Source organism: Corylus avellana, chromosome 3 (assembly GCF_965113065.1).
Source record: "Corylus avellana chromosome 3, dhCorAvel1.hap1.2, whole genome shotgun sequence".
Lineage (NCBI taxonomy): Eukaryota > Viridiplantae > Streptophyta > Magnoliopsida > Fagales > Betulaceae > Corylus > Corylus avellana.
The window spans coordinates 33224857-33369035 of record NC_142492.1 but is presented as its reverse complement, the minus strand read 5'-3'; the positions used below and the strand labels follow the sequence as shown (position 1 = coordinate 33369035).

The 144179-nt window shown below is 35.1% G+C and overlaps 5 protein-coding genes across 6 annotated transcripts; 1 reads left to right on the top strand and 4 right to left on the bottom strand.

Annotated features, from left to right (window-relative positions):
* Positions 1–19488: 19488 nt before the first annotated feature.
* DXR (1-deoxy-D-xylulose 5-phosphate reductoisomerase) lies at positions 19489–25797 on the top strand. Its single transcript, XM_059586521.2, has 12 exons — positions 19489–19890; positions 20438–20616; positions 21150–21236; positions 21913–22038; positions 22124–22186; positions 22301–22450; positions 22651–22718; positions 23236–23347; positions 23471–23575; positions 23763–23884; positions 24602–24748; positions 25340–25797. The coding sequence occupies exons 1-12, from the start codon at positions 19803–19805 to the stop codon at positions 25506–25508; spliced, it is 1416 nt and encodes a 471-aa protein (XP_059442504.2). The 5' UTR covers positions 19489–19802; the 3' UTR covers positions 25509–25797.
* A 16221-nt stretch (positions 25798–42018) lies between these two features.
* Positions 42019–43200, bottom strand: LOC132175604 (membrane-associated kinase regulator, putative (DUF1645)). The gene has a single exon (XM_059587598.2). It carries the CDS (start codon positions 43087–43089, stop codon positions 42145–42147), a length of 945 nt encoding a protein of 314 aa, XP_059443581.2. The 5' UTR covers positions 43090–43200; the 3' UTR covers positions 42019–42144.
* Positions 43201–50531: 7331 nt separating this feature from the next.
* On the bottom strand, positions 50532–53967 carry LOC132173289 (putative inactive poly [ADP-ribose] polymerase SRO5). Its single transcript, XM_059584741.2, has 5 exons — positions 52762–53967; positions 52315–52556; positions 52088–52227; positions 51872–51967; positions 50532–51102 (listed from the first exon to the last, which is right to left on the bottom strand). Exons 1-5 carry the CDS (start codon positions 53346–53348, stop codon positions 51073–51075), a joined length of 1095 nt encoding a protein of 364 aa, XP_059440724.1. The 5' UTR covers positions 53349–53967; the 3' UTR covers positions 50532–51072.
* A 4289-nt stretch (positions 53968–58256) lies between these two features.
* Positions 58257–117989, bottom strand: ATM (Serine/Threonine-kinase ATM-like protein). 2 transcript variants are annotated; one of them, XM_059588569.2, is made up of 79 exons: positions 117748–117989; positions 116817–116925; positions 116585–116728; positions 115725–115886; positions 115424–115619; positions 115126–115282; positions 114499–114638; positions 114311–114398; positions 113747–113850; positions 110547–110645; positions 108994–109050; positions 108655–108739; positions 105848–105922; positions 105496–105537; positions 105265–105335; positions 102770–102818; positions 101898–101969; positions 99710–99865; positions 99525–99614; positions 99267–99454; positions 98077–98704; positions 97881–97952; positions 97584–97748; positions 97115–97240; positions 96182–96309; positions 95178–95334; positions 94194–94240; positions 94046–94109; positions 93766–93840; positions 88578–88697; positions 88128–88313; positions 86687–86808; positions 86530–86599; positions 86265–86392; positions 85186–85327; positions 84954–85094; positions 84754–84852; positions 84601–84647; positions 84130–84322; positions 83824–84045; positions 81493–81564; positions 79155–79224; positions 78443–78560; positions 78197–78320; positions 75309–75443; positions 74015–74125; positions 73780–73827; positions 73558–73662; positions 73254–73340; positions 71789–72106; positions 71531–71646; positions 71050–71116; positions 70897–70971; positions 70301–70423; positions 69907–70071; positions 69736–69834; positions 68723–68874; positions 68401–68602; positions 68280–68327; positions 68071–68154; positions 67693–67776; positions 67300–67380; positions 67097–67186; positions 66959–67021; positions 66520–66660; positions 66356–66412; positions 66160–66219; positions 65041–65135; positions 64811–64919; positions 63959–64048; positions 63251–63330; positions 63083–63161; positions 62306–62352; positions 62116–62215; positions 60064–60195; positions 59811–59945; positions 59659–59724; positions 59037–59180; positions 58257–58596 (listed from the first exon to the last, which is right to left on the bottom strand). In XM_059588569.2, the coding sequence occupies exons 1-79, from the start codon at positions 117814–117816 to the stop codon at positions 58519–58521; spliced, it is 9135 nt and encodes a 3044-aa protein (XP_059444552.2). In that variant the 5' UTR covers positions 117817–117989; the 3' UTR covers positions 58257–58518. The 2 variants fall into 2 exon arrangements, with proteins under 2 accessions (XP_059444552.2, XP_088370268.1); XM_088514142.1 differs by having other exon boundaries at positions 98077–98689; positions 117748–117988.
* A 15448-nt stretch (positions 117990–133437) lies between these two features.
* LOC148587104 (uncharacterized) lies at positions 133438–138675 on the bottom strand. The gene is made up of 10 exons (XM_088514486.1): positions 136796–138675; positions 136439–136696; positions 136239–136347; positions 135559–136152; positions 134888–135379; positions 134166–134396; positions 133980–134072; positions 133780–133881; positions 133557–133685; positions 133438–133512 (listed from the first exon to the last, which is right to left on the bottom strand). Exons 1-10 carry the CDS (start codon positions 138580–138582, stop codon positions 133438–133440), a joined length of 3870 nt encoding a protein of 1289 aa, XP_088370612.1. The 5' UTR covers positions 138583–138675.
* Between the last annotated feature and the right edge of the window lie 5504 nt (positions 138676–144179).

Genomic DNA, 144179 nt, shown 5'->3' with positions numbered 1-144179 from the left:
AATATTCCAAAAAAGATGAAAAAAAAAAAAAAAAAAAAAAAAAAAAAAAGGCCAAATAAACACCCAAAAACATGGATAAAAAACATAGCCCAAATCCATTAATCCAAATTCAAATGAAAAAAATTAAAAAGACAAATCTCAAATCTAGATACATATTACAAAATATAAACTAAATGGAAGCAAAGCAAATATATATATATAATAACTTTAATAATCAAATTAAGAAATATCTCACCAATTTTTTAGAAAGTTAAAGCAAATGAGGTAAAATATTGGGAGAAAGCTGGTCTTCGATTTGTTTCAAAACAATAATTAAAATATTACTGATTAATAAAAATAAGAAGGTAGTATTGTATAGACTCACTCTTAAGAATTTTTTTAAAAAAAATAAAAAATAAAAAAAATAAAATACATTTTAGCCTATAAACTATCATCCTTTTTGCACCTACACCTCCAAATTTTAAAAAGTGGCATTAGGGCCTTGCATACTACTATAACGTGTTAAATTAGACATTTTTATATTTTTCTTCCCAAAATACCCTTAAATTTATTAAAAAAAAAACCATTTGTAAAAAATTAAAATTATTAAAAAAAATTAAACAAAAAAACTGGGTGATGCTCTCCATATTAGCTCCCTTATTTTATTTTGTCAAATACTTATTTTTATATATTTTTTAATTTTATTTATCAATAACTTCTTCAAGGGTATTTTGGCAAGAAAAATACAAAAATATTTAATTTGGCACACAATAGTAATATGTGGGCTTCAATGATATTTTTTTTGAAAGAGGGCTTTAATGATATTGTCATTGGGTGATAGTTTGAGAGGCAATGTAAACTTTTTCCTAAAAAGAAATAAAAACAGCAAAGGAAAAGAAAATAAGAAAGGGGTCAAAGGGAGTGGCGGTGGAAAAATTCCCTGCCATTGGTGTTGGTGGGGTTTTCGACAACCCAACTCAACGCTCGCTTATGTGATCTTAGGGGATCACTACCTTGCATAGGTGATTAAGGGAGTGGGAGAGCCCTACCACTCGCCATCTCCTACTCTGGGTGGTCGGGGACCATCCAGCGCCACCACCATCTCCTTCCACCCTTTCATTTTTTTTTTATCTTAAATTTTTGTTTTTTTTTTTTTTTTTTTTTTTTTGTTTAAGAGAGTATGCTAATGTGGCAATATCTTACAAGTTATATGTATTTGCCAAAAAAAATTCGGTTAGTTCTTCAACAACAGGTTGATGGAAGGACCATTTTGATTAAGGTGAAAAGCAAGTAGGTCGATCAAATTTGTTACTTTGGAAAACCCTACTAACTTTTGGATAAAATAATAAATTTTATGGACCAAATTTGTACTTAATCCTTAGTTTTCAAGTTAGGTGACATGTACTTTTCTAGCCTTTAACATCACAAGTCTATGCATTGCATATTGGCATAGAATACGAATCACACAATTTCTTCTTTAATTTTTATACAAATTCAAGAATCGAACTCGGGGGTAAATACGAAAGTCATGTATCCACACAAAATTACAACTACAACCTCACTTTCCATTCTTTACTAAAAATTATTGTTGGTTAAAAGTAGCCACCAAGTCACTGGTTTGACTTATTTCTTAATTTTTGTATGCATTTTTGTACTATTGTATTTCATTTTGAATCTATTGTAAGGGAGTCAACCCACTTTTCCTTTTTAGGATCGCCCACTCTCTCTTCCTTTCAAATTAGAAGCGAAAATGATTCTCCCTTGTAACAATTTTCCTTATTCAATTAAATAATAATAATAAAGGACCTAAAACATGAATTTTGATTAATGGAGGGACACAAGATATGCCATTGGACCCATAGTCTGGTGGAGTTGAATTCGTTGGTTCAAAGTTCAACTAGGAGAAAATATGTCACAATTAATGCAAAGAAATTTTGCTAACGACTTTATTAATTAAATCGTTGGTACTGAAATAGCATTAAGAGTACTTAAATGGAATTTGCCCCTCCATGACATTTTATACCACACTAAGAGATGAACTCGCTATTAGTGCGTGTAACCAATGCTGTGAGGGAGTATGGGCAAGCTATACGGACAGAATGCCACGAGCAGCAAAGGCAAGAAACCTGTAACGAAGACAAGTGGAAAGCACCTCCGGTGGGTAGGTTGAAGGCTAATTGGGATGCAGCAATAAATTCTAAATGCGGAAGAATTGGCATGGGAGTGGTCATTCGTGATCATGAAGGAAGTGTCGTGGCTGCCCAGTGTAGCTTTCGGCAAGGGGGTGCAAATTCTACAGCTGCGGAGACTATTGCTGTGTTTAATGCAGTGGAATTTTGTCAACAAATGGGACTGCAGCAGATAAGTTTGGAAGGCGATGCAACTAATGTCGTGGCTGCAGTGAACGCGCGAGAAGAAAACTGGAGCAGTGTTGGCCATTTAGTTTCAGATGTTAAAATTCTGCTTAACAATTTTTTGTCTTGGGAGATTAATTCTGTGGGACGGCATGCCAATTATGCAGCTCATTATCTTGCAAAATTGGCGGCGGGCATGGGTTTTAAAAGGCGGTGGCCGGGAGAAATCCCTGATTGTATCTCGGAGACTATCCGAGGAGAGCAATCTGTATCTACTGATTGATTTTAATGGAGAAATGAAGGTTTTATCCAAAAAAAAAGAAAAAAAAAAGAGATGAAATACATGGAATGCCTATTAATTAGGGAATTTTCCCTAATACCACATACCACACTAAGCTACAGTGCCACCCACATACCGATGGCTTTTTGGACAAATCCAAACAATTTCGTAGTTATGATTTTGTGGGGTTGAAGCGGTAACATGTTGTTTGTGATTAGAAAGGTGAACTATTTGATATAAGGTCAACTATTAAAGAATTTAAGAATTGTGTGGGGATGTACACGTTTGTAAAACCTGGGATGTGGATCGGTGTATCTCACAAAAAACGCACTAACATTCCTCTATTTGTCTTTCCTGGTAGAATTCGGCCTGCACGTTGTTCTATAGGAGTAGACAGAGTGTGTGGTAGGGCTACTGAAAAACCCAGAAATTTCAGTCATCTTCAAGCGGTTGGAGGTGTTGTTGGAAGGAAAAGAAAAGCAGATGAATCTAATACCAATGAATTCAGAAAATGTGATTATGTGGCAACGAACAGGAGTGAAGCTTTAGCAGGGGAAACTAAAGCAAGTGTCCAGCCCTCGGAATACTCATTAACAGCTTTACAGAAACAAGTGATCAGAAATTGCTCTAGTTTATTCAATAACGGTGGTGAAGAGGACCTTACTGCTGCACCATTCTCCACGGCAACTTCTGCATCTGCTGTCCCACAAAAGCCGGTTATCAACTTCAATTTCACATCTTTGGTGCAAACAAACAGCTAAAGCACTTGGAGAGAATTGTTTCAAGTGTAGATTCTATTTCATTTTTTGTTTGTGGAGTAGCTTGATTGCTACAAGAAAGAATGGAACTTGCAGCACAAGCTTCTTGTATTTACATTTTTTCACTCCATAACAATTATTTGTATTAGATTTATCATCATTGAAAGAATTCAGTTTATTAATTAAGACCATAGATTTTACTGCTATATCTCTCTTGCTGTCACTTTTCTGCTTTTCAACTATTAAGAATGATGCCATTGGTTAAGGTCTTAATTGGGCTGCTGTTTTGGCTAATATGTTCTTAGATTGTGCTGCTTGACAGTCCTTTTATTGTGTTCTTTTCATATCCGAGATGTCTGCTTTGTGACCATCTTGCAACAATGTCACATATCTCATGAATTCATGTTAATTATGCTGCATAAAACACAGAGCAGTGCTCTTTTTTTGTGTGAGTGTGTTTGCATAAGACAGAGGAATACAAAGGAGGAAAAAAAAACAGTTTTGAAAAGAACATGAAAGTAAAGGAACAGTTTTGAAAAGAACTAAAGTGGGACTGAATTTCAATCCACTTGTAACAGAATTTAGACTTGCATGAGAAAATAGAGTAAAAATTGCTCAGTGGAAAAAAATAGTTTCAGTAGATAATCAGAAAGAGCCATTAGGAACCATTTCTGCATTGTTATATTATGTTCCTTCATGGTATGCAAGCATATGTATTCTTTCTATAGGCATGTTATGGCCTTTTTGCTTAGTATTCAATATCAACTGCCTGACTTATCCAGCTGTGAAAAGATTTTCTGGTAGAAAGGTGCATCTTCTCTCCATCTGCTTTTGAGCTTCAAAGAAGAAACTGAAACTATGAAGCTTTGGGGCTCTGGAAGAAAGGATAGACCTAGTGAATGAGATCATTGAGCAGTTTCAGATCATACAGCATCACCTCTGCCTTCAAAATTAAGTAATAGGAGAAACAAGCTGTGATGATACTTTGATCTCAAACTCTCCAGAGGTAACTCTTCTACTTTGCACTTGAATTTTCTAGAATTTAATTGATATCACCATTTTGTTTCCAAAGGAATGAATGAAAAGAAAAAGGGAACAAAATCGATTGGTTTGCGGACACATTGCTCTATCAATTTTCAGTACCTCTATGCTTTATATGTATAGCTGTTGCATTGAAGGCTTTTATCATAATGCATGTGGTGTGTAAACAGGGTGGAAGAATGGAGACTGGTCTATCAGAAATCGTTTGCCAAGAACCAAATTTGTCTCTTGTTACCAGAGATCTTAGAGCTAACATGTTAGCATTCCAAGAACCAGCTTATGTAATGCATGTGCTTTCGGACCAGATGGATGATTCCTTTCATATGAAATTTAGAGGCAGTTGTCAGATTCCTTTCTCAGACAAGTACTGTACTTTTGTTCTTGAGTACAAAATAACTTTCAGTGTGATGATTTACTTTTTCTGGGAAGAATATATACCAAAGAATCAACTTTCTAGTGCCATATGCACATCCATTGGAGAATTACATAATAATTTATATGCAAATGTCTTTCTGATCATATCTCACCATTAGATTTTACTAAATAAATTCTCCCCATGAGGAGTTGGGATGTACAAACATCTAAGAAGTCTTTTTTTTACCATTTCTTTGATTGGCCTAATCTCAAACTCTAGATATGAACATGCAAGATCTTGCATGTTCATATAAATGCCATCTGTTGATTTAAATTAGGATTGAGCGGATGTCTTGTGACCATTTAATTCTTATAAATGTGGTTTCTCAAGATAAGGAATAGAGGATTTTTTTTTTTTTTTTTTTTTCTGCATTAAAATATGAAAATAACCAGCAGGAAACAAAAGAGACAAGGGCAAATCTGATATCAGCTTTTGGTAATAGGCATGTACTAATCTAAAATGTGCTGCAGCAATCATATGTGCATGACAAGGCAGACTATGACTCGTGCTCATGTTGTTATTTAGGGATCAAGTTCCAGTTCTCTATTGTGCAACTTTTAGATGGTTTACATTTCATTGTTTCAATCAGGTCCATAACATATCCGGAAACAATATATGCTTTAATACCTGTTATCTGTTAACTACCATTTACTGGGAAAAAAAATTAAGAAAGTTTATGATTTGTTTAGGCTCAAGAATAATGATAAACTTCTTTCAAAATGAAGGAATATTGCCTCTTTATGTGTTTGTAAGGGGTAGGTTATGAGACTTATATAGAATGGGAACTAAACAAAGCTTTTTAGGATAAGTAGGCTAGAGTTTTCACGATATGCTGCAGTTCCTTTTGATCTTCCGTTCAGTTAATATGCTACCGGGACAACAACCAAAGCATTATAACATATGAGTTTGGTTTTTATTCATTATAGAGACTTTTCTACACAAGGCATCCTTGAATTCAAGGGATTGGATAAAGCAATTAAATGGAAACAAATCAGGAAAATATATACTAGAAAGGAATGATTATATCTCATTTGAATTGCCTAGTTTGTAGAGTCATAGATTGTTTTGTTCAGCTGTGCATCCTCCTCTTTTAATGCTAAAATTGACTCTCAACAGTTTTGAATAAGAATTTGTTAGGGATGAGATAACCTCCAAGCTAGGGCTGGGCGTCGGTTAAAGTCGGTCGGTGTCGGTAAAAAAAATTTTGTGTCGCCAAAATTTCGGTAAAGTCGGAAATTTCACCGACTTATTCCATCAAATTTTTGTCCCAACATTGATAGGCGGACGGTAAAGTCAGTTCGGTTAACAAATTTTATTTTGCCTACCACCCAGGCCTACTCCAAGCTACCTGTGAATATGATTTAAGAGCAGGGGGAGATTGATTGGGTCTGTCTCATGTTTGATGTTAGTTTTTATTCCTCTTTTAGTGTATAATGCCTTTTTTTTTTTTTTTTTTTTGATGAATAAGAGATTTCATTAAGCTCAAACTCAAAACAAACCAACACCTCAAACCCCATTACAAGCCTTTACAAAAGGCCAATCCAGAAAAAAACACAAAAACAACCTGCAACACAGCAACTACACAAGTAGTTCTGCATGAACAACCCACAAAATCCCATTACAAGTCTTTACAAAAGACTAAAACAGAAACAAGCAAACCAGAAAAATTAAAAAAAATTAAAAAAATTCCTACAACCCAGCAACTACATGAGCAGCTCTGCAGATAAATTCCACAAGGAACAGAGCAACATAATGGCTATTTGCCTTGAAGAATCCTACATAGCATGCCCAAATCCAGACCAACAAAATCAACTGCCTTTTTCAGTTCTGGTACATGGCAATCCACACTAATTCTCTGTATTTATTTTTCTTTTGACTTAAATTAATCCTTCAAAGGGCTTTGTTTCTCTGAATGAGATGCTTTAAATTCCTGTAATTTTTTATTTTTTTTTGTTGCTTTCTACAACTTTCTTTTTTTTTTTCTTTTTTTTTTTTTTTTTCCAATTCAAAGAGGAAAAGGGGAATTTGGCTTTCTACAACTTGAATGAAAATATTCTAGTGGGCTATTTGTTTATTCCATCTATGGACCTTTGTGCATGCCATGACTAAAAGTCTAAAATGAAACGTTCATATTCTAGAAAATCTTAATGGACAGAGGAGTGATATTGCAAAGTTTTAAAACATAATAATCTGATATTGTAATTTTTAAACTATAAGGATTCGTTTGCAAAAGTGTCAAAACATTAGGTGGTAAGTGAAGTTTTCCAAAACAAAAACAAGGGAAAAATTCACATATGTTCCTTAAACTACCACTCAATAGATAATATCCCTCTAAACTTTAAATTACAATAATGGATTTCTAAATTATTAAAAACTTGTCAATATCTCTCCAAAGTTAGCAAAAAGACAAAAATAATTAAATCACCACTTGTCCTAAAAGTTTAAGTTAATAGGAAAGAATGCATTTAATAATTTAATTTATATTCTAATACTCACCTTCAAGTCTCAGCGGCACATGAACTTGCAAGGGCAGCGGTGAGAGATCCGATAGATTCTATTTGGATAGAAGAGACACCTCTTTGTATTTTTTATATTGTTAATTTAGAGCTTTTAGCTTTTTAATCTCCGAATGTTTTCTCATTGTTATGAAATGAAAGATGAATAGTTATTCTCAAAAAAAAAAAAAAAAAAAAATACTCACCTTCAAGTGAGGCCTCAAACTCCACCCCAATAAGTGAAGCTCAAACACATGAAATTTTTAATTAAAATGGAGGAAGAATTGTATAGTTAGGATTCGAACTTAGAATATCTGCTATGATACCATGTCAAATTACTATTCATCCCAAAAATTTAAACTAATAGCAAGTGTTAAATCTAATTCTTTAATTTATATTCTAACAAAAACGATCCTAATTTTTTTTTAATAAAATAAAAATATCCCTATAAATTAAAAATAAATAAATAAAAAAATAAAAGGGAAAGTGGTCGAGGCATTGATCAATAGAGAGATCGTGCCACCAGTTGAGCTCGTGGATTTGGTTTTGTTTTCTTTGCAGATCCTGCAGTTGCAGAAAGAGTCATCGTGGATAAGCACGTGATTTATGGTCACAGTGTGAGTTGTTTCTTTGCTAATACAACGTTTTTGCGTCGTGGATTTAATTGGCATTCTATTCATTTGGCCAATTCGGGGGGGTAAATTTTTATTAAGGGTATTTTACCATTTCGTAAGATACTATAATTTTTGGTAATTTGGAAAGGGTATGTTGCAATTTAAAGCTTAAAAGAGACGTTGTCAATATATTGGGTGATAGTTTGAGGGGCAATGTGAATTTTTCCTTAAAAAGAAATAAAAACAAAAAAATAAAAAGAAAATAAAATAAAAGAAAAAACGAAAGGGGTGAAAGAGAGTGGCGGTAGGGAAATTCCCTGCCATTGGTGTTGGTGGGGACCGTGGGGTTTTCGACAACCCAATTCCACCCTTGTGTTCGACCCACAAGATGGGGGTCCCTTGGTGATCCACCCGAGGAGTGGTTGGGTCCCGACGACCCACCCAGTGGGGGAGAAGGCGGGCTGAAAGGGACTCCCCACCCACATTCAGCTTTGTGGGATTAGAGTCTCCATAGAAATACCTCATTGATGGTGGGGTGGGGGTTAGTCATTGGTACCACCTCCTTCTACTTTTTTATTTTTTATATCTTAAATTATTTATTTTTATTTTTGGTTTTAAAGAATATGTTGATGTGGTTTCGGCCACCCCCTTGGAGCCAAGGGGAGCTACCCTCATCCGGCCACCCCCAAATGGCCAAGGCCACCACCAATTTTTTTTCCTTTTTTTTTTTTGAAAAAAATATATATATATTTTTTTAAAATAATAAAATTTAATTAGGTGTCACGTGTCAACATTTTATTGGTCCACATGGATTTCCGTTAAATTAACTAACGCTCAACTGACGGAAGGACTAATTTGGTCTATTATCAAAATCACAAGGACCTCCTGTGATAAAAATAAAACCCTATGAAAAAATAAATAAATAAACGAAATCCCATGAAGTATTTAGTAATTTAACCCTTATTTTTATTTTTAGTTTTAAAGAATATGCTGATGTGGCAAGAATGTACACGTGACAATATTTTACAAGTTATACGTATTTGCGATAAAAACTCGATTAGTTCTTCAACAACAGGTTGATAGAAAAGCAATTAAGTCGATAAAAATTGTTACTTTGGAAAACCCTACAAACTTTTGGATAAAGTAATAAATCATACGGAACAAATTTGTATTTAACCCTTATTTTCAATAGGTTTCTAGCCTTAACATGACAACTCTTTACATTGCATATTGGCATAGAACACGAATCAAACAATTTCTTCTTTACTTTTTAAACAAATTCAAGAATGGAACTTGGGGGTAAATACGAAAGTCATGTATACTATCCACACGAAATTACAACTGTAACCTCACCTTCCAATATTCCTTACTAAAAATCAATGTAAGTTAAAAGCAACCACCAGGTCATTTGTTTGACTTAATTTATAATTTTTAATGTATTTTTGTACTGTTGTATTTCGTCTTGGGTCTATTGTAGGGGAATCGATTCACTTCCTTTTCGTTATTAGGATTGCCCACTCTCTCTTCCTTTAAGATTAAAAGTGAAAATGATCATTTCTTGTAAACATTTTTCTTATTCAATTAGAAAAATAAAAAATAAAAAACCATTTAAAACATGAATTTGGATTAATGAGTATGTAAGAAGAAGTGGAAGAAATGATACCAGAATGCATAGAATTTTCGGGTCCAAACAACACATTTGCAAAGGACTCAAATGCTTTAATTAAGGAGATGAAGTTATTATAGATCCATAACCTATATGGTGGGACACAAGATATGCCATTGGACCCATAGGCTGGTGGAGTTGAATTCGTTGCTTCAAAGTTCAACTAGGAGAAAATATGTCACAATTTATGCAAAGAAAATTAATGGGTCTTCTGCTAACAATAACTTTATTAAATCGTTGGTACTGAAATAGCATTTACAGTACTTAGATAGTATTTGCCTATCGATGACATTTTACGCCCACTAAGAGATGTCTAATATATTGTTGGAAAAACATAAACATAAAAAATAGAGAGTTCTATGTTTGTACCTTTATTCTAGAACTCACAAATAAGGATTTTTGGTAAGTGTTCTACAATGTAAAATGCTGCATCTCACGTCCAGATTTGAAAGAACTCAATGATAGTGTTTATTACAAGAACAAAACACATATACCTACAACCTAAATGCTATTTGAGAGGGAATTGAGAGAGACTCAGAATTTCAAATTCTGAAATGATTAATTTTATTTTAACTTTCATCCCATGTGTTATTTATAATCAACCAAGAAACACAACTCTCTCTTGGTTATAGAAGTTACATATTCAAGAGATATAATTCTTGGTATTATATAGACCAATTTCAGTGAGTATATTAAAGTCCAATTACTAATATATATATATATATATATATATATATAAAATACATGGAATGCCTATTAGGGGATGTGCGGTGGGGCCCCTTTAGGGGGTGGTGGCGATGGTTGAGCCCTTCGTCTCTCACGAGGTTGTTCCCAATGAACTAGTTTCTCCAAGGCCAAAGGTCGACGTTTCATTTGGTTTACAGTAATAGTTTTAGACAATTCTTTTCTGTCTCTTGCATTGGCTAACTCCTCCATCTTCTCAACTGGGCGTTGAGTAAAGTAAGCAGGACATGTTTAGACAAGAAAAAAACAAATAAATCAAAGAAACCATAGCTAGGCATATATATATATAGTAGCTGGATTTTAAAAGATCATAAGCAAGCACAGTGTAATACAAAGTGACCAGAAATAAATAGATCAAGTTAATTCATCTTTGTTGATTGGGAAGAAACAAAAATTCGTATATATACTTCAGTGTTATACATGCTAGCTATTTATTGATATACATGTCGAAACACAATAGATAGAATGAGTTAGAGAAAAGGTGCTACTGATCTTAATTACCAGTGAAAAACAAGCTCCATGCAAGGAATAGGGTGGTAATTAGCACAAGAAAACCACGGAGGAGGATTCTCTTGCCCTCAAATCTCATGTTGCTTAATTTGTGAAGAGATACGTGAACTCCACAATATATATATATATATATATATATATATATATATATATATATATATATGGGCGGCCATGTTTGTTTGTTTCTGTGCAGTTTTCAACGCAGCAATTTCGAGGAGTCTACCTAAGGAGATAGTCGTGTGGATAGAGAGAATACCTAAGGAGAAGAGAACACAGACATGACCACCACTCCCACCCATTATTTTGGGCATTCCATGCACAATTATCTTAGCTAATCATACAAGAGTTGAAGCACAAGAAGCGGGTTCTCGTTTGGAATAACCAATCTTCTTGTAAAGAGTTTTGACCCAGCCATGACTTTTGTTTAGTACGCAGTAGATGACAGAGACAACAATCATGGACGGCGAATTCATAGTAGTGGCACACTGGCAGCATAATCCCAGCCCCATTTATGTGAGGAAGTGGGGTTGTGGTCTATTGTGGTCCATTCTATTGAAGTGATGGCAAAAGTAGAAGGAAAAAACAATTAAAATCGCACATCACTGGCACATGACAAGTTGACCGTCTATTTTAACCCCCTTGACTAACGGAAGGAGGCTTTTTGGTACAAAATTAAATAGTAGTTTGATAGGGTCGGGAGGTACAGTTGGCAATTCATGGAGAAAAAGTGACAATGCGTTGTAGTTGACAGGGGAAAAGGTAATTACCCCTAAATGCTTGAATATACCCTAGCTAAGAATAGAGACAAAACTAGGGTTTCTCATTTGATGGGGCGAACGAGTGGTTTAGCCTAATTTTAATACTGGTTAAGTCTAATTAATTTTTAAACAAAAAAATGCACAAATATTTAATTTAACAACAATTTTTTGAAAAATAAAATTGAAAAACAATTTGGGCAATGACCCCCTTAGTTTTAATATGATGTCTGCCTAAAATTTTAGAGAATTTTTATGCAAAGAAAATGAAGGAAAAAAAAAAAATTGGTCCCTGGTGTTTAACGTATTTTGAAATTGCTATCTAGGTTTCCAAAAAAATAAAAAATCACTACTTAGTTGAAAATTATTCCCTCTATAAGTTTTTATGTCCAAATTATTTACGGATTTTTCATCTATGTCAGTCCATGATCAAGTTACTCCAAGCCACGTATATCAACAGGACATGTCATACTCACAATTTACAACAGACATTAAAAGTTATGTTTAAAATTTTATCACTTAGTTGTAATTAGAATTTAACTCCTTCAAAATAAATTGAAATTTATTTCCAAACATCAAGATTTTAGATTTTATTTTTGATGACAAAGAAAGTATAGTATGAGATTCATCAAAAACGAAAATATATATATATTGAATTCAATAAAAGGATATATTGCACATTTCTAACATAAAGAGGCTACTCACATGCAAGATGTGCACAATATTACTATCAATTTATTTATGTGAACATATATCTATCATGATAGTCCATCAAAGGCATTTAAACTCTAATTAACGTCAATAATTTGTTGCAAAGGCATTAGAATACATTTTATAATATATTTACTTACAAATCTAAATATTTTACTCTTGCATTATGCAACTTCAATATTACCCTTTTGGGTTAAATGCATTTTATGTAACTGTAGTTTGAGCTAAAATCAACTGATTATTTCAGCTTCAAAAAGTGTCATAGGTGGTTCTTCTAGTAAATTAAAATACCAACTTGATACTTTCATCTAGATTCCGTCCAATTTTTTAACAAAGCTCCATGTCACTACGCGTAAAGACGCGACACTTGTACTTTGTGCCACATACTAAAGACAACTAAGCATATCACAAGTGGTATTTGTGGCATTTAAGCCAAGTCATATACCAAAATAGATACCTACTTATAATTATAAGACTGTATTAGTAGCCCATGGATATTTTGGATCCTCTTGTAATAGATCGAATTATTGATGCAAGATAGGTTCACTTACTTTCTTGAAAAAACAAAGTAAAAAAGCTGATATGAGCAAAACAATAAATTCACAATAGATAATGAGAGAGAGACATTAGGAAGCATTTGTGCATTATTATGTTATATTCATTCATGGCATGCAAGCATGTCTAACCCTTCTTTCTAAAGGTTTGTTATGGCTCTTTTGCTTAGTGTTCAAACTGCATGCCTGCCTAATCCAGCCGTGAAAAGATTTTCTTGTAGAAAGGTGCATTACCACCTACTTTTTATATATTTAGCTACCACGAGTTTTACATCAGTTTCTATATATATACATACCAGGTCTGCTCTCCATCTGTTTTAGAGGTAGTTAAGTTTTGCAATCTTTCCCTTATGCTAACTTTATGCATCCTATGTATGAACTTTGTGCAGGCCATACCCAAATTCAGCTTGCTTATCTCACAAAATATTATAGGAAACATTACAAATCTTGGGTACACTTACCCTTGAAAATTTGCTTACGGGGAGAAGGTGCCCAAGAGATGCATATAAGCTTAAAAGTGTACTTCAGCCACATGGGACAGTTAAGATTGTAACCACTACAAAAAATCATTTCTTTTTCTGACCAGAGTTTTCTAATGTGTCATGGTGTCTGATACGTCAGAAAACTTTTATAACGTGGCGTTTTTGACGTGTGTTGAAGGTCAAAAATATAGGAGTCAGTAAATTTTTTTTACCTACGTGTTGTTGTTTGACACGTCAAAATTTATTGACGTGTCAATTTTGACACGTCAATAAATTTATTGACGTGTTATATTTTAACACATCAATAAATTACCGATGTGTCAAATTTTGACAAGTCAATAAATTTATTTTGATACGTCAGTAAATTTTAAAAAATAATTAAAAAAAAAATTCTTTTTTTAAATTTTTTCTAGAATTTTTTTTTCAATTAACAAATTTATTAATTTAAATTATTTTTCAATTAAAATATTATTTTTTAATTTTTTTTACCAATTTCGTCGTTTCTCGAGCTCTCTCCCTCTCTTCTTTTCTCCATTTTCTCACTCTCTCTCTCTTCTTTTCTCCACTTTCGTTTCTCCAGCTCTCCCTCTCTTCTTTTCTCCATTTTCTCACTCTCTCTCTCTCTTCTTTTCTCTATTTTCAAAAACTCAAACCCAAAAAAATCTTCAAAAAATCAACCTAAAAAATCAAAAACCCAAACGTCAAACCCAACAAATCTTCCAAAACCCAAAAAATTTTCTTATCTTCTCTTCTCCTTTTTTTATTATTTTTTTTTTCTTCTGCTTTTCTTCTTCTTCTCTTTTCCTTTTCTTCTTCTTCTTCTTCTTCTTCTTCTTCTTCTTCTTCTTCTTCTTCTTCTTCTTCTTCTTCTTCTGCTGCTGCCGCGCAAAGAGATTGAGAGAGAAGAGGGAGCTGGCCTTGCAGAGAGAAGAGGGAGATTGAGAGAGGGAAAGAAGATCTGGAAAGAATAAATAATAAGAAGAGGGAAAAAGTTGAATATTCCGCTCATTTTTTTAGTGACGTGCCAGCATTTTACCACGTCAGAAATTGATTTTTTTTGGTAGTAAACATACCATCACACTCCGCAGCCGATGTCCACGGCAGCCCATTCTATCGACATTAACCCAATAGCTAGCTAGTAGCATTTTCCCTTTTGGTGACTCCATTTAGTACTTATGAGTATGCAATTAATTATGCAATGGCTTAACTTTATGTCTATACCATCAAGACATTTTGATCCAGTCCATAGGTTGCCCTTTCTCTGACAAGACTACAAGGCCACAACTCTTTCAATCCTATACTTGAGGTGGCGATGGGCATAGGCACTAAATGATATAAACTTTGAGTATATAACTTATCCTTAAAAACCAGAGAGAAGAGTAACTAAAAACTTATATACACATATATAGTTAAGATTATACTTAAGTGACACTTAGGATAATAACAGTATTGCCCTAGTGCAATAGGGCAGCCTAGCGATGTGAGAGCACAGATGGACCTCATTTGCTCATACAAGTATTTAAGAAAATTCCAACCAATAGGGCTCAAAATATTCGAGCACTTGCCTAAATAAGTGGGATTCACCCCTACTGTACTGTATGGTGCCTATATTGTACTTTATTTTCTTTTTTCTATTTTTTTTAGGAAAATCTTTCATATTTATTCATTGAAAATGATCAAAAGTATAAAGCGCTTATATCAGAGAGTATAAAAGTCTGATAAATTATAGTCAAAGCTATGGGAGTACAACGTCATAGAGACAAACATAAAAATTTTACAATCAAGTCTTATCTATGACTTTAACATCCACTAACACATGTCAAACTTCAGTTATAGAATCGATCTGCTCCAAACAAACTCAATTTAATACATAGGTAGCTCATATTCCTAACTTTTATTTTCTCAGTCATAAGAGCAAAACTCTCACACCGAAACTAATCATTCTCAACCTAAAGGTCAGGACAAAAACATTTACCCGAAAATCGCTCATGAAATGAGATCTAAATAGAAATCAAACCCTTATTCAAAAAAATAACAAAAAAAAATAAAAAATCAACAAACAGCTACAACAGCCGAGGCGAAACGCACTAGCCGGCGCATAACTTAGCAAAACCAGTTTAGAAAACTAGATCTAAATTTAAAAAATTAGATCTAAAGCCTAGCAAATTTCAAGGAGGCAAATAGCGGCGTACCATCTGGATCTTCAAATATATATATATATATATATATATATATATATATATATATGGCACTTACGTTAAATTAAGATGAGTTGACTAAATCGGGATCTTCATATGTATATATTTGGCACTTACGTTTTCAAGTGCTTTAAGCAATGGAAAACACATCTGATCTGATCCTGCCTACCATTAATATCCCTCTCCCATGAGAGGTGTACACGTGCCCATTCCCACTAGTTAGTGCTGGTGATAAATGATAATGTATAAACATTAATTTTATTTAAGGTCATACTTTTTTTTTTTTTTTTCAACATGTATACTTCTTTTTGTTTAGGTCTCATTATCAAGGAATAGTATATAGCACTAGTGGAGTCATTCAAAAAGCACATTAGCCATACTACTTTAATATTGGTATTATTAGTAAGTGGGTGCATGCAGGGACCGACAAAAAAAAATGGTTACATTTTTTTATGCATAATTATGATTTTTTTAACCTTATTATAATGGCTTCATTTTTAAAAAAAATTCAAGACTGTTCGACTCTTTTAGAATTAAATTTTTAGTTCCATCCCTGAATGCATGTCTCGTTCACGTTCGTATTAGTATCAACTACACATGTATTTATAGCGTTAATTCACAAGTATTACTTACGTACTCAAACACGTGAGAAATCGTGAATTTAATAAATGGGGTGCGAACTGTGAAATCAAAGTTTAAATTTCAAATTTTTGTTTAAATATTATGTTAAATCAGTAATTATTGAAGTACGAGTAAATACCATCGCATCAGTTCAATAAAGTAGCTAGAAATGAAATGGGTATACAACATAGCATTACTCTTTTTAATCACGTTCGAATTAGGGCGTGTGAAAAACATTTGCCTAGTGGATGGACATAATCTGTGAAGCATTTTCAACGAGTTAATTAAACAATTTTCCATCTTCACCACCTACTTCACTTTTGTCTGTTGCGGAGAGACAAGCTTCACGCTCGCAATCAACATAAAAGAAAAATGAATTAACCGACAAGTGAAGCTATACTTACTTCTTCTAAATTATTACCATATTTATAATTTCCTTCAAAGTTTAAAAATTTACCGTGTAAAAAGCTATTCTACCAATTTCTTTTAGAGTTTGTTTGGGATTGTGTTTGAAACATAAAACTTTTAAGTAAAAAAAAGCTTTAGGGCAAAAACTTCATTTTTAAATTTTTGCCAAAAGTGCGTTTTAGTCATTTTTAGGCTTTTTAGACCCTTAAAAGCATTTTTAATTTTTTTACCAAACGAGTATTTTTTTTTTCTTCAAATGGACTTTTTTAGTGTTAAAATCACTTTTAGGTCCCTCAAACGCAATCCCAAATAAGCTTTTAATCATCTGTATTGTTAAAATTTTCCATCAACTCTAGGTTACCGCATCATGTGATGTAAAATGTGTGTTATACTCTTGTAAAATTTATAAAAATGTCATTATGCCCTTAAGATTAAAAAAAATTAAAAAATTAAAACTTTGTGAAGTGAATGAGTTATGATGATCATATGTAAAAATTATTTTTCTTTTAAGCTTCATATGTAAAAATTTATTATCACAAATTTTTACTTTGAATCATTCTTGAAGAGTAAAAAGTGCTCTTTTTTTAAAAAAAATAAAAATAAATCATTTAAATCATACGGTGAAAATTAGGGGTGAAAATTCGGTCTTGGTTCCCGGTTATTAGCCAAAACTGGCAACTGGAACTGGGGTACCCGGTTTTTGATTTTTGAAAACTGAGTACTCGGTTAACCGGTTATACAATAACTGGCTGGTTCCGGTACGTACTCAAGTAACCAGTTTTTTCAATTTTTTTTGCATTTTTAGCATATTTTAGGTATTTGGGCTAATTTTTGGCTTAATTTAACCATTTTGTGCCCATTTAAAAAATAATAATAATAAAATAAAATAAAATAGCCCTAAAATGTCCTAAAATTTCATCTTAAAAGTTTACATAATACAAATTAAACTACGTCTACATAGACTATATATATGTTATATCAAACAATTCAATTACAAATCTCATCTACATAGAAGAAATGAAAAAGAGAAAGAGAACTAGAGAAGTGATTTACGAATTTTGTGAATCCTAGAGTAAAATAATAATAATAAATACACTAAATTTGAATATATACATCCCGTTATCTGCTTATAATCCAGTATTTAAAACTCCAAAAATCGATAACCGAAACCGGACACCCCACTATCAGTTTCGGCCGGGTTCGATTCCGATTGTTTTTTTACACCCATAAAATGCTGTAACAAACAATAATAGCTATTACCTACGATAGGATAGTGGTAGAGCTCTATAATGTAGACATATGACTTGTCGTATATGCATAAAGCGTTGAATTTCAACACCTTTTGTGGTTGTCGTTTACCACGTTTTGCACGTCTATAAACTATAGTTGTAAGGCTTTTCAGCGTACCCAGCTGCGTGGGCATGATTGTGCCCGTTGATTAGAAATATATACTAATGCTACGTGCTTAGTTTGATTTTTAAAATTATTATTAAATTTATAATTTATTTTTTTATTATATTTTAATTTAATAATAATTTTAAAAATTACATTAAAAATATTTAAGTGAATATAAACAAATTAGAGTAGGTAGCATTACTCTTAAAAATAACGTAAAAATATTTGTCTTATTTAGGAATGGAAAATACTTCTAAAAATAGATAAATAAAAGCGAAGGCACTTGTAGTAGAGTAATCCACGTGATCCATGGCAAAAAGGCATGTTTGTGTTGTCTTCCCTTAACAGAATTCCAACTAGAGGCCTTAAACCCCTAACAAGGGAAGACGAGAACACCCAGCCTACATAAAAGAAAGGTAAGACCCTTCATCAAATATACAATCATTAATTAGTACATCTTAACTCTATCAGTTTACTCTCATTCTACCCATTCTAACTTAATCATTAGGGATGGTTCCGTCAAAACCTCTGGTGGACCTCTCTCACTATTTGCTTTGTTTGTAGACTTTCTTTAGTGCTTCGCCTACTATCACCTGTACCAACAAAATAAATATTAGTTTAATAAATTGGATTATAAGAATTTTCTCCAACCTAATTTTGACCAAAACTTTATTCAATGCAAAATCTATTTAAAGTAGTAAGTGTGAAATTTGTTTAGATAGAATACTCAAGAATTTGGGGTCAGAACTTTATTGTGATTAGTATAGTTTTTTTTTTTTTCAACCATAAGTATAGCTTAAACAACCCAATCTTGGATGGAATAGGATCATCTCCGGTCCATAATAGACTAGAGAATATAGAAATCTTAGAGTTACAAATATGACACATGTCTTACTACAAAAAAATAAAAAAAAAATATTTCAGATAAAAAAAAAATAATAATAATAAAAAAATAATGGGTGGCTGGCCACCCCATCTTGACCATAGGAGGTGGCCGGATCACCCAATTTTAGCTCTCAAGCCACCCTAATGGCCGGCCAGGGGTGGCTGGATCACCCGTGGCTCTTGGACCACCCCTAAACCCAAACTAAAAAAAAAAAAAAAAATCGTTTGGCCCTTGAAGTGGCTGGACCACCCCCAAGGGCCATGGGGTGACTTCGGCCATCCCAGACCAAGCACCCCCTAAAAAATCGTTTGACCCTTGGAAGGTGGCCACTCTTTATATATATTTTATTAATCGGACAAATGTCTTATTTATGGTTACAAAATCTCTTTAAAGAGATCTTGATCATTAATTAGATATTCTCTAATTCAAAATAGATTAGAGTCTTGGAGATGATGTTATTCCATCTTAGGTACCAAAACTCAAAAGTTCTCTTAATATTAAATAATAATAATAATAAAAACTTTAGGTCTTCGACAATTTGCGAGTGATAACACTGAGGAAAACAAAAGTAGCCGGTAATCTTTAAGAAATCGCAAAACATCGACTTGTTTTACTCCGAAAACAATAATTTTGGACGCGTCACAATGGAATCAATCCAACCAGAGTACCCAGCATCCCCACACCAATAACACATGGCTGATCCGACAACGATGTCGTCCTTGTCCCTATGACTCTATCCCCCACTTCCCATTTTTATTTACAGTGCCGTATAATATAATACCAACGCACAACTCTGTAAAATTGTGTGGCCACAAATCACTCTGAAAGCCAGTTTTCAAGGCCTCTTTCTTTCTTTCTCTCTCTCTCTTACCATTTCTGGCCTCTCTGCGACTCTGCCTCTGAATTTTGACATTTTTTGAAAGTTAAACGAACCCAATGGCCCTGAACTTGGTGTCGACACCTGAAATCAAGGCCGTCTCCTTCTTGGACTCCGCCAAGTCTACCCACTTCCTCAAGCTTCCAGGTGAGCGTTTGGTTGCTGCTTCAATGGAAAAACTGTTTTATGGTTCTTGCTTTTGGGTTCTAATGTGATAAATTCAAGGAGGCTCAAAACTCAAAAGCCGTTGATTCTTTGCTTGGTTTCTGTGAAAAAAACTATACTTGAAGGATAAAGTGTTTTTAGTAAATATTTTTCCTTTAGACAAAAAAGTAGCTTTTGTCTACGCTTTCATTAGTTTTAGGATAGCGTGGTTGCTTTCATTAAGCGTTAATTTGGTGTTAATTTGGTGCTTTGCTTTCATTACTCCGGAATTGTTGGAGTAATTCGAAGCATGAATGGGTCAATCATGCTTTTCTTTTTTATTTTTTTATTGTTGTTCGAAATATATGAATTTCTGTAACTACCTGAAATCTCGGACTTGTGAGACGGTGAAGATTTAGTTTTTGCAAACTCCAATGTTTTGGTTTGAGTGTCTGTGTTATTGTTGCTTGGGAAAAGGTTGTGTTAAGCTGTTCGATTTGTACTTTTTTCTTTTATATAATTTTTGAGTTTAATTGTTTATGATTTTTAGCTGGGTTTGCTTTGAAGAGGAAGGATTGTGGAGTGGTATTTGGGGGAAGAATTCGTTGTTCAGCACAGCCGCCTCCGCCAGCTTGGCCTGGACGAGCTGTTCCAGAGCCCGGTCGTAAGACTTGGGATGGTCCAAAGCCAATCTCCATTGTTGGGTCCACTGGGTCGATTGGAACTCAGGTAAAAAGATATTCATTTTACTACTGAACTTGAAAAATTATACTTCAGGACCCCAGTGTAGATGCAGTTTGAATACAAAGAGTAATGAGATGAAGTTGTTTGGACTAGCCAGATGTTGTAATTCATGGTAAAAATAAAGTTCAAGAAAATGGAAATTGCAAACCAAAAAGTATTGCAGGTTCTGAAATCAATAACTGGTAACACCAAATGTTGCCGAGCAGGTGCGAATTTCTTGATTTTGTTTTGTGGGCAACATAGCAGCCAAGCATTTACTTGGGTACTTATTTTATATGTCTTGACAAGTATGGTGTTTACAGAAAATATTCTCATTTTCAGTATCAGTTCTATATCTAGACATTGTAGTTTGAGATGAAGTTGGTTGTCGAAATTGCATTGTCTTGGTTTTTTATCTCTAGCTCCTTTATTTGTTTGATGGTAGAATGTTTTTGCTCTGTAGTGAAACTACTGCTTGGCATTTGATGTATGTTTTGACCCTTCATTAGTTGCTTAGAATCAACTTTGATGTTTTACAGACATTGGACATAGTGGCAGAAAATCCAGATAAATTCAGAGTTGTAGCACTTGCAGCTGGTTCAAATGTAACTCTTCTTGCAGATCAGGTAATAGTCTGATACATAACACGTCATAGAATTTGCAATGGTTTTGTTTTTTCAATTTACAGCAAGCATTAATTTTAGGGAAATTTGGTCACAAACCCTTCATGCTTTTGCTCTTTTTGACATTAAAACCTCATTTTTCAATTTGATGAAATCAAGAATTGCGTGTTGAATATTTGTAAATCAAGAACTCCGTTAGTATTTTCCATCGAATAAATGACAGGAATGACATGAAATACAGTTATGCCACTTAAATAAAAAATCAAAATACAAAGCAAAAAAAAAAAAAAAAAGGCCGGGGGGGTGAGGCTGTCTGAAAGGGCCATAGCATTTTTGTTATCTATTGATGGAAAATACTAACGAAGTTCTGAATTTACAAATATTCGAAATATGGGTCTTGATTTCATCAAATTAGAAACTAAAATCACAATGTCAAAAAGCATGAAAGCATGAGCAGTGATGACATAAATTACCTAAATTTTAACATGACAAACTCTGACCTGTGTTGCTTGATTTTTTTACTCACTTGATTATGATCAAGCTTTAACTTCTGTACCCTAGCAAGTTGGGGTTTGGATGGCATAGTCCTGAATCTTGTTCTTATTTTTGTTTTCCCATGATATCAAAAGTAGCATTATTGGTGTTTCTTTTTATGTACTTATTTGTTCTTGCTGGACAGGTGAAAACATTTAAACCTCAACTAGTTGCTGTTAGAAATGAGTCCTTAGTTGATGAACTCAAGGAGGCTTTGGCAGATCTTGAACAAAAGCCGGAGATTATTCCTGGGGAGCAAGGAGTCATAGAGGTGGCATACCATCTTGTTCTCTGGTACTTGTTCGGATAATGATAGACATCCTCATTAATCAATAGATATTTTGTATTCTTTTCAGGTTGCCCGCCACCCAGATGCAGTCACTGTAGTTACTGGAATAGTAGGTTGTGCAGGACTGAAGGTAAATCCATAAGTTTTAAGTACCAAATATTAATAGGGTGAAACTAAACCAGCTCACTTATTGAGTATAAGCACATGTTAGCTAACTGAAATGTTCTTGTTATTTTTTTCTTAGCCTACAGTTGCTGCAATAGAAGCAGGGAAAGACATAGCTTTGGCCAATAAAGAGACCCTGATTGCTGGAGGTCCTTTTGTCCTTCCTTTAGCTCAGAAGCATAAAATAAAAATTCTTCCTGCTGATTCAGAACATTCTGCCATATTTCAGGTACAAAAACTCATGTCTTAATAGCTACGATTATGCAACAAATCATGCCTAGATTTCTCATTTCCGTCACATTTTTACCACTTTGTTTTTGGTAGTTATAGGAAGTATTAATATACTTGGTTCATCTTATCTCTAGCACTCAATGATAGTTTTATCAATTTACTCCGCACTCCACTCATTAGAAGATCTCCTTTCTTCAGTGTATTCAAGGCTTGCCGGAGGGTGCACTTCGGCGCATTATTTTAACCGCGTCTGGTGGTTCTTTCAGGTGTGAAATCATAATTTAAGTTATAATACTCAAGCTGGAAACTGCAAATGTACAGGGGAATTAATTATTACTTGTCTTTTGCAGAATTGGAGGCAAAATAAAATTATACAATGCAAACATAATTTGGGTCTTTTCCTTTGTTTTCTTGGATAAGGCATGTATTTAGTGATCAATGTTTGTTCAGGAATTTGAAACTCTTCTTAAAATAGCTTTAGTGAGCTCAAGTATACTTTCCTTTTTCTGCAATGCAAAAAAACCCATATGGACAACATTAAATCTTATGGCTCAAACATTTTTTCTTATATAAATTCTTTTATTGGAGTTCAGTACTATATATTATCCAGTATAAGCAGCTTACCTTCTAAACTATCAAAAGCTCCTTTCCTCTCATGTTTAGCATATTTGACTCCTTTAATATCTTTCATGGTCAATTTTGGAGTAGCACATCTCCTACCTCTGACAATTTATACATTTACATAATCTGGATTTAACAATTTGCTTACTTGGTTACTGACAGGGATTGGCCTGTTGATAAACTGAAAGAAGTTAAAGTTGCTGATGCCTTGAAGCATCCTAACTGGAACATGGGGAAAAAGATCACTGTTGACTCTGCTACCCTTTTCAACAAGGTTTTTCCCTTTCTGTTGTGTGTAATTCAAATTGAAATACTGCTCCATCCAATCTATCTGCTGTTGTCATAGAAGTTTCCAGCAATAAGAAATTAAGTTCCTTTCTTCTTCTTTTTCTTATAGGGCCTAGAAGTCATTGAAGCCCATTATCTGTTTGGAGCTGAATATGATGATATTGAAATTGTGATTCATCCGCAATCTATCATCCACTCGATGGTTGAAACACAGGTTTAATTTTTATACTCTGTTTTGTGGCTGCTCATATTATGTTTAAGATGTTTTTTGCTATCAAATGCTTTATATATGTACAGGCCGTGCAATTGAAATGATAATCCTTTTGAATGTGCACCTTGAAATTTTTCTTCTTATATCTATTTGTTTTTGTTTGTGTTTGTGTTTTTTTTTTTTTTTTCAGGATTCATCTGTTCTGGCACAGTTGGGGTGGCCTGATATGCGTTTGCCCATCCTCTACACGATGTCATGGCCAGACAGAATCTATTGTTCTGAAATAACTTGGCCTCGCCTTGATCTTTGCAAGTACATACTCTTCCTGAATATCTTATGGTTTTAAAATCCTCGTCATTTTCATTTTAAGTACCAGGAGGGTATCACTTGCATACATTACCGGCATTATCTTTATAAAAATTAAAAAATTTCAAATCGATGCCTTTCTCATGCTACCTTCCAGATACCTACAGATTACCATATTGAAATTCCCCATACAAAGTCAGAAAAATTTTTGTTGATTTCAGGGACTCAATCAATAAGTTATCTGTTGCCATAAACAATTATTTCTCATAGTATTTTGAGAATCCCAAAGTCCTGAAAGTAGGTCTATCATCCATTTTGCATAGTGCAGGACGAAACTGTTCTTGTTGCATCAAATGATGATGACTTGTTGACCACTATATTTTGAGCTATTTGACTTGTATCAATTATGAACTTGTCCATGTAAATGATTACAAATTTTTGCGTACTTGTTCTGTTTAGCCTCCATTTTGCAAGACATCTTTGTTAGTTGTGGATGTTCACTAGATTACTCACATTAACTACATTTCTAAAACCACCTTTTCTCTGGATTCCTTTCCAGAAATTATAGTGAGAGTTCTCGTCTTAGAAGATTAGCACTTCTTGTACTTGCCAAGAGTCCATAAGATGTGATGAATTCAACATAAGTCGAAAATGGTCAAGATGCTTACAATTATCGTCATTGTGCTTGTATGATGTGACTAGAGTTAAAATGGGGTTATGCAGGCTTGGTTCACTAACATTTAAAGCTCCTGACAATGTAAAATACCCCTCTATGGATCTCGCATATGCTGCCGGACGGGCTGGAGGCACCATGACAGGCGTTCTTAGTGCAGCTAATGAGAAAGCTGTAGAGCTGTTTATTGATGAAAAGTATGTATTCGGTTCCTTGATTTTCGCTTGATACAAATATTTCCTTTCAAACATTGTTCATATCTTGAAAAGTCTGTTTCCTGTTTCTACTCTCCTCCTTAATTGTATTCTCTTTTGTCCAGATCATGTGATTTTGTTGCATGTTCAGTAATTCGCAAATTATTTTATTTTTCCCTTTTTTATAGGTTAAACTTTTGTAAAAGATTTGAACATCAGTTTATTGTTAACATTATCTAATAATCCCCAAATTTTTACTGGTCTATTGTTATTTCTAAGTTCTTTGTCAAATCGTTTCGTTTACCCTGAGCCTCTCACCTCCTCTCCTGACTGAAGTTAACCTGCACAACTTCTGATTTGCATCTTGAGCTTCCAAATGCATATTTCATGAAACTATATGACAATCAGGACCATCTTCCCTTCCTTTTTTTGCATTCACTTGATTTGTTCTCTCTCTGAGTTTCTCCAACATATATTATTCTGGAATCTGTTGATTAAATTAACCTGGGCTGTCTGCCTACAAGGTCATTGATAATGCAATCTTGTGCTTTATATACGTCCACTTTTGTGTTGAATAGTTTTGCCTGATTTCAGGATCGGCTATCTGGATATTTTCAAAATCGTGGAGCTAACTTGTAACAAGCATCAGACAGAGTTGGTGACTTCACCTTCCCTTGAGGAAATTATACACTATGACTTGTGGGCGCGAAAATATGCTGCCAATTTGCATGAGTCTTCCAGTTTAAGTCCTGTTATGGCATGAGTGACAGCTACCCTTGTTGGCCAGGATAGAGTTGGGTCTAATTTGGGCTGAAGAGGGTGTTGAATTCCTGCCAAAAGTCGGCATTTGGCGTTGAGGGGGTGAGTGACTGTATTAGAAATTGGATTGGGAGGGGTGGGGGACTCAGCAATTGTATATAGCATAAAAATGAAAATAGGCATTTGAGATGTGTTCCCCGAGACTGGTTTTGAATGTTTGAATGCGTTTCCTAGCCATTAAAGGAAATGGATGAACATTTTACTATGCAGTAAAGATGCATCTTGTTTGATTCTCTTCTCTTCTTTCCGATCCTTTTCACAATGATGATTTTAAGGTCCTATTTTGCATTTTCTCAGCATATTCAGCTTAATGTGACATGCTCTATCCATTTAAATTCTTTATGTCGTGAATCATTTCTTCAATAAAATCAAGATGAGAGATAATACACTGAATGAATGCCTACTACAGTAGTTTTCTTCACTCCTAAGATTAAATCCCAACCCATTTCCTTGCATTACCTGATACAAGTTATTGGTGAAACATTATTTTACTGATCAATGGAGCTAGGTTTCTTCCCTCCTTAAGGTCACGAGGTTCTCCAAATGTTTTCATTTATCAAACACAAAAGCCAAAGGCAAAAGTCATTCGAACTTTCCAAAAATCGAAAAATATCTCAACAATCTGAATTGGTTATCTAACAATATATTGAAAAGTCAATTGGTAAAGGGGCAAATTAAAACAAACCACCCGAGCAAAAAGAAAACTAGAACATAAGTAGTCGAAAGCAAAATAAACATCACAAAACAACATAACTAATGGAGATCAAAGTATAACGGGATAAGTGGGTGTACAACCTTAATTTTTCATGCCAAAGCCATTGATCTTTAAATGAGTAAACAAAATAATGAGATTAATGAAAATGGTGCATAACCCAAAAAGGTGGTGGTAGAAACTTGCCGTCACCAGATATGATATCTCTATATGCATATCCTCCTAGCTCATAATGACCAAAATCTTGGCCCCCTTAAGGAGGATATTTTCCATGTATTGAAACAAAATCATCCGTGAAGTATATATATATTGTTTGCTTTCAAACTAGGAAAGTCTTGAGCTAAGAGAGATATAGATTGATTAGTACTTAAGAACAAAACTTGTTCACTTATGCTTGCAGTAAATTCCCATGTATTCCGACAGAAATCCAACCTATAAACATCGAACTTGATTGTCTAGGTCGGAAAATTAACATCATAGGAAAATATAAATTTTCCATCGGCATTCATTTTGTGAGTAAAAAACCTACAAACCCACAAAAGATCACCTAATGATTCGACTAGATAATATCTTTTTCCGTACCAACTCCTCATGCGTTGTTCAAGCGAGGATAAAGGTTCAAAGTCGAAACAAGTTTCCACAAGGTAACTCTTTGAAGAAGAAAGATTAGAAAGATTATAAGCGTATATATTACGCCTAGAATGCCCAGAACCGGAGATGGTGTAGAACAAGCTCTCCTTGAAATGTATGACATCTTCAATACGAGAAAATTTCTTAAGCGGCGGCTCTACAATGCTCCATGACTTATCCCGAGGTTTACAAAAAGCAATATTGCGATGAGAATGAACACAAGGCACACCCACTACAATGCAATCATCATTTGTTGGAGCAGACGATAAAACAATCTTTTGTATGATAAATCGACTGAAAACTTTTGGTGACATGGTAGAGTAACTTTGGCGTCCATCTCGATCTTGATATCCAATTTTGAATCCAACATCGGGGGGGAAAATCATCGTCATATGCACTTTTGTGTATGTTGTAGTAAGTATTACCGTCATCATCCTCAATCATATCATTGGCCTTGTCTTCATCACTATCCAACTCTTCACAAGGTATAACCGTTACAGAAGGCAGTGTAAGAATGGGAGGAAGCCAGATGAGAGGAGATGCGGTCGAGAAGGGATTCCAAAGGAAAACAGAGCAATCGACACAGGAGACATAAGCCAACCAGCCATGAGATGACCCGACGCATATTGCATGATCAACCACTTCAGGGATCTTGGTATTTGTCTCTACAACCTTTTTGCTTACGTAGTCATAGAAATGTTATAGACTACTCCAGCCATCTTTGTTGTCCTTCTCCTCCTCCTCCGGTTCTATCATCATCAATGGATGTGACTCAGAAACATGGGCCGACGATCCAATAATAGAACACATCTTTCGGACACGATGAAGCAATGGAGTAGAAAAGCAGAGGTTGGTGTTCTTGGTACAAGACCTAAGTGTAGCTGCTGCATGATAGAGTGAGCCCCTGTTCATAGGCATAGAACATTGGTAGGATAATACGGTGGCAGAGCCACTTGAGGCTTTGGGCACCCCCAAACCTTTAAATTTTTATTTTTATTTATTTTTATTTTTTTGCTGTTTTTCCCCAAGTTCCACATGACACTCCCAAAAAAAAATTGAAAAAAATAAAAATTCTTCTCTCCTACTTATACAAGTTATCACTCGGCATTCTCAAAAAAAATTTTAGCGGCACCCCCAATATGAATTGTCTGGCTCTGCCACTGGGATAATACCATATTCATCATCATCCCCGGCCTATGTGGTTCGGTTGCTTGCTATGAAGGAAACACTAGATTAATCGTACAAGAAAAAGTATATAAAAAAGAAAAGTAAAAAATAAATATACATACACTTGAGCATATAAAAAAACATAAAAATAACCAGCACAAATGAATCATAATTACAATTTCTATTCCAATTGTGATTCTTTGTTGCTGCAAATAGACATTAAAAGAAGGGCATGCATAAATACAAATGAATCATATAAATGAACTTAAAAATCAGTGGCATGTGTATGTTGGTTGAATCTAATGCATGTGAATCTGGATAAATACATTGCTTTCTGTTTCATGGATTTTCATCGGTGGCATGAGAAAAACAACCCTCACATCATAGATATGAACAATTTTCAAGACAACATAAATTAACTCAAATAAATCATCCAGAATTTTTATTTTTTTTTTAAACATAAAATTCTGAAAATCATAAGAGAGAGCACCTTGGAATTGAAGGAGCCGCACAGTCGGGTGTTTTGGATTCGAAGGTTTCATTGTTTTATTGATGTTATCGAGTGGCAGTTAATCCCCTTTCTTTCTTTTTTCTTCCTTTTCTCAGATTATGTCCAGAAGATAATAATATTCAAAAAGTTATCTAATAGATAAACAAGACTAGCTGAGTTTAAATTCAAATGTATAGTTGATTATCTGATTGTATATATTAGCTTTAGTTTATCTCAGACTCTCAATTATATTGCTATAAATGAATCATCTTGATCAACCCTTTCATTATTGAAAATTCTAAAACGACTCCAATTATCACCTACTCACACGTCTAGGAGTTTTACATAAAATATTCAGAAAACAGATCTAACTTAGCAGTTAAAAAATCAACCAAATACTGATATGAAATATGCAATCAAGAACACAGAAATTTGGTTACGAATAGGAAACCATTTAGAGAACTCTCTAAATGTAAAACCTCTGCGGGGCAGCCAAACCCAGGAAATCAATTCACTATATAGAAGAATAAGGAATACAAGAAGAATAACAAAACCTTTGACTCTTCCTTGCACATGACAAGTGACTCACTTGACTTCTACCTCAGTAGCCCTTTCCAGAACATCTGGAATGATTCTTCTAAAAGACTTCATTTCACCGGAACTCCGATTGGCTTCACGTATTTTCTCTTCAACAATAATCTAGAACAAATTCTCTCTCTCTAAGCACCCTGATTTTGCTCAATAAAATACGTACTTGTAAATGTAGCAAAATCGTGTTTAAATAGAAAATAACCCTAATAAGTCAGCCAGGTCCGGACCCTGCTTCTGGAGGTCCGGACCCGGCCTGTCCAGTCTTCATCAACAACTCCGATCGATGGGCGTTTGTGGTCCGATTGAGCTGAAATTTTGCAGGGACGTTCATAACACATGAATCTACATTATGAACGGTGGAGATTGGATTCTGAGCATTCTATATCAGTGTTTGAGCCGTGAACAGTAGCATCTGCATTTTGGAACTAAATTAAGCCAACACAAGAACTAACAAACTCCCCCTTTGGCAATTCAGTGACAATACCAAAATGTCGAGCCAATCCCATCATCTCCCCATATTTACTCCCCCTTTTTGTCACAGAATGACAAAAGGTCTTCATGTTTCCTGAAACACTTCACAAAATACATCAAGGCATATGTGGAACAAGAAGACATAAATAAAACTCATGATAAAAAAATGACGTAGAATGCGTGATTATAAAGAAACATCAGCAAAACTCCCCTTCAATGTATGACTCAATTAATAACAGGAAACTGAAAATGCAAAGCATGTTTCTCCCCCTTTAAAAGTTAAATGAACACACATGATAACACATCAATGACTCATATATTGCACAATGAATATTCAAAAGCTTTCCTTGATGGACTTCACATCTTTCATCCCGAGGAGGATGCAGCTGGAGAATCTTGAGCAAGTGGAGGCGCCTACTTAGCTGGAGCGTGAAGTCGAAGTTGGGCATTTGACTTCATCATAGTTGCTTTTCCAAAGTAACCTTCAGGAGCTTCCATATGTTCATTTGCAGCAATTTTTGACAAAGTGGCGTGCAAAATCTTCGTAATGAGAGCGCCAATGGAACACAATTGCAAAACTGAGTCTTTGAGGCAATTTATCAAACACATGAGAGGCAAAGAAAATTCATCCGTGAACAGTCCATGGCAAACTAAGGAACCCATCCCCAAATACATGATAGATGATGTATTGTGCAACAGCCATGTGAGATAGAAAGAATGACCAATAAGAATCAAACAGATAAGCAATTCGGAATCGCACAATTAAACCCAAACATTCACATATTGCAATTTGAAATCAAATCGAAAAGGAATAATGGAAGAAGCATACCTTGGATGATACCAAAGTGTTGAGCCTTTAAGAAACGAAATCACCGAGAAAGAAAGAAAAAAAATGAAAATTTATTTTTTTTTTTTTTTTAAAACAAAACACCAAAAAAAAAAAAAACACAACTTGTATAGATAAGCAATAAATCATGCATGCCCGTATGAATATCTGAACAATTCGGAGTGATCAACAAGCTACACTTACACCGTAAATGTACCATATGCATGATACAACCTTGGTCTGTGAATGCAGTCAAGTAGGCAATAATCAGAAATCTCATGTGATGGTGTAGTGTGTGAAAACTCCCATTAAAGAAGATTGCATCAGTGGAAAGGAAATCTAGGCAGACACTTTGTAAATGAAAGACAAACAGTCTGATTCAAGCCACAGTAAAACCTTATAATGTTAGGACCTAGATTCCCTCATCCGATACACTCCCCCTGAGACTAATCATTCGCTTTTACCATGTCATTTAGTAATCATCTATTTCCGTAATGATTTGATCACCGATTCTTTCTTTAGGGACAGACATAAGCAAAACTAAGTCATTTGAGCTTATTTTAAGCCCTTTTTTTTTTTTTTTTTTTTTTTGGAAAATGTTGGAATTTTTTAGGAGCTAGGTTCAACTAACGAGTTGGTCAAGTGGATAGAACTGACACTACCTATCTTCCAAGCAAAATGTTTGCTCCAAATTCCCAAACATATAACAAAAATCTAAACCTAATGGGGGCAAAAAGTGCACAATTTCGAACATGAGAAAAACTGACTCTTACTCCTTTAACAATCTTCAGAAAAACAAGGTATATCAGAAACATATGGAGCAATAGATGTAAATTGCAGAAATATTGACCCCACTCATATGTAAAATATTCATTTGTGCACAAGACATGAGAAACTGAGTATCTAACAATTAAAACAATCTAAAAGAATAAAAAATAATCAAAGAAAATAAAAACAAAGCAAACAAAAATTAAGAAAAAAATGCCCTAGAACAGCTATAGACAAATATCAATATGCTCAATTTCTAGGCATGGTCTATGTGCCCACCTAATCTAGGTGAGTCCATTACCACTCCCCCTCAATGGGTGAATGGTATTAATCTTCTTGACCCAAACTTTCTTCACATCAGGAACAACTGTGTGACTCTTATCCAAGACATCTAACCGTGTTACTACGTCTCTCATCATGTTGAATAATTTCTCATAACTATTTCTAGAATGAAAATATTCTCTTTTAGGCTCATGACTGTTAAGCTGAAAACACTTAGGACGAATATGTCCAATCTTACCACAGTTATGACACGTAGGAATAAACCTTTGAGAAGGTTGGTTCCTTAACATGTGCATACTTCTCGACTTAGAACTAGACATATAGGAATCAGTTAGAGTTTCCTTACCTTTTCCACCTTTGGAAATTTGAGGAGAAATTACCTTCTTTTCAGCCAAGCTATCTTCTTTGTTCACTGGTTTCACAAAAATCATCTTTGAAGAAGAAGCAACATTAGTAGATAAAATAGCAGATTTATCAAAACCCAATCCAGTTCTTTCAAACGAATGTTTCTGATTATGTAGCATTTGATTTAGCTTTTCACTAGAGAATTTTGTTAAATGATTCTTTGATTCATTCAGTTCATTATCTAAGGATTTCACTTTGGCAATTAGCATTTGATTTTCAGACATCAAAGTATTATGAGTAGCAAGAGAGTCAGTTAAGGTGACAGAAAGTTGATCATTTTCAAGATTAACCTCATTGAGTTTCTTCAATTGCTGCTTATTCAGTTTTTTCAGTTTAGTGTATTCCACAAAGAGATTATTATAAGCATTTTGCAAATCATCTTCTTCTTCCGAATCATTATCAGACACACCTTGTTTGTCTTGAGAATTACACTCACTATTCTCATGCTCACTCTCATAACTAACTCCAAATGCTAAGTAATTAACTCCTTGTTTAGCATCGTCCTTGTCTGACTCATCACTTTGAGTCACATTAAATGCCTTGCCATTTGACTTTCTCAAGTTAGCACAGTCAACACGAATGTGCCCATGTCCTCCACATTCGTGACACTTGATACCTTTAGGTGACTTTCCTTTCTCAACATTCTCATTTCTAGATTTCTCAGAAAATTGTGAATTGCTATTTCTAAAATTTCCTTTCTTGGCTCTAAAGAATTTCCTAAACTTCTTAGCAAACATAGCAATTTCTTCCTCATTTCCAGAATCCTCATCAGATGAACCACAAGAGTCAACCTTAACATTTTTTGCCTTAAGAGCAATATTTTTGGTGTTCTTGTGTTTAGGAAGAATTAGCTCAAAGGTCTGAAGGGAACCTACAAGTTCTTCTACTCTCATAGTATCTAAGTCCTTGCTCTGTTGTATAGCAGCAATTTGGGGAATAAACCTCTCAGGCAAAGATCTTAAGATTTTTTTCACCACTTTAGCATCATCCATTTTCTTTCCCAAATTAATGGTAGAGTTTCTAATGACACTAAGCTTTGAATAGAATTCATCAAAAGTTTCATCTTCCTGCATTCTAATCTCCTCAAACTGAGAAACCAACATTTGAATTTTTGAAGTTCTAACAACCTTAGTTCCTTCATGTGTGATTTCTAAAGTTTCCCAGGCTTCCTTAGCTATTTCACATCTAGAAATTCTAGAAAATTTCTCATTTGAAACAGAGATGTAAATAGCATTTATAGCTTTGTCATTCGCAGTAGCATTATTCTTTTCCTCTGTTGTCCATTCAGCTATTGCTTTTTCTGGACGTGTCCATCCAGATTCGACAATATGCCAAACATTAATGGATTTAAAATATGCTCTCATACGAATTTTCCAAAGCGTATAATTTGTTCCGTCAAAGACGGGAAGAGAATTAGGAGCAACAGTATGAGACATTTGATATGGAGTCTCGGATCACACTCAGGAAATAAATCCTTCACAGAGTGAACCTGCTCTGATACCAATTGAAAATTCTAAAATGACTCCAATTATCACCTACTCACACGTCTAGGAGTTTTACAGAAAATATTCAGAAAACAGATCTAACTTAGCAGTTAAAAAATCAACCAAATACTGATATGAAATATGCAATCAAGAACACAGAAATTTGGTTACGAATAGGAAACCATTTAGAGAACTCTCTAAATGTAAAACCTCTCCGGGGCAGCCAAACCCAGGAAATCAATTCACTATATAGAAGAATAAGGAATACAAGAAGAATAACAAAACCTTTGACTCTTCCTTGCACACGACAAGTGACCCACTTGACTTCTACCTCAGTAGCCATTTCCAGAACATCTGGAACGATTCTTCTAAAAGACTTCCTTTCACCGGAACTCCGATTGACTTCACGTATTTTCTCTTCAACAATAATCTAGAACAAATTCTCTCTCTCTAAGCACCCTGATTTTGCTCAATAAAATACGTACTTGTAAATGTAGCAAAATCGTGTTTAAATAGAAAATAACCCTAATAAGTCAGCCAGGTCCGGACCCTGCAGATCTGAGGTCCGAACAGGCCTCATAAAATGCACTTTCGGGAAATGGGGTCCGGACCCTGCTTCTGGAGGTCCGGACCCTGCTTGAAAAATCAAGTTTCTGGAAATGGGGTCCGGACCCTGCTTCTGGAGGTTCGGACCCGGCCTGTCCAGTCTTCATCAACAACTCCGATCGATGGGCGTTTGTGGTCCGATTGAGCTGAAATTTTGCAGGGACGTTCATAACACATGAATCTACATTATGAACGGTGGAGATTGGATTCTGAGCATTTTATATCAGTGTTTGAGCCGTGAACAGTAGCATCTGCATTTTGGAACTGAATTAAGCCAACACAAGAACTAACAATTATAATTTTCTTTTATGGTATCAGAGTTTGACGTGCTGCATTATCTGAATTAATAGAGGTTGGTTTAACACAATCTGCTCAATGGTTGACCTTGCATTGAAATATTTGGGCTTTCTATATAGGCTCATGAGTTGGGCATCTCATTTTACCCATATGGTGAACGATAATAATTCCTGTGTGCTGTGGACCCATTGTTGAGAACTAGATCATTAAGAAAAAGCTGCACAAAAGATCCAAAAGCAACCCAAACACTCCTTTTTTTTTGGCTCTCAAAAAAAAAAAAAAGCAATGGAGGAGATTAACTATACCTATTTTACTTGGGCGTGAACATAATATTACATGTTCACTAGCTAGTGTCTTATTCAACCCAATCAGAGTATTAGTAGGATTCAAGACAGTTGATATTAATAAGATTGAGAATTCTTGTAGCGCTTAGACTTTCGAAACAAGTCGTAAGTGAAATATTTGTCTAAATTCTTATGTGACACTATTATATGTAAGTGAAATGAAAAATTTAGATAATTCCACTAACGACAGCTTACTTTAAAAGCTTCCGAACAATTCTTATTTTGATAGTTGAACTGATCTCAACCTAGCAAATACAAGCCTAATCACTTTATATATTACTAATATATGAGCACTATGACTTTCATTTTTTCCTATGTTCTCCACTACTGCCTGCCACGTTTGCTTTCAACATTAAAACCTGGGATTTTCCGCTATTATTTATAACAAATTAAGATTGGCATAGCATATCAATAAATAGCTTCACCTGCCAAAAAAGAATGATAATAATAATCATCTTAACGAGCTTCTTTTAATATATAGAAGCTCTACGAAAACACCATTTTGTCGTTTCCAGATGTTTTCCATAGCATCTTTCCCTTGTTTGATAGTTGCAGGTTCATCTACTATTCTATCAGAGAGAGATTCAATGCACACCTAAACTAATAGTGGGGGGCAACGACAATGAATTGAATCAAACACCCCCAGTCCACTAAACACGGATGTCATATGTAGTCCAGCTTGTCTGATTGTCCCCTACATCTCTCCCTCTCAACTTGGAAAAGCTCATGCACTTGAGATTAACTTCTGCAATTGAAACTGCTCGCCATCTATGGATTTCATTATCAAACATAATATGTGTTGGGAGAAATGAACATAATATGTTATGGTTGGCCGACATTTCATTTTGTAGTCTTTGAGGTGGATGATTAGGGGATATATATGATATTTGTGCAAAAGTTCTGCTATATAATTGAATGGTGTCTTTAATTACCAATTACCCATGTCTCAATCCTTCACATATCTATATGGGGTTGTGTGGAAGTTAGCATACATTTGTGCCTAATGATGTAGTGGATGTTTCCTGCATTGGAAAATCCATGTTTCATCACCTACGAAAATGTACAAAAATTGAATAGACCATCTACCTGTGTGGCCGCTTCCTCCAAGAATGTCAAATTCACATTTGGAATGAGATTTTGAGGCAGGGAAATTGGTGATGGTATAGTTATCAGATTTTCATGTTTTTTGGGCTTAAAATACCAAACGTTTTTGTCGCTAGCTATAGCCACTTTTCTTGGTTGCTTTTGGGGTGACCAACCACCCAAAAAATTTGAATAATTTGACCATTTCATCAATTGCTTTAGAAGTCTAGAGTAATCGGCCATCCCACAGCAATCAATGGAGTGACCAAGGCCAACCACCTCAAAACAGTTAATGACGTGGCCAGTCACCCCCCAATCAGTTGATGGGGCTGGTGATGGTCGTCATTCTTTTCACTTTTTTTTTTTTTTTTTTTTTTTTAAGTGCATGACAGAGCATAATACTTATTGTTAACTATAAAATTCGAGATATTGTAGGCATGTAAAGCCTTATGTTTACAAGGAATTCATTTATGTGTTAGATTGAATCATTTTTGATAAACTATACCTACTAAAAATATCATATATACATATATTGATAGGATATTTGTGAAGGTCAAGGCGTTTATTGGCTGCCAATATATCACCATGGTAGTGTGTTCCACGTATGGAAGAAGATTGTTAGTTACACAACAGTGACATTGTCTACCACCCCATTTCATCAATTAAGCATCCAATTCTCTCATTTTACACCTTTTTCTGAGAAATCTCAGATGAAAAATGAGGAAAGTGGGCTCTTTTTTCTAGCTTTTTCCATTGTATCTTGCCTTTTGAGAGATATTTTTATGCTTTTCTTATATGTTTATCAGTTTAAGGTGAGATTGAGACTGGTCCTTAAAGTGCTGTAGTCTGTAGAAAATAATGAAAGATTTGAGCAGAAAGAGCACTGAAATTGGGTTCTTTATGGAATCTTATCCACTCTACCGGCCATCAATTAACCAATCGAACAGAGAAATACACATGGTACCAACTACCGGTATCGATATTTGAAGATTTTTTTTTCGCTTGGGTGATCATGATTTGCAAGTGGGATGCTTGGAAAAATGGCACAATTGTCGGGACCCACCTTAAAAACCTTTTCATTGAAAATGACTTCTAAAGATTGAACCATTTGTAATTCATTCTACTTACAAGTGATAAGGAATCGGAGGAATCAAATGCAGGAAGGGATGAGGAGGAGAAGAATAAATTCTTCCCATTTTATCATTTTTGCTTCAAGATTAAATATAAACAAGAGAGAGAAATGTACCAGTTTTTTATTGACGTAAATGTGAAAACAGTTCTAAGTGTTTTAGATTCTAATGTTTTTATTTGAACAAAAACCTTTGACCATCTTATGGATGAAAACCAATTGGTGTTTGAGGAAAGTTAAAGTCTTTTATGGCATTCGAAATCACTCTGCAAGACATATTGTAAGAGCCATTCAAGTGAGCAGAGTCGGGTATTGTTACACCTCAATAATCCCTCCCATCAACATGACGCTTCCACAACTTAAACCCATGACCCTGATTCTGATATTATTTGTTAGATCGAGCATTTTGACAATTTTATTTGAAAATTAAAATCTTTATAGCATTCAAAATTGCACATCTCAAAACATGTATGTTTTAAGAGCTGTTTAAGTGAGTAAAACAATATTATTGTACCCCCAACATGCTTGATAGGTATGCCAATGATGTTAAGATTCGGGCACCGAATGTGAGGAAATTCTCATGGGACAGAGGGGCGGAACCCCTCCCCAAATTTGTTATAAAAAATGCCTATAATAAAGGAGTTGGAGCCGTACCTTGTCCTTTCAAAGTAAATGCACTTAAAAGAGAATGTTATCCTTCCTTTCTCCATTGTTCCCGATGTTTTCACCTTCGGTTCTTTTATCCGTCCACTCGACCAATATGGTGTTAAATCAATCTTTTGGATTGGTGAAATAATACATATAATATTATAGAACATGACGTATCAAACTTGTCACGGTCTTATCTTAAATGCTTTCCTAGCATAAATATCACTATGGCACAGCTCTAATATCATCCTGGAGATTTAAGAACAATGATATATATATTAAAAAAAGAAAAAAAGAACAAGTTGATGCAGATGGGTTAATTGGTTGGAATTAGCTTGATCCCACAAAAGAAAGAAAGGAGCATATTGATTGGAAAATAGAAAGAAAAAAAAGGAGCTTCAGTAAAGTGGGGTTGATGCGGAATTCATGGAGGGTCTGTGAGTCTATGAGGATTTGGTTGGGTGTCCCAGATGTATGGGTACTTGTGAGAGCTACAGGCTTTGGCGCTGTAATGCTCAAAAAGAAGTAAAAGAAAAGATGTGAAAATACCCCACAATCCACATCACATGCATTACAGACCCAGATTCCAGGCAACATCTGAGTATCTGAGTCCCTTCTCTTTCTTTTCTTCTTTTATAGGGATGTGTAGAAGAAGCCTCGATAAAGTAGCCCACTTCAATCATTTACTCATAATCTTCGTTTATCTTCTGTTCTTTTTTTTATTGATTTTGTTCTCTTCTCTCCCTTTTTTACTTTCTTTCTTTCTGTTTTGATCGCAAAGGAAGATCAGATGCGTTTTGCATTAACAAATTTATGTTTAGGCTATTAAATAATACAGCTGATGAACAAGATTGGAAGATAACTCCAAATTACGGTTGTTAATTAGACTACACTCTTGCAATGGAAAAAGGATGAGGAAAATGACAAAAGATAGAGACCAAGACCAAGACCAAATGGCACCCAAATGTGTGACACAACATAATAACGTACATATGATGCTGCTTTCCTTTGGAGACTCGAGTCATCTTTCCTTTTCCTTTTCACCATCTTGGAGTGTACGTTATTAAAGCGGGATATTTTTTAGGTTAAGAAATGTTATTTGAAAATATGTTATAGATAATAATCTTTCTTTTTAGATTATGTTAAAAGAGACTATATTTTATAGCAGCATTTATTACTTTAATTACAACTCAGTTTTAAATATATTTTATTATTTTATTTTTATCATATTTTAAAAATAGTAATATTAATATGAAAAAACCACAATCATTTTATTTAAACACAATGATAGAATATGATACATCGGGATTTCACTTTTACCTCATTGGGCTTGGGCCAAATAGTCCATTCTAAAGCTAAGAGCGTTTCTATTGAGCTCTTCAAATAAAAATTTAATTTGAAAGAAAAAACGTACTTTTGTAAATTTGAAGAGCCACATTTAAAATAAATCAAATATCAAATTTACTATATCTTCTTCTACTTTAGTTAAATGTTATTATTTTCTTATTTTTTTAATTCTTTTTTTTGTTCTTAGTAGATGAGAGAATGAAAATGAATATATAAAGAGGTCAATAAGAATGTTCTAACCAGCGAAGGCGGTCCAATGGTATTATTTTCGCAGTTGCAGGAGGACATAACAAGATTACAAAACACTTAAATCATTCCCCACCTAAATTGAATTATAATCTCAATATTGTCACCAGTATTAATTCTTAGAAGGACAATGTTGGAGCTAATAAGAAAGCACCACACTCCTTCGTTCATAGTGGCAGTTGGCATTCAATGCCAATTGACCTATAATAGTTGGGGGGTTATCGGGGACACCCTTGCCAATTAGTGCCAAAGCCACTGACCATAGGTATATATTGACAAATCATATACGACCCCAATCCGAAAACAACACGTGGCGACGTTCAACTGAAAGGAAAGGTAAGTTATTGATGGATTAATTCAATCAAAATCACTTTTATTCTTGAATTATTCAAACTCTCACGAGGATGACCCTGCCAACTTATATCTCATAATTTAAAGTGTTTCTCATCGTGAATTTGATAATGTAATATGCAGTTGACAACTTATCTTATTAGAGCTGATATTGACTTTGTAGCTTTTTAAAAGAACAAGAATTTTATTATAATTTTTTAAATACCCGATTCTCGACGTCAAGTTTATATGTTTTCCCACTCGCTTGAAACCCAGCCAATGTGTTTTATTTTTATATGATTTCTATACTGATCATTTCCGTGAGCCAAAAATCAACGAAAGCATTGCTTGCGATGATATCCATGAATAAGTAAATGAGTGACGCAAACTTTTACTTCAAATCCTTTGTAAACTTCACCTAACCGTTCATAATTGGTAAAATATATTACCATCAAGGGTGGTGGTTCAATGGCCCAAAGAAGTTCTTAAGTGGTCAGGGCATGTACTAGGGTGTGAGTTCGAATTTCCACAACAGAGAATTTTCACATATGCTTAATTAGTATTAGTCACATTGGATTCCCAATAGAGAATCTCCACATATGCCTAATTAGTATTAGCCACCTTGGATTCTCATTGATACCATGGTAGAGTTGGGTTAAGCTATGGCTCAATTAGACTTTAGGGAGCGTATGCCGCTCCTAGCGAGTAGGTGCTACTATGGTCACGCCCAAGTAAAATAGTCACAATTGGTCTTCCTGGCCTACCAGACTTTTTATTTTGGGACAGGCTTACCTGCGGTAGACAAAACTACCGCATATCTGCGGTAGTTTTGTTGGAAGGCTGGGATTTTAAGTTGCGCTTTTTTAAACTCCAAAGGCTAACGTGGAATTAAAAAAAAAAAATGCCGTCAAAAATTCCGTTAACCCATACCGTCAGACCGTCTCCTCTCTCATTTTTCTCCCCATACCCAAAACCAGCGCTCAATTGACTGTAGTAGCCACCATGGCTGAGGATCTTGGTCAAGGAGCCAGGATTGAACCTCTACCAGCCGCATATCTCCTCCAAAGGTTGATTATTTTCTTCTTTTTCTTTTTCTACCCAAGACCGACCAGATTTGTTTTCTTTTTCTACCCCAAACAGAGGATTTGGGTAGAAAAAGTATTGGATGGGTCAAAGGGTCCGAACGACCTTCCGCCCACCGGCGTTGTGTTCCAGCCCTTCGAGGAGGCCAAGAAGGAGCTCGATTTCATCCCACCGTCCCTCACCTCTCGCTTTCTCGCAAGAACTACTCCGATGAGTGTGAGGCCGCGATTAACGAGCAAATCAAGTGGGTTTTTTGTTTAGATTTCATCGCTTTGAATCTTTTACATGTTCGGATTTTTTGTTTGGATGGGTGTTCACGGCCAAAATGTTTGTTTTTGACGGCATTTTTTTTTTAAAAAGTTCACATTAGCCTTTGGAGTTAAAAAAACCCAACTTAAAATCCCAGCCTTCCAACAAAACTACCGCAGATATGCGGTAGTTTTGTCTACCGCAGGTAAGCCTGTCTCTTTTATTTTTAGCAAACCAAAAATAAAAAATGCCTTCCAAATTAAAACCCATTTTCCCAAGTAAATTCCTAACCACGAGAAGCTGGTTTTAATAATTTCCCAAACAAAGTGCTTAGGAAAAAAGAAAAGAAAAGATAACAATGTCATCAATTGCTTTAAAGTTTTCAATAAAACGATTCGCATGATCCCCAACGTGTAAAAAAAATATTTTTCACATATACTTCATTTTTCACAAGGGTTATTAATTTACGAATTCTTTATTGGAAAGATTCAGAAGAAGCAACTAAAGCTAATTTATTGGAAGAGTTAATGTTACATATATAAACAAGTTTTCGTATCAGCACTAAAAACATATGAGAAGGTGATCAATAAACAATAAATTAAGCTTTAAATCGGCGTGCCATATATTATGGGATCTATTTTTTTAATACTACATATATACCAATTGATCGATGATTTATTGAATTCTTTATTAATTATCATATAGTTTAATTAATTAAGCCACGAAAATCACGTCATCCACTCTTACCATGTCAAATTCTTCAATTCTACATATACTGTCTGGATTAGAATTTGGATAATTGAAAAAAAAATTTATACACAGCTGCACGAATCCTCTTATATATAAATAATTCCTCACTTAATATGGAAAATAAAATAATTGTGTTTGCCAATGTGCACTAGTTTTCCATCGGAATGAAAATGGATACCAGATATTTTACTCTTGCTAAAATCTTTGTTGACTTGGTCGGCTCCCCTCCGGTTTCAAATTCTCGCGTTGGATACCCATTTTGTCCAGTTAAAACCTTAAACCTTGGCATTACCTATACTGCTTCAACCGTGTGAGACCCACGCGATTTCTCAAAATCATCTTCTTTACGCGCATTCAGCATCATCTTTAGGAACAGATTTTCTCCCGTTCATTTGTACATGATATTATTTATTAATTAATTATATTTAAAAAAAAAAATGTTTTTATCTTTAGTATTATTCAATTTATTCGAACTGCATGCTGAAGAGCTCTTTGCAGGCAGGGAATAATGGAAGATGAACAAAATTAAGTAATCATATAAGAAAGGCTCAAATTCAACATAAATATTTACAGAAAACTGGGAATAAGAAAAAACCCAAATCATCATATTCTCTCTGTGATTCACAAAACCCAAATCTCAGTTCAGAATGGCTGCAAACTCCTATTCAGGCCATTCACATTCGCAAAGAAACCGACCAAGTCCTTTCTGTATGGCAAGTACGATCTTCTCTTATGATCTTCTTCTTTCGCCGAGCTGTTCCTCACATAGTGAGGGTCGAGTTGTTGCGGCGCTACCTTCGCCTTAATCCCGCTCTCGTTCGACGCTGCCACGGCCGCGGTCTTCTCGGCCTTCTTGGAAGGTGTCACGAACACAAACGTGTCCTTCCCGTCGCTGTTGCTCCGGTACAGAAGGTCCCGGAGCTTCCATCGCTTGGACGAGCCGGTTGAGAGGCTCTTCTTGCGTCTACCGGGTGAAGAAGAAGAAGAAGAAGAAGGAGGAGGACGAGGAGCGTCTGTGGCGGCTGATGACGGCTTTGTTGGAGCCCACACGCAGTAAGTCCCAGGTGGGACGCCGTCGAGCTCGTCGGCTTCGGAGGAAGAGCAAGACATGGGCTCGCGTGCTTCTTCTTGTTGCTCTCGCTCTCGCTCTTCCACCATGAGCTTTTTCAGAGGCGAACGACGATGCGTCGACGTTTTGGAGGCCCTTGAATGATCGGCGTTTGTATAGGAATCGTCAAGAAGTAGTGTTTGGTCGAAGATTGGGTAGAGGGGTTTGATCCTGCCGTTGTAGAAGATCTCGTCGGCTGAGATTGGGGACGAGTACTCCGGCTCTCTGCAAACAACAGCGAACTCAAACTCTTCCTCGTCCTCTTCCTCTTCCTCGCCCTCGCCCTCGTTGGAGATTTCTTGGGATTGGAGAGGCGGATTCTCTGCAGCCCAGCTGAAGATATCATCGTCCGGGTCGGTTTCTTGGCGAAGCTCCTTGACTACCCTGGCGGCGATCTCTGCAAGTTTGCTTGAAGAGTAGCTGTTGAAGCTCGGAGAGACCGACACCGCCGAACCCCCTTGCATTTGGTGGAGCTCCATGGTTAATCAATTCTGCTTCACAGCGCACTTCTTGCTCAGTTCTTCTTCTGAGAGAGAGAGAGAGAGAGAGAGAGAGAGAAAGGGAGGGAGGGTTTGGTTGAAATGGCAAAAAGTGTGGGGCTGAAGCTGGGGATATATAGGTGTGAGTGGTTGTGGGAAATTGAGCAAAAAGAAGGAGAGAGAGTGGGGCTTTTCGGGAAGGGGAAGGGGAAGGGGTTTTATCAGGTAAGGTAGGCGTAGTGTACTCTACTATGTGAGGTGGTTTCTTTCTTTGCTTCTTGTATACGTAATAATAACTACTGGTGTGCTCTCTGTGCTCAAGTTTGTGTTTACACGTGGAAGAGGGTGAGCGTTCACACGTGTTTGATAGAGTTTGTGTTCTAGAACGCCTTCGCTGTGTTGGCTCTTGTTATTTATTAATGCGGTTTTGCTGTCCTTGTAATTGTGGTGGTTGTTCTTTCTTCGTCCTCCCCATGATTATTTCACTTTAATAAATGAAGCCTGTACTTCGGTATAAGATGCTCTTTAACTCTTTTTCACTTTTTACTCTTTTTATTTTTTCACACATCGGTTCTCACAAAATATTTTCTCATTATAATTATAATTTACAAAATTAGTAAATTGTGATATTTCGTTTAATTAAATGAGTTGGATTAGAGTTAATTTATGTATTCTTATATTCATATACAATTTGAATTCGATACACGATATTTAGGATTAATAATTTTTGATACATTTCGTGAATCTAATACAAAATTAGTGAGTTATGATTAAGGAGTTTGACTCATTTAATTTAAGGAGTTTTAAAATTGACATATTTAGTATTTTACTCATATTTGTACACGACTCAAATCTAATACGCAAGCACGAATCAACATCCTTATAATGAACTATAGAATTTCATAGGTTACATTCATTCTTTGACATTCTAGAAAATTAGTATCGTATTCATGCTTTCTTTCATTGATAAGAATTTATGGTTTTTGGCTAAGACCAAACCCTAGCCCCCTTCCAACGCGATCCAAAAGGAAAGGGAGGAAGGATGGTTTCTTCCATCCTCCCTCCCTTCCCATTTTTTCCTGTTTTTGTTTTAGATTTTGTTTAGACTCCAACAGCAGCGCCCAACCTCCTCTACCGCTTTGGCCGTCTACTCCACCGATCTTTTGGCTTTGTCAGTTTCTGCAGTTCTGAGATCAGCTTTTTCAAAAGCAGATCTACGTCAAGTCTTACACGTGTCGTTACACATTCTTCTCCAGCACCAACTAATCTTGTAGAGAAACAATAATAGTATTGTTTCTAATATTGTGTGGATATATTATAAATGTACTAATTACACCTTAATTAGTCTTTTAAAATAATAGTATAGATTTAATTAGCACTTTCCTTAAATAGTTAAAGATCCCCTTTCAAGTCGCATCTCTCAAATTGATCTCACCGGCAATCAAAATGAAGAACCGATAAGTCTTCTTGAATCATCCTATATTAAGAAGTAAATTGGTTAAAGAGTAAGGGTCATAATTATTATTAAGGTCAAAAGGTAATGAGTTGAAAATCCTATTCTAATTAGTAGGGATTTTTGTAGATCCAAAAGATCCAACTCAAGATAAAATAGTTCTTAATTTGAATGAGTTATATTTAGGTGGCATATACTATGTCAATGCTAACATACATTGGCATGTTTGTCCCTTAGATTAGTTGGCAAATGAGTTGAAATCCTATTCTAAATTTCTAAGTAGGGATTTTTGTAGCCCCGAAAGATCCAACTAAAAGAAAATAGTTCTTTGAACGATGATGTGATCTGAGGCAATGGTGGATGAATAATGCTTTACATGCTTTCATTTTCATTCTTATACTCTTACTTTCATATTTTCTAGCACAACTTTTAAAATTATTATTAAATTTATGATTAATTATTATTGAATTTTGATTCAATAATAATTTTTAAAATTAAGTCAAATAATGAGAATGTGAGAGTACGAATATGTCTAACGTTGCTTAGGATGGATTTGAAATTTTAGCTAGTGTTGTTTCAAGGGCGGTCGACAACTTGACGGTGGCTTAGAGGATTTGAATTTTGGGCCAATGATACTGAAAGGGTGTGATATTCATTAATAGTAATACTATAAATTATATACTTTTATTTTTTTTATAACTATCTCATAATGCTGACGTGACAATCTCAATTAATCTTTAATTTTTTTATTTAATAAGAACTGATTCAAAGATTAGTTGGGACTATCATGTTAACATTATGAAATATTTGTGAGATAAATTTAATAAATCAATTTATATATACCAAGTAAAAGCTTTTTAGCCTTAATTTTTTTTTTTCTCTCAAAATAAAAAGAAATGCAAATATTTTATGACCTTGATTGACGGGTGTGGATCTAGAGATTCTGGACAACAGAGATATTGACATATTGACCCTTTTTAATTTTTAATCTAATTTCGTATAATTAAATTGAAATTTTGAGGTGCCAAGGATCGTATGGGCGCGCGGGAAGGACGGTGACTACCAACTAACGTATAGGAGTTCAGTAGGATATACATCGCAGTCTTAGCACTGTAAGCTGACACGTGTGGAGTGGGAGGCCTCAAACCTTGTCTTTATAAGCTGCATATCCACCGTCTTCATGAATAGCCGACATTGGATATCAATGCAAATATTAATTCCGTTTATGTACGTAAGAAATGGAAACATTTTTGAAATACCCACAATTCATGCCATCCCGTTCCGAGAATATATAATTCTCATGTTATCATATCCACGTCACACTTAAGTATTTATATAATATTAATTACTTAAGAAAATAAAAAATGTAAGTCACTTAAAACACGTTAATTAGTATAACATAAAAGTGACAAATTGATGTGAATTATACCATTACTAATTTTTAATAGAGCAAAACGCATGTGAACAAGAACAAAACTATAATTTCTCATTTGAATGAATCAAAATATGAATAGAAGGTCTGTCAAATTTAATTTTGGTAGGAGTCATAGCTTTCTTGGACCATATGTAGCTATGTCTCTAGATGCGGGAATTTCATGCTCGAAAAACAAATGTCAATTTAATACCCAACTTAGTTTTAAGAAAAACTTTATTTTATGTGTATTTATTTGTGCACCATGTATAGAGAGAGAGAGACGATGGCCATAAACATAAAATGAATATTTATAAATTGTAAGATAAAAATATTGGGAGTTAATAGTCACATCCAAGTTGGTTGTTCTAGAATAGTTTTTGGGGAATTTGCAGCTGTAGAAGAAAAATACTGGAGTCTCGCAAGTAATGATGTTGATGGAAAACCTAGTTTTGGAAGATACATAGCCAGCCTGTACGAGTGGTGAGACAACCTTTATATTTAAGTATTATTATCAACCTAATAAAACCAAGCAAACATAATAAGAACAAGGTTGGGTGATGATTTAGTGGGCTAAATGGAATGTACTAGTACTTTTTTGTTTTTCTATTGGATCCAAAGAGAATATAAAGATATTATAATGGTGATGAAATAGTTTATAAATAAAATGTTTTTTTAGTTGGTGATAGATAAATTTTAGAAAATTAATTATATTTGTCATCCCTCAATATTTGTGTACTATTATATTATCAAATCTCTTCACATTAAATACTTTACATCGGATTAATTGTTGAGTATATGAGTGAAAAGAAAAAAATTGTTAATTGTTGAGTATATACGCGTGAGTATAAAAAGATTGAATCTCACAAATATGAGTGGATTAATATAACGTAGTTGAATCCAAGCTCAAAAATTTTCTAACAGGTCTTATTAGAGCCAGTGATGGAATAGCATAGGCAGGAATGAGGGACCCTAAGGTATCTTAGAGACGTCCCATGAGATTGAGTGTAACACATGCATTTGAACCAAAACCCATAATCTTAATCTTTTGAATTAAATGGTATCTCAATATGTTCTATTATTGTCTCACTGAAAAAATTCTTCAAGGTGTCAATCTCTATATCCCTAATACTTTTAATCTTTTGTCGAATGTCACCCACCCACTAATAACTACCAATAGCATTTTTAATCCTATTTAGCTGATTGTTGTTTTGGGCAAGCATAAAATTTAGGTAAATTATATAAAAATTTACGAACAATGATTTTATTAAATAAGTATGCTGGTAAGCATATGGGCAATATATATATATATATTTGTTTATTTCAACACACTGAATTTGTACAAGTCAAGGCTGCTAGAAAATCGAATAAAAATGGGGGGTTGTTAGGTTAACTTTTGTCATGTTGCTGCTAATTATGAAAAAGCTGTGGCATGATTTGCGGCAATTCACACCTTGCTTGGTTTTCACATTGCATTATAACTAACCACTTAATGCAGAAAAAAAAAAAAAAATGGTTTGTCATATAATTGTAGGGCATGTTTGCCGAAGGAGTAGACTGGACCGGACCCAAAGACTCAAAAAATTTATTTCAAAATCAACTATAATATTCTTACTTTTTACATTACATCAATCATTTTTTTATTACTATTCAAATAAAAAAAATCACTACAAAACCTTTTTTTTTTTTTTCATGCAAAATATTTTTACATTTTTTTCTCACATTAATCAAATCTACCACAATTCCAATCTACTCTCTTTTTCAAGTCTTTTGCCAAACACACCCTAGAAAATTATATGATTCCTCATTGTGGTTGTCTCCCTTGTAGTTTACAACTGCCTGGCAAAAATGGGTGCATGCCACTTGGAGAAGAAGCTAGCTAATCCAACTGCAATCAATGGCTGTCATTTCTTACATATGAATTGTCATTTCTTAAAATTTCATTCCTCTCATCTCCACCAATGTCATTTCTAATGAATAGCACAAAAGTGGTGGTTTACAATTCAACCACGACAAGTTTGAGTTTTCTTTTTGGGTATTATGATATACTGTTTAATATTACAATGACATTCTTAGAATATTGTAGTAATTACTCTCATAATATTATCATAATATTCCTTGTCTTTTCCGCCAAAAAAAATAAAAATCATTGTCTTAATTGCTAAAGATTGTTGTTAATTATTCTAGATTATTATCCTCATTCAATTATTATAAAGAAGCTAGACATGGTAGAGTTTTACACACACAAATAAAAATTTATGCTATTGTCATATACTTTGTTCTAACTCTACGGTTCAACTTTCAGTTTGATTTTCATTAAATATTTTACGTATCGGACCTCACCTGTTAAAAGAGTTTGAACTTATACATGAATAGAGAGTGTTAAGAAATTAATTAAATAATTAAATTTATAATTTCTTATTAATTTAAGCTTTTTGTGTAAATAATGACTAGATCCTTGGTGGCTGCAAAAACAGAAAAGAATTTTAAAATTAAAATTGTAATGATAATGCTAAATAGTGCGCCATCCAAAGAGTGATAGCCATGGCCCATGAAAAAAAACTTGTTCTCATGGAAAATCCATTTCCTAGAAGAATTGTTTTGGTGGACTTTGTGTGGAAGAAGGAATCAAGGCGTTAATTATAGCCTATTGGCTATAGGGCTAAAGCCTAAAACTGAGTCGGAAACATTTCTTAGAGGGGAATATTTCAGGGATTTTTGATTCAGCAACTGGGCCTAATCCAATCCAAGCCCATTTATATTTGTAGTCTTGGGTTCATGGTTGTTTGAGACTAATATCTACAAGCCCAATTGTTGCCTCTATTTGCCAAGTTGCTGAGAATTTATTGTGAAAATCTTTACTTTTATTATACTTTTTATAAAAGTATAATAAAACATATAAACACAAAGCTTATGATTAGAGAAAAGGTTACCACTAAAGGCATTTAAGGAACATGTTAATAAATTAAGCTCAATCATAACCCTTGATATTTATTTTATAAATTACATAATGTTTGTTTATGTTATTAGACAGACTTTGCAGATTTCATTAAAATTGATTTTTTTTTTCTTTTTTCATTTTTCATTGTGTACATACATACATACATGTGCCAGTCTGGATGAATGGTAACATGAGTATTCTTTGAAGAAGAGCATTATTGGTGGACATTTTATAGACACTTCTCATTATGAAAATTCAGCATGTTATTTGTGTTGCTGCATATAGAAGGGATCATGTTGATATATAACTATTATGACTTGCACTAGTGAGTTGTTTGACTATGGTATTATGATGACCAAATTAAAGTAAAAATGGAACATAATATTAATCTTATCGAGTATAATAAACATTATTGTCGTATGGACCAAGTGAGAGCATCCAAGAATTTTATTGATCCACATAATATAGCATATATGTTTTTATTGGATGAGAACTGGAGTTATAATTAAGAGAAATGCTATTTTTACTTCTTCTGACCAATTACCGTCCAACTTCATCTATATATATATATATATTTTTTTTTTTCAAATCTACCATTAAGAATTTATATAGGTCCAACAGATTCAATGATGTATTTGAAAAAGAGCTGAATACGAAATGAACAAGAGTTAAAAGAATAGTAGGTCTCGTTAATAAATAAAGAAATAGATAAGGGAAATGATTCTTTTCCTTCCTATTCCCTACAAATTCAACGGTGGATTTGCAAGAGTTGGACATGAAGGATCAATAGCATCTCTCAATCAGTCTCAATCAGTCATGGTCTACTCTGTAAATTTACACAATTTTTGTGTCATGTAAAATTGAAGAGCAAGCGAAAGAAACCACTTTCTTATGTTATTAACATAATTTATGTGAAAATCATAATAATTTTGATATTGGGAGTTAATAATTTATGTAGATATATTTACAATTTCACAGCCAAACGCAAGCAGTTTCTTTGATCTCGGTGTTAAGTTGAGGGTTACCTGACTTAACCCCTCATGCAAAAGATGTGAGCTATGAATGGATCAGCACAAATGTGTTGATGCTGATTGAAGAGGCAGAGCATATGCCAACAAAGTGGAAGTGTGATCCAAGTAAGAAGGTGCCTCGAATTTCGGATAGAGCATCTCATACGCATCTTTTATGCAAATTTAAATTTACAATTGAATACACATGAATCTCACATATTTGATGGTAGATTCGCACATCTATGATAAGAAGATGAATAAAAAATGTGTAAGAGAATAAAAGCAAACATTTCTCATATATATATATATATATATATATATATATATATATATATATAATGAAGCAAAAATCCAATAGCAACTTGTCTTTACCTTATCCAGAACACATTTTGCTTGTTGTGTAGCTACTTTTAAGCAATCACTATAGCTTTTCTTTAATGTTCAGATTTCCAAATTCTCATAGGGTCCCCCCCGCTAAAAAAAAAAAAAAAAAAAAAAATTCCTTCTACATATGACGTTGCTGGATTCAAGCTCCCCCTCATATGGGTCAAAAGAACAACCCACTTGCAGCTCAGCCTAAAATGCTAATATGACATTAGCAAATATAAACACGAAGATGCCCGCCCCTAGAAAAATTGATTTTTGAGCTGTAAACGCATCTCATTTGTCAACAATCCAACCAGAAAATCACTCTCCATCAACAACATCCCGCAACCATGTGATGTGATTACAACAGAAAAAAAAAAAGAAAAAGGACTCCATTAGGTAGAACACCAACACTAACAGCTAAGATTTATACAACTAGTGAGAAATCTGAAGAATCTGCATCTTCCCAATCCTTCACCATCAGTTGCCTTAGAAACAGCTATACAATATGTCAAAACCATCTGCCTTCTCATTCCTGTTCTCGAGAGTAACCAGCTACTGCACTTACCTGTGTGAATTGCCTGCACTCTGTGTATAATCCGCTCCATTCCAAGCCACCTTTTAGTTAAGAGAAATGATAAAAGCCATTCTCCATTCCATCTTTCACCCATCTTTGCACATTGGATAAGTTGATCCACCATTAAATTTGTGGGACACACATGAGAGTCCCACAAGTCTAATAACGGATTTGTAAAAATGACGGATAGAAGATGGAATGGAGAATGATATGTAACATAACTCTTTATTTAAGGCCGGCTAGCGCCTTGGAATGCTGGAGAAACAACATGTTAAGTCTCAATCCAATAACATTTTCTTATGCAAGGCAAAAGAAAAAGAAAGAAAGAAAAGGAAATATAATCATGGAGTCTTATGAAGAAACCCTTAAACCCCAGTAATTCATGGAATCTTATAAAGATTTGAGTTAATTTTTTATAACAGAAGTAGGCATAAGATAGACGACTTCTACTAGACCATAGCCAGGAATAAAGGAGATGATATAAGCATAATCCTCCACCTTCATTATTCCCCAAGGATTTCATAACATGCACACATCCTCCACTAAAGGCCAGAACAATACTTCACACCATCAAATAATACGAGATTTTCTAATGCTTGTTTTCAACAAAGTAAGATTCTATATATGCCTCGAGATCAAGCTATACCATGCATCCACCATTTAAAATACAAGGTGAACAAGTTCCAGCTTCAAGCAGGATTCTTTCAGAAAGCATGTAATAATCTGATCCCTAACTTTCAGCTCCTTGTACGGCTTCAAAAGTGTACAACAAAAATAGTTCATACAGCAAATTGTTCGACAATAAAATTTTTAAGTCCAAAGAGACCTTGTCAGGAAAACTTCTTTGTAATTATCAATTATGTATGTTGAACAGGAATTACATCAGACAAATTAAAATCAACCATATAGCCATTTTGTTTGACATAATTGTCAAAAACAAAGAAGCAAAATTCCCAATATTATTCTCAAGAGTCGGGAATATTGACAAAGTCATCTATTAATTTCGTCACAGAAGAAGTAGTACCTTGGCTTTGAATTTCTTGATTACAGCAATCAAGAGCTTATCTCCTGCTATTTGTCTGAATCGTTGTATCATTTCATTTCGTGATATCTTCTTCGCCTGGAGACAAAGACCAGAAAAAAGTTAATGAGCATCTGAAATAAAAAGGATAATTCTGAAAGAATAAAAAAAAGACTTGTGGGTTTGTGGCCTTTGATAAATGCAACGCTAAGTACTTACTTTGTGAGATTCATGATACTTGTTAATCAGAGAGACGGCAGGTGGAGGCAAGAACTTCGAAAGCACAGAAATTAGAATTGAAAATGGCACCCATGGTGAAGTCGGAACACTCGATCGTTTTGGATTAATCCTTACAAACCCTACACAATTAAAGATACAGAATCAGTAAAACACCATGAGAAAAACAAAATCTACACATCACACACAAAAGAAGCCCAATTATTCACCTGCCAAGCATGGTGGAGCTCTGAAACTCACAACGAACTCGGGCAAAATATGAGTGTTCATGTGGGTACTCCACACAATGTATTTCCGAGGGGCCGAAAGATTGTCCACGCCGGAATCAAACTCTTCGGAACTCGGGTGACACTGCTCGGAACCGATCTGCACAAGCTCTGCCTTCCCCAATATAACACGACACAGCAGAAGATGTCGCAGACCATCCTTGTCAACAACCGAGTTGCACGCACTATAATAAACATAAAACACCGATGTAAATTTGTCAACAAAATCGTAACATTCTTTGTACAACTGAAAATTTATTATAAGCTTGGGCTTTTGCACAACTGATAATTTTTCACTTTTTATCAAACACATAACAATCTCACGAGTAAATCCCATTGGAACAGAAACATACTAAGAGAAAGAGAAATTGTAATAACCACTAAGCTTACCTTTCTAAAGGGGAATTATCCGGTGAAAGATAAACGCCACCGCCATACAACCCATTGTTCTGAGATAGCCCGCAGTGACCAAAACCATGTGAAACAATCTGAACTATCTCCTCCTTAGAAGCACCATACCAAGCATACTTGGCATTCGCATTGCCGCCGCACTTATTCTCCACCGCCTGCGCATAAACCCGAAACGAATTCAATCTCGCTTGTCCCATCACACCGCCAAAGCCGTTTTTATGAATGCCCACAACGCTTGCTTGCACGCCAAGCGAATCGAAACTCGACACGAATCTGCGATTGATAATTTCGTAAACTGTGTCCCCTTCAACAAGCCTGACCAACCCATCATCGAACAACTGAAATTGCTCGCAACTCGGACCAGAAACGCCGCTTTCGGAATCGGAAACCAACGGTTCTTGATCACAAACGGTCTCCGAGACCGACTCTTCGACGCCGGATCGCTCATCGAATAGTTTTTCAGATGAAGTGTTAGAAGATGAAGTCCCAAATCCATGTGGAAAACTATGACTGTTACGCATTTGAGTAGACGATGACCAACATTGATCTCCGTTACTATTCTCCATATCAGCGAACCGACAGGGAATTACAACCGCCAAAGAGAAAAGCTAATTAAGAGTGATTTACAATGTAACAGCCAAGAAAACGAGCATAAATCCAAAAGAAACAGAAAACCAAAAGATAAGAATCTGTAACAAAAGGAGAAAAAAAAAATCACTGAAGAAAATACAATTCCAAAATTAAGATCTCCATAGAAATGAACGGACAGAGTAGCAGAGCCTCTGGAGATTAGTTTGCCCAAAACCCAAAAAATCCTTAGATCGAATTGAACTCCAAAGAATCGAAAACAAGAGAAGATAAATCACAACATCTTCGCACCAAAACTAAACCCAGAAAAAACTAATAGAGATCAAATCGAACCCATACTCTGTTATCAAGGAAACACAAAAAAGGAAAAAACGTAAGCGCAAAGAAAGCTTCTAATTATGGAAGGGTTTGCATGTGATGATAGTTGCCCAAGAAGCACAACAAGAAGGAATCAATGCATTTTGTTGTGTGTAATTTGCGAGTATTTATTTGAATGCGAAAATGTTACGTGGGGGTTGGCGAACAGGGCGGTTACAGTCTACAGAGAAAGTTGATATAAAATACAACTAACGGAACCGCCTTTTGTTGGAACGGGCGATGGGCGGTGCGCTAATTGTTTTGCGTTTTTTGAGGGCCTGTTGTTTTTTAGACTGCTCTAGACAGCCGGTTACCCACCATAATAATAATACCCTGAATCCAGATTTTTGAACATATACTGAAGTTACTATAATACCCTTGCTAGTATCGCATGATTGGTTCATGGATAATGTATACAATTAAAGCCTGACACGCATTACAGATAGACATGAGAAGATATTGTAGAGGAGATTCTGTAGAGGGTTACGGTTGATATTATTATTGGTAATTACAACTTTTGGGTGTGTAGATAGACATGAGTTTTTGATTAGTAAAAGAAAAAAAAAAATCATATAGTATATGAACAGAGTTTTCATTTGAACTGGGTTGGAAAAATTTCTTTCAATCTAATTTATAAAAGTTACATGTGTCTCTTGAATATGTAAAAAATATATACCTTTTTAATAACAGGGATAGAATTGAAATAAATCTTATTAAAAAAAAACGATTCATATTTGTCTAGGTTGCAGCCAACCATAATTTTTATGTGGACAAGCGGTGCCTAAATAAGGTCAATAGAATTGAGTATGAGATATTTATTGTTAGGCCAAAATAGTAGATGAAAGTTTATAGGAATATATTGTTGGGTTAATTACCTTTTCCATATCTATCGGTGTAGTTCATGTGCAATGTGTAAATTGGTTATAGTGTAAGGGCGAAAAAGGTAATTAATCCTATATTCTTCATTATCCCAAAAAAGTATATATTCTTCCTAAACTTCTCTTACATTGATCATACATTTTTTTTTTTTTTTTAATGAAGACAAGATAAGAAGTATATTGAGGGGGGAGGGATGGAATTGTCGCAACTTTAGAAGCAAGAAGTACTACTCGCTCGGCTTTTGAAATTTGAGCAACATAATTGTGTTTAAGAATCCGTGGGTCAGTAATGGAGCTGGACTAAATAGTAAATACCCAATAGCAACACCAATGGGCTGGAATAAATACCCAATATTACTAGATTTACATCTGGACAAAAGAAAAATAAATAAGTTATAAAACTTATTAGATATAAATATTATTTGGAAAAAATATAAAAAAGCTCCCCAAACTAACAGTTATACTAAAGTGTAAAAAGGGTCCCATCTTTTTTTATATTCCTATAATACCCTTAATCTTTTAAAAACTAAAAAAAAAAAAAAAAACTAAACTATTTTTTAAACAAAAAATAATTTTTTTTTTAAAAAAAAACAAGGGGTAAATAAATACAAATATATATTTTTTGGAATGAATAAAAAATTAGTCACTATTGGTGGCTTAAATTACAAATAGCTTGTGTGGTATAAAAAATATGGATAAATGCAAAATCAAACCTTGTGATCGGCTCAATTTGCAGCCACTTATTTTGAGAAATTAATTTTTTTTAGTTATTTATTTTATATTTTAATTTTCAAAAGATTAGGGGTATTGTAGGAATATAAAAAAAGGTGAGACATTTTTGACACACTTTAATAATTTGATGGACTACTTTAATTAGTAGCTTTTAAACATTATAAAGCTATATCGCAAACGGCTGTTAATTTGAAAGACTTTTTTTATATCTTTCCCGTATTGTTTTGTTCTCGACTTTTTTACACAACAAATTGGCGTAAAAATAAAGCTTGGAACTGAAAACGTCAGATTTGATAAGCGTTTACAAGAAAGGATAAGAATAGTAAATATAACTAGTTTTTTTCTTTTTTTCCTAAATTCACCCGAAATGTGTGGGAGAATCCGTGGGTCAGCTGTAACGGTTGTTTTAGTGGTTCAGCGGCTGCTAGGTCAAAACCAGGAGGACTCAGTAGTCCTTTGCCTTGGAGAGAAAGGTATTGCGCATTTGTCAGTTAGTTAAAGTTGTTCTCTCAATTTTTTTTTTCTTGGGCAACAGGGTTGCCGCAACACACACAATCTTTCTTATTTGTCAAATTTTATTGATAGGGTTTCACTTGCAAGACAAAATAAACTTGTGTTAATGAAGCTTAATCGGCTGGGATTCCGCCTAATGAAACGGATGTCACTAGTTCAAATTCTTCTCTCCCTCTTGTGCAGATATGTCAAAAAAAAAAAAGACAAAATAAACTTGTACAGTATGTGTATGTAGCTTCTTATATTAAATAATAATAATAATAATAATAAAATTCTATGTTTATTTGGATGCATTTTGATCAAGAACATGTGTTTGGCAAATAGTTTTTTTCTCATTTCTCATTTAAAAAAAAAAAAAAAAAAAGTTAACTTCGGTGGGTTTGGCATTGCGATTTCATAGATAAAAAGTGTGGTTTTAAACCAAATCACAAAAAATACATTATTTGGAATTGCGTTTTAAGAAAATTATGCTTTGAAAATGTATAAAATATGTGTTTTCAAATTGCAGATAATGAGCTGTTTTTTTGAAAACACACAATTTTAAAGGTCAAACTACGATTTTATCAAACGCTTAATTGCGTTTTTAAAAATCACGTTATTAAATCTCACATTTTAAAATCACAAATTAAACCGACTTCATATTAACAAATAACTTTCTTTATTTTTTTCTCACAAAAAATTTAAAAACTCATTTCTATTCTATATCACGTCAATCAATTCCTTCGTCATTTTTCCTTTCAAAACTCTTTGTCAAAAACACCCAATGAGGTATGGTAGGGTAAATGAAGATACGTAAGAGAGAAAAAAGAATTTCTACATTTCATGAGTTTTTCTTGGTCCCTACGTTGAGGTATGAAAATTGATGCTTTTCATTTTACTGCCCAACGGAATCAATGAAATAGGCCATCATTTCTGTCGTAGTCAACTGTAGGCAGTGGGATCACGTATTATACGCATAACTTTCCACCTAGCAATCTTTCCGACTGATGAAATAAGCTGTTGATGTCTTGCAGTCCACGAATAATTGATTCGATTCATGGAATTTCGTATTATTACTTATGAGAAATATTTCTTCTGACATTGAATTGATTGGAGGCCATTGGTGGGACGGCCACACCAAGAACATGATACTATTTCATACTCCTATAATATCAAATCCTAAGGAAAGAAGATGAAATGGGAGAAAATCAGAATTGTTCTCATTAAATAGAAAGAGTTCCTGCTTACAATATATATACTCTGTTTCTATATGCGTAAAACACTAAAAACAGAGTATGAGAGAAGATGAGATTAGTTACAAAACTATTAATCAGTTCAACTAATTTAATCAACAAACTAACTAAACTAATTATAATTACAACACGTGTTAGTTTAGATATAATTAATCTGCTGTTATAAAATGTCAGTGTCATTTAAACATTTTAAATAATGCGACACCATATAAACATTAGATTTTCAAAATCTAATATTGACCAATAAATGATTCATCTCCAATCTCCATCTCCATTTCATACGGAAGAAAGAGAATCTTGTTCCATCACCCCATAGCTAGCTTGTTGCCCTCTGACTCAAGGGAACACAAATACCTTGACAATGATCTTTTAAAATCGAAGAGGGCATTAAAGATTGTATTCCCTTTTTGCAAAGCTTTTTTAATTGTTATACATATCTTTACTGTATAAAGTTTTCTTGTTAAGCTTTTGCCGTCCTTAAAAAACTAAAAGATTGGTGCCTTCGGTCTTAAGTGCCAAGTAAGGGAGACTATGGTGGCAAATCTAAGACAAATGTCAATACTTTTACCAAAAGAGATTCTCACTCAAACCAGCGGTTTGCTTAGTCTAACAGAAATTGCATTGTGCTATAGACTTGGGATTGGAGGATTTTTTTTTTATTTTTTGGCTTTTAATTTAAAGAAGTGTAATATATTTTTTAACAAACAAAACCCAATTCCGAATTGAGAAAAGTGATCCATCCAATTAGGGAAGCGTTTGGCATTGCAATTTCATAAAGAAGTGCAATTTTAAACCAAATAGCAAAAAATTGATTGTTTAGGATTGCAATTTTAAAACGCAGAAAATCTGCATTTTAAAATCGCTGGTAAGAATATACTTTTTAAAAAACTCACAATTTTAAAAGCCAAAACACAATTTTGCTAAATGCTTAGTTGTACTTTTAAAAATTATATTTTCAAATCGCACATTTTACAATCGCTATTTTTAAATCGCTCTTTTTGAAATCAAAAACCCAAACTAACCCTAAATTGCTCCACCATCTAACTTTAAAAGAGCATTTTCCTTCGGTCCTAGTAGGGTTAGTGAGGAGGCAGAGATCAGCTAACTCATTCAATTAACTCACTTTCTATGTGAATATTGAAGTAACTAGATAGAGCTGACGTGCTTGTCGAAGTGAATCCGACACTCGATCGGAATATTTAGGAAAAAACAATACGCTGATCAAAATTTTAATCTTACACGCTGCTTCCTGAACAGAAGCAAAGAAATACATCGGGAAAAAAGCACCCTGTACAGCATGAATTGTTCGCGTGTATCATTATACACACCAATTACAACCAATACGAAAAATCAGACTACAGAAGAAAAACACCTCAATATTCACAAAAATGGAAAGCCGCCTGTACAAGGTGATGAGCAGAAGAGGACAGATCTCATCACATCCAAGATGCCCATCCAGGAAACAAATGACACAAACGCTCAGAATCGATAGCATCTTGTATAAGTTGTTGAACCTATAAAGGAAAATTCAGATTAATTTTAAATCAGATATACCAGAACGTAATAAGATAAAGATTTCACCATGTTTGCCTGAATCCTGGTCACCCAGAAAAAAACAGAAAGAAGAAAAAACCAGAATAGCAAAATAGCAAAAGTTTCCTTGCCTGAATAGAGTGAATTGATTTTGCTACTACATAAACTTCCTAGTTTGGCTACAAGTTTTGCAGTGTCTTGGTTCAATAGGTTAGCAAGAATTTGCATTTGCTGCTGAAAATCTAAAATTTCATTGGATAATTTAACAGTTCAATTCAAAATTTCTTTTTCGTTTCTTTAATTAATTGTGTTTAGAAGCAAACCTAGCTTTTTATTATATGAACCATCCAGCAGGAAAACTGCTTTCACAAGCTGATTTGGATATGGTTACATGCATGTAGCAGTGACATTGGAGAATTACCTGCCCATGTACACTCCGCATTTCGCCTTCTTCATATCCATCTAGTTTTTGTTTGACACGCATCAAAGCACGTGCAGCATCCTTGTTCCCCTCATATTCGTCTTGTGTGCCTTCCAAGATTGTCTCCAGATCATCATCAGTTTCCTATCAAGGAGAAAAAAGCTATGCTGCATGAGCAATTGTGTATGCATGCTAGACACACGTTTTAAGGCAATTCATACGTATATAGCCAGAGTTATTCAAGAAAGGCTGCATATTTAACTCACAAACTATCAAGATCCATTATTTTGACAGCATTCCATACTGTTTGGCCCAGGCTTCCTCCCCTCCTTTACATGAATATTCCTTGCACTTTCATTGCCTTATTTATTTATTTATTTATTTTTGGGTTCAGAATGTCTAAGTTTCATTTGAGCAATTACGAGCTGTTTTTCCATTTCCATAGTTATGCAAAGCCTTTGCTTCTTTTTGTTCACCAATATTCCATTACCATAATTTTTATTATCAGTATTTTATTCACTTTCTTTAACAGAAATTCAAATGACTCCTTTCTTTTGAATTCAGAGGCAATGTGGTCCTAAACACAATACATATGCATATGATAAGAGAATGTCTGGAATACCTTTTGACGCTGCAAAGCCTTCAGAGGAGATAGTGCCCACTTATACAGGGGATCGTGGATAAAAACCTGCAGAAAATTTCCATCTGCTATCAAGGAAATAAGAGATTGCATGTGTTATTCATTATTAAGAGACACTGGGTAACTAATCATACTTCAACAATGGTCAGCAGCGCTGCTTTATTTGTCCGCATAACAGAAAGAGTTTCCTCACAACATCTTCTGAAAACCCCTTCCACTCCAGTGACACCCATACCATCAATTATGTCTCTTGTAAGCCTGAATGGAACCTGCCAAAGTTGATGTAATAAGAGATGAAAAATGAGGAGACATATTATGCAGTGGCTGACGTAAGCAAACAAAGGGAAAGGAAAAAAGTAATCTTCATAAGGATTGGGACAAACAAACCCGCTCTGGTGTCTTAAGCATCAATCCCTGTTCAAAGGCAACACCAAGATCTATGTGAACAACTTCGGCAGTGGCTTGATCAATTAAGATATTCATGGCATGTCGATCTCCAAGGCCAACAATGTAACCAACCTGTATATGAAGCAAATTAGTCACTATTTCATCCAGGTGCAAGATAAGATAAGTCACATTGCATATGTGAAATCAGGCTGAATTTATTAGGAAGAGATCTTTTCAGAGAGAGAGAGAGAGAGAGAGAGAGTTAAAAGTGGGATTTGGATTTAAACTTAGCACATTGGGGTTCGAGAGTTATATAGTGTATCAGAGAGAACAATATCCACATTGATTCGGTTACATGATTGGAGTGATCCATGCTGAAACTGTTTTGGCAACTCAAAGTTGGCACATATTAGCAGGCAATGTCATCAAAAAAGACAAGCAAGATGAGCTTTTAGGAAAATTCTTCTATTTTCCAGTTGCTTGTGCTACAAGCACCATCTGTATTCAATACAAAAAAAAAAAAAAAAAAAAGGGAAAGATGGTCTAACAGACTTCCAAGCTGTATATAACAATGCTTCACTAAGGCTCCGTTTGCTTCGACGTAAAATGGTTTCTTTCATAAAATATTTTCAAGAAATCCATTTTCCCTGAAAATATTTTCCGTCGAAAACATTTTACGGCGTTTACCTTGCATACGGAAAATAATTTTTTTTATTATCTTTTTTTTTTTTATATATATATTTTTTCCACTAAGGTCCCCACTAGGACTTGCACTAGACTTGACCGGGACCGGCCCGAAACTTGACTGGGACACGCTCGAGACCCACCCGGGACCTGACCAAGACCCTTCCGGGACTTGATCGGGACGCGCCCGGGACTTGACCAGGACCTGCCCGGGATTCTCCCGGGACTTGACCGGGACCTGCTTGAGACCTGACCGAGACCCGCTCGAGACTTGCCCGGGACCCCGGCGGGACCTAACCAGGACTTGCCTGGGACCCGCCCGAGACTTGACTGGGACTTGACTGGGACTTGCCCGGGACCCGCCCAAGACTTGACCGGGACTTGCTCGGTCCCGGGCAGGTACGGTCAAGTCCCGGGCGGGTCCCGGTCAAGTCCCGGTCAGGTCCCGGGCGGGTCCTGGTCAAGTCCCGGGAGGGTTCGGGTCAGGTCCAGGGCGGGTCCCGGTTAGGTCCCGGGTGGGTCCCGGGCAAGTCCCTCTGGGGTCTCGGTCAAGTCCTGGTCAAGTCCCGTGCGGGTCCCGGTCAGGTCCTAGTCAAGTCCCGAGCGGGTCCCGGTCAAGTCCCGGGAGGGTCCCGGGCGGGTCCCGGTTAGGTCCCGGGCAAGTCCAGGGCGGGTCCCGGGCAAGTCCCGGTTACGTCCCTGGCGGTTCCTGGGCAGGTCTCGGGCGGGTCCCGGTCAAGTCTCGGGTGGGTCCCGAGCAGGTCCCGGTCAAATCCTGGGCAAGTCCCTGGCGGGTCCCTGTCATGTCCCGGTTAGGTCCCGGGCAAGTTCCAGTTAGGTCCCGGGTAGGTCCCTCCGGGGTCCCCAGCAAGTCCCGGTCATGTCCCGGTCAAGTCCCGAGCAAGTCCCGGTTAGGTCCTGGGTAGGTCCCTCCGGGTACCCGGGCAAGTCCTGGGTGGGTCTGGGGCGATTCCCAGTCAATTCCCGATCAGGTCCCGATCAAGTCCTGGGTGGAGCCCGGACAAGTCCCGACGAGGTTCTATGCGGGTCTTGGCAAGATCCATAAATTTAAAAATAAGATGCTCATAGTCGGAAAATGGTTTACGGTTTTCAAAACCGTAAACTATTTTCCTAAAATTAAAGAAGAATTTTCGGTCAAAAGGAAAATATTTTCCGTTGACCACTATTTTACGTCAAAGTAAACACTGTAAAATACAGAAATCATTTTCTGGAAATCATTTTACGTCGAAGTAAACGGAGCCTAAATAATGGAGGGAAAAATTAAAATGTCCTAGAAGGAAACTATGATAATTCACAAATAATTAATAGACCAAGATCAACGTAACCACGAGGGTATATCACACTGACCATGGAACTAGCAGCCACACTCCGTGTGTAAGCAAGTCTCTTCTCAAACCAGTCAGATGGTTGTAAAAATCTCTCCAAGAAAAAGTAATGCATGACAGGCCTGCATTAGGTGTCACGGAAAAAGGTGGCTAAGTAGAGATCTAGAAAGAGGAAAAAAGAAAATGGTTTCTTCCATCAAGAGAGAGGCTACCTGAAGTTCTCACAAACATCCTGAAATGCTTTGCGCTTGTCTTTGTCCTATCAAAAAGATCAAATTAATCATATCGATATGTTTACTTAAAGTGAACAATAATTACCAATTAAAGTGAGGAGTGATTTCTGAGATATGGTATTATTTACTTTGGGAACAGAATAGTTCACTAAAAGTACGTAATGGTCATGAGAGCACCGTACTATATGCTTTTGCTGTAGGTTTTTTCTTTAATTATTACATTAATGGCATGGTTTGAAATGCATTCATCAAACTGTTGATTAGGAAACTTAATTCCTGAACCGATTTTATTCTTGTTTTTATTGTCAGATTTTATTTTCAATATTGTTGTAATCTGCATTATCGATATTACCATAGAAATTTGTATTAGGTTTTCTATGCTTAAATGCCGAATAGCTTAGAAACTGTATAACTATAGCCACCAATTATTCTCAATATTATTCAGTAGGTGCTCTTTAAACTTTAGTATGTTGGGACCCTAATCATTTGGTAGCTATGGAATACATGAGTGTTCTGACAATGATGACCTTCTATTGTTTTACAAAATTTACAAAAAACACCAAAAACATAAAAAATGATACAGTAAACCAACTATTATTTTTTTTGATAAATAAGCAAGAATATCATTGAAAAGCGCAGATGGGCACAACCCAAGTACACAGGAAGTCTACAAAGACACCCCTTTAAAGATAATTTCTGCTAGGCCAAACCAACTATTATTATTATGAAAAAGCTAAGAAACATAAATGCACTTACATTTGTCATGTGCTCTCGGCATTTGGGAAATGACCAGTCACCTATTCCATAGCGACCATGAGCACCTCCATTTCTTGTGCTGCAATTTGAAGACGATAATTATATCATCTAAGGATCTCATAATCCAGGGATAAACTAAAAGATTGCACCTGTTGGAATTTAACTGACCTCCCAATAAGATATTCCCCAAGAGGAAGGGTGCCATCAACCCATTCTAGAACACCAGCACTTGGAGTAAAAGGAACGACCTATTTCATATAGAAGATGCAATTTTTTAAACTTAATGAACACTATAATTGTTACAATGAACATTAAAATTTCTGTGCATATATCCATGTAACAATTCGGAGAATAAATAAGCAATAATTGTACTCTTTTGTTCACAATATCCCATATACCCCAGAATCAATAAACTTAATAAAGGATGAGGAATACCAGAGTGAAGTCCTTCTATCAAGTTTTTTAAAAGTCAGATAAGCATATTGAAGAAAGAATGTGAATGCAGTGGTAGAAGTAACTAGGGCAAATGAAACTGTAGATATATTATTTTCTATACTCGACTATATAAAAGAGTTCATTCAAAAGAAAGAAGGAAAGAGATAATCCAATTATCAACAATTAACAGTAAGTGATAGAAACCTAATGGTAAACATGGATTCTTTCTCAATGGAAATCCAAGGCAATTTTCTTTCATGGAAAAGTTTGAAGGGGATTGACTCGTCATTCACTAGAACTAGGGGATTGACCGTCATTCATCAGAACTAGGGGATTGACCGTCATTCACCAGAACTTTCATGCATAGGATAAATGTGTTGAATTCATCCTTCAAATTTGTTCTCAACAATCGCTTCTATTAAATTTGAAAGGAGAAGATACCTTGTATGTACGTACTCCTAATCTTCTTTTCCATGTATCCCGATGATTCCGCAAAAAGGTATTAACTAAACCAAAAAATTGTTCCATAACCTGTGAAAGATTCAGAAGACAAAACTATTGGTGCAAATTGAGACATAAAACACACATCTCATGATCCCAGTATACATGCTAAAATCCAGTATTTTTTTAAAAATGAAAATCACAAGCGTCTCCACAAGGGAAAGACAAGGCAATGTCTTGCAAAACTGAGGTAAAGACAGCACTATTACAAAAGAAAAGCTATTTAGTACTCTCATACAACTCATATACAACTATGATGATGTGGCAATGAAAAGCAGCCTTTGAATCAATGGAAGCTTATAACAAGAAAAAATCAATTGTTGATTTTTACTGTCAATATCACCATAGTTATATGGCAATAGTATGAGTCTACTAAATAACACTTCTCCTATTACAAAGTATGTGTTAACTTGTCATAACTATAGATAGAACCAATCCCCAAAGGAAAATAGCAGGTATGCTGATGTTATAAATGTGACTAGGGGTTCTCTTTGTACACTCCTTGTGTACTAGGGTTGTGCTCCTTAAAATGTGCCAAAATTCAGAAAATAAGAAAAGGAAGAAGAACTCAGCAGGTGTTTGACACAAACGTAATGCCAACTTTAACACACTGTTAGAAGTAGCAAGAGCTGCACATTCTGCAAAGCATGGTCGCTTGGAACTTTACGCTTTCCAATCAGATTGATTTGAGACTTTTACATAATGCTTCTCAAAATTTTAATGTTAGATGCTAAGACAAAAAAAAAAAAAAAAAAAAACACAAATTGGGAGAGAGAGAGTTGGAATTCTTACAGCATCTTGTCGCAGATCATCATTTCCAGATTTTGCTAGCTGTCGATATTTGCGACCATCAGAACCTACGCATTCAACCACTTTTGGAGCATTAATACCGTTCATTACCCTGCATGTCTCACCAATATAAACTAGATATTACCATCACATCAAGTAATTCTGTTAAAGGAAAAAAAAAAAAAAACGAGAGTAGTGAACTGATTAAATTGATTTATATGGCTACAACATACATAACAGAATCTGCTAGTCCTTTGAAGTATGGAAAAGAGCCTTCATGATACTGACAGCTACGATCAACTGGAAAGGTAGCTGTCACAACTGGTACCTGAAGATCCGACATAAATGCAATAGCTTTAAAGTTTTAGTACCTTAACTATGGGATAGAAAACGAGAAGTAATGCAAGATCAATTACACAATGTTGCATCAAAATACAGGACAAGAAGCAAAAAAAAAAAAAAAGGTGCTTCTTGACATACACAACACATCATCATGCATGAATCTCAAAAGAAGCACATAAACCAACGAACTCTTTGGCGAATTAGCATAATTTCGTAGAGCTTAAGGTTAACATTTTCCATTCTAAGTACAAAAAATGAATCATCTGCGAAAGGCGGAATTGACAAAGAAATTAAAGTAATGTTTGGTTTAATACTTTGGGAGTGCCGTTTAGGGCTGAGTGGGGCATTTTGTTTAACATAGAAGCGTTGCAACAAAATAAAACTGGTCCTTTTAAGTAACTTTGACCTGCATTTCATAGCAGTCATCTGACAATCATGTAATGATGCTATTGCTGAGAAATGTATGATCTGTAAAGGAAAGCCCTGGCATAAGATACATGAGAACAAATTGACAGAGTAGATACCAAAATATTTTAATGTACAGAGTGAGAAGGAAGATATGCATGCCCAGCCAACCAAATATCTGAATTCTGTTTCGTAATATCATTCAAGGAAAACTTTAGATGACTGTTTTGGTTAGCATCTTTACGATGTATATACAAATTAGCCCAAGGATATGTATGTGCCTGTACACGTGGCTGTGAGTATAGGAGGAGTGAGGGTTTGCAAAATGTCTTTTAGGTGCTTGTGTTACCTTTTGTACTTGATGAAATTATAAAACAGAAGGCCTAGAAACCAGACAGCAGGATAGTAGAATGGCTAAAATAGCACAGTTAGAGAAACAAATAACAGCATCTAGCTACCTACGTATCTACCAAGCTACCTTGTTTTTCTTTTTACACCTCTCCTTCACACTATCGTTCTCTCATTATGGAAACAGAGTCAGGTTCACAACCCTTCATCATATCTATACAAAAACACCAAACTACAGATGACAGTTTTACACTTACTAGTTCCAGCTGTCGGAGACTACGTATTTCTCTTGGTAGCGTCATCTTTTTATTGGTATCCTGTTGACACAATCTAGTTAGGTAGGCATCAATAAAACAGAGATTCAGCTTCCACGCTAGGAAACCACAAAAATTGAGTTTCTAGCTACCAAATTGGAAGAAAACAAATTCCGAATTCTAAATCTATTTGACTAACCTCTCTCCTTGTTTCTAGTTCTGCAAGTTTGATATAAATCTCCACCATTTGTTTCATCTATACACATATTGAGAAAGTTACATCATGGTTAGTTAATATAAGTTTCTACATACGAATGGAATCTTACAGAGATACATTTATAAAAGTCAAAATGAAGGAATTACTTGTCTTATAATAGCCCCATGATATGTTGATAATTCTTCTAATAGCTTTTCTGCGGCAATTTTTTTATCCAAATCCACGACAAATGAGTTTCTGCTTCGCTGTTTATCCTTGATACGATCACCATTTGCCAGAGCTAGAAGCTAGTGTTGACACAGAAAGATAAGTAAAACAATTAAAAATAGAAGTGCAAAAGGCCACATTTACAATACATCCAGTCAAACAAAGCATGGGCCAATATGATAAATTTTGATAAGTAATAATTTTTTTATAAGTAGGGTGAATATGATAAATATTTGGTGATGAGGTGAAGTAAGGTCCTAGTTTCAAGTTAACTTATCAGTTGCCATAGAGAAGTAAATCAGAAAGCAAATAGCACAGGAATGAAAACCGTATGCCATGCAATATACTTTAGATCAGTAAAAGTAGTAGAACTTATACCTGAAAGATTGTGTGGTATGGATGGTCAATGGCCATTTTCTTCACCAGAGAAACCAAAGCAAACTGTATAGAACAACAACCTGGTTAAAAACAAACCTCCATCTCATAAGACTAAAAATACCACCTCAGTTTTCAAACCTGAAAATTATAAGGCCCTGAATGGTCCTTTGAGCTACCCATTCTTGATGCAATTTGGTACACTAAAGGTATGAATTTGTAAGACTGAACCTACAAGCATATTAAATAATGCATTAGACAACCCAGAAGATAAATTATATATATATATATATATATATATATATATATAACAATTAATTAATAACTCTGCCTTTAATGCATACCTCATTAATTGTGCTAAGCATACTATTTACAACATTTTGTCTAGAAAAGAGAGTGAACCACAAGGAAACTAGTCGAAACACCTGAAACCACATATGTTAGATCCTCGAAGGAAGTTAAATTCACTAAAAAATAACAATGAAGATATTTTCAACAACAAGAAATATGAAGAGATCCACGCAGTAAATATAATAAATGGGAAAACATCCTACTAGCATTCGAGAGGTGAAAACTTCATTTCATTTAAAACTTATGCAGAGTAATTCAGATGCAGTGTCATATATTCTCATGTAACATGATTCCAAGCCTTTTAACGTTATACACTTCCCCAACCATATAATGCAGAACAGATATCAGTTTAATCAAGCAGAGGACTTTGACGAATAAGTGCATACCACTCTTACATCATATTTGTCGCCTATAACCAAACAACGTTTATATCCCTCCAATGCGAGGCTGAGAAAATTGTCTCTGTCATCCTGCACAGTGAAAGGGGACCAATAAAATAATTTGGATTGATTTACATCAAACAACAGATTGTAGGCTTAAATTCGTGTCTGTATGAATGTGCATCCATGTAGTAAAAATAAAAAATAGATTTTCAAGTATGATTCGCTAGCTACACCATCTAGTGGATTTAATACATAAACAACATTTTAGATTCATATGCTCCATTTCTGACCATTCAGGTCACCAAAGTCCTGTTCAGCAGAGCATGACATAGACACACTCACACACAATATTTGAAGAAAACGAAGGAATAACATCAATACCTGCAATTTTTCAGCCTCTTCCTTGTCCATGGTCAGTTGCTTTTGCAACTCTTGTATTTTTAAAGAGTAGTCAGTCTTCTCCCCCTAAAATATTGTATATGTAAATCTTATTAAAAAGGAAAAGCAACTTAGCAGGCAATTAATACCACTATGAAAAGAACTATACATGAATCACTGGAAATGGAAATGGATTAAGGGTTGGAGTTTACCTTTGATGAACTTTTTACACGTTTAATTAGTGCCTCCAACTCTTTTGTCTGCAAAATAAACATAATCGAGAATAGTACAAATATAAAGTGTAACTTAGAATTCCAAGTCTAAGTTTGGTACCTTATGTTTCCTTAAACGCAGTGCCGCTTGCCACTCATTAGAGGCAAGTCTTTCCTCGTAACTCCTAAATAGAGCGTCTGCATAATGTGCAAGATGAAAATGAGTTTGGCTTTGTCTTTCGATGGACTTTTTGTTTGTAGTCTTCTGATCCTCAGCAAGTGAAACTGCAGGCTTCAAATACTTCTCTAAAATAGTTCTGGAGCTGCATTATTCAACACAGACATTGTATGTGAAAAGTTAAGAAAATCAGTAAATTAGTGTTTTTGAACACATAGATGGCACCCAAAACAATTTTTCCGAACATATGAATTTGGTATATAACTTGCTAGATCGAGTTTCTGCCAGCCACTTCCCAACCAAGCGATATACATCTGAAGCCTCTTCATTCGACTCATAATTTTGTATGATATATTTTGCAAGGCTGATAGCCATCCCATCCTGACTTTGGGCACGCAAAAGCTTTGCTTCTTCAAGCTGCAATTACAAAATAATTATAGCCATGCAGGTGATAACTATATCTGAGCAATGTCTCAGTAACACAGAAAAGAGGCATGTCACACTTTGAATATGAAATCCAAGTATTTGAATGGCTAAAAGTGAAGTTTCTATAAAAAAATCAAAATTCTTGATAGTTAGTTTGTTCTCTATTTCAATTTAGGATAATGATTAGGAAAATTGCCTTCTTTTCACTAGGCAGAAAGAAGGGCCCATATAAAGCTTCTTTGCGAAAGTGTAGCCAATGTTCTCAGGAAGAAAATTACGCTGTTCAATAGTTATAATTAAAGGAAATTCATATAACATCACAAAAAAGTCAAATTCCAACTTTCGTGTTGGAAGCATATTGGAAATGGTGCAAAATTGTGGAATGGTTGCCCACAATATGCAAGGCACTATGGTATCTATGGATAGGAAGATGAAGCACTAGGCAAGTGAGGCTCATTACAGAAGCTCAAAATGATGAGTATCTAATATCTGGAGATCCAGAAGATGATTTTTCTTTGGATGAAAGATGATAAATTATCCCTCCAGAAGGAAGTGCCAACACTTGCTATCACTTGTAACCTGAACTCACCCTATTACAGGTCCAAGACTAAGATCAACTAGTCTAAAACTACTCGACTGAATATATACTTCATCAAAACTAAATTATTAATCAAATGCAGGGAAAAGAACATGGATTAAAACATATTATTGGAAACCGAGATTAAAGCTTAAATACCAACTACCAGTATGACCATGCAGAGTCGATAGCAATATACAAATTCAGGTTCTCAACAGTGTACAATTCATACAAATTTTTAAAATTCCTTAAAATATCAAAAGGTGAAACTCTACCCTTCCAAGCCAGTACAAGGATGAGTTTTGCTCTCCGCTTTCAACACAGAGGAACTTAAACTCATGCAAAGCTGCAGCTGCTTGAGAAAACCTGGAGCCCTGTAAAACAAAGAAAGATTTCAGAAAATGGGATAAAGTCATGATTTGCAGATATAAATATGTTGATGATACCTTACGAAGAGTGGATGCAGATTGCAAAAGATGTTGCATCTTAGAGTCTTTACAACTTATGATTTGAAGTAGAACTCGCCTGAATGCTATAAATGGCTCCAACAGATTCATATGTAGCTGTGTTCTTTCCAAAATGGAGTTCCAATCCGTATTCAGCCATGACAACTAGTTGACAGTCAAAAAATTCTATCAGAAGACCAGAATATCTTTTTCCCTTCCTGATATTTTTATTTCTACATATTATTTTTAAAATAAAAGATCTATTACAATTTACAAGGAATCAAACTCTTCAATATACTAAGAAAATAGAAAAAGTCCAAGTGTTTTATAGAATCAAAAGACATGCAGATGCTTGCTCCTCATTTATCCTGAAAGACATGTATAACAAAAGTACCTGGTCTGAGGTTGGAATTACAGGTTCAGAAAATACTTTTTGCTTCTTTGGATAGTATTTTATTCTCTCACATGGAGATGTTGTCCAACGTAAATCCCAAGCCATGCCAAGATGATAAAAGATCTGCGTAAGGGCACATTGACATAGCAGAAAATTGAAACAGGAACTGTATAAAAGAAAAAAGAAAAAAAAGAAATGATACTTTCCATCATGATCAGCAAAAGATGAAGAACCAGGCACCACAAGTGATCTAGGTTTTTAAATTTCAAGGCTTTCCTAACGAGGTAAATATATACTCAATTTGTACCAATCAACACATTCCAGACTGTGTTGGTATCTGCCAAAACAAAATTTATTAAAAGAAAAGCTGTTCAATGCATCTGCCTAGTTTTCTAGAAGCTCGGAAACTACCAGGATTGACTAAAATCTCTGCTAATTATCCAAAGAGAAGCATGCCAATATTGGAAAGTGTCACCATTTATGATTTGGACTAGATTCCAAAGACTTAGTACTAATATATGATTCAAAATTTACATGGCCACATTTGCAATTGGCGTACATGTTAGGGAGCATTGTATCCGAGGTATATTGCATACCTGGAGTTTGATTATTGTCGAGTAGATGTATTCAGTGCTCTCTTCGCTTGCACGAGAAACAGACAACACAAGCTCCTAGAGTCATTGAAACATAACTAGATTACATAAAGTCCAGTTGCTGGTTTACAGATATGAAAAGTCTATAAATATTACCTGCTTCGAATCTTTTAGTTTTCTATGAAAATCGTCAAAATCTCCCTCCTGCAATGCCCTCAAGCAACTAATTTTCCAAAAGGAAGAAAAGAAAAGATTGCATTAGCCACAAGTCAATGGAAACATGTTCTTTTCCTGTTAAGTGCACTGAATATCTTTTGACACGTCCATACATCTATACAATATCCCATCTCTGTGGGTGCTGAGAAACACTGAAAATCATAGTTCTAAGTGCGATGTCATCATGCGCTACTTGCTAATATTTTTTTATGCTTTGTTTAAAATCAATAACCTATGCAGTATATACTGCCATGTCGCAGCATAGTTCAATTGAATTGTCGCTTTTTGCAATATATTGGAGGGCAAAATGGTTTCTTTACTAGATAACACATACATCAGGAGTATCTATTGTAAATCAACATATTTACTATTTAAATGTCTACAATATACAGCTATTAAACACAAGATCAAACCAAATTACCTGTGCAGATTTTCATTGAAATGATCATTTTTTATATGCAGACTTGAAGATGGAGAATTAGCTTCCACATAAAGCAAGGAGAAATCCCAGTTTCCTGCTCGCCAAGCAGCTTCGTACTGCAAACAGTTCACAAACAAAAACAAGGAAAATGAGAAAGTTTGCATCAAATTAACTTGCAAAACCAGAAAGACAAAAGTGATATACACTGGTAATCACCCCTTTACAACAAGGCAGAAAAACAGAAAAAAGAAGGCAAACCTGCAATTCAGTAAATTCCTGATCATGCTGAAACTGACCCTTTCGAGATGTCAATCCTTGGCAATACAGATCGAGCACATGCATACAACCAATTTGCTGCAAAGATCTAATCAGCCCTTTGTAAGGTTTTCTTTGTGTTATCTCATCTTCCAATTGGAACTCTGATAAATGATCTGTTGGTTGAGTACATTCCAGTGACAAATATCTGGAACTACCACCTGTTTGTACTGAGGCATCTGATCGCACTTGCAAGTCATAGTATTCAAGGGCCTTGCTCCAATTCCCCTCATGCTCAAAGGTAATCATTTGAGAGACCAGCTTTTGACGCCATCACCAAAAAACCACAAAAAGTGTAAACTGTAAGAATATACTAATGTTCTGAATGTACATGCTAATTACAAACTAACATATACAGCCAAACTATCATGCACAGAAAAAAGTTATAAATTCAGATTTTCATTTGACCGATATACACATTTGGATAGGAGTGTATGTCTCGGTCCCGGTCAGCTACCCATCACAACAGAAGAACTTATGAAAATTATCATCGAGTCTTCATCTTTACAGTTGCAACTAAAGTTCAGCCATTTAGTAATGGAAATCAAATTGAAGCATGCTATTTGGAATCAAGTCCAAAAGACATCAGTTGATTGGATGACTTCAATCACTATTTACACAATGCCTTCTTCAGAACGTTTCATGAAAATTTCACTATCCAAGGAATTTGGTCAAAATAAGACAGCCAAATCATCTATCAAGTGGTATATGTACACTTTGGTATTTCAACTGACTAATTAACAAAACTATATGGAGGATCCATTCAATGGAGGAGTATCAAGCCTATAAGACAAAATTTCGAATATTACCACAAAGTTTTGGCAGGGTAACTAAAATCTCAACCAAACGAAAGGTGGTCAAGTCTAACTGAAAGTAGGATTTGATTATACAAGGTAGAAACAGCAGCTTGACATTAGCTAGATACATCAGACTTTAATGAAAACACACATGCAATAAATAGGTCAAAGGGGTGGCCAACAGGGCACTTATTAAAGAGAAATATGTAGTCACAACCATTAGATACTCGGTAAACCCCACATAGACGACTCAACTCGAAAAAGCTTGGTGTAAATTTAAACATGGAGAGGAAGCTTGTCATCAATCATTCATTGATGAGAAAAGCACCTGCAATTCTCGTAAAATAAGCAACACACACACAAGTGAGGGTTGAACTATTGGTCCTTTTTCTCCCATTTTCCCCCTTTTGTGTTTTTAGGTCTGTTCGTCCTTTTTTTGGCAAGGGGCTGATGGCATGCAACAATCTCATCTCAAAGTGGTAGAAAAAGTGAAAATTTCCACAAGCATAACATTCCAAGTAGTACAACACACACTCGATAAGCTCTAGGGCACAACAGATACTAATAATGGAAGAGAAAGGACTTTCAAAGAGGCAAATATATTGACTAACCTTGTGCGACTGGATGATCCCATATAAGCTGTCAGGTTCATTGATTTGAGTGACAGCTGAGACAAGTATTCCAACGTGAAGTGGTAACTAGTGATCAAGAGTACCCAAACAAAAAATGAATTACGAGAATCTTGCAAAGACGTAAGACCACAATAAAAGTAAAAACAGTCCTAATGTAGTATTTCTAACTCAGGAGCTAATTCAAGCAAAGCGCAAAACATATACCATAAACATGATCCTGGATAACAGAAACAAAAATTCAATCCAGCAAGGGCGTGGCACACAATATCTCCATGGGAATTACCATTTCTGTGTGGGAGAAATCTGGGCTCCCTAGTGTGAGGCTGTTGAAATGCTCTTCACACCAATGCTCAACATGCATCATAGCCGTAAAATACGAACCACAAACCTGTAAGGTACACAATCCATGTCACAGAAACTATGAGATAAATGCTAAAGTAAATGAGGCACCAAAATTCAAAACACAACATAAATAACAAGAAAGTATGGAAACATCAATACTCACGACTGCTGATTTAGCAACAACGAGGTAATCAATGCAAAGCCAATAAACCTGGGAATGAATGTAACTTGTCAGGAAAAGAACTAAAGAGAAAGGAAATTGACACATTTCACGAACTCAAGTTAAACAAGGACTTAATCCCAACCAAAATCCAAACATTTTTAACGCTATTCCAACTACCACAACAGTGTACACACACATCCATATGTTTGTCTGCATGTAGCATAGAAGAGAATACCTTGTCCCATAAAGCTGTTGACATTGCCACCACACTTGATGTAGCAACTGAATCTCTAGCCCTTGCAGATGCGGAACGGGATTTTGAGCTATAACTTGAAGGCTTAGCACACTGGAGACCAAAGCATAATTAATCTTTTTTGGCCAACACTTTTATTTAAAAGAAATAAAAAGAAATAAATAATAAAAATAATAATAAAAAAACTGCAAACAACCTAAACGAATGTTCACATTCAGTGGGCTGATTATCATACGACTAACCCAAACAATAGAAGCAAAAATATAATGATTAGCAAAAACTTTGTCAAGTATATGTGAACACACCAATTTATCTTCTTCTTTTTTCTTTTCTTTTTTTCACAGATAACAACATCAATATATAATCCAATAAGAACTATTTTTTTAATACTTCACCATTTGAACCAGTTAAAATAACATATTGTACTTTGTAAAATTAATTTCACTGAAGTACCTATTTTAAGTTAGGGCTATTGTCTAGAGTAATGTTCAGAGTATCATGCTCTTTTTTTTAATAAGTAAAATAATTCATTAAAAGCGCATAGGGCACAACACAAGTAGACAAAAAGTGTGCAAGAGAAAGACAGCCAGCAACCCAAGAAAGAGAAAATAGAGTACAACAATCTACAAAGTAGAGATATTTCATTGAGAAAGCACAAAAGGGTGCAAACGTAGTACATGGGAAACATAGAAGAGAATCCCCTAATCAATAGAAAAAGAAGAACAAAGGTTCAAAAAGCTAGAAAAACTAGAAAAAAGCAAACTATTAAGAGCTGCTATCTATCTCTAAAGGGAACTGAATATAATCATTTTCATATAAAACTAGGACCAACTAATTCCTTCTAAGACTTAAGTAATGATCTTTACAACTTACAAATTATGAGATGAATGTCTTCATCTTGCGACTCAAGAACAGTGTAAAGACAAAAATTAGTTATTTTCCTCAAAACTCTTTCTCAATAAGCATAACTTCAAAAAAAAAAAAACAAAAACAAAACAAAACTTTCTCCAACAATCTAACAGATCCCTTATAATTTCTTCTCTCCACCATATATTTTCTGATAACTCAAATAAGATTTAATAAATAAAGCATAATATATTACGAAAAAAGAAGACATCACATAGACATGAATTAAGTGAACAAGGAAAGATATGTTTGAAAGAACAATATTTTATTTATCACAGGTTACCAAATTTGAAACTTCAAATCTGAGAAAAACTAAGAACTCAAGAAGCATCAAACCCAACCAACTAAAAGGATAGATCAACAAACTCACCTTAGAACTTTCACTCTTCGATGATAGAGAAGATCTTTCCATGACATGACATAATCTAAGTTCATTAAGGGCATTCAAGAAAATTTGAATCGATTTGATCAGCTTATTGGACTCTGTGAATATATTTTCGTGCACCTGCATGTGAGACAGAGTTAACAAAGCAACTTTGTTTGGACAACAACACAAAAGATAAAGCAGACCGGAACACCACACATGCATGACTAACCATAAGATTAAGCTAATAATATAATTCACTCATACTTGTTTGTTATTGAAATGCAATATTGGACTAATTTAGTATATTTTGAATTTATTTTATAAGTAATTCAACTCTATTAAAAGCACAGAGGGGTGCAACCCTAGTACATAGGAAATATACAAGAGACCCCTAATGTATAGAGAAAGAAAAACAAACTTCAAAAACTCTAAAAAATTAGAAACGGGCAAGGTATTGAATGCTACTATTTGTGTAAAGAGACAGGAACATCTTTTTCAGCTCTAACATCTCGTTCTCACGATCTTAAAAGTTCATTGCCTTCTGCTCACTCCATATACACCACATTAACCACAAGGGAGCCAACCCCCACACTTCCAAAGCAGCAAGATGTCTCAATTGCCTTCTCAAACTCACCAACAACTCTCTCACCCTACGAAGCATAACCCATGAAACACTAAACAACTGGAAAAGTGAACTCCATAGTTCTCTTGCAACCTCACAATGAAGGAAGAGGTGATCAATAGATTCCCTACTTTTCTTACACATACAACACCAATCTACCACATAACATTCCTCTTTTGTAAATTATTTAAAGTCAAGATTTTCCCTAAAGCGGCGGTCCACACTAAGAACACCACTCTCGATGGAACCTTAACTTTCCAGATACTCTTCCAAGGGAAAGGGAACTTACCGAAGTAGATCACACATGATAGTAAGACTTCAATTCAAAAAATTTCATTTTAGAAGGAATTCAACAAATTTTATCCTTGCCTCCTTATTGTACTCTTTGAGAATACAACTCAAAGAAAGCAGAGATAACTACCACCTCCCAATCATGCACAAGTCTTGTAAAGAAAATATTCCAATAAATATTTCCATTCCGGAACCACATATGAACTGCTACCCACACATCCTTACAACGTGCAACACATTATAATTCACTATAATTCTGGATAAGAAAACTTCAAAGGCTGCTCCCCACACCATAAATCATACCAAAACTGCACAATAAATCCATCTCCCACCTCATACCTAACAAAGTAAGAAAAACTTTCCCACCCCTTCTTAATACATTTCCACACTCCCACACTATAAGGCCCCGGAGCCTCCTTGGAACACCAACCTCCCCTCAAGCTAACATATAGTGTCCACCACTGATCTCCACAAAGCCTTCCTCTCAGTAGCATACTTCCACAACCGCTTACCCAAAAGGGCCCAATTAAACTGAGTTAGATTTTTCACCCCTAAACCCCTTGAAGGTTAGGAGTACAAATCTTCGACCACTTTGCTAAATGAAATTTAAACTTATCCCCAATACCCCCCAAAGAAAATTCCTCTAAGGCTTTTCCATTCTATAAGCCACTCGTATCGGAATAGGAATAATATGTTGGTAAATTAGAAAGAGTGCTTTTTATCAAAGTCAACATCTCCCTTAGATAGATAAAGCCTCTTCCAACCCGCTAAGCGATGTTCCATCTTCTCAATAATGTCATTCTAAATGGTAGAAGCCTTGTAAGAAGCTCCCAAAAGAAGACCCAACTACTTCATCGGCAACAAAGCCACTCTACACCCAACTATCTCCTTCTTGGAGAAATTTATCTTCAACCTTGACACCACTTCAAAGCATAAGAATACACACCGCAGGTTACGAAGTTTGCAAACAATAAATGTGACACTATTATCTCCTCATGATTTTTCGATCCCATCAAAAATTCCCAGAAGAGTCGGTTGTCCATAGTAGCAAGCATCATCCTACTCAAAGCCTCCATAACAACCACAAATAGAAAAGGAGATAATGAATCCCCTTGTCTTAATCACACAAGCTACTTAAGACACCAGATGAAGATCCATTAATAACAATGCAAAACCGCATCGTAGTCATGCAATGTTATATCCAAACTCGCCATCTCTCCCCAAAGCCACACCTCTTCAACAAGTATAACAGAAACTCCCATTTAATATGATCATAGGCCTTCTCCAAATCCAAATTACACAATACTCCTGGTTTCTCAGGTTGAATATGACAATCTAGACATCCATTCCCTGCCAAAACAGAATCCAGAATTTGTCTACCTCTGAGAAACGCATTCATAGAACTTGAGAAATCTTCCCAATATTGATTTCAATCTGTTTGCCACGACCTTAGAAATAATTTTAGGGTAAATGTATCATGAATCCCTGAGTCAAGGAGCGATTTGAAACTATTCTCTCACTTTTAAAAAATTAACTTTAACTGCTTGATTTGTAGGACCCACATAGGTGCAGGTGAGAGTCCTAGAGATCCAATGGTTACTTTTCAAAAAGAGAGGATGGGAGAAGGATGAGAGAATACTAAATAGCATTTCTCGATATTAAATTGACTAGGAACTCACTCAGCAATTAAAAAAAAAAGTTATCAAAAGAGAGAGAAAGGAAGAAAAGGTTATTGGTTTAAGTTTTATAGTTCTTTCAGCTTACCGTCCTTGAGCTATTGCACCCCCCACACACACCCCCACCCCCCCGCCCCCTAAAAAAAAAGATTGACAATGACACAAATAATTATCTAAATATTCTATTGACTTCAAGAGTCAAATGGAAACAAATATATATATATATATATATATATATATATATATATATATATATATATATATATAAAATTGGAACTGACCAAATAACTTAAGAATACAACCTGCACTGAGATAATTTTATGAAGATCCACATCCATATCTTTCCTGCCAGCCAGATTGACAATAACACTTGGCAACAGAAGCTCAGCAACTTCAGCTTTCAGCAACACTATATCTTGACATAATCTGCAAACCAGATGTGAACCTAATTAATCGAGGATGTTAGGCAACCATGAAGAAACAAAAAACAAAAACACAACTTGATTTAGGAATCCACAGGTTGTTTCTTTGAAGTATAAATACAATACCTTAGAATTACATCATTGCAATAGCCAATAAGCGTGTACACAAGTGGACAAATCCACATGTCAAAAGCTTTACCATGTGTCACCCATACAGTAGATTTCTCCAACGAATATGCTTCAGCTGATAATATAAGCAGTCATATTGATGCATATTCAAAGGACTAATCATAGAACAAAAAGTATAAAACCCAAGCAAAAACAAAAGGGAGGTTTATACCCCAGAGAATAAAGTGACATACCAGAGCAACAAAAGCCGAATACATGATGCATAAATACAATTCCAAATTGGCAATCCTGATGATCACTTGTCAACTAATACACTCCAATTTCCATCATTCATTTTCACTTTGTTATCACCAGATGAGCCCCATGCTTACTCAACAATTTGTCAGAAGTACTTCAAGGCCAGTTCTATGACAATGTATAAATGTGTTTGTGGGTGGGTGGGTGGGTGGAAATATATAACTAATGCACATTTAAACCCCATCAATTCAAGGAAATGATAAAGGATCATAAAACAAGAAAATACCAGATTTAGTCATCTCAATAGAGAGAACAGAACAAAGAATCAAACTAGATTATAAAGAATATGGACAAAAAGAAGGGTAGAAAGAGAAGAACACTTAAAACTCAATAAGGAAAAAAGCTTCCAACTTTACATGCCAAACATCGCATGACCAAAATAAATAAGCTACAAAAATTAGCATCCATGTACCTTTGAACTTCCTTTCCAGATCCAAAAGGAACTTTTCCACTAGCTCAATATTAATACCCTTGGAATGAACCTACAAGATGAATATTTAGTTAGGGACAGTAAAGAAGACAACACCAAAAAAGAGTTACTTAAAATGTTGACCATTTAGTTAAGGACAATATAATGGAATTACAACTGTAAAATAGCGCGCAAAAAGAAAGCAGAAAACCATGTTAAATCTATCTTCCAAGGGCATTAATATTGAGCTGACATTCTGAACTGTAGTATTTCTTCCCCACCATTGTAGTATTTGGGTCTCCCTCTGGGTGCTCATTTCAAGTCAAAAGCTATTTGGGATGGGGTAGTGGAGAAGATGGAAAAAAAGATTGGCAAGTTGGAAAAAGATCTATTTATCTCAAGGTGGCCGTCTAACTCTTATCAAGAGCACGCTTGCCAGCTTACCTATGTATATCTTGTCCCTTTCCCCTTACCAGCCAGTATGGCTAGAAGATTGCTCATATTCAAAGGGATTTTCGTTGGGATGGTGTTGATGGAGAGCATAAGCTCCATCTAGTGAAATGGAAGTCTGTTTGCTCCCCAGTTCGTAGAGGAGGGTTGGGTGTGAAAAACCTCTTGCTGATTAATAAAGCTTTATTGGGTTAAATGGCTTTGGAGATTTGCTCAACAAGAAAATTCTTTATGGAGATAGGTGATTGTGGAGAAGTATGGGATCTAGAGAGGGGGTTGGTGTTTTAAGGTAACTTGAGTGCTAAAAGGAGTGGGTCCATGGAGGAATGTTAGAAATGGCTAGGGGCGTTTCTCGAACTTGGTCTCCTACACAATAGGGGGCGGACCTTGCCTTCGTTTCTAGCAGGATGTGTGGTGCGAAAAAGCGACTCTTAAGCCCCTATTCCTAGAACTCTATTCTATAGCTTGGGACATAGAGACCTTAGTGTCAGATTACATGGACTCTTCCGGAACTTATGTCCATTAGAACCCAAATTTTCTTGGGGCGGTCAAGGATTGGGAGCTTGAGTCCTTTGTTGCAATCTTCAATCTAGTATAAACATCAAAAACTCACCCAAGAGAGATATACGCATCAAAAGCCCATTCAACTATCGGAGGTCCCTACTATCTATCCACTTTTTGTGATTTTAGATATGACTTGTTTTATACATCTTGAGTTCAGCATCCAAAGTAGAATCCAGATATCAAAAACATCACATTCAAACAGCAAGCAACATCTCCCTCCTTTTTTTTTTTGTCTGTGGCTAAACGACCTGTTGTTTCACCCGTTGTTGAACAACTTGCCATTTTGCTCAGTGATATACAACATGTCATTTTGGACCATTCCAAATGATCAGTTGTTTGCCATCAACACCGGACCAACTTGTTTTTGTCCCCGATCAGAATCTCCATGTGCAGCCGCATGAGATCGTGCTGCCGCCATTGAAAAACTATCTTCTTAAAATAACACCTAGAAACAACCGTAAAACCCAAAAAAGACTACCTTTATCAATTAAATTCAACAAAACAAACTAAATCTCACTTCTAATCCACGGATCTCCTCCACTGTTCGTAGGTCGCACTTGACAAAACACCCCAAAAGAAACAAAACTAAAACGATCATAAACGGACCAGAGAGCCATTAATGAGGTGCATTGCAAGCTAACCAAAGAACGGGGACATTTGCTCTATGCGGACATAAGCATCTGTATGGCTTACGTCAACAACTGTATGACACTGTGTTTCCCTGTATTTTTCTGAATTGTTGCTAAGATTCGATTTGCTCTAATACCAAATTAAAATAGTATATCAAGTGTTGGAAGTCCCACATTGCTTGGGCATTAAGGAGATGGACCATTTATAAGGTGAGGGGAAACCTCAACTCTTGAGCTAGCTTTTGGGTTGAGTTAGGCCCAAGACCCATTTCTAATATCAAGAAACGAGTGAAAAATAAGACTAAAGAAAAGTGTCTGAAAAGAGAGCACACCAGAAATTTAGAGTTCTCGTGCTTATGTATTATTTACAATGGCCACACATAGTACGTGTACATAAATGCCCTCTAGTATTACAATAATAAAAATAACTCTTAACCACCGAAATTCACTCCTCAAAAATAACTTTGAATCATCATTCATGTCGAAATTCCGTTATAAACCAATGAAAAGCAGTGATGCTGAGGAAGCTGATATTGATGCCAGCAATAAATGCAACAGGATACCCTACCACAATAAGACTTCATGCATCAAGACCAAAACAAGAATCTTTCACCCATATTGCCAAAAAAATCTTATAGAATTTTATAAATTTAAAATTGATATTAAAAAGTAGATATAATAAATAGAAGAATGCTTGCCTCAATAAGAGACCTCTCATAAGAATCAAATGACGTTAAAGCTCTTTGACCACTTTCAGTTGAAAGTATTCCCTGGTTGATGGGGTGAAACAAATCATAAAAACATAAGTAATACACTACAGAACCAGAAGATAACTTAACAGGAACTAAGTCAATCTTGCAAAGTAAAACACCTTTACATGAAGTTTCCTTAGTGACTAAATAAGATCATCCACAAGAAAGGCACAAATGCACAGATATCCTTTTTCAAACAAGGATTTGAACATGCAGGTCCTAAAAATAGCTTTCCTACATGTACACTCAACTGACATGAACATAAATAAAGTCTAGAAATGAATGAAAATAACATGTCATTTGCCTCAAATTCCAGGAAATAATGCAATCATTATAATGGCACCCAACATAACTTTAAGGACTACCCAGTAGTATATTACTTTGCCAATATCTTATATCTTTATATAAAAGCATCTAGCCATCTAGGTAATCATTTCAACTAAGAGCACCAACCCAATCTTTTACATATATACTATCCTCGTATTGTCATTTTTTTTACAAGTTCACCAGGTTTAAAAAATGTACTTTCTAATTTTTCTCATATCTATTCTAAATTTTCGAACAATAACAATATAACTGAAAAGCCATATCATTTAGACTCAATATAGTTTTAAATCCTAAATTCATATCCTTGACAAGGATTTCATCATTTTTATCAAAAAAACTCCTCTCCTCTACCTTATTCCCATCCTCCTAAGAGCACTAGCAGCAGACTCCCTATAGCACATTCCCTTTCCTATGTTTAGAGAAAATCTAAAAAATCACCCACATCAGAAGCCCTAAATATAACCAACATTAAATGGCATCTACAATGTTTCCCAATGCATTGGGAAACACTGTAGATGCCCAATGCATTATTAAATTATAAAAAACTGATTCTCCCTCCTCTCTCCTTCACATGTCCCAACAATTCTCTCTCCTCTCTCATTGATTGCAATGATAAAAAGAAATAGTATTTAATTCATATAGAGAAAAATAAGGGAATCTATTGTGAAGTGTTTTTGTATAGGGAATCAAAAAGTAATTTTATTCCCTAAATTGAGGAAAAATGGTTGGAAGCTGCTGCTAGTGCTCTAAGATCTCTAACACTTTCCATTAACCAAGCCCTAGCTTTCATTTCCCTCAATCAGCATTCATCAATTATTACTCTAGTCAGCATAGGAAGGCTCTCAGTTAAACCTTCCAATGAGTTTTTTTGTTAACAATTTCATTTGGTTTAACTTTTACAATGGAATTCAAAATCTATTCGGTCTAACTTTTACAATGTTTTAAGGGTTAAATACACTTAAACCCCCTAAACTATCAGCCATCTTCAAAAAAGACCCATGAACTGACAAGTGTGACACTTAGATACATCAAACTGTCATTTCGTGGCAAAAATGTCACTTTATTATGGTTAACTTCACTTAGGACTCCTGAACTGCCACGTGTTTTGAGAAGATCCCCAAAATTTTAAAAAATCTCAATTTCAACCCCTCTGAACTTTCAATTTGATGCAATTGACCCCCTTTCGTCAATTTTTGCCGTTAAATCCTAACGGAAACCACTATAAAGATCAAATTACCCATCAAATTTTTTAAAATTTTAATTTGAAATTAAGGGTAAATTTGAAAATTTTTAAAAATATAAGGGGTATAAAGGTCATTTTATCACTGTTAACGTCCATAAATTGACGAAAGGGGTACATTGCATCAAATTGAAAGTTCAGGGGGTGAAATTGAGAGTTTTTGAAATTTTGGAAGTCTTCTCAAAACGAGTAGTAGTTCAGGGTCTTAAGTAATGTTTCCCCAAATTATTAAGTAGTAAAAAAAGACAAAATGTTAAAACCCCCCTTTCCATGGGTGGTTTCGGCCACCCAAATGGAAAAGGGGGGAGGGGGGCGGTGGTCGCGAGCCACCCCTTCCTCAATGTTGGGTGGCTGAACCACACTATTGTGTTACCCTTTTTAAGAAAATAGGGGTGTTATAGGAAGAGAGACAGAAAAGTCCACTTTTGCATCCAACCAAACTTACGAGGCTAACAAAGTGGCTTATTTGCCACAAAATGGTAGTTTGCTGTATCCAAATGTCACACCTCTCAGTTTGTGGGACGTCTTTTGAAAATGGCTGATAGTTAAAGGAGCTTGTGTATTTAACCCATATTTTTATTATACAAACATTTTACAAGACAAGTATCACGCACATTGAAATCTAAGAAACCACAGCAAAATAAAACTATGTATTTCAGCCTCATAAGCTTCATCAAAGGGCAAAGCCATATGGACCTATATTCACTCACCCGAAGAGCTTGTGAAGTCATATCAACTATTTTAACAGAATCATCCATCAGGTACTTCTTCAGAAGTCTCAAAATTGCAATCAAAAGCTCTTCAGATATGCCGGTAACAATGTAGAAGTTGATTGCTGTAGCACTATCATGATTAATAGGCTGGCAAACATGAATGTGACCAGAGTCTCCAGGCAAATGGAAAACAACACAATGTGGGTCCCCAATACCAACCTGCAGTCACATTCAAAAGTGAAAATGTTGCAGGCCAAATCATATTAAACCTAAATATGAAGTGAAACAATCCAGTAGTGATACCCTAGAAATGAAATCAGACACCAATGCTCTAAAACTATTGGCGTCATCTGAACCGCACATACGGACAAGTGTCCAGACTGCAGACACAATCTCATGGTCACCATGCCAATATCTATTTGCCATAAGATCTTCCGCATTCTTTCCACTCCAACAAGTTTCATCCATGAGTAACTTCTTGTGCAGTGCTTGGAGACTGAAAGGATATACCATGTATATAAAGCATATCAGCACACACTTACAACCCATGTTAGATCACAAGTTTTCAATTAACAAAACTAGAACATTGCAAACTTAACCATTAAAATGGTAAGCGATTTAAAAACAAACCTACTTTCTATTAATTTATTAAAATTTGATGTTTTGCAATTCTAGTCTTTTTGTTTTTACCATTTGATGCAACATCAGTCGATAAGCTCAAATTTGATGAACTTCATTTAAGTACAGACAAGAATGGCAGATAAAAAAAATCACCTCCACAAAAGTAACCTTGGTGGAAGGTAGGAAGATCTCTTCACAAACTGAAAATGGACCCAGTACAAGGGAAAAACATGAAAATGAGATGTGAAGAATATTTAAATTGCTCTAACACTGATGCAAACCTTCTAAAAGTTGAAAACACTCTACCTTTAATAAGTGGTCTCTTGGAGAGTACGCTCGGCACAATTCCTGATGGAATTTTCGTAGTTCATCGAAGATATCTATTTCAGGGAAGGGTTCCAATTCCTGCCATTAAGAAATTGACAATTCATAGCAACATCTCCACCGAATCGAGTTTAAGCCTTAATTTGAAATAAATCTATTTCTAAGGATTCAGAAAAACCTACTCTGATGTAATCATAAAGAGATGGATCAGAATCCATAGTTAGTTGGAGTAACAAAGACAAAACTTGAGAGGATCTAGTGCCAGAAAGTTCTCCATTAGCTTCAAATGGAATGCAACAAGCCACCAACTTTGACACCAAAAACTGCAATGATACAAAATCAGAAGAGAGCAGAGAATGTTGAGGGAGAAGGAGCTAAACACATGAGGATTTACGATTAACACATGACACATACCTGAAGCTGCTCGCCCAGAACGCTGATAATTTCTTTGGATGGGTTACTTTTAAAAATCCTCAGCAATGCGGAGATGATACGACAGCATTGCTCTTGTAAAGCATGACAACCAATGAATTGCCCAATCAAGTTGAAAAGATAACTGCACAAATTAAACATTAGACAATCTCAAAGACAAATCATACAACTGCAAAGTCACATAACTCTAAAAAATTAGTCTTGTATAACATGAAAGCTAATCGTCCAATCTGCAATAATACCGCAAAAACTCGCAGCATCAAGCTAAAAATTTAATATCCATCAACTATAAAAATTTGGTGAAGCACCCTAGACCGAGAAACCCCTGCATGCGGAAGAGGATAAAGCAAACCAGCAAACAGCCACCATTAAAAATACATTAAGAATGTCCAGCAAAGGATTATCTTTTTGACCTTTTCTAATTGGTGCAAAGAAGACAAACCCAGAAGAAGGTTGTTCCCACTTTCTCAATATTCTTTTTTTTTTTTTTCATAGATAATCAAGCATATATGAAAAAATTGCCCCTAAGTACAAAGGTTGTATACACCTACTACCCTTACCCTTCCGGGGGTGATCCTTTTCTAAGGACCCCCCCAATAATAATAATAATAATAATAATAATAAAATCATAATAAATAAAAAGAGGCACATTAAATGTAAGATGACACTTGTGAGAAAACAGAATTGTTCTTTAATGTAACTTGGAGAGACAAACTTCTTCAAATAAGGAAAAATAAATAAGGGAGAAAGACAAAGTAATTAGAAACAAAAGAAAGAAGAGCATAATGAGGATAACAAAAGAGGCCACGGATATGACTTCCAAACATCTTGATGGCATAGCAATTACAATAACACCTTTAGAAGCCTAAAGATAAAGCTACAAGCCACACAACATCTATGAAGAGTTTTCAAAAGGGAAATTTAAATGTAAGGGGCCTCAAACAACATTTCCTCCCCTCCACCTCCACCACCTTTTAATAGACTAAAATCCATACAAATTAAACAAATGTCTCAGTAATACACACAATGACTAAAACATAAAGATTCTCAATATAACTCACTTTGAAGTGCTTGAAACAGCAGCTCTGTGCCCAAGAATGTTTATAAGCACCTCAACTCCAGCCAACCGATGACATTTATGCCTATGATGAACTGCTGCTGCTATTTTATAATGCATTTCTACTATAAACTGCATGACCGAAATAGTAGTTCATTTCACAAAATGCAAAGGAAATGTTAACGGCTGAAGAAGAGATCTGGAGTTTGAAAGGGAAATTTGAAAGATCAAGAAACAGAAAAACATATTATATGAAATTTTAACATCACCATGAAGACTCTATCAGGACGAAAAATGTTAATCTTGTCAATAACACAAGCTGCTCTAGGATGGTCCTCCCTGCACAAATCCAGCAAGAAAAACTATGAACATAAACTCCAGAAAGGGACAGATAAATCAAAGAGTGGTGAGATAGAGGAAATGCACATTTCCAAAAAACCATCAACAACTGTTTGAATTGCATGTGCAATTGTATCCCTGGAAAAGAAAGGGACTGGAGGATCTGATGCACAAGAGGCAAGAGACAGAATGTGGCTGACAATAGATACCTACAAATACAAAGAAGCATGAAGAGATATTATGAGTAAAGACTCCTCAAAAAAGTTCACTTAATTCTGACAGAAATACTATGAATCAGACCTAAATGTTAATCAACTTTGCAATAAATTGACTTGATACTTGCATTGGGTCATGCCTTGCAGGCTGACAATTCGATTTTTATTCGGTTTGGATTGCATTGGGTCATGCCTTGCAGGGTGAGGGACTTGTTCGATAGTTGGTGGTCGGGAGGACGATCCCGAAGCGCGGTTGTGTGGAAGATGATCCCTCTGTGTCTTATGTGGTGTATATGGAATGAAAGAAATGCTAGATGTTTTGAAAATTTTACTAGGACTATAGAGGAATTGACCCATTTTTTCTTCTTTACTCTTTACTTTTGGACGGCCGTTTGGCTATCTCCATTAGTGATTAGTTTTTCTGATTTTCTTTTTCATTTCTCTCCCTCTTAGGCGCTCTCTATTTATACCTCCCGTGTATGTGGGTTGCGCCCCTTTGCGCTTTTAATATATATTACATTTACTTATCAAAAAAAAAAAACAGAACAAACCAGGCCATGCATAATGAAACTCACATAGAAAGATGCACTCAGAAATTTGTGTAACACTAAAATTGACTTGATACTTGCACATAGCACTCACTCTAAATAATCACAAGGCTTCCTTCTAGCAATTTCATTATCATTAATTATGTGCAAAGGAACTCAACCCTAGTACACGGGGAATATACAAGAGAACCCTTAATCAGAAGAAACAGAAGAATAAAAATTCAAGAAATCTGCAGAACTTGAAACAAGCAAATTATGATGTGCAGATACCCAAGTATATAAAGTGTTGAACACAATCTTCTGCAACTCTGTCACCGAAGTCTCTACATATTCAAATCACTAAGCCTTCTTCTCGCACCAAAGACACTACAATAAACACAATGGAGCCAACCTCCATACTTCCATAACTGTACCACGCCCAACTCGACCTCCCCAACTGACCAACAAAACAATCACCCATCTAGGCATAACCCACTCTACACCAAACAAATTAAGAATGGAACTCCATAATTCTATTGCCACTTCACAATGAATCAGTAAGTGATCGATAGACTCCCCACTCTTCTTACACATAATTTCTTAGATTGAAAACATTATTCCTTCTAACATATCAGTAAATTAGATTAGTCGGTCATTAAGTTATCAAAAAAAAAATTAGATTAGTCGGTCATTATTTGAAGAGCCATGTCATCAATCTTAAACTCCCAGATAATCAAAAAACTACAGAAACCAAAAAGAAAAAGGAGATGAAAGGTATGACCAAACCATTTGTTTCTTTATCAGTTTGTCTCGTTCATTCTCAGATATCTCAGCAAGATGCAAAATCGAACTCTGAAGCACAACTGCTCCCTTTTCCCACCCGGATCTCTTACTGCAATGCAATGCCATACAGACAGCAAAGATTGGCACAAATTGATTTTTAACCAGAACTGCCAACGGTTGACAAGCAACCTGTTATCAAATAACCGTCAGATAAAATGACAAATATACAAGACCAAAATGTTTATACGAAAGATACAAGAACCAAAGACAAGCACAATCGACATGCAATATCAGTTTCATGTTCAAAAGGGAAATGTGCACAATACATTCGCCATTACTATTTAACAATGACATGGCAGAAACTCAAAAATATTCAGCAAAAAAAACTTGATATCCAGTTGATGCTAGAGATTTCTGTCCACTCATTACAAAAGAGAGTAGATAAGCCAATACCTTAGAAAGCCAGCTTAGGTTGGAGCTATCTCCATGCAGAACCAGAGCTGGAAAAAGCCAATGGGAACAATATTGCAAGAAATAGCTAGGATCGGCATCTGAGACAAAAAGTTGACGTATCTGCAAAGAACGGTTGGGATGCGGTCAGATGGAACACATATGGATGTATTACCCCAAACCAAGAAAAAAAATTGAATTACCATTAGGCAACATTATATAGGTAACATGGGAATTTCAATATAGGTTGGAGTTGAACTACCAGTAATGCATGCAAATATGTGAACCAAAAATACACAAGCAATAAATATCTACAGCATCAATTTTGTTTGCAATGTTAATATGACACAATAACTCATTAGCGTCCAAATAAAATGTTAATTTAGGCTAACACATTTGTAGATAAAGTCTAAAACTGCATTTTCTTTTTATTACTACACATTATCTCACATCAAAAGGTATCAGCTCCAAGGAAACCGCCAAAATAACTCAAATAGATTACAATCCAGTAATTATCTAAAAATGGTACCAAAGAATTGAGATAGTAAATTCAATGGAACACCCACAACTCCAAATATTTGACAATATAAATTCCCTCGTTATTTGATGCCTCTTCCTAATGGTTTTGATTGAGAACACCTACACCAAAAGATGGAAGCTATCCATTTAAAAAAAAAAAAAAAAAAAAACAATTACATAAGGCTATATTACAATGTGATGGTGGGGTTAGAATGCAACTTTTTTTTTCAATAAGTAATCGAAATATCATTAAAAGTGAAAGGCGCTACCTGGGTACACAGGAAGTAGACAAAAGAAGCACCTAGCTGGTGGGGTCAGAATGTGATTTTTTTTATATAAAAAAAAAAAAAGGTAAATGAACTATCATTAAAAGTAAAAGGCGCAACCCAGGTATATAGGAAATATACAAAAGAAACACTTAGCTAGCATGAGGAAAAATAAAATAAAAATCATGAAAGCTGAGCACAAAAGAAGCTAAAAATGCAGCTGTTCAAAAATGAAGAGTATTAAAAATAAGGCCTTAAGCTCCGTAGACGTCCTCTCATGGTCTTGAAACTTCTATCATTATGTTCTTTCCAGAGACACCACAAGAGACAAGAATGCACCGTCTTCCACACAACAACACTCTTAAGTGCATCAGTCCACCAACAAGCATACAATCAACAAGTCTTCTAGGCATAACCCAAGAAAACCCGAAACGACTGAAAAATACACTCCATAATGCACAAGCTACCTCACAATAAAGAAGAAGAGGATCCACGGACTCCCATCTCTCTATCACATACAACACCTATCAACCACAACGATATGCCTCTTCCTAAGATTATCCATGATTGATCTTTCCTAGGGCTGCCAACCAAGCAAAAAGGCTACTCTCAAAGGAACCTTGGTCCGCCAAATAAACAAGGACATTGTAAAAGGAACTAACAACGGACCCTTTTTTGGAGGGGATCCAACATAGTTTGTCTTCACCTTCCCTTCTTACTCTAAGTGAGTACAACAAATTGAAAAACAAAGCAAAGACATCCACCTTCCAATCATGAGCTGCTCTAACAAAGCTTACATTCCACTAATTGGTGATGATAGCTTAAAAGTGTCTATTTTCTCTATTAAAATAAGCTTTATCATACTTTATTTTATACCAATTCTTGCATTTTATATTTAATTGTGGAATAATGTTTAATTATTAAATGTGAGCTTAAAATGATATTATAATGCAAGTTATTGGCTTTTGTAGGAAAAAAACACAAAATAAAAAAATAAAAATAAAAATAAAAAATAGAAAAGAAAAGCCAAGCCAAGCAAAATTACCAAATGAAGAAGTCAAGCACGTGGGGCCAATTAAGAAAGAAACGAAGGAAAACCAAATAAGAAAAGAAGAAAAGGCGGTGAAGCTTGACAAATCAGGAAATAAAAAATAAAAAATAAAAAAAGGAAAACCTTCTCCCTAAAGAAATCTACGCCAATTCTTCACTATATATAGAACAACAATTCCCACGATTAAGGGGGAGCCAGAGCGCCCGGGCTGGGAGAAGAGGCCACATGGTAGAAAAGAAAGAGAGAAGAGAGAGACAGAGGGCTTCATGCATAGGATTTATTCCTAATATTCAAGTTCTTTCTTTTTCATGTCTTTTTATTTATGCATTGTTAAGTATTTTAATATCATGAGTAGCTAAATCTCTAGCCCTTTAATATTATGAGTAGCTAAATCTCTAGCTAGGGCTAGGGGTGAAGCCTAGTATTTTTATTATGTGTTCTTCATAGATTAATGACTGAATTTTGCGGATGCTTTTGAATTTCATGTGACAAATTTATTTTGACTCATTATGATTTTTGTTTATATCAAATGCTTACTTTGTTTGATTTGTTATGATTCAAAAAAATATTGAGTGCTTAATTTATTGTTACATTGTTATTAAAAATCAAATTCTCAACAAATCCATGTTCAATCTATTTTATATTTGATTGATGCTTAATTCTTTTATCTTCCGATTACGAGATTGATTTTCTACCTAGTTGAGTAAAAACTATGTCTCAAGAATACATAATATAATGCTAGGTGGATCCCTAAAACCTTAGTGTTTTTCCCATTAATTTTATCAAATCTCACTTTTCTTAATTTAGTTTAGGTAATTTAATTTTTATCTTAATAGTTTACTGCTTCATTTATTCTATTTAGTTTAATTGCATTGTTTAATTTTATCTTTATTTCTCAACCACCATTTTTATTGAACTAGATTAGAATTTATTTAGTTAAGATTTAGTTAGTTTTCCTACAATTATACAAGTCTATGTGGGTTCGACCTTGTACTTGCATCCCTATATTTCAAAACAATTTGTGCACTTGCAAGTACATTTAAAATTTCACAACAAGTGCGAGTTCGAATCCACAAGGACTTGTATAATTGTAAGAAAACTAACTAAATCTTAGCTAAATAAATCCTAATCTAGTTCAACAAAAATGGTGGTTGCAAAATAAAGATAAAATTAAACAATGCAATTAAACTAAACAGAATAAATGACGCAGTAAATTATTAAGATAAAAATAACCAATACAAACTAAAAATTAAATTAACTAAACTAAATTAAGAAAAGTGAGATTTGATAAAATTAATGGGAAAAACACTAAGGTTTTGGGGATCCACCTAGCATTATATTACGTATTCTTGATACATATTGTTTTACTCAACTAGGTAGAAAATCAATTCTCCCAATTGGAAGATAAAAGAATTAAGCATCAATCAAATATAAAATAGACTAAACATGGATTTGTTGAGAATTTGATTTTTAATAACAATGTGACAATAAATTAAACACTTAATATATTTTCGAATCATAACAAATCAAGCAAAGTAAGCATTTGATATAAAATAAATAAATAAAATCATAATGAGTCAAAAATAAACATGCCAAATGAAATTGTTCTCAAATTAAAAAGCATCCCCAAAATTCAGTCATTAATCTATGAAGAACAACAACAGTCTCAATTGGAACCACCATAAAGCTCCAAGTGAGCCACTACAGAAGCATCCTTAGCTCAAGCAATACCATATAAAATCTCGAAAAACTTCCATAAGGGCCTTCTCTCCATACCACATATCAATACGTATAAATAGGACTTAAAACATTGAAGGGATGGAGCAAGTCAGGGTTGCACAAAATTGGGCACAAAATTAATGGTTTACAATACATTCTAAAAACTTAACAATCATGCTTCCCATCAGGCATAATTTTCAATGTATCCACGTCTTTTGCATTTTTTTTTTGATAAGTAATATTTTATATCAAAAGCGCAGAGGGGCGCAACCCTAGTACACAGGAAGTATACAAGGGAAACGACTAACTAGAAGAAGAGAAAAGAACAAGAAAATCAAGAAAGCTAATAACTAAAGGAGCGAGCCAAGCCGCTGTCCATGAGTAGAGGGTATGGAAAAAGAAGGCCGTGAGTTCCTCCAAGGATCGCTCAGAATCCTGAAAGCATCTCTCATTCCTTTCTGACCATAGGCACCACACAATGCATTGAGGAACCATTTTCCAAGCAACGCCACTCTTGGAGCGACCTCCTGACCACCAACAAGCAAATAATCCCTCCACCTTCTTAGGCATGACCCAAGACAATCCAGTATCCACGTCTTTTGCATTAGAAACCATTTGTTTAATGGGTTGACTTATTTGACTTGGCATATCCATTCTCACCCCATTCTATCTATTTGTCTCTTGTTTTGCTAGTCTAAATCTCTACCTCTCCCATTCCTCGTCTTTCCCAAAAGAAAAACCCTAGTCCCAAGCTTTCGGTCAATGCCACTTAAGTAACAAGGTAACTTCTGAACCCCTTCGTTGACTTTCAACTAATCACTTCCTTCATCTCATTTCCTAAGCATGAAGTTTGTTTATGATTTTCAATTCCTAAAATCTTGGGCATGTATGTCACATTTTATCCAAGAATCCCATCGTATGCTAACAGGTTCATCCATTGTGTTGCTGTATGGCAGCATATTATCTGGTTTATTTGCATGCTCCTCACTTTACGTTGATAGATAAAAAGTTTTCAGGGATGCTCATTGATCAGATTGACACCATTGTTTGCCAAGTCATGGATCAAAAACAGAGCAGCAGTGTCCAGCCAGTTTGATTCGATCTGTATGCCACCCTACTTTGTATTGGAAATATTATGTAAACATAACACATAACAGTGAATCGCGGTTTACGCAAAGCTTATAAGATAAAATTGGGAGACAATTTAATATTTCATTCTTGATAGAGCAGACACTTTCTTAGTCTGATTTCTTAATTCATATCTTAAACTGTAGCAACATATTGGCCCCTAAATATTTGGTGATCACAGTGTTTATGATTGCTCCTTTTTCACCATGTTAGGCCGTATGTAACAGAAGTGTCAATTCCAGATGTTCTATTCTTTGGCTTGGTTGGAAAATACAAGCAGCAAAATCATAATATAAAAAATTATAATTTGAAAAGGAAAAAAAAAAAATTGCCACTAAGTCCATGAAGCTCACCAAATTTGTTTAAGCACAACATATGCCAATTATGTTGGCAAGATTCCCTACCTATGTTGGAGAAAAGTAAAATTGACATGTTGAGGGTTGTGCAAATTCACTAAGACAAGTTAAAAGGGTTCTTAGTGAAAGGGGGTGAAAAAAGAGCACATTACCTCCACTAGTGCAACTAAACTTACACCACAAGCAACCCAGTAGAAGATAATCGGTCCCATGAGTTCCTCCAAGTACTGCAAAAGAAAAAAGGAAATTCAAGAATAACAGAGAAGTACTTTAACGTTCAAGTGATTTAACTCATTAAGATGAATGCTCTCAAGAACCTTTTCAACAATAAACAGTCCAACCAGTTTCAAAAAATTTTCCTACTACCACAAGAAAAGCTAATTCTTACACTAAGATAAAGCATCAATTAAAGATGAGAATTATATTCATTACCTTCAACAGAGATGTATACTTGAGCTGTCTGGATAGATTATGAAGTACTGCATACACCAATTTCCTGAAGAAAAAAGACTATTAATATAAGAAACCAAGTGTAACTAAATGATAATGCAGAGCACTAAAATAGAACGTAATTTTGTACCTCTGACAAGGAACAATAGCAGCAACCACACATATCATAAATACAGCCTGCATAAGCCATCAAAAATCAAAAATAAGTACAGAGAGAGATCTATTTTAAAACATGCATGAATTTATAAGCTCAATAACAGGTTTGACATCAATGAGTAACTACTTAGTTCCTGCTGAACGCTGATTTAAGCAAGTTCCAAGTAATGATTTATGCACCAGGCCATGAAAAAGAATCAAATCAGTGAGAAAAAGCCCACTTACACAAAATATTTATATATGAATTTGCATAGAGAAGTTGTCTAACTGTCACTATAAGTCATGCTCACGAATCAAGTGAAATTATTAAGCAGAGATCTCGTAACCTTCATGATTGACACTTTTGAAAACAGGAAGCTAGGCTGTAATAACCCAAATAAGGTGCTAGCCACATATTCACTATTAAGGTAAAAAGATTAGTCAAGTTACAATTGGATCTCTCCATAATCACAAAGAGTTTAGTCTCACTTAGTAAGGAACTAATATGAGACTTAGCACTTATGACCCCCTTTATAATGCACCCACTCAATGTGGGCAATCCATCTTCACAATGTGGGGGACTAACCTTCTGAGATGTCACAATTTCCCCTCACAAATCCCTAACGTCCTCGTCAGTCGTCAGGGTCCATGTCATGCAGCGCGTTACCACATGTTTGTAACGCACCCGTCCAATGTGGGCAATCCATCTTCCCAATGTGGGACTAACTTTTTGGGGTGTCACATAGGCTTTCCCATAATGGACATCCTCACTATCATTGCATATTTGTTTTTTCATTTTGCACAAGTAGAATTTTAATTTGGATAGCTTAGTTCACATTCTAGTTATCGTGCATTTGATTTTTCTTTAATTGGACTCTTTGTCCCCTGCCTTGTATACCAAATGTGTTTACAAGAAAAAGGGAAAGCCAGCGATGACTTAGATTTATACATATACATATTGAAAAGAAAGTATATATACCTCCAACTCCACTTTCTCACTGTTCAAAGCAAGATGCATAAGAGTGATAATAACAGTTTCCATTGTGGGGCGAGGCTGAGGACCAGCAGCTAGGACCTCCCTTGCAGTAACAAGTTTTTCTTTTGATGTAAAAACCAATGCAACGCCAACATTGGAACTAGAAGAATATTAATAGATGTTAGTAATCGAAAATCACTTTTTGGTAATCTAAATAACAGTATCTCTTACCAAAATAACACTCATTCGTGAAAGGATCATAGAAAAGCAATAATAAGGTTAAAATCACATGATAATGGATACAAACCATCACAAGAATAAGGATTCAGCAGTGCAAAATTCTATTTGATTTTGTGCCATCTCTGATGGTTCTACTCCCCAGAGAAAAGGGACAAATCTTTCTTCAGAATAAATCCTACCTATTCTTTTTTATCTCGTAAGTGCATAATGGGTCTTGAACCCATAAAATTATAACCATTTTTTTTGGAAAAATATCATCAACTTATTCATAGAGAAATGCTTAAGAAAATGGTGAAAGTAATAGTTGAATATTTGAATATCAAAATATCAGGAATAGTTGAATATCAGGAATGAATAGTTGATATTCAACTATTCCCTTGACGAGCCAAGCTCGAGTTGAGATTCTTGGCTCGTCACGAGCTCGAGTTCGAGCTCGAGCTCTAGAAAATATTACACGAGCCAAGCTCGAGCAAGTACTACTCGCTCAAGCTCAGCTTGTTAACAGCCCTACTAACATTCCTTGCAGAAGAAAATTTCAGTTCACTAAAATATCAGATCTTTAACAACATTCTCGAGATGGAGACATTACTTCTGTAGACAAAGATTTCCACTTGGTTCAAGAATTCATTAACAATTTTTACCAGTGGGATGGCCTCAAGAAAACAGAAGAAATTAAGAGGGAGATGAAAACGAGTCACATTCTACTAATATAACCGCCCCACCTCTCCCAGGAATCAACATGATATAGTAAATTTTATAGAACATACCAAATATCGTGGAATAGCTCTTCATGACCCTCCCACGTTTGGAAAAGAACACCAATCCGTCTAGCAAGGAAGAATCTAACTCGATAATCAGGATCTCGGAGCAACAAAAGCAACCCTTCAATCATTGTCTTTAAAAAGACACGCCACAGTGACCATATAATGAAAGAATTGAAAGCAATAACAGAAATCAGTTCATGCAATTATTTGACGAAAAAATAAAAGAAGCAAAATGGTCCCACTTTGCCTAAACATCAAAGTCACGACCAAGTAGAAAATGACCAAAAAGAAAAATACCAACAAACTCCAAAGCAAGAGAGCAAACAAGGTACCAAAGGTACTCATATCTAACCTTGTAAGACAAATACTAGCATAATTGTCAAATAATGCCTTTGCGCGTTTGATACTTATTACTTATCAAAAAGAAAAAAAAAAAGTCAAATAATGCAACTTAAACGCTCGTTAATTACATGTTCAACCAAACTCAATTAAAATGAACCCTTCTCAACAGGTCACCTGGAGAGCAAGATAGGGACACATGGTGGACACTAGTAGATACCTTTTGACTGCTTCTTTGCAACTTAAAACGGATTCCAGAATTCTAGTCCTACACATGATGCTATTTTAGGTTTTGTTGAGCCAAATGCATCTTCTTTATTTTTCTTTGATTTCTATCTTTTTAGGGCTCTATTTTTAAGCCCCAAAGCTCACGATCTTAAGCTTTATTTGCCTAAATTCTGGAAGAAGAAAAAAATGAAGAAGCTGAGAAGGCCAGGATAGCAAATCTGCATAGTTTCAGGCAAAGATCCAACATTTTTACAATGCTCAAGATTGCTCTATGGCATGTCCATGACAATTCAGTCTGGTAACCATGTCTGTCTTTCATATTTGTCATTTAGGAAAGGAATATCAGTATTTGTGTCAAAATATAATCACCTGACCAATCTGAGGATGAAGTAAAACAAAATTGCATATGCAATCAATCAGCTTAACACGACCAAACCAGTCAAGAAGATCTAAGCCAGCAACTTTGTTCACCAAATCTCCAAGATGTGTCAATCTCTGGAAAACAAATTAATCGGTTACTCAATTGGAGCATAAGATGTACTCTACATTACAGTCACAAAACAAAGGCAATCCAGTAACATCTTATCATGGTGATAAGTCAAAAGTAAAACAAATTAAAGTATTTTATTTGATACATTTTATCCTCTCTCAGCATATTTCATTTATTATCTATTGTACACTTACTCAACTCAACTCAACTAACCCCAATCCCAACTAATTGGGTCAACCAAACAAATATTATTTAGTATTACTACACAATTAAAGTATCAAAATAAATTATCACATTATGTTTTTCATATGACAGAATACAAAATTTAACAAGAAACATCTGAAATACCTGTTCAGAATCCACCTCCTCCATTGATAAGCCTGCATATTTATCCTTTCTGACAGCGTCCAAGGATAATAGAGAAGCTAGCAACCCATGGATAGCAACAAAAATATTAACACAGTTGAGCTTAAGAGTTGCTTGCATTTTAATCATGTCATCAATTAAATTCACCTGCAAAATAAGGCCAGTATAGAAATGTGAATGATCAAAAAAGAATACATAAACCTCAAGCCAAAAGCTGCATGTCATTATTTATATCTGTAATAGACTCCCAGATGGAATTTAGTGTCAATTATTCTCTACCAAGTCTGTAATCTTTGCAGAAGACGGCCAGTAGGGATGTCGACAGAGATTGTATAGAATTTTTTCACGCACCTGAATTAAAAGATAAAATAAATATACAAATAAAACATAAACGTAAAAATAAATAAATAAATAAAATAGAACCTCTAATACAACAATCCAAAAAATCATAGACAAATTTATGTGTGGAGCATACCTTCCTGTCGGATTCTTTTCCCATGAGTTCAAACAGGGTATCCCATGTAACAGCATGTAAAACTGAGACAAAACATGAAATAACTGATATCATGCCCAACTTCCACTTCTCTGAAGAAAAGGATATGCCAGTGGCAATTTTCCCACCAACGGTCAAAATATCCACATCTCTTGAACCCTCATTCACATCCAAATCCAAATCCATAATCCTAGTTTTATTGCTATCAGATGGGAAAGAATTTTGTAGAGAAATATCAGATGTAGATAAGTCTTGCAAAATCATCTCAGAATGAAAGTTCCTTGCACATTCAGAATATTCTTTATATAGTTTTGCCAGTGCTTTTAAAAGCTTTTCCATGGATTGGACTACCGAACCATAAAGGAAAACATCCAGATCATTTTGATCTCTCCATTTCATGAATATTGGACAGCAAATGAAACTTCGTAAGGATGCAGCAAGAGAGTTTGTTCCACCAAAAATGGAGTCAGAGCCTAAGCAACCAAGAGATCCGAAATCATTGTGGTTTCCTTGAAAGACACTAAGAGCACAATCCAGCAACTCTAACAAGCAATTGCCCATTTCGGAGAGAAATGGTGAAACTTCTTCACTTTTCCTGACAAAAATTAACCTGTAAGCATACAAAACAGCAAAGAGGAAATAGAAGGGGCCTAAACCAGATACCAATGGTTGCAAAATATCAATGTCTAATGCTAAAATAAAAATGCTCTTCAAATGCACAATTGTACAACATGGCATAGTATAAACGTGTTAAAGCACAAGAAATGCTAAAATCAGTCCATCCAAATATAATATATGTTGCACATTGAAAATAATCACAGTTCAAATACAACTTGTACACGACTAAAAAAGTTTGTAGTCCATGTGAGCACAAGTCCGCTGAGTGATAGTAGAACCATGGATGCAGGAAAAAACACAACAATGAGACAGCTGCTGAGATTTTCAGATATTAAATTACTAAAGTAAGCTTGCAGGTACATCTGGTCCACGCACCACCTTGCAAAGCCTCTTTATTGTATTTAATCAACCATTTCACTGGAAATGGTTCTTCAGTAGTTTTAGGATGAGAAGCACAAAACTTGTACATAAATTTTACTTCACCAACAAAAAGGAGAAGATAAACACCAAGTTGGTACAATCAGACTCACAGTAGAGAATACGATGAGACATACCTTGTCAAATATGAGCCATATATGAAGTTTGATAAAAGTGCACATCTAAAGAATATATCTGGTATAGGCCTCTTTTCGATTTCCTTGTCTACGAGAGATGCAAGAATGCCAGTCTCCATTTCCTGCAGTAGCTGATCTCTCAACTGCTGGGGAAGACATACAATCTGATGACTTTGAGAAGGGGAAACCTGAAAATAATCAAATTTGTCAGATAAAATCCAAATAGATGAATTGCTTCTCAACACAATAGTTTAGCACCTCAACACCAGAGTCCTGATCAATTCTCGCAAGAACTTCAACAGAGCACTCAAACAGTTCATGCAGACTATCATGCTCAAGGTCTTCTGTCTACACGCACCATCAAATTTCAGATTCTCAGTGAAAACCAACAAGTATGTATGAGATCCAAAGTTGCATGGTAATCAGGACAAATCAACACATACCTTAACATCATCTACTAGAGCCTCAGTATCATCTACAAAAGAGTAAGACAGCGGAAACCCTTTGTAGCATTGTGTAAAAGGGGCACAACCAGCACAAAGAGCACAAACTGCTGCTGGCAAGAATAACACTATCCGCTCATTTAACATAGAAGACTCCTACATAATATAGAACCAGTTATTAGTACATAATACTACAATATTGAAAAATATAATCAAAGATAAGATTTGACTAACATAATATATCAATGTTTCAAGTGTGCAAGCTTCAAAAGTGAAGAATACACACCAAAATAGAAGAAAGGAAATATAAAGCATGTTCAGCTAATGACAATGAAAAAAAAACTATGGCCCAGATGCAAAATCAAAATGTAAATCTATTCTAAACTTCATGGTAAGTTACACACTCTGAAATGGCACAGAGATCCTTCAAAATTCACGTTAACCATGAGTTATGTGTTATGGATGGGTGGGGATATCCCTTAAAATCCTGGCCCATAGGTTCCCAACAAGAAAAACTTGTAGAACTCCACATGCCATGCGGCCCCATCATACAACTGTTAAAGGGAATTGAGGTAAGAGTTTCACTTAGGCAAATGTGTATTCTTTTTCTTCTTCTTTTTAAATAAGTACATCAGCACTTAATTTTATCCAATTATTTATTGGTTTAGAACAGAGTTTAGGAAAGTTGAAACGCATTGACTACTTAAGTTTCCAAACAAGAACATGTTGTCAAAACCCTGGCCCTTTGAAAGCAAAGGTGAAATTCACGGTTTTATAAAGCTAAGGGTGGTTAAAATAATTAAGTCATAACCTACAAGTTTCTTTTTTCACGTTGGATAATGTTCGGAAGAGAGGTATTGTTGTGATTAATCGATGCTGTATGTGTGAGGCGGATGGGGAGTCTGTGGATCATCTCTTTCTTCATTGTGGGGTCGCGCGCAAGTTGTGGGATGTTATCTTCTCTCACTTTAACATGAGTTGGGTTATGCCTAGAAGCATCAAGGAGATATTTGATAGTTGGTGGGCGGGCGGTAGAACCAGTAGTGCCGTGGTATGGAAGATGGCTCCCCTTTGTCTTCTATAATGTCTTTGGAAGGAAAGGAATGTGAGACGCTTCGAGGATTTGTCGAGGAACCTTGAAAACCTTGTTCATTTCTTTTTGTACACACTTTTCACTTGGCCTGCAGGCTGGCTTGCTCCTTTAGTGATCAACTTTCCTGATTTTCTCTTTATGTTCTCTTCTTCTTTCTCCCCTACTTAGTTGCGCTCTTGTATACTTCATGTGTACTTGGGTTGTACCCCTCTGCGCTTTTTAATGCATTATTACTTATCAAAAACAAAGTTTCTTTGGGGTCTCTATGAATTTCATTTTCTTTTTATAAGTCAATTTAGTAGAAAACACAATGATGCAACCCAAGTACACAGGAAGCATGCAAGAAATAATAACTAGTAAGATCAAAAACAAGGAAAAAGAGCACAAAAATCTGCAAAGTTAGAGGCGTCAAAAAGGGCGTTAGCAGAGATCCATTCAAAGAGAGATTTAAGGAAACGCATTTGTAGATCCAAGCTCGTCTTCTCGCAATTCTCAAAACTTTAGGCATTCCTTTATCTCCTAATGCGCCACATTAAACGAGAGGGAATTACATTCCAAACAATATTAAGATCATTCTGACTAAACCTTCTTTTCCAACATGCCAAGAGCTCCACCACCCACATCGGCATAACCCACTCTACTCTAAACATCCTAATCAACTAAATGATGATGCTTTCATTCATTACCCAAACCAGACCAAGGAAAGTTGCACTGAATCTTCTCCAGGTGCCAAGAAATGTTCAGAGACCCAGACATCCAGTATAGGGAAACCAGCAAGCACAATCAATAAAAGTAACTTTACCGCCTTACTGTAAAGTTTCCCATCCATACATAATGCACATTTCTTCAACACAAGACTCTTTAATACAATCAAGCTTTAGAATTCTAAGTCAGCAGGATTGTTTCCAAGTGGTAAACTAAACCAAAATAATTAAAATTCCAGTCCTTAACTTCACATTCAACAGTAGCACAATAGATTTTAGCATCAATGTCAACATCCATGCTTTGATAAAATCAGGAACAATAAAAGGATAATGAGAACAAATAGAAAACCAAAAAGTATTTCATATTCATAAGAATATAAAGCAAACATACCTTCCAGTTAATATGACCCAAAATTGTTCTCAAAAGACCTTTTCTGAGATGTAGAATGTCACGAAGGTCACCCTGCACAAACATGAAGATGGTAGATATGAATGCATAAACATGTTTGTATAAATCCCAAAATCAAACCTCATGACATATAAAAACACATATATCAGCATTACAGTGCATTTTGTTCTGAACTCCTCCAAGGAGGCCTGTACTATGATAAGCCAATACAAAACAGCCCCTGATGTGAGGCCAAGCCAAGAAATATATCCAGACACCTGTGAAACTTAATGAAACCCAGTCCCACATGAAGATTGAAGGTTCTTCAACTTAGCCCAAGCTTCACTAAATCAACAAGTACCTCATGTTTAATTCATATCCGACTAGCAAGACCTGCAGCTGATACTTTTTGCATATTGATTTGTCTTTCTCCCACAAAATATTGGAACATGAAAAAGGGATAACAGAGGCAAGGCCCTCCTCTCCTATTTAGATGTGTAGAAGAGAAAGGAGATGAAAGGATAGGGGCTTTCTTCTCTTCCATTTGGGAGTGCAAAAGGAAGACAAGACTTTGCACTTAACCTTTTAATCCCTTTCATAGCAACCTTTCTTCCTTTTTGGGAGGTGATATGTTGGGAAACACAAAATGATATTCACTCTTTTCTGGCAACCAACCCCCCCCCCCCCCCCCCCCCCCCCTCCTCCTCCTCTTTCTTCTAGCAAAAACCCCCCTCCCAAACACAGCAATAATGATATTCACTTAATTAATAAGGACACAGTCATATGTCTCAATAAACACAGTAAAATAAAATAAAAATTAAACATTTGGATTAGGGACGAGAAAAATCCAAATGATGCCAGCTTAAGCCACTTACTTGAGAACCTTTCCTTGAAAAGTAACATGAAATGAAGTACAAAAGAGACCTGAATAAAATTATAAACAAAATTAGATAATTCCACATAATAAAAAAGGTACCAAGTATACATTAGACCTCAAGTTCCATAAGAAAAGGAAAAAGGGGAAGAGTATAATGTATCAACTTGGACATTTCGACCATCTCATTTCTTACCACCACTCTGGCCTTCTTCTAAAAGACATACATATACTTAAAACACCTTTCTCTTTTCAATGAGAAACTGTGAATTTCAGGTCCTGAATGAGCTAAATGAGGGTGCTAAACAAGGTTATATATCATAGTAAATATGTAGACTCATGTGTGCAATCATGCATATTATGTTTCCTCGTTAATATTGTTAAAGTAGTAATTAAATTTACCTCTTCCTATCAGCTTAAGCTTTTAGGACAACTAGTAATTTAACATGGTATCAGAGCCAAAAGTCATGTAAACGAACCTTGACTCCGTCAAATCACCCCCCATTTAAATTAAATATTCCACGTGTTGAGCATCACCTATTAAAAGGGAATTTGAGCCCACACGTAAGAAGGACTGTTAAAGTAATGATTAAATTTACCTATTTCTATCGGCTTAAGCTTTTAGGACAACTGGTAATTTAACAAATATCTATAGGAACTCTGTCAACTCAACAAAGAACAACACTTGATTCTGTAATTCATGGGGGTGAGAGAGAGTTTTGAACTAGGAGAAAATATATTTTGCTCCTCTGTGAAAAGCCCACAAAACTCGGAAGGCCCCTGAAGTTTACTTGGTGACAATCAACCCCCTTGTGGTCAATACCAAAATGAAAAGTCAACATGTTAACTATTCATGACTTTCTAACCAATTAGACATCAAGATGCTACCAACCTATTTTACACTCACACAGCTAATCATCGTCTATATCAATTGATTTTATACTTTTCATTAAATAACATTTTTACTAGTTTTTAATTTCTCGTTCTTTTTCTTTCCCTCTAACTTTCTAAACAAGACAACAATGATCAACTTTTTCTCTGTGTAGCTGACACTAATGCACTCTTTGTAGATGACCATGATTTGCTTCTTCTTCCTCTTCCTCTTCCTCCCTAACCAAGTCCCTTTCAGTTTCAACCTTCAAAAACACAAACTCTGAATCACCCTTCCTCTTCATCTTCTTCTTATCCCCACCCCATTAAACCCAATCAAACTCTAAATCTCCACAAGCTAATGTTAAAGTAATAATTAAGTGATTAAATTTATTTCTTCCTATCAGCTTAAGCTTTTGGGACAAGTGATTATTTAACATGATATCAGAGCCAAAAGTCTTAAGTTCGAACCTTGACTCCGTCATTTACCTCCCATTTCAATTAAATATTCCACGAGTTTGGCCTCACCTATTAAAAGGGAGTTTGCGCCCACACGTGAGGGGGTGTTAAAGTAATGATTAAGTGATTAAATTTATCTCTTCCTATCAGCTTAAGCTTTTAGGACAAGTAGTGATTTAACAGCTAACCAATAAGAAAGGATGCCAGAGATTGACCATGACAATGACGGCAATGGATATACTTATGCTGCCAGAGATTTTTTTTTTTTTTTTTTTTTGGGGATGAATCAAACCTTCCATATATCACATTAGAGCCTCAATGGCCAACGGTCTTAGACTTCCAGATCTCTCAATTCAGAACTCGCAATGCCTGGCTAAGGGCCTCAAAGTTGGAAACTTTTCAATCCAAGAGTAAATCTCCAACTAGTCTTTTCATCTGCCTTCCCCCAGCGAATGCATAGAATATTCACTCTACCATTCTTTACAGCATTTTTTTTTTTTGATAAGTAATGAAAGAATTTATTAAAAAAAGCATGAGGCGCCCCTAAGTACACAGGAAGTATACGCAGGATAACTAAAGCTAGCCCACAAAAGAAACCCAACAAACCCACCGAAAACCCTCAAAACCTGAAACCCTAAGAGAATACGCGACACTACATGACGTGAGCCATGCCATTCTTTACGACATTTCCCAAATGGTGCTAGAAACTTTTTTGGAAAAGAATGAAAGGCTACGAAAGAGAATATTATTCATTATGTCAACGGAGGATGAATATTATAATTCCAGAACATAACTGCCAACATCAAAAGGTTGGCTAGTTAACCGCTTTCGCAGAGATGCAATTCTATGAGCTGTGAAGCTATCCTGGTGGACGCTTCACCCCCCTGCCTTTGAACCTTAACACAATCAAGCTAACATTTTGATCTTCCACAAGAATAAAGCACCTTATGGTGGCTGCCACTTGATGGAAAGTTGACATTAAACAAGTGCTTACTGCACATATCGTGTAAATCAAACACGCGACTATCAAGGGACAAATTATAGAAACATCCTCAATAAACCAATGTTTTCTCATGGTTCCTCCAAAAAGACTAATAAAGAAGCAAGCAAATATGGACTAAAGGAATTTCTTTCCACTGAGATGTAATCAAAGGAAAATGCACTTACACTGATGGCATTTGTTTGAATAACCTAAGATCCCATACATCTTGAGGTATAATATATATGTTTATTGGATCCTGGAAGAAGAATATGCGAAATAAAAACGATTTTAGATTGGAAATATGTACACTGATGCAGATGGACTATTACAGAAGCCATCTCCTAATTGCCAAGAAAAAGGACTATTGCAACAAAAGTGAAAGAACACAGTTTAACAGGATATATTCCTGCACTCACATATGAAATTATGTTTCCAAGAAGCACTAAAGCAGCATCTACCTGCATGGAAATATCAAAATGAACATTAAAGTGGGAGCTAGAACAAATGAGTAGAAGAAACTTGTAGCCTATAGTTGTAAAATTTCCCAATAATTAGAGCTTTTAGGCTGTGTTCATTTCATAATGTGAACCTGCTGGAGAAAGGTTGTCCATGATCATAACTATAATTCAGTAAGGCATACAGAAAACAATCAAACCAAAACTGAGTGAAGATATTATAGAAAGTGCAATAAGAAAAATCAGTTGAAGGAATGCACAAGAATTAGGACCGTCAATAGCTTATATTGACAATACCACAAACAAAACTTACAACTCCAGTTACATTGCTGAATATTGGCAACCCATGCATTAGACAGCTCCATATTACTTGCCAACTGCAGTCATGCTGCACAATTTTCAAAACATCTGAGCCAGTGTAATTTCCAGTAAACGGAAAAAAATTAAACAAAGCAACAATAGAAATTATTCACTTATAGCATGTTATAATTTCTTGTGATAAATAAAACTTTTGATTGCAAAGAAAGAGAAGCTCAAGTACACAGGAAATGCACAAAAGAAACACTTAAAGAAACTCATAGAATTATACAATTCCTTATAAATATAAAAATGAAAGACCTAGTCCAAAGGAAAAATCAATTAAAGATTGTTGTGTATTCCAAATATAAGGCAATATTTGGGATTCAATGGGTGATGCCTTTGAAGGTTATAGATGTGTTTCTTTGTTGGAAGGGTTAGTTTGGATGGCATAGTAATGAAATCAAGTGGGTTGGCAATTAGAAACCTGATTCGGTTTAATCAAGCCCTATTGGATAAACCTAATACACATGATGTATCTAATAGATGAGACTGATCGTCATCGGAAGAAAGTCTAATACACATGGTGCAATCCTAATACACATGATGTATATAAAGAAAGTCTCCCTTGCATGCTAAAAGAAGAAACAAAAATCCACAAATGCTAAACAGTTAGAAAATTGAGAGATATTATACACCACAGTCCAACTAAAAAGTGCTTTGACCAGGGTGCTCTTAAGCTCTTCCCTTGTCTTCTCACAATCTCCAAAAGATCTAGTATTCCGCTCTCGCCATACACTCCACATTAAGCACAACAAAGCTACCCACCACTCATCTAGAACTGAGCGTCTACACCCACCTCAAGTCAGTTACAATATGAAATGGTATTGTAGAAAAAATGGAAAGGCGATTGGCAGGCTGGAAGAGGCTATATATTTTGAAGAGAGGGAGGCTGACATTGATCAAAAGTACATTATCCAATTTACCCATTTATTATCTATCTTTGTTTCCTATTTCTCTGGGTGTGGCGAATAGGATTGAGAAACTGCAAAGAGAATTTTTATTGGGGGTATCAAGGAGGAATTTGTGGAAGCAAAATATGATAGCTTGAGTGGTGGTTCGTGTTCTAAGGAGGTAACGGGGCCTTTTGGTGTTGGAGTGTGAAAATATATTAGGACGACGTGGGATGTTTTCTCAAGATATAATTAAATATGAAGTGGGCGATGGATCTCAAATTCATTTCTAGCATGATGCTTGGTGTGGGGATCAGCCATTGAAGGAAGCTTTTCTGGAATTATTTAGTATTGCTCACTGTAAGGAGATGATGTGATGTCTACCAATGGAGTTATTCAATAGAATGTGTCTTTAGTATACAAGTGAACGCCTAAGACTAGGGAGAAAATAGAAGAAAATCTTAATAGCTAATAACTAAAATAGCTAAATAAGTAGATGTCCAAGTGAAGAGGGAAAAAAAGAAATAGGACTTGAGGTCCTCCAAGGTCCTCTCAAGATTATCGAAATTCCTATTGTTTCTTTCCCTCCATATGCTGATATATAAGGCAAAGAGGCATCATCTTCCAGGCAACCACACTCCTTGAATTACCCCCAGACCACCAGAAAGCCATTAAATCCACCACACTATTAGGCATAACCCAAGAAAGCCCAAATCGGCTCAATATTGTGATCCATAAGGCTCGAGCCACCTCGCAGTGGAGGAGAAGATGATCAACGGATTCCCCATACAATTTACAAAGGCAGCACCGATTAACCACGATGGCTTGTCTTCTCCTAAGGTTATCCAATGTTAGAATCTTCCCCAAAGACGCCAACCAAACAAAGAAGGCAACTTTGGGGGGAGCCTTGGTCCGCTAGATGCTCTTCCAAGGGAAAGGAGGGATTGTCTTTGTAAAGTTAAAATCCCTTTGAGAGTAATTGATGGCAGCTCATGGGAAGATTTTGACATTGGATAATTTGAGAAAGAGCAGAGTCATAGTGGTAGAATGGTGTTGCATGTGTAGTATATGATTTATGGTTAAGAGATTGATCAATGGTTGTGATTTAATTTACTCTAGGACTAGAATTTAAGTTTTTTTAGTGGCTTTAGCCCAACAAAAGGTAATTCTGTCGTTTGAGATGAATGGCAGATCATTGACATTTGATGCTAGATCCCCCACCCCCATTTACAATATGTCCTCTTTCTCATTATTTTTTTTTTCTTTTTATTGGTAAACAACTCACACCCGTGAGACTTGATGATGTTAGCACCACCTCATTCTTATGAGGGCTGGAAGTACCATTTGTCTAAAAGTCATTGGCTTGCTTTCTTATTCTTCTCGCCAATTCTTTTTTTTTTTTTTTTTGATAAGTAATGATGCATTAAAGAGCGCAGAGGGGCGCAACTCAAGTACACAGGAAATATACAAGAGAGCGACTAAGTAGAGGAGAAAGAAGAAGAGAACATAAAAAGAAAATCAGGGAAATTGATCTCTAGGGGAGCAAGCCATCCTGCAGTCCACATAAAGAGAGTATACTTCTCCGTCAATTCTTAATTGCTGCAACTGCTCGCTGTCTAAGTGTTTATCATTTTGACAAACCCCACAACAACATGAACAAACACCCAACCCAAGTTTCTTTTCCTGATTTTCCACACAAACACTTTTCGAGCACCCCTAAACAACAATACATCAACACCCTAAAACCTTAAAAATAAAATAAAATCAAAAATCAAAAATCAAAAAAAAAAAATCAAAAGCTGAAAATCTGTGACTTCAGGTGCTGTCTGTGTTGGAGATACATTCAAGAAAACGGCAGAAATAAAAATACCTCATTCAAAGTAGAAGAAGACCTCGATGCTATCTCCCCCTTTGAATCTGGAAGCGGCAGTACAGAAGAGAGTTCCTGCAAACTCCTTTTGATGCAATTAAATAGACATATCAGCTCAAAGGAAGAAGTGAGGGGCAGGGAAGAACCTAACGTGCTAGTCAAATTAACCAATAGTCACTAATGCAGACATATCGACATACAATGGGGGTGAACTCCTAACACAATCGAAAATTGAAACCAACAAGCGACCAGTGCCTCACATAATAACAGACGTGCTTAAGACATACAAAGATTTTAGATAAAAAGCAATGAATGGCTATACTAAATCAGAGTATGTACCGCAGAATCCACAGCAACCCATCATAAGCATGCCCCATGTTTGCATCATTCAAAATTCTGCAATATATTCCCACTTGTCAGTCCAATAAAAAACTGAACTTATGCAAACTCAAATTCTTTTTTATGGTGACATGGGTGGCTATAGGGCACAGGCATGCATAACCAAATGAGGATTTGGAATTGTGTTACACTATATCCAGTACGTCATAGAACCAAGAAAAATCCTAAGCAATTTATGGTCAAGCACCAATTATCTAAACAAGCATACATGGGCACTCAAAAAGTTAAATTGTGCATGGACACATGCAACTCAATTAACTGATTGATACATAAATATGAAACTTTTCTCAGTTTTCTACTATGCCTCAATTTGTGAATTTTTGTCTTCTTTTAGCCTTTATTGGGACTTTTCTTTGTATACATCCTGTGTATTAGGGTTGTACTCCTTTGCGCTTTTCAGTGAATTACTTATTTATCCAAAAAAAAAAAAAAAAAAAAAAAAAAAACATAGATATGAAACTTTTCGTATCAAAGGCAAGCGTGATCAAACAAGAAAATCTGCTAAAGATCATGAAGTTTAAAGATTTTGTGTGTCTTCAAAAATATGAAAGGAAATTATTAATGAGTAGAAAACTTCATGTAAGGTTCCAGAATATCATATGTGACAATAGTTCACAAGAAGAAAATGGAAGTGGTAAAACTAGAATGGAGAAGACTCTAGCTCTATCAATCCTTTGGTTCTTATATACAGTACTTTTTTCAAGGGCAACAACATTAAGCCCAGGAAGACAGAGAAACATTAAAAGAGTCAATAAATCTAATAAAAAGAGGACAAGAACACAATCAACCGTACATAGGATGGAGCCCATTCAAGAGGGGTCAATTCGAGGTCAAATCAAACTATAAGGTGTTATCTAGCCAGGCCCTTCCTGCTTTTCCATGGAAGAAAATTTGGCGAGTAAAGGCTCCTTCAAGGGTGGTGTTTTTTGGATGGACAGCAACTTTAGGGAAAATATTGACACATGATAACCTGCAAAAGACGAATATTGTAGTGGTTGAGTGGTGTGCAAGAAGACTGGGGAGTCCGTTGATCACCTTTTGCTTAATTGCAAAGTGGCAGGCGAACTTCGGAATTACATTTTTACATTGTTTGGGATAGAATGGGTTATGCCAAGGCAGGTAATGGATTTGTTGACAAGTTGGGGTGGTTCGGTTGGGTGTGGTCTAGATATGGAAATTTGGAGGTTGGTCCTGTTGTGTGTCCTATGATGTATTTGACGTGAGAGAAATGCACAGAAATGCACGGACATTTGAGGATGCTGAGCTTTCGGCAATAGAGTAGCGAAAGTCTATGATTAACTCGTTACATATGTGGACAGCGGCTTATCATCAAGTGGATGTTCCTACTTTAGCAGATTTCTTGAATTTATTTTATTCTTCTTCCTATTAGGGACTCATCTTTGTAGACTTCCTATGTACTAGGGTTGCGCCCCGCTTTATTAATGATATGAAATTACTTATCAAAAAATAATAATAAATATGCAAAGAATTACCCTTCAAAGCTTGAACATATGCCCTTGAACCAGTAGACCAAAAGATCTTTGCTAATGCGGGTGTGGTAGTTGCGAGTAAGACAACAGAATGCAGCACTCCTATAGTACAGTGCTTCACATTAATATGATATGATATCAAATATAGTATATGAAAAGCAGAAGAAAATAAAAATAAAAAAACATCAGTCAGCACATACATCCATGCATAAACCAATATGTGCATGTAGAAGTAATGATATCAAAAGACGTCCTAAAGAACTTTGTCAATGATACAAGCACCTAATCAAATATGACTAAATCCAAGCAACATGTAATTATATTTGTAAAAACTCCAATTACATCAATGAAGCTTAGTTCACGTCAATCACCCACAACCACCTCAAGATAAAAATTATTAAATGTTTCATTAATCACTAGAAAGTCATTATAAACTCAAAAATACTTGCAAAATGTACAGCATATTATTTTTATAATTATGCAGTTATTGAGAATCTGTGTCCCTAATAACTTGGATAGTTTACACTTATAAGGAAGGATTTATCCGTCATAGTTGTAGATTCACTTCATAATACCTTAAGCAAAATCTGAAGGTTGCTTGACAGACCTAATAAACAAATTTTGATAAAAATTTTAAAAAAAAAATTAAAAAAAAAAAACAATGAACTCTAAGGAAGAAGAACAAAGTTTATGAAAGAATTAACAGTTTAAAAATGAAGCTTCTAATACAAATTTTTCTGTACCAGATTGAAGTAAAATTTGTCCAATGTCCTTCAAGCTTTCATAAAACTTGTTTACACCTTGTTATTGAAGACTGTTTGGTAGATTCTTCCTTTTGTTCTTTGTGATAATCTTTAGATCTTACACACGTGCCTGTTTCCTTTATAATTTATATATGCTTAACGGCTGAGAAGGGGAAAGCAATGAAAAAAATCTTTTAAAGTTATAGACATATATACATCTATGCATATATACATATAGACAGACATGTATATCACGAAAAACAGACCAGACTCTTACTTTCACACTTCCATTTGATTATACCACATTGTTTTCTATATCTCTAAGTAGAACTAATATCTATATGTTGTAGCAACATATTAAAAACCATGATAACTCTGCTGGCCTGAATGGTGGTATTGCATTCAATCAGACCTCAGCTCTAATAAGTAGTGGTTTCAACTGCTCCAAATCAGCAAAATTATCATGATCTAATTCATAAGGAGTGTTTATGTAAGAAACAGACAATTACAACACAGATGGTAGGTAAAATTGAATATATATATATAGGGTTGTTAAAATCTCTCAATTTTCTAATTTTCTAAATTTGTAGATTTTTCTTTTTCTTTTGGCACGTAAGGGGGACTTTCTTTGTATACTTTCTGTGTACTAGAGTTGCACCCCTCTGTGTTTTTATCAATATGTGTGTGTGTGTGTGGCTCAAATTGTGAAGGTATAATGGATTCTATAAAAAAATTTCTCACTAACGACCCTCTTCCTAAAACACATCCATCCAAAATGGGTGGTGGTAAAACAACCATTATCATGGCATGACTATGTGATAGCATAAAGTAAGACATGGACGATAGTTTCTTCCAACTCCAAGAACACTTTCCACTTGAATGATAATACTAAAATTTAAGGGAATCCCATCTTCAAACAATCTTCATCTATAGATACTCCCTCTTAGACAACAAAGAATTCCTCCACAAAATCAACCATTGACATAAGCATATTGCAATTGCCCAATCTTGAGGATCCTCCTCGTAAATGGCATCCATGCACCATGGTTAGTGTTAGAACAACTATTCTATCACAACACAACTATGTTTTTGTTTAATAAGTAATTCAAATTCATTAAAAGCATAGAGGGGCGCAACCCAAGTACACAAGAAGTATACAAGAGAAATCCTAAAACTCATAAAAATTAGAAACATACAATCTAAACAATGCTACTATCCATGTATACAAAGATTGGAACAGCATCTTCTTCAACACTAGCATCACCATCTCATGATCTTCAAAGGTCCTTGCATTCCTTTCTCTCCAAATATATCACAATGAACATAAAGGAGCCAACCTCCACAATTCCAAAACCATACGCTGTCCCAATTGTCCCCTTCAACTCACCAACAAATCTCTCACCCTTTGAGGCATAACCCATACAACTCCAAACAACTGAAATAGTTCTCTTGCCACCTCATAATGAAGAAGAAAATGATCAATAGACTCCTCACTTTTCTTACACATACAACACCAATCTACCACAATAACATGTCTCTTTCGTAGATCAACTCCAAACAACTGAATCCAGCTCATTTTATCCGTACCTCCTTGCCTTACTCTTTGGGAAAACAACTTAAAGAAATTAGAGACCACTTCCACCTCCCAATCATGCACAAGTCTTGTAAGGCAAACATTCTATTAAACTAGCACTTGTCCAGCTTAAGCTGATAGGAAGTAGTAATTTAATCATATTTTAACACTCTCACTCACGTGTGAGCTCCAACTTCCTTTCAATAGGTAAGGCCCAACACGTGGTATACTTTAATTAAATGGGGGGTGAATGATGGAGTCAAGGTTCAATCTCAAGACCATTGGCTCTGATACCATGTTACACTACCACTCATCATAAAAGCTTAAGCTGATAGGAAGAAATAAATTTAATTATTTAATTAATACTTTAACAGATTCCAATTAATATTCCCAATCCGGAACTGCATATGAACCACCACCCACGCATCCTTACAATTAGCAATAGTGAATAATTCTAAAAAATAGAATTTTAAAGGCTACTCCCCACACCACAGATCCATCTCCCACCTCATACCTCACAAGTTTAGAAATATCTTCCCACCCTATCTTTATACTTTTCCACACTCCCACACCATATGGCCCTGTAACCTCCTTAGAACACCAACCTCCCCCCAAACTATCATATTTAGTATCCACCACCGATCTCTACATAGCCTCCCTCTTCGTAACATACCGCCACAACTACTTATCCAAAAGGGTTCATTTAAACTGAATAAGATTTTTACTCCCAAACCCCTTGAGTTGATTAGAGTACATATATCCAACCACTTCACTAGATGAAACTTAAACTCTATTTATTCATCCATCTGGGAAAAAAAAAAAAAAAAAAAAAGGTCAAATGGCATAATAAACAACAACATTAGACTCCATACCTACTTAAAACTTACCATAGCCATTTTCCTTTCATGAGAGCCTCTTTTAGATGGACAGAAGCATGCACCCTCTTAACCCGCTTTTGAGTTGATGGTGCTTTGGCTGTGTCAACACACGCCTGAGGAGTGAAATCATATTAGCCAGCAACCAGGGCTTCTCTCCCACCACATAAAATAAAAGACAAATAAAAAAAATTCATAACTCTCCTTAAGATGTCTGCTTCTCCAACATACCTAAACAAAAAATACTAGGGAGTCCAGAATTAATATATAAAAATAACATAGATGATAATTGTGCGGGACACAAAACTAAACCAATGAAATTTGGCAGAAACTCTGCAAGACCAACAAGGGCAGTTTTACAAGAGCATACCATAATAAATTTAAATCCCAAAATAAATTACCCAATTTTATAATCCACCAATTATTAACAAAGGCCCTTGAAGTTACTTTATGTAACCTTCAGATCGACAAGAAGGTCCACTATACAGATAAATCAGAGTAGATCAAACAGCATAAAAAAATAATAATAATAAAAAAAAATGCAGGTAAAAGGTATAGAGCGTGTGAAATAACTACCCGGAAAAATACTACAGCTGCAAGTTCCACCAAACCACATTGTGAACTACTTAAAGTCCCAAACTTATCATCTTTAGTTGCATCACTCCTGAAAATATTATATACACCAATCAGAGCATATCAGAAAACTCCAGCAATAATAACTTTACAAAATAAAAGAAGATCAGGGAGGGAATAAAAACACTCACCAAGGCACGCCAGTGCTGGATATATTGCTCTGATCTAGATCCTTACAAACTACGTCCAGAAGTTGTTCAACCAAAGAACTCCCATCAGCACCACCTCTAGTTAAATTTAGTTGTAACTTTGCGTAGAGAATAAGGGCATCCTGCAAAAGAAAAATAATGCAAATTTCATATGTAATACACACACATTAGCATTTTGAAACATTCATGTGTTACTTAAAAATGGCTAAACTATATATTACAGAGGCTAGATTCCAATTTTGCCCTATAAAAAAATAAATAAAAAATAAAAATCAATTTCATCCCTGAAATTCTGAGTGATGTAATCCTTCCATCCACCCACAACAATAATTAATGGCGTAGATTATCATCAATTCTTATGATGGCATTTGTCAACAATTTGAAAACAAGGATTACATAATTCAAAATTCAAATGAAAAAATTGAAACATTTTAAAATCCCCTTCAGTATTCAAAGAAAAATTGTTTGACCATTAATGGATCAAGCGAGGTATTGATTTCTCCCTTTTTAAAATCGAAGGCACAAATTGGAACCTATCACAAATTTCAATGACCAAAACTAGACTCCAGCCATAAAAAATAGATAAAACACCAGAATATGCATAAAAACCTTAAGTGCTCGATCATGGGTTGTCAGCCAACAACGGAATACAAATTGCTGCACAGCATTATGGATTTCCATGGATTGACAACCTAAATTTGGACCATCCTTTAACAAGAATGTATTGATACACTCAATAAGCTTGCGTGAAATCTTTCCCTCATCCCTGTATAAGGAACAAAAAGGGAAAGAGAGCATGTACACAGCCATTATCAGCAAAAAACAAATCCTAATAAAACACTTCATTTCAATAGGAAACCCAACCCAAAAAAAAAAAAAAAAAAAGCTGGCAGAATTCATGAATTACCTTATGAAAGAGAAAATTGCAACAAACTTCTTAATAATATCTTCCCTAAGACTATCAGGGAAATCTCCAGGAGGATTTTCCAACAGTGAATGGAGAGTAAAGATGCATCGAAATACCTCCTCTTTGGGATTATATTGATTATCATTCTTCCCAGCCAAGCTAGTTTCCACCTTCTCCATGTAAAGAAGCACCAAGCCTTTGAAAATGAAATTACACAAGTGAGAGAAGATTGAATAATGGCACTTTTTTTAACAATTACAAAAGAAATGTGCCTCAGGATTAATTTAAAAGAAAAACTTACTGCAATGTATGCGCCTTCTCATGTGAAAACGATAATCTCTAACGGTCAAAAGATGCCGGAGAACAACCCCATATTCGGACTGAAAGCTTGGAACAGTGCTTAAGACATCCCAGATGTGATTAAAAAGCGATTTTACCACAGATAACAAAGGCAACACTTCACCTGGAATGGTAAACACACAAACTAAGAATTTGCTCCTAACATCAATACCATGAAGAAGTTAAATCTATTAAAGCATAAGAGTATAGCTCCATAGATAACAATCATGTCAGGATGATGAAATATAGAATTCTTTAAACAATCCCCCATTTTGTGTTTGAACATTGACATAACAAGAAACCACCATCAACTAAGTTACATTCAGATTAGAATACACTGTGCTCTGCAAGCAAGAGAACGGAGCATCAGTTAACAAAAAACTGCCAACCCTGCTAGAATTCATTTGTTTAATTAAAATGTTTCACAAAAACAAAAGTTTTCAATTCAACCTTTTCCAATGTCAAAGTTTTGCAATGCACAAAAGGCCTTCTCCAATGAGAAGTCAAGTGGCTTCCTAACAAACACGTATTGTATATCAATCTATAAGTCAATTTAATACACATTTGAAATTAATTTTTAGAATTCAACGGCAAAATGATTCCATGAATTAAAGCAAAACACAAATAAAACAAATAAAAAAGCCTAATAATTTTTCAAAGAAAACAAAAACAAAAATTTTTAAAATGGCTGAATAAATAAGATTCAATACCACGTGTTGCCATTTCAATGACTGAGGCAGAGAACTTTTCTCATATAACTCACTTGACACAGAAGTTCAATAATAATAGAAACCATATAGAACCATCTCATTCAATCACTACCTGAAAATTTAGAATCTTCAGCTCGTTGCACAACAATGCGAAGAGTCTTTGCATAGATCAATTTCGGCAATCGTCGCTTGCTCGAGGATATTTCCAGCAATGCACATTGAGTCAGCAAAGTAACAAGAAAAGGCCATGTTTCAGCTGCAAAAACAATTCACGTTTGCTTTTGACAGTTTTTTGTGCAATGCCTATAAAAATAGGTATGCTTTTGATGAAAAATAGATCTTACAGTGAGGGATATCATCAGGCCTTAGCCTTGCAGTGTTCTGACCAAGAAATTTAGAAAAGGCAACCGATCTTTCTCCTTCTAACCATGTATTCAACAACTTTATCCCTTCCTATATACACATACTTTATATCAGAACAAGAATTATAGACTAACATTCATTTGATACCATTAAGTTAAAGGAAATCATCACAAACTCATATTTTGAATTCTTCACCCAAGGAAACATAATCATTTACACTGCCAAGCAAACTAGCTCAATTGAGTAGAGTACTGTACTCATTCCTCCAAAAAAAGCTAACACGAAAAATCTTTTTGCTAGCCAAGAAAAACATAGAAAATAAATGAGGATTTGTATCACGATATGGCTGATTGGGACCCACTAAACAAAAGCATTCACTGGACTGAGCACCATATAACTATTTGGCATAATCGAGTTGATTTTTTTTTCCTTAGGTTTCCAAATGAAATCAAGCTGAGACAAACGTACACGTTTTCTGTTTCGTTCACAATAAAATGTAGGAAAACTAAGCAAAATGAGATTCTTAGTTCCTGATAAAATCTATGACCCCGAGAAAACAATAGCATTCACACAACGGAGCCTTATGGGGTTTCGTATAACAGAGTATTTCACTCTAATAACAATTTTTTCGTAAGAAATAATCGAAAATAAATGTACACTGGAGCTACTTGGTTCCCGAGAAATTTCTCCAAAAATTTACAGTAAGCAAATTTGCCGAACTTCTAATTTCATTATAACATGCCAACAAATAAGAACATCCACTTAAATTAGCCTATTATACTCGTTTTTAACTTGGTTGAGTCAATATTTTTTTCTAAGTAACCATGACTGATTTTCTTTCCTCTCCAGCATTTTCCCGACAACCAAACGGATAGCGGGAAAGAAAATCGACAGAAGGAAAGGGGAGTATACTTCGCGTGCTTTGGCCTTATCGGACGAGAGCTTGGAGACGATCTCCTGCACATCCCTCGAAATGACCATCGCCGCTTTCGGAGCGATGCGCTATGGAATCGCGCAGTGTCCCTCAGGCGTTTGGCTAGCGAGAAATGGCGGGAAAATGGGGGAAGGGTTTGGACTTTCTTAGAGAAGGAACAGTGTGAGTGTGAAGGGCTTTTGGGCGACGGGAGGAGGACGTTTTTGGCTGACTTCGTGTTTTGTGGGCATTTATTTACTGTAGTGCGACGAAAATCTGGAGAGACGATAGCGAGAATTTCCTAAAAGCTCCCTCTGCGTTTGTCTTCCGAAATTCCATGAGGAATTCCTTTTAAAACAATTTCAAATTTTGAAAAAATAACCACGTTTTTTTCTATTTTGAAAATCAATTTACAATTTACATTCCCTTCTTTATCTTTGGAGAATGGCTTTTTTTATTTTTGGAAAAACTACCGCTTTAAAAAGTGACATAAGAGCCTCTCATGCCAATATACTAATATGAAAAAGAATAATACTAGGAACCATTTTTTTATCCTCTTAAAGTTGATGTTGCGTTTAAAATTACCATTAGACTAAAATTCAAGTATGATTCATCTAAAAGTTAATGGTAATTTTAAAAGTCACATCAAATTTAAGAAGATGAAAATATAGTTTCTACCATTATTCTATGAAAAAGGCCACCTTTTTTGCATTATTAGTTTTTTTTTTTTAATAATTTTAATTTTATAAAAAATCTACATACCTCTCAAACTACCACATAATTGACAATGTTCCCCCAAATTACCTAAACATTGTTAATGTTTCCTCCAATAACGAAATTACCCTTAGTAAATTAAAAACAAAAAATACTAGAACTTCTAAAAAAAAAACCTAAAAAACAAATAAAATCCAAGGGATGGTCAATTAAAAAAAAAAAAAAACCTTTATAAGAAAAAAAAATTCGATTATTTTTTTATAAAATTTTGAAATTTTCATTTTTTAAATTTTGTTTTAAAATTAAAGTTTCCATTTAAAAAATAATAATATTTCATTTTAAAAAAATCGTTAACAAATTTTCATTTAAAAAAATTGGTTTTTTAAATTAAAATTTTTCCTTTTTTAAAAAAAATTTCGAATTTATAGTGGTATTTTTATCTTATTGTGAAATCTATAGGGGCATTTTATCTTTTTGTTAACTCTTAGGGAAACATTGACAATGTTTTAGTAATTTTGGAGGACATTATTACAATTGAAAGTTTTTGAAATACATTGTCAATTGAGTGGTAGTTTAAGGGATATGTGGACTTTACCCTTTTAAATTAGTTATTTTTAGAGAAAAATATAAAAAGGTCCCTCAAACTTCGTTTGCAATAAAGCCACATAATGTTTAAAATGTACTAAAGTAGGCGCCACGTGGCATGGTACTTGGGTTTTGGGGTGCCAGGTAATATTTTATTTTCTTTAAAAAAAAATCCAAAAAAAAAAACTAAAAAAAGAAAAAAGAGAAGAAAATACGTTGGGTGGCCAATCAGCCACCCCACCATTTTTTTTTTTTTTTTTGGGATTTTTTTTTTTATAAAAAATAAAATATTATGTGGCACCCAAAAACTAAGGTACCACGCCACGTGGCACCCACATGTATAAGTGATGTAGCGTTCCGTTAAAAAACTTAACAAAATCTTGATAGAGGTACCAAGTGGGCTTATTGGTTTACTACAGGTACCATTTGCAATATTTTTGAAAACTCAAATGGCTATTTGATTTTGGTGCAAACCACAGGTACTAAAATAATATTTAACCCTTAAAAAAAATATATAAAAACCACATATTATTAAAAATGAGTAATGCTAAAATGGATATTCATGTCCTATTTGTACCGGCTCCTAAAATTAACGTGGCTTTTAAAATTACCATTTGATCAAAATATCATTTAGCATTGCTCATTAAAAACATATGACTTCTCACGTGTGAGGGACACATGTCAATTTTAAAAGTTATTATACTATTAAACTATATTGCATAATTCATTCAAGAGTAGGTAGTGCATGTCCAGCCATTCAAAAATATAAGAAAGTACTTCCTCAAATGATGAAGTGGAACATTAATACCTATGAAGAAAAATATGTTTGTCCATTAATTAGCATCAAGTAAGAGCAGAGACAGAAAGAGGCTTTCACTGAATTTTACGTCAACGATGATAAGTTTATAAAAATTTTAAACTTATAAATACTACGTACCTTGTACAGAACTCAGACAGGTCACAGGTCACAACAAAATGGGAAAAACTAATGGATATTATATATATTTTTTGGCACAATATATAATTATATGTTCACCACATTTTTCTTGTTGTGTCTGATTATAGGCGACCATGTTTGAGCTGGTAAGTAGAAGCAATTACAATCATATGTCCTCCATTGAAATGCTGGCTTACGTACAAAGAAATTAACTACGGTACTCAGCCGACACCAGCAAGAAAAATGTACGAAGGATCGATCTACTAGACAGTAAAACACAAATAATCACATAATATCAAAGAAAATATATAGTAGTCAACTTTAAAGAACAGGATCAATACAATGAGACAGCTAAGACTGGATTTGAAGATAATCATTCCATGCTCCACCTGTATGCAAACAACAATTTATGAGCTTCCTAATTAACAGGACAAATGAATTTGAGGATGATTTATGAATGAATGAATGTATATCACATCTTTCTGGTCACATATTACGTATAAGTTGCGACGTTTTGGATAAAAAGATTTCTTTCCATCTAGCCCTTGATTTTCTGTTGGCTCTGATCCTAACTCAGAACAGGAAGCGCTTGACTTTCTAGGGTTTGATGGCATCTTCTGTGGCCTTTTTAATAATCAAAATATTTGGGCACTATAACTCACGAGTCACGACTATCCCTTTCACTCACAGTTTCATGACTTTCAACACGTAAGCTACACTCCTTCCAAATTGATAACTCCTCATTATTTCATTATATTATGATATGTTTTTTTTCAATTGTGAATGGAAAATTCTCCATCTTTGACCCAGATGTAAAGGAAAACGACTGAAGTGGGCAGGTTTGAAACTGCATATATGGAACACTGAAACACAAGTGCCTAGCTATATATTTATTGTGATATTCGCAAGTCTCTTCCACAAGGCATACAACAAGATGGGGTTTGAGGTCAAGAGACGCTTCCTCCTGGCTTTTCTTTTGCTTGCTACCCTCTTCCTTGCATCCAGCTTGTTCCTCACCGGTAAGAGGAGCACGACCCTTTTTTTTCTCTAAATTTTGTATATCCATAGGCTCCCATTTTGAGCTGTACGTTTACTTGTGGGTGTGTGTGTCAACAGCGTAGAGAGGAAGGGAGAGCCTCCTCTTTGAACTAGCTGTTGTGTGCAAACATCCATACTAGACGCAAATGGTAAGAGGTAAACAAATATGAATCCAAAAAAGACGATAAAAATATTTTTCTCCTAGTTTTTTTTTTTTTTCTTTTTTCTCCTAGTTTTCTTGTTCATGTACTAAATGATATGGAGCACAGTTTGGAAACTCCTTCCCCTCCTTTCAACATTATTCACTCTTTCCTTTTTCTAAAAAAATTACCATCAAAACATTCTCACAGCTTTTTTCTTCTTTTTTTTTTTCATTTTTATATCACATGATTTATTTTTTATTATCATTCAAATAAAAAAATTACTACAAAATAAAAACTTTTTTCACATGGCCTTTTGAAGTCAGCTGCTACAAAAAAAAAAAAAAAGGGTAAAAAAAGGTTTACCAACCACTCCATGGCCTTTTGAAGTCTCAGTCAAGTTTGTCATGACAATCCGATTAACGAATAGCACACAATGATTTAACCACTACACCACTTCATCAGCATTCATCAAGATTTTTTCTCTAAATCTATATCTTTAATTTTTTCTCTATCATCAGGTGAGAAAACGGAAAAATTACTTCATGCGAGAGATGCTGAAGAATTTTCTGAAACTATTGCCGTAAAACAAAGAAACGGCCCACATTTGCTCTTGGCAAAACTCCGAATGGGGGTGCTTACTCCACCACCAAAACAATATCATGCAAAACGGGAACCCGAAGGACCACCGCCAGCTCCTGGGCTGGCTAGAAGGCCTCGCCCCTAATAGGCATTTCCCGTATTTCATGTATTAAACATTTCTTGATGCGGCGTAAAATAAATGACGTCAATAACTTTATGTAGACATCAAAATAATATGTACTCTACTCTAAATGTCAATTTAGCATGAGCTATTGAATCAATGTACGTGTTAGCAAAGGATTGAACTATTGAATAAACTTGTTAGCGAAAGAATCGTGATCTTCTTAATTTACAACACTTCCATTTAACTTGGGCGCAACGAATTCCGCTCCTATACACGGTCTCACTTATTCCTTCAACTGAGTATCTTAGCTATAAAATTTAGCCAGCGACAAATTGGTGATGAATTCAACTCAACTAATCAAAAACATCTTGGTGATTGATCACCAAATTGACCTTTTGCATATGCATACAAGTAAGTGATTATCTTGTATGAGGGACATTTCACCCATTTACCATCTGAAAAAAAAAAGAAAAAAAAAAAAAAAAGAAATAAAAAGAAAGAGGTGTCAAAATTTCATTTTTCCATTATTAAAATATGAAACAAATATATTAATTAATTAGGAAAGCTTCACTTAATCCTTGAACTTTCACAACTTTTGCAATGTTCAAAAAAATTTGAGTGTATGAACTTAATTTCGATTTTTGTGCAATGTCACCCATCCGTTAGGTTTTTTCATTAAATCCTAGCAATAGGTGTCAAAATTACCAAAGTACCCATTTTTTTTTAAAAAAAAGGAAAAAATTGCAAAGATTTAGGCATTGGTCAAAATTTAACGAAATTTACAAAAATACCCGCACCTGAATCTTTGCAATTTTTTTAATTTTTTTAAATTGGTATTTTGGAAATTTTAATACAATTTAACGGAAAACCTAACGGATGAGTGACAGTGACATTACAAAAAATTAGAAGTTTGATACATTATATTTTAAAAAAAAAAAAAAAAAAAAAATTGAACTTTAAAAAAGTAATTGCAAAAGTAATAAAAGTTTGGGAAGGTAAATAAAGTTATTTTATTTTATTGTATTTGCTCCAAGGCTATACGCGTCTAATGGTCTTTCATTTCGGTAGTGGAAGACTCTCGGTTCTTAACGTGAATGCTCTCTAGCCATAGGGTTACGTTCAAAGACAATAATTTGTGTGGAAAAGACCGTAAGTAAGAATATCGTTGTCGTCGTTGACAAAAGAATTAACGTTTCTTTGCGTTCTTTGAAAGGAGACAAATGTAATTTTCCTCTATTTGCATACCAAGAATATTCAAGGCTTTACGCAATTACGCGTGAACAAATGCCGAAGGAGAGCCACTTTTGTTGATCAAGAAGATCATCATTCAGAGGTTAGCTGAACATAGGCAAAAATTGAGGACATTTCATGCTTTATAGAGAATAATATTTGGAGCATACATTGCACAGTTAAATCATCAGTTGTCCAAAAAGCTTAAGCTAATAGGATGAGGTAAATTTAATTACTTAATCATTAGTTTAACACTCTCCCTCACGTGTGGGAGTTTGATATTTAATTTCAATGGGGGTGAATTGACGAAATCAAGGTTCGATCCAGGACCTTTGGCTCTGATACCATGTTAAATTACCAGTTGTCCCAAATGCTTAAGCTGGTAGAAAGATGTAAATTTAATCATTTAATTATTAGTTTAACATGCATAACCCATAATTTTTTTTTTTTTTAAAAAAAAAAAGCCTCAATTAGTGACGTTTGGGATAATTATTATTATTATTTTTGAAAAAAGTCACTAAAATACGACGTTTTACTGTTTAAACGTCATTATTCATAAAATAGTGACGTTTGAATAGTGTTAATATTCACCCGTCGCTATTTTACGCGTTGAAAGGTGACATTTGAATAGTGTTACTATTCACGCGTGAAGGTAATGTCTAAATACTGTTCAAACGACGTAATTTTTGAAAATATTGTCGTTCAAAATTTTCGTTTATAACAACCATTTACATCCAAAAACTTCAAAATTTCTCAATCTTTCACCTACACACATAAAAATAATTTTTAAAAAATACGGTTTTTTTTTTTTTCCTTGTGTTTGATGACATGTTTTGTGGCATTTTAATTTGAAATATATCTTCCTTAATTAGTATCAAAATATCTCCAAATTGCCCTCATCAATAACTCCTGAATCTTAGGCTATGTTTGACAATAGCCGGGGCCGGCACTGTAGATGGAACGGCACTGTTCCAGCTACAGTGTCAGCAGCAAAAATTGACTTTTTACTTTTTTTTTTTTTTTTTTTAAAGCAAAAGCAAATTTTTTTTTTTTTTTTTTTTTAAAAAAAAAAAAAAAAAGGAAAAAATGAGGAGAAAGATGGGGTGGTTCCAGCCACCCCTTGGCCCAAAATGGGGTGGCCCTTTTTTAATATTTTGCTTTAAAAAAATAAAAAAATAAAATTAAGTGAAAAGTCAATTTTTGCTGCTGGCACTATAGCTGGAACAGTGTCATTCCAGCTACAGTGCCGACCCCGGCTGTTGCCAAACATAGCCTTAATTAACACAACAGAACTGAAAAATTGCCAAAAAGAAAGAGGCACTTAATAGTTAATTATACAGATCAATTGTACAAACAAATAAGTTAACCAACTTCAATGGCTTCATCCATCAAAATCTAATAAAACCAAAATACCCTCTTTATCTCTTCTTTCCATTAACAAATTAAGAAGCTGAACTATAATACGACATTGTTCATCCACTAGTGACCAGAACCCCTAAATTAAAACTCGATGAATGTTTGCAAGATCACGACCTGGGCCATCAAGAGTCAAGAGATTAACGATGTGCTAGCTAGTCGGGCTTGTTGACCATTGACTACGATTCACTAGAGAATTTCCAGCAGGTCCTGCAAACACCCAAATCTGAGAAATGCTTTTCACCGTGAAAAACGGAAGGGAGATGAAGAGTTGAAAGAAAGACTCTTGGTTTCTTCTCTATATTTGAAAGAGATAATTTATTTTATTAGAAGAAGAGAAACATTCGTCTCTCACACGTTAGAATGACACGCATTAATTTATTAGACTTAGTTGGAAAAAAAAAATTTAATCTCATTTGGGGGAAATTTCTGTCCTTATTTCGTTATGGTATATGTATTTTTTTCTACTCGAATTGTAAATGGAAAATTCTCCATCTTTGTCCTGGCCAGTGCAGGAAAAAACAAAACTTAAGTGGGTAGCTAGGTTTGAAATTGCATGGAATAATCAAAGAGGAGTAGCTACATATTAATTGTGATATTTCCAAGTCTCTTCCACAATGCAACATCGGGTTTGAGGTGATCAAGAGACGCTTCCTCCTTAGTTTTCTTGTGCTTACTACCCTGTACCTTGCATGGAGCTTATTGTTCGTCTCCGGTACGATTTTATGTGTGTATATATATATATATATATATATATATATATATATATATATATATATATGTTAAATTTTGTCCAAATAATTAACAATCCCACCAATGAATAGCGGTACAATGATCTAACCACGCAACTCGATCCATCAATATTCATCAAGATTTTCTCTTCTTGATATATCAGTCCAACCTCCATAAATTCATTGAATGTGTGGTGAAATAGCCTCACAACTACAAAATATAATGGAAAATTATAAAGTACAATACAAGGCTACTAGAATTTGATGAACTTGACACCTGTGTTTAATTATGTCATGTCTACTAGACTACTTCCAATTTCACTGTATTTATGATTTTTTAACACCAATTAGTACATCTTATCTTTGCTTTTTTTTTCTTGCTTGAAACTATCGGCGATAATTACTATGACCAGGTGGAAAAATGGAGAAGTTAGTTCCTGTAAGAAATGCGGAGAAATTGTCTAGAGCTGTTACTGCAACAAAAAAAATGATAGGCCAACCGCTCATGATGCTCCGAGCATCTGCACATCCACCGCCGCCTCCTAATGCGCCCCCAGCGCCTCATCTAAGTTAGGCATTCCCTGTATTTCATGTATTAGACATTTATTGATGCGGTGAAAATGTCATCAATAGCATAATATTGAAATCAAAATAGTATGTACTCTACTTTAAATGTCTGCTCAACATCAACCATTGAATAAATGTATTAGCAAAAGATCCATGTGTAACATTTTTTTTTTTTTTTTACATGTCCACACAAGGGAAGGGGGAGGGGGGATTCGAACTAGTGACCTCCGTTTCATTAGGCGTGGTCCACAACCGATTGAACTACCCCTTGGAGATCCATGTGTAACATTTTAGTTACATATTAAGAAAGTTATTAGCCTACATAGAGTGAATAGATTATAAATGAGATCATGAGTGCTAAGTTCCACATTTGTTTTTACTAAATGAAAGTGAGGTTTATAAGCAATTTTAGGAAACTTCAATTACAACTTAACTAGTTATTTTGAAATGATAAGGCACTTCTAGTTAACACTTGGTCTTATATGGCCTGATTGACTGTAATTTGCATATGCATATGCATATGAGCGAATGATTAACCTCGATCAAATAATTAATCTTTTAGCTTGACACAAACTTGTATAGCCTTATTAAAACTCAATATTCACTACAAAAAAAAGTGTTATTAGTGACGTGTCTATTGTGCAGGAGTTTTTCATATGTCACAATTTGGCGATGTGGAAGTTTTTCACACTTTACCAAAGTATTTGGTAACATGTCAAATTTGACATGTCACCATTTAGTAACATGTCAACTTTAACATGTTACTAAAATTGTCAAATTTTTATTTATTATTTTTTTTTTCCAATTTTCGAAATGGTGACGCGTCACCGTTTGGAAAAATAAAAAAAAATAAAAAAAAATTTGACAACTTTAGTAACGTGTCAAATTTGACACGTCACCATTTCGAAATTTTTTTTTTTTTTTTAAAAAAAAATTGACAACTTTAGTAACATGTCAAAGTTGACACGTCACCATTTCGAATTTTTTTTTTTAAAAAAAATGACAACTTTAGTAACGTGTCAAATTTGACAAGTTACCATCTGGTAACGTGTTAGCTTTGACACATCACGAAATGGTAACGTGTCAAATTTGACACGTCACCGTTTCAAAAATTGAAAAAAAAAATAATAAATAAATAAAATTTGACAACTTTAGTAACGTGTCAAAGTTGACACGTTACCATTTGACACGTCACCAAATGGGAAAAAAATAAAAATTTTAAATTTTAAATTTTAAAAAAGTTGACAACTTTAGTAACGTGTCAAATTTGACACGTCACCAAATGGTAATGTGTCAACTTTGACACATTACCAATGGGCATTGGGAACATGCACCAACTGATTCCCTCTTTTTCTCTTTTACTTTCTTCTTCCCTCTTTTTTCTTCCTCCCGACCGTGCTTCTTCTTCTTCTTTCTTCTTCTCTTTTTCTCTCTTTTGCTGTCACGCCATGGCAGCTCCCTCTTCTCTCAGATGGGAAGAAGAAAAAGAAAAGGAGAAGAAAAAAAAAAGAAAAAAAAGAGAGAAGATAAGAAGAAAATGAAAAAGAGGAGAAGATCTGACATTTTTTTTTTTTGCTGGGTTTGAGATTTTGAAATTTGTTTTGGCTGCTGGGTTTTGGTTTGGGATTTTGAAATTTTTTTTGCTGCTGGGTTTGAAATTTTTTCTGGGTCTGATTTTTTTGGTTGGTTTGGTTTGATTCTTCAAGTTGAATCCACTTGGGGAACGGACATTATATACTTTAATGAGTAATTTTTCTGATTGATTTTTTTGTCATTTGTCTTAGCTTTTAAACCTATTGATTTTTCTGGTTCTTTGGTGTTGCAGGTTTTTGATTTTTGGTACTCTCCAACTCCACACAGTGAGTGAGTAGTAAAATTAGATTCTAGGTTCAAAACTTTTGAAATTTTTTGCTTAAATTAATTTTTGGCTGTTGGGTTTGGATTTTTGCTGCTAGGTTTGAATCTATTGATCTATTCCAAGTTCAATTAATTCTTTTTGGACTAAGTTTTCCTCCAAACTGGGTTGGAGGAATTTCCTTCAACCTGGTCTATAAAAGTGACATGTATCCCTTGAACATGTGAGATGCACATGTTTTTTTAATAGCAGGGGGACAAAGTTGGAATAAATTTTATTAAAAACTCATGTGCATCTCACATGTTATTAAAAAAAGAGACAAATGTCACTTTTATAGACTAGGTTGAAGGAAACTTCTCCAACCCAGTTTGAAGGAAAACTTTGTCAATTCTTTTTTTTGTCAATTAAATTTTTATTTGCTAGGTTTGGATTTTTGAAAATTAGATTCGAATATGATTTTATTTGAAATTTGGGTTTGGAATTCCATGATATTATTTGGAAAAAAAAAATTCCGGAAATAAATTTGAAATAATTTTTTTTTTTTTTACTAATTTTTTAAATTTTAGTAATGTGCCAGAAATTAACACGTTACTAAAGTTTAGTAACATGTCAAAAAGTAATGTGTCAAGTTTGATATGTCACCATTTGATAACGTGTCAAAAATTGACACGTTACCATTTGGTAACATGTCATAATTGGCATGTAACCATTTGGTAACGTGTCATAATTGACACATTACCAAACTTGAAATAGTTACGATCAATTTTTTAACTCGTCAAACACGTTACCATAGACACGTTACTAAACTTTAGTAACGTGTTAACACCATATACACATTACTAATGGTCCGTGACCAAAAAAATATATTCTTGTAGTGATTCTAAATTTGTAAGGCTTTCAATTTTCAAAATTAATGATGAAAAATATAAAAGATTTAGATAATTTTCAATTAAATCTTGATCAAATTTACAATAGAGATAAAATGTTATGCTCGATCTCAATTTTATAACCTAGTTGTAATTAGAATATGACTGGTACTTCAAAACAAATTTAAAATTGTTTCCAACAATCAAGATGTTAGGCTATAATTTTCAAAATACTTTGAAATATTTTGTTGATACATATTCCTATTTTCCTATGAATGATTGCTCTACTTTCTTCAAAGAAAAAAAAAAAGAAAAGAAAAATCCTTTAATTTCCTCCATACTTTTTTTTTTTTCTTTTCTTATCCATTTTCTTCAAATGAATTAATAGACTATCATTTTTTATGACAAAAGACTGCATACTACGAGATTCATCAAAAAAAAAAATAAATAAATACTTTTATTCTTTATCGTATATTTTTTAGTACACACAGATGTGTGTGTGTCTATATATATATATATATATATATATATATTGCTCATTGTTAATACAAAGAGCTCTCATCTTATGCGCACATTATGCAAGATGTGTAAAATAACATCAAGTTATTTATGCGTGAACATATATCTATCATGATAGTTCATCAAAAGTACTTTTCAAATTCTAGGGCCAATGCTTAGCAAAAAAAAAAAAAAAAAAAATTTCTAGCGCCAATATAGAAAATATATGGGATACTATAACACTCTTCCAAACTCATGTAGTATTTTAAATGAGTGCCACGTGGCAAACATGTATAAAAAAATTGAACCAAAATCTTGACAAGTAAATTTAATTGTTTAGTAGCTGACGTGATAACTAGTACACATGAATGTACCATGTGAATTACTATATCAATTTATAAGAGGCTTATAATAAATGCTATAATACCTCTAATACTAACGAGTAATACTACATAACATCATATTATCTTCATTTTATCATCTTAAAGTTGATATTCATTTTAAAATCATAATTGAATTTGAAATGGATTATTATTAAATTTTGATTTAATAATAATTTTAACTTTGAGAGGATAAAAACAAAATTGAAGAATTGTAGGTACGTAACATTACTCAATAGAGGATAACTTCTATAGAGAAGTGGTGTAAACCACCTCCTTTCTGCCCATCAATGAGCATTTGACAGCTAGGAAAATCACACACAATTAACTAAGATGCAAAACACTAGATTAAAATCCTTCTCACATCATCCAAATAAAAAAAATCAAAATTTTTTTTTTTTTCCAAACCCATCAATTTTCTCCCCCACTTCTCCGTGCTCTCTCTTTCTCTCCCTTTCCTTTGTCTCTCTAGCGGCAGCAGTGACCTCGCCGGAGCCCAGCCCAGAGCTTCCGATTGAAGGCACCGGAGTCCAGCCCAGCCCGACGCTGAAGAAGACGCCGGAGCCCACCCTGACGCCGGAGACTAGACCTCTCCGGTGCTCCATCTCTCTATGTCCTCACTGGCGGCGAAGAACAAAAATCTAGTTTGGTCGAGGCAAAATTTTTGTTTTTGTAAAAGGAGCTGGCCAGCAAAATTTGTGTAAAATTTTCCTTCTCACTCCCAAAAAAAAAAAAAAAAAAGAACCACAACAATCAATATTAAGATCATGCAGGAAGTTATAATCTGGTTCTAAAGACATTTGAATGCTTAAAACCAGTTTCAGTACATATAAAAAAGGGGCAAAAGTTTTAGGGCATAAATTCGTTCTTTTTTGGATCTGGTTAGTGTCAAATTATTTAGTGGACAAAATAGACATTGAAGCTCTAATTGTTTTCAAATTCTTTGGTTTATCTTGCAGATTCGCTACCAGCCATCAATGCCACAACAGTTTTGGCCAAAACTTGGACCAGTTCAACAATACCAAAGTGAACAATTGTTGGGAATTAACCCAAAATTTCTGAGTTATCATGAACTATCATATTGCATTGACCATCATCAAAATCTGCATAACATATAAATTCAGAATTCTTGTACTCTAACGGCAGAGGAATGCCACAATGAACCACATACAACCATATTACAACCATATTAGGGGAGTTTGTCAAATTGAGTGGAAGTTCAATTCAGGAGTCTTTAATGAAGTTACCCCAAATTATATAATAATTATCATCATTGATGTGCAATTCAGTATACCAATTCTAAGAGAAATTAAGCCATCTTATTGTTTATGCTCTTGCTCGATGTTAGAGAATATGTAAGCTTGTCTCACATTGTTTATGTATGAGAGTCTCTCTCTTTGGCCTCTATATATTGAAGCCTCCTATGTACTATCAAATCATTCAATAAAACAAGATATAACCTATATGGCTTTAGTATATAGATGTAGGTTATAGACCGAATTAATCACCTTAATCTTTTTTTTTTTTTTTTTTTTTTTTTGGGAAAAAAATCAACTTTTCATTAGAATATCACGTGCCTAGAGCAATATGCTCCAGCACAAGAGTCTCTTCAATACAAGCAGGAGGCTCATGCCAAATTTGATCCACTGCATGTCGTACAGCGTATTTAGAAAGGAGATGTGCAGCCTTATTCCCCTCTCTTTTCACAAAAGTCATCCGCCACTGGTCCAACTCCTGAAGCTCCACCTTGATGTCCTCTATAACGTGTCCCAAGCTACTTCTATCTGCTAGCGCGCAGTTGACAGCATCAATAATACATTTTGCATCTCCCTCCAGATTAACCACCTTAATCTTGTGTCTCTTTCTTGACTTTATTATTATTTCGCATTCTATACTCATTATATTATAAGTTATTACATGATATCAGAGTCAAAGATCCTGTGATCAAATCTTGACTCCGTCAATTCACCCTCCATTTAAATTAAATATTCCACGTATTGGACTCCACCTATTAAAAATAAGTTTACCCACTCATGAGGGTGGCACTTGTGAAACAAGATTTTGATCAAATTGCCGAAAATGGGGTTGGTAGTGTTTCAAGATCAAAAGACGGCTAAACCTAAAAGAACCCAAATGATTCTAACGCATGTCAACAACAATGGCCAGACAATCGATTATAAGATTGAAGGAAGGCAAAAAATCGTGATACACGATGCAAATTGGTGTTCTGTATCTGACGAGAACAAACCAACAGCTAGGGTTTAATTTGTTACAGCACATGACCAACAATAGCTATAGGATATTCGATTAGAAAAATGAATAATTTTTATTTAAAAAAAAAATTGTATATGAAATTGAATGGTTTTGGAATAGTCATTTTTATGGAAATAACACTACAAAAATTTATTTTTTTAGTTACGGACAAGTAGTAACGTGTATATGGGGTTACCACGTTACTAAAGTATTGTAACGTGTTGTTTGTAACGTGTCTGGGGTGTAGTGAAATTGGACGTAACAAAATGAAATTTTGTAACGTGTCAGAAACAACACGTTACTATTTGGTAACGTTTAGTAAAATTACACGTTACTACTGGTTATAACGTGGTTAATGCCACGTTACTACGAGTAGTAACGTGGGAAAAATGCCACGTTACAACCAGTAGTAACGTGGCACATGCAGCCACGTTACCACTAGTAGTAACGTGGCACATGTGCCACGTTACTACTGGTTGTAACGTGGCAGATTTCCCACGTTACAACTGGTGGTAACGTGGCTGCATGTGCCACGTTACTACTGGTAGTAACGTGGCACATGCAGCCACGTTACCACCAGTTGTAACGTGGGAAATCTGCCACGTTACAATCTTTTGTGACGTGGCATGTATGCCACGTCACTAAAATTTACAGGGAAGAAATTTTTTTTTTTTTTGTAATTTTTCTCCAGCATACATTTTTCTCCTGCATCCAACCAACCAAAAATCCAACCAACCAGCATACATTTCTACTCTCCTGCATCCAACCAACGACCCAACATCCAACATATATAACCCACATCCAACATCAATAATCAACCCATGCATAATCATAACTAACATCGTGTAACTAAGTAATAATAACTGTATACAAACAACTAACGTACAAATTTGTAATAAAAAGTAAAATACAATACAACTAACGTGATCAATACAACATCATAATACACAAATCATCGTGATCAATCATCTGCGCCGCATTAACTGCAAAAAGATAAAACGAATAATCAATTAGCTAATTAGTGAACATTTGTAACTTTAAACTCCTAATAAATAATTATCACATGCATATACAACCTCGACATACATATTAACTATGTATGCACAAACACATATTAATTATACAAAGCACAAACACATATTAACTGTACGAACAATACATGTTTATTCAATGAGACAACTTCAACAAATATGGTAACTATACAAAGCTTCATGCTCCATGCACATATATATCTATATATATATATATATATATACTTACGGGGTGCCTGAACGACGGGTATAATGTATTGACAAACGAGACTTCTGACCAACCGGCGTCTGAAGTGTGGTGTCATTATGATCGTCCTCAGCTTCTACTCTTACGTCATCTACACATATTACGTTGCAATTGTGTTAAATGCGAACAAAGTTTATTTGACTCATAAGATAACTGTGTTAATCAAATAAAAACAATAAAAATATATTGTTACCTGATCTGCTATCAACTGAGGATCTCACAATCACTCGGGCTGGGGACTCCGCATCTTGCGGATTCCGGGTAGTCGTCACCTCCAAATCGGAGCCCATACGTCTCGACCCCTCAAGGCTGCGAATCCGGGCCTCATACGCTGCCATCTGAGCAGCCATCTGAGTAGCCATCTGAGCAGCCACCTGCTCAGCAACCCGTGCAGACACCGCCGCAGTCACCGAAGCAGTAATTTCCTCACTCTGCTGCGTCAGCCACTCATCCATTTCGTGACGATGCTTCTCCCTCTCTGATTGCATGGCTCTTTCAAATTCTTCGCGCGATATCATCGGGCCGCCCCGGTTCTGCGACCGTGTTTGGGACGGTGTATAGTATGAGTAGCTAGTGCCAGGTGCGGGCAAGATATTCTTACTGACTCCACGGACACAACCCGCATACTCTGGCTTATTGTTGTGCGCCTGAGCATAAGCATCATCCGGTGTCCACCTAATTGTGCCTTGGGGCCCTTCTACCTGCTCCGCAGGGTCATTTGGCAATAACTCTTCCATCCGAGCCTATACATGAGCATTCACATTTACATACAATAAAATAAGACTCAATAAGTTAATACATAACAATAGATTCACGACAATAAGTTAATACACTTACGATTCTCTCTGCGGCCACCGGATTTGGACGGCTACCATCTGACTTTGTATGGGACTTGATATACGTGACCGCTCGTGTAGGAGTCTTGCCTGAACTAATAAACTGCAATAAATTGAAAGCATCAATTAAATATTTATGATATATACTACGCAATATATCACAAATATGTATAGTCATGGTAAGTAAGAGTAGTATAGTACCTCCTCATGTGCGACTCTTGCTAAGCTCTTCGAGCCTGTGTAATGCGGTATTTCATTCTGTTTGCGTATGTCTTTCATGTGCTGGCAATAAGCCTACGAATCCAATATGTAGACATAATTAATCGCTAAGCCATCAAAGAATAATTACAATTAACAAAAGTCAAATAGTTCGAAGTCATAACCTACTTGATAATCGGGAGTACACCATTTTCCCAACAATATTTCCACATCTCTTGGGTTGTACTTTGAAATGGTGTGAGCCATCCTTGCCGACACTGTCCCAGGAGTGTCGTCGCTCTGAATCATGAGCTTCTGCCTCAACTTGTGCCTCAAAAGCTTTTGCTTCTCCCCCATGTCTCTAAACGCATCTTTTTTAATTGCCGCCATATCCGACCCAGGCATGATATAGAAGTAATTCTGCATCAATTAACGAGGCTCTAATTAAAGCGTTTGTTGTTTCACAAATTATTTAATTTTAGACTGGTACAAATCATAAAGTACAAACATCTAAACTACACTTACCATCAATGACTCAAATAAATCTTCCTTGCTTTGTTCTGGTACATGCTTCCAGGGGTCGGATAGCTTGATAAAAGTCCCGGTCTTGCACGTCTTCCCTATCATCCGTCTAAATTTTTTGCCGCTTTGTCCTACGGGCTGCCACGCGCCATTATACTCCATGACCACCCTTTTTCCATCAGGAATGTCCCACAACTTGTGTGAGTCTTTTACGATCAACACCTCAAAGTTACCCGCCCTATCTGCAATGATGAAGTATATATTAGCACACAAATGGTTAGACATACATTATTTGAATTTATGTACTAATTAACTATATGTACCATCATGCATAAATATGTACACATTTATGGTTCGGAATATCATACATACATACCTATCGTGCGAACCTCGTCAATAGTCAATGCTGGCCAATCAAGGTCATCATCATGCTCATCGTGCTGCTCACCTATCCCATCATCCATGTCTTCACCAGGCTGTGTCTCACTATTATCCATAGGTGCGCCGCTGTTTGGCTGCTGATCGAAAAAGCCATGCGGCAATGGGGGTGGCGGGGATGGCATACGCATGGAGGCGCCAGGCTCGTAAGGACTAGGCTCATATCGATACCCAAACTGTGTAAGGCCTGTCGGGCCTCTTGCCTCCGCGAGTATTTGGGATATCTCAGCTAGCTGAGATGTGGAGACTAGGGTACAGGCATGATCGTCTCTGGCATGTAACTGCTCGTCTACATTATCCGGAAGTATAGGTCGATACCCTGATTGCTGCTGCATAAGCATAACAACTTCCTGTGCCTCACTATCTGTCAGGACATGGTGTGATCTCGATGTAGAAGCGGCTCCCCGCCGTCCTCTTGACTTCCCCCGAGTACTCATAGGACCCTGTGAAATACAGCACGCACCCAATTAGTTATGTGTATAGTGTGAAAAATATTCATTGCATATATGACGCAAAAATTAATAAATGAACAAATTAATAAGTAACAACAAATCAATAAATGTAAAATATTTATTTCATATGAAATGCCATACGCCTCGATTGGTGCAAAGCCGGGTCGGACATATTGGATGTCATCGTGCGGATCGTACAACTGATTATTGTTTAAAGTGAGTGGCTCACTCTCGATCTCGTGATAGTTGGCATGAGGATCATCAGGCGTTTGACCCTGACCAACGTCGTATATGTTTCTAGGTTTCGTCCTCACCGCGCAAGCCCAATCTGGATTCCTTTCATCTCCGACGTAAAAAACTTGTTCCACTTGGGAAACTAGTACATACGGCTCATCACTAATCAGGTCCCCCTTATGGACAAGGTTTTTGAAGTTGACAAGCGTTATGCCATACTCGTCCACCCTGTATCCCCTGTCCCTTGTGGTGTCCGCCCAGTCACACTTGAACACAACATATTTTGTCCTGTCGTAATACTCCACTTCAAGTATTTGAGTTACTTTCCCGTAGTATGTTTCGCCATCAACAGTCGGCACGCACACGCCACTATTCTGAGACCTTTTTCCCACATCATGTGCGACAGTTCGAAAGAACTTGCCGTTTACCACATATCTATTATATTGGACTGCTGAGACCATCGGACCTCTACAATGCATTACTAGTTTGGCACCCATATCCTTCCGAAGTCGATCGTCCGAACTATCGACCTACGAGTCATATACAATAATGATGAAGTTTTGTTAGTGCATTGATGAAACATTATGAAATTTATAAGGGGTGACATTAGTCTTACGTAGTCACGGTACCAATCGCAGAATTGCTCAAAATGTAGGGTTTCCAAATGATCATCCGTAATCGTTCGCCCCCTGTTTGCACTTTGTCTTATCGAATCCTTATGTAGCCTACATTTTGAAATAAAATCAATTAAATTTAATTCACAACTAACGTTGTTGCATGATATGAGCATGCATATATTCATTACACAATACTAACGTCCGCAATTGGAGGAAGTCATCTGAGTTAAATAGGATGTAACGGTGAATCTGTGTCAACGTGAGACGGTTGAGAACGACTCGGGTTCCAGCTCCTTTAGGCCCATCCGGGTTTCGTTGCGGCCTATTGTGGAATGTCGGTGCGTTCTCTAAATACATCGAACAAAATGCCACCAACTCAGTTGCTATGTAGCCCTCCGCAATGCAACCCTCAGGAGCCGCTTTATTTCGCACACTTGATTTGAACACCCCGAGGCTCCTACATATCAAAACTAACTAATTATTACATCTAATCATTGTTTTAAAATAAATAAATGGCAACAAAATTTTAGTTTTAATTTTTTTCAGTAAATGTTACCTCTCTGCCGGATACATCCACCTATACTGTACCGGTCCACCAAGACGGCATTCACGGGCAAGGTGCACCACAACATGAACCATACTTGTGAAAAAACTGGGGGGGAATATCTGTTCCATCTTGCACATAGTCGTATACATCCCATCCTCAAGTCGGGTCAGATCCTCTTGGGTCAACGCAGTTGAACATATGCCCCTGAAGAATGCAGAAATTTCAACTAGCGGTCTAACTACGTTACCGGGCAGTGATCCACGCAATGCAATTGGGAGAAGCTGTTGCATCAATACATGATTGTCATGACTCTTTAAACCCGAGATCGTCCGGTCCTTAAGTTTTACACATCGGGAAATGTTCGAGGCATATCCGTCTGGCACCCTTATATTTCGAAGCACTTTTAGGAAACTAGCTTTATCCTCTTTAGACATTGTGTGGCAAGCATGAGGCATATAGATTCTTCCATCATCATTTGTGAAAGGATGCAGTGCTTGTCTCAAACCCATTTCTTGCAAGTCTTTTCGTGCTTGAAGGTTGTCCTTCGTTTTTCCCTTAATGTCTAGAATTGTGCCAAGTATATTGTCCATCACATTTTTCTCTATGTGCATGACATCAAGGTTATGCCGCAATAAATTATCCTTCCAGTACGGCAAACGAAAGAAAATACTTTTTTTCTTCCACAAGATATTATCAGTTCTCTTTCTCTTTGCATGTGAAGTATCAATATTAACTGACTTACCGGCGCTCTCATCCCCAAATGCTATCCCTTCTAACTGTTTTAGGATTTCATCTCCATCTGGAACATCAGGGGCACATTCAAGTTCTCGGTTACCGTCAAATGTATTTTTTTTTCGCCTCCACGGATGATCCATGGGCAGGTATCGCCTATGCCCCATAAAGCAAAACTTATGTCCGTGTTTTAACCGTCTAGACCTTGTTGCATGCATACAGCAAGGGCATGCCTTTCCACCCCTTGTAGGCCACCCAGACAAGTCCGCGTATGCCGGAAAGTCATTAATTGTCCACATCAACTGCGCTCGGAGCATGAAATTCTTTTTCAATGAGACATCAAATGTTCGTACCCCCACACTCCATAGTTGCTGCAATTCCTCAATTAACGGTTGCATGTACACATCTATATCCATTCCAGGTGAACTTGGACCTGGAATAATCAAGGATAATATGAAAGACGTTTGTTTCATGCACATCCAAGGAGGCAGGTTGTACGGTACAAGCATTACAGGCCAAGTACTGTGAGATGTGGTCATGTTCCCAAAAGGATTAAATCCATCTGAGGTTAGGCCAAGTCTTACATTCCTACTCTCTGATGAGAAGTCCGGATATAAATTGTCGAATGACTTCCATGCTTCGCCATCGGCAGGATGCCTCAAAACGCCGTCCGTAGTGCGGCCTTCTGCATGCCACCTCATATAGGGTGCAGTATGCTCTGACATAAAAAGCCTCTGTAGTCGTGGTAGGATGGGAAACCACCGCAAAACCTTGACTGGACGTCTCTTACTCGACGTTATGGGGTGGCCATCCTCGTCGAAATTAATTTCGTCCTTCCACTTAGATTCTCCACATTTAACACATGAATCTAAATCGTTATTGCCCTTCCAGAACAACATACAATTATTGCGACAAGCTGGAATCTTCTCATACCCGAGTCCCATGTCCCTAAGAAACCGTTTCGCCTCATATGTATTAACTGGCAAGGCTCCATCATCTACAGGAACCAACTGATTGATTAGATCGAGGAAACACGAGAATATCGTATTACTAACTCCACCCATGCACTTCAAATTGTACAGATGTACAGTAACACTCAGCTTGCTATGTTTGGTCTTATCATGAAGCGGTTTGTCTGCCTTTTTAAGCAATTCCTCGTACTTTCGTACGTCACCTCCATCGGCTTCGTCATCCACAATGTCTTCTTCCTCTCCATGCACCTCAACCCGAGGCTCCCTATCGTCAACTCTAACTTCGTGCATGCCGAATGCATCACGCAACATGGCATGCATATTGCCACCCTGTTCAGAACTTGCACCCGCAGCTGTTGCCGGATGTGATGAATTCGAGCCATCTACGGGAGCTCGAACAGGCCTCTCGCCATGATAAATCCAGAATGTGTATTGGGGCCACATTCCTTTCCCTCCTGTCAAGTGGTCGTATACCAAACATGGGGGGTGTCTCCTATTGCAGTGACACGTCTTACAGGGGCACAAAATAAGTTTGTCGGGAGTGTCACAGTTCCTAACTGCGAATTCTACAAACGCTCTACATCCTTCTCTGTATTCCGTCGTACCCCTTGATTTCTTCATCCAACTCTTGTCCATATCGTTACTACGTACATTAGAAACATAAATATATGAGAATTAAGCTAAACGTAAACATAAATGCATAACTATGGCCCATTGGAACCCTAACAGTGAATAAGTAAATTGTTGTTAACTACTTTATTGTTATTCTTTTATTTCATTCTGATTTGTTGTTTTTTCTACTAAAAGTTTACATGACTTGAAGTAATGCGGTATTTCAAACCCTAAACCACATTATAATACAAAATTATATACCATTGTCATGGGTACCGTACTGGAAAAGAATTTATACGTTCGTTGTTTATTTAATAACATGTACTCTAATATAAAGTTGCAAAACCTAAACCAACTTATATTAAACAACTCAATAAAAGATTGTAATTTGTTACGAGGCCCTAAATAAAACAAATTTAAGTTATGTTTTTGTCTCACTTTATTGAAAAAAATAAAGTTACGTAATTTTAATTTCATATGGGGACCCTAAATAAAATTCATGTAACTAGTTGCCGAGGTAGTTTTTTTTTTTTTAAAAAAAAAAAATTATTTGATAGAATTATGTATTTTTTATTATGTATTTTTGTAATCATTTATATAAATGATTTATATAATCTATTATCTATATTTTATGTCACATATAAGTGATCATTTATATAATATATAGGTTTGTAAAACATACACAATGTAAAAACATTTAATTAGCTAATTTCAAACTATCTAACTAAAGACCTACGTGTCTATAAATATTTTGCATGCATGCCCATATTAAACAATATTACATTTCTACGTACGTACAAACATAGGACACTAAAACTAATCTATTTCAACCAAATTAATAAGTTGACTAGCTAACAAAAAAAGCATTAACATACACATATACAATATTTCTATACACCCATACATTACAATAATGAATTTTTCCATTCCCTTAATTAATTACTGCAGACAAAAATATTCTAAACTACACATCAATATATATATACTACTTAAAATATATATATATATATATATATATATATATACCTGATGATGGGCGAAAAACAAGTGAGAGATGAGTTGGCGGCCGGAGCGGAGTTCGCCGGCGGAGAGAGCTAGAAGACGGTGGCGTGAGGTGATGAGTGGCTGCCGGCTACAAATCCGAGGAAGCTAGAAGCAAGGTCGAAAATGTGAGAGAAATATTCAGGAGAAGGTGGCTGGAAAATGTGAGAAGAAGAAAGAGGAGGAAGCTGCGCAGAGAAGGAGAAGGAGAGAAGAAGAAAAAAACCAGAGAAAAGAAGAACAAAACCAGAGAAGGAGAAGAAGAAAGAGGGGCGCGCAGGGAAAAAAGAAAAAAAAATTGAAACAGCTGCAGGCAAGCGCATGGTCCCGATGAAACAATGGTAACGTGTCACATAGACACGTTACCAAATGGTAACGTGCCACATAAGCACGTTACCAAATGGTAACGTGCCACATAAGCACGTTACCAAATTGTAACGTGCCTATGTGGCACGTTACTAAAATTATATATATATATATTAATAATAGATATATATATATATATACATATATAATTAATTGATTTAAATATATGATATTAAGTTGATATAATTAAGCTTAATATATATATATTATAACTCTTAATATATATTATATATATATATATAATTAATTGATTTAAATATATGATATTAAGTTGATATAATTAAGCTTAATATATATATATTATAACTCTTAATATATATTATATATATATATATATATAATTAATTGATATAAATATATGATATTAAGTTGATAATTAAGCTTAATATATATATATTATAACTCTTAATATATATTATATATATATATATATATATATATATATATATATATATATAATTAATTGATATAAATATATGATATTAAGTTGATAATTAAGCTTAATATATATATATATATATATATATATATATATATATATATATATATATAATTATTTGATATAAACCTGTAATTTATATTAATATATATACTTGCAAATTACTAATCAAGCTTAATATATAATCATAGTTCTTGATATATTTAAACTTCATATTACATAATACTTGCAATTATGAAATTAAACTAAATTTATTTTAAGTTAATTAATTGATAATTATCAACTTGATTACACATAATCAAATTGATATATATATATATTTTCACCATGCTTAATTAAGGGATTGATATACATTTGCCAATTCCTTAATTTGGTTAATTAATTGATAGGGTTAATCTTATCAATTACTGCATATCCTATGAAATAAAGCATAGTGTTAATATTATAGAACTGATAGCGTCTACCATGCTTGACACATAAGAAGTAGTAATGATGCATTTAGTGTTGTAAAACACAACCACTAATGCATATTCTGTTGTAGAGGCATATCTTAGCTATATATTTTTTAAGTTTTGATCTTTCTCTGGGGACTCACAATATTAATATTTAGCATGAGATCTTTCTAGGGCAATTATCACAAAGTTGTAAGCCCCAATATTTTTTTAATCAAAATTATTATTAATATTTTTTTAAATAATTTTTTGGACAAATTATTATTAATATTTATCTTGGTAAATAAATAATTTTTTTATCAAGATAACGTGGTAAAATTATTTTTTGGACAAATTGTAATTATTTTTTGGACAAATAATTACAATTACAACTATAGTAATTATTTTTGGACAAATTGTAACGTGGCATTTTACCACGTTACCATATTGTAACGTGGTAAAATACCACGTTACCATATTGTAACGTGGTAAAATACCACGTTACAATATGGTAACGTGGCATTTTGCCACGTTACTATTATGGTAACGTGCTATTTTTGCACGTCACTATATTGTAACGTGTAAAAAATACCACGTTACTATAAATTATGGTAACGTGTTATCTTTTGACACGTTACAATATAGTGACGTGGCACCATTCGTATGAACAGTTGCCACGTCACTACACCCTAATATTTTTGTAGTGTAAGGGAATGAGATTATGAGAGAGACTATTAATTCTAAGCGTTATAGTATACTTTTAACACTAAGACTATTGTATTCCACCGGCACTTTTACGTTTCTAATAAAAGCTACTTATTTTTTCTAATAGAAATCATTCTACGAATCAAACATATATACCATATGTGTTAATGTTTGTGCCGCTTCAAATAGGAATGAGATGTTAAAGAAGTTAACATTTGGGATTCGGAGATGGTTGTTAAGGTTTAATTTCGTTTAAGAAACTACTAGGAAAGGCTTCAAAAGATGTCTATTTTCCACTCAAAAGAGACGCAAAGAAGCGTTCTTTTGTCAACAACGACAACAATCTTAATTAGTCTTTTCCATAGAAATTATGTCTTTGAATTGAACGTAACCGGCCCCAGGGCTATTGCGAATTGTAGTTTGGAGTCTTTAAACGCGTGAATTGAGAGAGAGACTGAAGAAAAAAAAAGAAAGGAATAATAAAGTCAGTGTCGATCGTTAAGAAATATCTCAATATATTTGTTTCTTATTTAATTTAATAGTGGGAAAAGATGGAATTTTTACACTTTTTTTTTTTTTTTTTTTTCATCCTTCTTAATATATTCCTCTTTCTATATGGTGAGATGTATATGGAAACTATTATGTGAAAATATGGAAAATAAAAGAAGAGAGCTGCTGCTATACGGTACTGTTGACAAAAATTATGGGTTTGTTGCCCACCAATCAACACGTGACACGTTATCAATACAAGAAAAAATGCAAAAAATTAAAGTGAGAACAAAACACCAAATCATATATGAGAACAGCCAAAAAGGGGAGGAGCTGGGCCACGTGAGCAGTCATTTTATTGAACCGGATGTAAAGCATTTTTTATTACATTACTAATCAAAATAGCAAAAAAACTAATTTGTCAAGGTCAATATGAATGCTCTTAGTGTGTTTAACTAGATTTTAGTTAAACATTTAGTAAGCCATATGCGAATGGAATAATACGCTTTCCAAATTGAAGGTCACTGGCCGCATATATACTAAACGAAATGTAATGGAAAATTCTCCATCTTTGACCCGGTAAACGAAAAGGACTACAGTGCATGGAAAAATCAGACAGGAGTGGCTATATATGTACTCATTGTGATATTCGCAAGACTCCAGTCTTCCCCAATGCAACATAAGATTTGAGGTCATGAAGATACGCTTCCTCCTTGGGTTTCTTGTGCTTTCTACCATGTTCCTTGCATGGAGCTTGTTCGTCACCGGTAAGAGGAGCACCTTTAATTTTCTCTCTGAATTTTGTATATTATTGTTTGCAATGTATATATTTGTATTCCTTGCAATTGCTTCACATTTTGTACGTGTTGTTTACTTGTGGGTGTGTGTGAGAAAAGTAGAGTGAGAGAGAGGAAGGGACTAATTAAACACCAGTTAGCACTATCTTCTCTTTACTTTTTTCTTGCTTGAAATTATCAATGGTAATTACTTTGATCAAGTGAGAAAATAGAGAAGCTAGCTAGCTAGTTCATGCAAGAGATGCGAAATAATTGTCTAGAGCTCAATCACCCTTGCCCTTAGCAAAAGTACCTACATATAGTGGCAAGCAAAACGACCAGTTGACCCGCTGCCATCACCTCAATCTCTAGAAGTGTGAGGAGGTGGCGGCAGGTCAGCTCTAGACAATTCTTTTGCATATTGAAAACTCAATGTCTAAATTTAAATCAGATGAAAACATAGGGGCTAAATATGATTTTTTTTTTCCCCTAAAACAAATAAATAAATAAGTAAAACATATCACTTTTAGTAGTCCCAATGAACAATTTAAGACTTCGTTTGTTTTGATGTAAAGTATTTTTCTAAAAAATAATTTATTGAAAAGTATTTTTCGATGTTCGGCGCCCAAGCAAAATCACAAATCATATATATATATATATATATATATATTTAAAAAAAATGAAATTTAAGAAAATTGCTACTAGTGTTATTATTATTATTATTTTTAAAAAAAGATATACGATTACTTAAGTCATATGCACAAAAATTACAAAATTGTTTCTGACAGCGACAGTATTAAAGATTATTAATTGAGGCACTATTTTCATTAG

Excerpts from the sequence above, each read along its gene's own strand:
- DXR (XM_059586521.2), top strand. The coding sequence starts at position 19,803 with ATGGCCCTGAACTTGGTGTCGACACCTGAAATCAAGGCCGTCTCCTTC. Across the intron at positions 20,617-21,149 it reads CTGGGTCGATTGGAACTCAG|ACATTGGACATAGTGGCAGA; the intron begins GTAAAAAGATAT and ends GATGTTTTACAG. Across the intron at positions 22,451-22,650 it reads AACATTCTGCCATATTTCAG|TGTATTCAAGGCTTGCCGGA; the intron begins GTACAAAAACTC and ends TCCTTTCTTCAG.
- LOC132175604 (XM_059587598.2), bottom strand. The coding sequence starts at position 43,089 with ATGGAGCTCCACCAAATGCAAGGGGGTTCGGCGGTGTCGGTCTCTCCG.
- LOC132173289 (XM_059584741.2), bottom strand. The coding sequence starts at position 53,348 with ATGGAGAATAGTAACGGAGATCAATGTTGGTCATCGTCTACTCAAATG. Across the intron at positions 52,557-52,761 it reads GATAATTCCCCTTTAGAAAG|TGCGTGCAACTCGGTTGTTG; the intron begins GTAAGCTTAGTG and ends TGTTTATTATAG. Across the intron at positions 52,228-52,314 it reads AGCTCCACCATGCTTGGCAG|GGTTTGTAAGGATTAATCCA; the intron begins GTGAATAATTGG and ends TTAATTGTGTAG.
- ATM (XM_059588569.2), bottom strand. The coding sequence starts at position 117,816 with ATGGTCATTTCGAGGGATGTGCAGGAGATCGTCTCCAAGCTCTCGTCC. Across the intron at positions 73,341-73,557 it reads ATTTCTCCCACACAGAAATG|TTACCACTTCACGTTGGAAT; the intron begins GTAATTCCCATG and ends CTTGATCACTAG. Across the intron at positions 64,920-65,040 it reads GGACTAGCAGATTCTGTTAT|GGTAATGAACGGTATTAATG; the intron begins GTATGTTGTAGC and ends TGAGACATGCAG.
- LOC148587104 (XM_088514486.1), bottom strand. The coding sequence starts at position 138,582 with ATGGGTGGAGTTAGTAATACGATATTCTCGTGTTTCCTCGATCTAATC. Across the intron at positions 136,697-136,795 it reads TGGATGTATCCGGCAGAGAG|GAGCCTCGGGGTGTTCAAAT; the intron begins GTAACATTTACT and ends TTTGATATGTAG. Across the intron at positions 134,397-134,887 it reads CAGCATTGACTATTGACGAG|AATTACTTCTATATCATGCC; the intron begins GTTCGCACGATA and ends TAATTGATGCAG.